This window comes from Lissotriton vulgaris, chromosome 1_1 (assembly GCF_964263255.1).
Source record: "Lissotriton vulgaris chromosome 1_1, aLisVul1.2, whole genome shotgun sequence".
Taxonomy (NCBI): Eukaryota; Metazoa; Chordata; class Amphibia; order Caudata; family Salamandridae; genus Lissotriton; species Lissotriton vulgaris.
In genome coordinates this window covers 186,175,404-186,319,582 of record NC_141685.1, presented here as the reverse complement: position 1 = coordinate 186,319,582, position 144,179 = coordinate 186,175,404, and the positions used below count along the sequence as shown (strand labels likewise).

General features: G+C 48.1%; 1 protein-coding gene and 1 long non-coding RNA gene across 4 annotated transcripts; both read right to left on the bottom strand.

Annotated features, from left to right (window-relative positions):
* Nucleotides 1-30,276: 30,276 nt before the first annotated feature.
* LOC147738117 (uncharacterized) lies at nt 30,277-115,688 on the bottom strand. Its single transcript, XR_015307461.1, has 5 exons — nt 115,542-115,688; nt 95,435-95,485; nt 94,170-94,288; nt 58,629-58,799; nt 30,277-30,354 (listed from the first exon to the last, which is right to left on the bottom strand). It is a non-coding gene; the product is annotated as an uncharacterized LOC147738117 (long non-coding RNA).
* LOC147738118 (uncharacterized) lies at nt 55,230-57,657 on the bottom strand. 3 transcript variants are annotated; one of them, XM_086952136.1, is made up of 5 exons: nt 57,339-57,657; nt 57,022-57,254; nt 56,617-56,937; nt 56,417-56,532; nt 55,230-56,341 (listed from the first exon to the last, which is right to left on the bottom strand). In XM_086952136.1, the coding sequence occupies exons 1-5, from the start codon at nt 57,431-57,433 to the stop codon at nt 55,457-55,459; spliced, it is 1,650 nt and encodes a 549-aa protein (XP_086808262.1). In that variant the 5' UTR covers nt 57,434-57,657; the 3' UTR covers nt 55,230-55,456. The 3 variants fall into 3 exon arrangements, with proteins under 3 accessions (XP_086808262.1, XP_086808260.1, XP_086808261.1); XM_086952134.1 differs by having other exon boundaries at nt 56,417-57,657; XM_086952135.1 differs by lacking the exon at nt 56,417-56,532 and having other exon boundaries at nt 55,230-56,352; nt 56,605-57,657.
* Nucleotides 115,689-144,179: the final 28,491 nt, after the last annotated feature.

The window sequence follows — 144,179 nt, the reverse complement described above, 5'->3', positions numbered from 1 at the left end:
CATACCGTGGAGAGATGTGTGTGCCAACCCGATGTGCTGAACAAGATGACTCCCTAATCCCGTAGCATTCCCCTCTTATACAATGCAATGATATGAAAATTCTCCTCCTGTGCCTCTCTACAATGTATAATTTGATTGATACCTCTGTATTGTTTATTGAAACCGATGTATGTTTAATAAAATGATTTGTAAAAAGAAAGATACCTCTGTATTGTTTATTGAAACCGATGTATGTTTAATAAAATGATTTATAAAAAAAAAAGTATTAAATCATTTTAAATTAGTCTTTAGAAAATGTAAAAGGTTGATGTTTGAATTGCCACTCGGGCAAAAAGTCTAATTTGTCCATTCATAGAAGTTGCTTTACTACAAGCAGAAGAGGGCCATGTCTTTTTCAGTGAAAGTGTCAATGTAGGAAATGTTCCAAATGTTGTTTGTTTATTTATGAGAAAAAGAAGAAGCCAAATTCTTTTCCAGCAAATGATGAGCCAATTTTAGATTAAGTGTCCTGGCTGGGAGATGCAACAATATCGGTGTTTGCTACTGCAGATGACAAGTCTAACACCTCGCATCGTATGTCAATCGCACATAGATGATATTACGTACTGCCAACAGCCGGTGCTAGGGCAGCTTGTGCGGTAGTTGATACCAGAGTGCCTGTGGAGGAGGCAACACCTAACACAGCAGGAGCAAACGGCACCTGTGGGTTCTCAAGGAATGCAGCCATCAGTATAGGAATACGCTGGGGACAATGCAGAGCATGGGCTTTTATGGGGTGCAGCATAGCATCCATGTCCGAAGGCGTATCTGATGAAAGTGTTAGAGATCCCACACACATTCTTCTCCGCAGAACAGGCATCGAAGAACAGGTAAGATGCAGTCCATCCAGACTGGTCAAAATGACACGAACCAAGAGGCTCTCAGTTCCCGCAGGTGCGGTATGCCCAGATGTTGCACCAAGCGTTCACGGTATTTCCGCTCCAGGAGCGCTTGTGTCATCTCTTTGGTGATTGGGCCGTCCATTGAGTAGCAGTAATGGGACAATCAGGATTCCTGCAATTAATGCCAGGATAAGTGGAAGATTTATATTAGTGAGCGACCCAAAATACCCTTGAGGGCTTGGGTAAATATATGGAAAGGTATGAAGTGCCTTCAAGGGAATTTATTTATACAAATAACTTTTGAAAGTGATTTAAAGAAACTTATGAAGACAATTTAATGGTCCTCTAGTGAAATCAATTCTAAATGTAACTATCTGTTAATCTAGATAAGGAGTACACACTGTTATACCACATAAAACAAATATAAAAGAACAAAACACTAGACGGGTGTATAGAAAAATCTTGAATTTATCTTTCAATTAAAAAGGTAATCAATTTGAAATACAAATATATATACACAGGACTACAGGTACATTGATCTTAAATAGATATATGACTGTGGGTCCAGATGGCACCTTTCCTAGTTCCCAGTTAGAAAAATGAAAAAGGAAAAAGGCGCTGGTGGACGTTTCGGTCTCCTAAAAGTTAATCTGTGAGACCATCTTCAGGACTGTTGACAATTATATTTGTAATAACCTATCGGGTGACTAGTGCAACTTTCAGAATATTAGCGTCGCAGGGCGCATCTGCACAGGACACACTATCTGGCCGGTTGGGAGTTTAGTTGCCTTTAATTCCATGGGACCGTTGTGCCCACATGGGTGATCAATTTAATTGATGCGGTACAATCTGCACAATGACCGTAGTTCAATATATTAAGCAAATAACAGCGGCGAGCACGGACACCCCTGCTGAGTACTGCAATTGATTATAAACGAGTCAGACTCTCGCCCCGATATCCGAACACAAGCAACTGGCAAAAGATAGAGATTTTATTGCCTGAAGCTTTGCGGGCCGAAGCCCTTTAATCTTAATACTTCCCACGTAAAGGGCCAAGAAACCCCGTTGAATGCCTTCTCGGCACAAAAACAGGGTTATGCCAAGGTTAGAATTAGATGCCTGTGCCCAGTCTATCAGTGCAATTATTCGTCGTACATGATCCGCAGTGTCTCGACCAGGGATAAAACCATGCTGATATTGTGAAAACAAGAGTACCAATGATGTTAGATAATCGTACGGCCAGGATTTTTTAATAGATTCAATTAGGGAGATAGGTCTGTAGGAAGATGGAAGTGAAGCTTGTTTGCCTTTCTTTAAAAACACCGTAATAATTGATTTCTGCCAGGATAGAGGTGCATTACCCTTTTGTGCGGCTAAAAGAGTTGTCATAAGGTCCACTCTTAGCACAGAACGAAAAATTTGATAAAATTCTAGCGGGATCCATTATGGACCCACCGCCTTTCCTGTTGGAAGAGAATTTAAAGCGGCTTCTACCTCGTCCCATGTAATATCAGCTTCTAATTCTAACATATCATCAGGTATAAGTTAAATGATTTCAAAGTCTACAGAACTCGATAACTTTATCTGCACTCACCTGAGTAACCTTGTCAGTATATAAGCTGCTGTAGAAGCTGCGGAAGACTTCCAGTACTTCAACTGGGTTAGAGCAGAGTCGGCCCTGCTCGTCCTGAATGCTGTTAATCCTATTGGACACTTCCTTTTGATGGAGTTTTTTTGGCTAAAACTCGACAGAGTTTTCTCCTGCTTATTAGATTTCAGATCTGTATGTTTGGATTTGAGCAGCTAATTTCGAAGCGAAATGTTGATAAACTTTCATTTTGGATACTGCAAGTTCAGTATCATGGCTGTTACTAAGCTCAGTCATAAATTTCTTTTCTAAAAATTGAAGTTTATTCATCTCCTCAGTCAGTGCAGACCGTAATCTTAATTGTTTGTTAATTGAATAGCTCAGGGTTTCTCTGAGAGCGCCCGCTTTGAAAGCATCCCAAACCATTTGGACAGACGCAGACCTACGATTAATCTTAAAGAAATCTGATATCCACTTGGACATCTGTTCGCAAAAATCGGGGTCCACCAATAATTTACGTTCGAACTACCAGGGTCTCAAGGGAGATCTATAGCCAGTTTCTAACTCTAATAAAATCGGGCTGTGATCCGAGATTATTTTAGGCTGGATATCAATCCAGGCAGAATTTGCGAGGTCAGCCGTCACAAAGAAGTAATCTAAGCGGACATGTTTTCGATGTGGTACAGAATAATAGGTGTTTCCTGGCGCTCCATTCCCTTTCATACACCAAACATCTACAAGCCCAAAGTCCTGTACTAGCCCCTTTGTTGCTTTAAAAGTTTGTCCCTTTTTCCCTGTATAATAGTAGTCGCTGGTTATATCTACATTCCCAGGTAAATGGAGATTAAAGACCCCACGAAGGATCAGGGGTGAGGGCCATTGGGCTAGTTCAATACTAAGGTTGTTCAGCATACAAGGATCATCAAGTTTAGGGCCGTAAATAGAGCATATGGTTACAACCCGACCATCTAACCACAATTCCACAATCACCCAGCGACCGCATGGATTCTCTTTCACCCGTTTACATTCCCCCCATCCATACATTTACAGAACTGCCACCCCCCTGGTGGTGGTACCTTGTCGTGTACAGCAAACCAGCTCTAACCCCAGGTCTTTCAACCAGCCCCTGTTGTTCCAAGCAATGTAGGTTTCTTGTAAACATAATAAATCTACTTTCATTGATGTAAGTATCTGAGCGGTAATCCCCCTTTTCTTTTTATCGTTTAGGCCGCAAATGTTCCATGAGCCGTCTACATATCTACCCATTGTCACAATGCGGTTGAGTTATCAAGTCTGAAATTACTTCTGAGCATAAGCATAGGAATTGCTATTCCAAACAAGTCAAAACATTTAGTGAAGAAAATTTTTATCACACAGAAACCTGTTACTGTATAAGCACAAAAATGTATTGTTCCTTGCCCCCCAACACCTCCCAAACGCCCTCCCCAATTATCCCACCCTGAAGCCCCTCCCCACCCACCCAAGCAAACACCCAAATAAGGCAAAGGGACTGACTAGTCCCTATTAAAATGGAGAGAAAGAACAAAATGACCCCCACCAAGAATAACTGAGAAAAAGGGAGAACTGTTAATCAAACAATTAACCCCTTAATAATACCTTCCAGACATCCCACTAAATTGATCCCAAGAATTCCTTTACGGCAATTTCTGAGATAAAAAATACTGTTTTATCCTTGAATATAATTAAAGTTTTGCGGGATTTAATAAATACGTTTGCGGCCCCTTAGCTTGAAATTGAGGGATCAACTGATGAAAATGCCTTCTCAGCTGTACTGTGTCTTGGCAGTAGTCTGGGCGCACAAAGAATCTGCACCCCTGCCCACGCCTCATGCGGTCTGGTCTAGCTAAGTCAAACAAGGATTCACAAAGTAAAAAATTGTTCAGACAGATCAAAATAGCTCTAGGCTTGCCCTCTACACCAGTCTTGCCCCAACGTATCTGAAAAGGGAATCTATGCACCCTCTGTAATTCGAGTTCCCACTTCCACTTAGAAAGATCTGGAAATGCTTCTGAAAACAGATTAATGACAAATTGGCGAATTTCTGTTCCTTCAATTCCTTCAGGTACACCTAAAATACGAAGGTTATTCCGCCTTGATCTGTTTTCTAAATCAGTCAGTTTCCAGGTAAAGTCATCTCAAAGAGACCGAAGGGAAGATAAATCAGTTTTTTGTTGACTCATATCATCCTCAATTGTCCAAATTCTGCCCTCAACTTCACCAATCCTGGCAGAGATTTCCGTACCGTTCTTACTCATGCGGCGAACCGTATTGTGGAGTTTACGCACCGCACCCTGCAAACGAAGTCCTTCTGCCTTAGTCTCCTCCCGATGTTTCATTATTGCCTGGTATATCGTAGCTAAGGTGACGTTGTTCTGCATTGTCTCAGTGGAGCACAAACCTTCTCCCTGTACTCCTTCAATGACAGCCCGACTCTCGTTGGACCCTGCACCATAAGAATGGGGCAGCAAAGGAGATCCATTGTTAAAATCTGAGAGACCTTTATGGGAGATTATCTGAGGGACATCCTTCAGTTTTCTAACTGTATTAATATCTTCAAGAACCAGAAGACCGTTTTCATCTTCGTCTGGAGGGGCTGAGCTGGTCACGCTTCTTTCATTGGCCTAGTCCCCTTGAGTGCTCCCATTCTCAGAGTTATTAGAGAGGTCTGACATAGAGAAGAAGTTTGCACCAGAGTCGTCAGAGTCCGGTTCTATTAGCACTGTTGGTGCTGTTGTACTACCATTCTCACATGGAACATTATCCACCTGCTGCGCGCTACTGGAGTCAGCAGTTTCCAGAGCAACATTGTCAGAATACTCCACTTCTCTCTCAATACCCTCCTGCTCCTGCTCTTCCTCCTGCAAGCCAGGTAGGTTTTTTTTGTGCTGAGGAGATACCGATAGTTGACTCAATTAACTCAGATGTTGGACTAATAGCAAGTAGGGCTGAATTGCTATTACCTAAAAGACCGGCACAATCATGTATCCCTATTACTGTTTCAACACTAGGAAATGTCTTACCTCTGACTGAGGATTGACTCTTTTTAAACATACCCGGGATCTTCTTTGGGGCACCAACATTGTCTTTGCCAGACACAGCCCAGGGGGAAGAGAGTGTATTTTCTAGGATAGAGCAACTGTTAGAGCCCACTTCTTGCTCGGGCCATTAAGGACACCCGCCGGTGTCAAAGCATGAGCTGGGGCTGGAGAAGGTGCTGCATTCGCTGCCATGGCTGCTGTGCTCGAGTCTTTGGCCCCTTCGGGACAGCACTAGGCTTTTTCGGACCCATTATTTTCGTAGGGCCCAAACTGCAACTCCGGTCCTGGTTTTCCACTGCGTTTGTTGGTGGTACAATGTTCTCCTGAAGCAAGCAAGAGCCCCACACTGAGCTGCTCGACTCTGTGGTTTGTGAGGCGGCAAACGCTGTAGAACAAGCACCGAATGGGAGAGAATCCCTCGCCGCATCGCTCAGTGCATCGCTTGACTGCGGCGTCAGCCTAGGAGCCGCTACGATTCTCTACCGTCGCAGCCCGGAACTCTGTCGTAGCGCCTGCCACCAAGCTCCAGTAAGCAGTAATGAGGGTTGCACGCCGATAGTACAACTGATAAAGTTGTGCCAGATAAAAGAGGAGCATTACTGGGAAGGCTCCAAAGCAGGTTTTAAACGAAGACCTCACGACTATCAGGATTTTGGCATCAATCCTGCATAGCAAGTGTTTTGGTCACCGGCAGACAGCTCTCCCTCAGGTCGGGGATGTATAGGGGTTGGACCGGTGGGAAGCACCGCTCGCCTGCCTCACTCGGACACCGTCGTGTCCGCCATCTTGCCTCCTGATTCCTAAGATTCCTTGATGTATTCCCTACCCATCTTTTCATATTTGCCTGCCTTCTTTTGTCCAAGGCAATACTGAAACTGGAAAGTAGTGACCGGGAGAGTTATGTGGCCATGGGTGAGACATTCTGTAGCCGGTGATTCTGCTACGGTGAATACTAATCTGTCCAGTTTTCAATTCTAAGAATTGTATATTTTGTTACCTTTTGTGCCATTTCTACATGTTGATCTGTTAGATTATATTCAGAAAACAGAGACGTACTGTTGATAAAATACCAAGGCACATAGCCTGCACGCAAAGATTGAAGCGTCCAGCCTAACAACATAACAGAACGTAACTGAGATGCAGTGTTGCAACATGGCCAAATCTTGTTCCAATATGTCTATCGCAGAAGATACAATGTTGCCTAAGGAATTTATTCTGGAGGTCAATGTTGTTAACCCATTATCTACTACTGCCAAAGATTTTTCTAAATGTATACGGTCAATTTCCCGTATTTTCTCTGTGACCTTTTGTTGGGATATTTTTCATATTTCATTGTAGGCAGCGTAAACCCCGGCATATATGAAACGTTTCTGACGTGGCTTCCTGGGACCTAGTAAAAATTACCTAAGATCCACATCCTCTGTAAGTAAGGATAAGTGTTGTTTCACTTAGGTGTATGTTGAGGTTCCTAGACAATCAAGGCACAACTTCCCAACACTGTAGGATGTCACTACACCCGGATGTTGTCTTTGTAAATAACATGGATCTGGCCTATGGATATTAAACCCTTCGGTTCTACCCAAGAATCTTGACTGACAACTATTGGTGTCTGTGGGCCAAATCAACCATTTCCTCCAATCAGGGTCTGATCTATTGTATTGAATGATGTCATCTAATGTAACTATTTCTTGTGATGTATTGTTATCCTTGGTGTGTAATGTGTTGGCACCGAGGTGTGTTCAGGTCTTTGATCTTGGCTAGTCCAAGGCAAGACTGTTGTTGCACTGTCTCTTTCAAAAACATGATCTGCTGAGGGATGAGGCATACTCTAAATAAAGCTTCCATCCCCTGAACTTGCCAGTCTCTAGTATCCCAGACTGATTTTAGGTCTGTAGTGTCTTTCCAAAGGTCGAACCCGTGTTGAGACAGCTGGGTAATAAAGGTAGCAGAGTAAATCTGTTTCGTATCTCTAAGCATATTTTCCTGTGCTGATGTAGGTGCAACCTTATCGTAATATGAGGCTGGGTGAGACATATTAAACCCTGAAAAATATGGAAACTTGTGCACGAATATTTTTGAACTGTCCTTTGGCGGTATTGGACAATGTTCCCACTGGTTTTATGTGAAGACATTTCTAGGTGTCGCGGATTTATGGAAAAAAGTATGACCATAATGTTGATAACAATACATAAATTTATAATCTGATGAGCTTTCCAATGTTTCACTACTGGAAAATCCAGCAGATCTTTCTAAATCAGACAACATGTTATTTACAGTTTCAAAGTCCCAATCATCGGAAAATGTACTTGAGGTAATATCACTTAACGATATTCTATACAAATGTGGAATTTTTAAAAGTTCAGTCGGGCCAAATATGTCGAAATCAACTTTGTCCCACACTATACCATCCGGTACAGGCACTGCTGTAATGTTCACTGAAGACAAGTCTCTTTGTTCTTGATAAGAAGATGGATGTGGTGTTAAAATTAAATTCACGTTTTGGGCTGTAGAGCTTTGCCGAAGAGGTTAGCATCCCAGCTTCTGCGGCAGTCCCTCCCACTTCCCCGCGACAAAAGGGAGCGAGCAGAGCAGACGCCAGTAGCCAACACAAAACACTACGGGGCAGTAACCAGAGCCCTGTCCGGCCACAGTAACGCCCGCACTTCTGTTCTGATTATTATTAAATTGCCTGACTAGCTTTATAACTGTTGTAAAATGCCTGCTTTTAATTTGCGCCACATTTCCCGCTTTCACCGAAGTCTCCCCTGGTCCGACGCGGCTGGTGCCGTTTGTGCGGAGGGGACCGACTCCGCCATTTCCTCTCCCCCTAGACTCAGGGGAGGTTAGCATCCCAGCTTCTGCGGCAGTCCCCCCACAACAAAAGGGATTGCGCAGAGCAGACTCGCACAGTGGCACGCCAAAGGCAAGCCCGTTTGCGCCTGTCTGTCGCCAGGTGCCAGTCACGCTGCCTTTTTTATTCCTTTTTTACTCCTTTTTTAGTTTTATCCTTCTCAACACATCACCCTTACTTGACATAAGAAATGACAATCATCAAATACACTAACCATGAGCTACACTCCTTAAACCGGGTCAGTACTACTTCCTTGATCACCAAGTTCCCTAACACCCCAGAATGCTTACACATCACTAAAGTAAGCGCACCAACAGTGAACAGCACCACTATCCCATGGCCTACCAATTCTAAGCCAGAATCAGAATTTATAAAAGCACTAGACTGCAACATACGCTCCCTCCCTAAGCACTCACTCCAAATATGGGCCCTACTAGACTCGGAGAAGCCAGACCTCTGCTTTTTTACTGAAACTTGGCTAAATGAGTCCTCTGAGCCTGACCTAGCGACTGCACCCCCCCCCCACCCACCCCCCCCCCCGATTTCCAGATGATCAGTCAGGCATGATAGGACGGGGAAGAAAGGAGGAGGGATAGCTATAGTGTTTAAATCTAACATGAAATTACGCACTGTTGAAGCCGTCCAGGCTGACTGGGGCGAAATCTGTATTATCAGAATAGAAGGCACAGAAACTGAAGCATGGAAAGGTGCGCTCCTATACAGACCCCCGGGTAACAAAACTCAATTCGCGAATAATCTAACGGAAATGATTGCTCCACATGTTCTCATGGTAGATAGGTTTATACTCCTTGGAGATGTCAATTATCATGCCAAGCTTATATATGACCCTTACACTGGAGACCTCATCACCAACCTCGACTCACTCGGCTTAAAACAACTGATAGCAGACCCCACCCATAATGCTGGTCATACCCTAGATCTATTATTTACAAACTAACATTGCATAAAGATCAATCAAATTCTCCCCATCCTAAGGTCAGACCATCACCTCATAAGCTTTCAAATAGGCCAAGGGCTGCCTAAATGGGCCCACAAAAAAGAGCAGAAGCTTAGCCGACCATGGAACAAGATCAACTTGAAATCATTTCAAACAGCCTTTGTCCCTATTCCTCCTTCTGAAATGACCAACATAAATGAGGCTGTGATAAAATTGGATGCGGCCATAACCAGATCCCTAGACTCAATTACCCCGAAGAAAAAAATCAACTGCCCCATAAAATTATCCCCCTGGTTCACTCTGAATCTAAAACACATCAAGACAGCTGTCAGAAAGGCAGAACGTAAATGGAGACAAACTAAAAATACATCAGACAGATATCAATATAAAATGCTTCCCCAACAATATATGGATAACATTGCTAATGCCCAAAAAACCTATCTTGGAAACCGCATCAATCAAGCCTCTAACTCCCACAAGGAACTTTATAAAATTCTAAAGGAGTTCACACACCCTGTCTCAGACATTCCTCCACATACCATCTCACAGGAGTGAGGAGACTCACTCGCAACCTTTTTTGTAAATAAAATAAATGATATCCATAAATGTTTTCCCCATGACTCTAACACACTACATAGTCAGAATAAAACTTCCCCCCACCAGATACCCATTCTCTTTTTAGTAAACTTACAATAGAAGACACCTCCATTCTACTTAATAGGATGAAAGCTGGGTCACCAACCGACCCTGCATCTGCACAGATTCCACTCAAGATTGGTTCAGCACTCATCCCCAACCTAACCCATATCCTTAACCTCTCTTTATCATAATCTACTGTGCCAGCACACTGGAAAAAAGCTATTCGACACCATCTCACATGACATTCTTTTAGAACGTCTAGGTGAGTTTGGTGTCGAGGGCCCGGCTCTGAAATGGCTAAAAAGCTACCTAGCGGAAAGGACTACAATGGTACAAATAGGGGATTTCTGCTCCACGAGCCTAATCATTGATAAGGGTGTTCCTCATGGATTCAGTTTGAGTCCAACACTCTTCAACCTTTACGTAGCGCTGCTGGCCAAAATGATCAGAGACCATGGCTTCAGCACAATCTCCTATGCTGACGACACGGAACAGCTGATCACTCTTGATGCTGACCCAACTGACACACAGCGCAGATTTATACAATGTATGACATCAGTAAACAAATGGATGTCAACTAATCATCTGCTCCACAACGCGAGCAAAACAGAGATCATGCTCTTTGGAGACGCTCTGAACATATGGTCCGCAGACTGGTGGCCTCCCTCACTTGGACCATGCCCATTGCCCAAAACAACAGTTCGTAACCTGGGAGTTATCATGGACAACAAATTGTCCATGAAGGACCATATCAACTCCTTAGTCCATACTAGTAACGGACAAATGCGCTCTTTGAAAAAAATCTTTAAATGGATCCCCTCAGTGCTAGGCTGCCACTAGTACAAGGCCTAATCATCAACCCATTAGATTATGGCAATGCACTGTTTGCATCTATTAATGAAATACTTCTCTCTAAACTACAAGTGCTTCAAAACACTGCGGCCAGATTGGTCCTTAATCTCCCTACCCGATCTCCATCAGCCCCCAGTCTTAGGACCCTCCATTAGCTGCCGATAAAAAAGAGTTTCTTTTAAATGATGTTGCTTCACCCACAAAACTCTGAACAACCAGGGACCTATCTACCTGGCAAAGAAACTGGTTAAATATCAGACAAGACGCCCCCTTTGCTTATCCAACAAGCACCTCTTGAACATCCCAAAGGTATGCACGGTAAAAAATGGGGATAGGTCATTCTCCAAAATTGCCCCGGGAGCTAAGGAACTTATTGCCAATTCAACTCCACCAGGAGACGAGCCATAAAAAAATTCGTAAATATCTCAAGTCATGGCTATTCTAACTCTGTCTCTCCCCTCTAGTTACTGTTGTTGGCAAAGTACTATGAGACCTAAGCGTGAAATATGCGCTCAAGAAAGGTTTGTTACTACTACTACTACTACTATAAGGCACTGGCAATAGTTTGGAGACAATCGCTTTGTTTGGATTCAACAGCAAAGCCAATCGGCCTGGGAAATATTCACACCGAGATCCTCGCCCCATGCCACACGAGCAAGGTCAGTGGAGATAGATTGAAGAACCAGGTTTTAGAACTCAGCGGCGCCAGGGACACGCCCAATGTCTTCGAGTTCACCTGTCTTAGAATACAGAGACACGGGATACTACTCAGTGACGTCAAAGATCAAATTTATTGGTTGCAACCAGGAACAGAAGTCTACGAAGCACGGCACGGGTGGTTCGCCAGAGACTGCACACCTTCGTATTGCGAGACACCGTCTTTTATGCCAATGTTGGATTCCACCGGCCCAAACACTGCAGGAACGTAGTATGGCCCAATCCACTACCCTGACTCAAATGCTACCCATGCGGTATACAACCATGGGAAAGCACTGGAGACTAGGGGAGGGGGTAGGAAAACAAAAAACAAAAAAAAGAAAAAGGAATGGACGTCGGAAGAGTTCACCCAGACCTGGATTGCAGAACAAACTAGTCACCACCTCCACGCTTCTGTACCTATGAAGGAATACACACAATTACTTCTAGGTTCAAGTATACTTAAGAACCCCCCTCTCTTTCCATAATCACACTTCACCATATAGCAAACATGACCTCCTTACCTGTTGGCTGTACAGGATTTGCTTCGGGAGGTCCAGCAACAGGAAGAAAGCACAGCGTGTGCTGGAGGTGTATCAAGGGTCACAAAGAAACTATCTTTACTTCAGGGTCTAATTTCAATGCACGGGTAAGTTTGAGGGGGGAAAAAGCCTCTTAGTAGGCACAAAAAAAACCCCAAGGAATGTCAAAAGTCTTGGGTTTTCACGGAGCAAAACAACACAAGCACTGCATCCGGGAGTAACAGCGTTCTGGACTGGTTTCAGCGCATCGGGAAATGACCAAGCAGCCCACAACGAGGAGGACTGCCTGCAGTAAACGCGGAAGCCAAACGCGACTCCCCGGCTCCTTGCAGCCTCCACGGCATACCCCAGCGGAGTACACTGTCCTTCCTGCGGTGAGTATACGGGGGAACTGGAGCCCCAGTATCCCTCGGAAATCCAAGTAATAGAGATAAATGAACAGCGGGGTACGGGAAGGGAACGAGGAAAGAACGAAGGAACTGGAAGAAGGAGGGGCAAAGAGAGGAGCACAGAGGGTCGGGGAGGAAACAACAAAAAAAGGAACACGAGCCCGTGAACCTAATGTCAAAGGGGATCTCAGCAAGCAACAACAACCCCAAACCTGGAACCCAATGCTAAAAAGATACCAAGCACTGAGTCAAGGGAGGGGTTGGCCTTTAAACCCGGCATGGTAAATCATGTGATGGTGAAACATGGCCATGGAAAGCGGACTAGACCCGAGTCCCTAACAGCCAAAAATCATGCTTCAGGCAAACAATTCTTACTAGTACCAATTATTTACAAACCATCCAATCACAGATGACATTGCAAAAAGTATCACATAATGACAAGCCCACCTTTCAGTTGTCCAGCCCACCATCATTTACACGGGAAGGCCCAACATTCTTGCTCGAACAGGCCGGACAAGCCCATACAAAAAAAGACCGCAACTCAAACCATGAATAGGCCATAAAAGAAGGAACAGAAACAGATAAGAAGCAAGATAGAAGGGTGTGTGCATGTACCATAAACTCAGCAATGTCCTGCTCTTTGATCTCTATCTTGACCAGCTGCCGAACAAGAAACTGGCTCAACAAGTTTAGCTTCGGTCAATGGAATCAGTTTGGCTCAGGTCACACAGAAGTGAGCTAAAGGTGTACGTGTCCCAAGGACTCGTTCGACCGTAGTCATCAGCCGATGTGAGGGCAACCACAAAATGGCGGCCGTACACAAAATGGAACCCAAAGGTTCAGAACAAAATCCCTAATTTCATGGTGAATCCATCACTCGAGCATGACGAAAACACTCGTTCATACTACACTCGTCATTTGCGGTCCGCTGTTACCAAAATCGTCACAATACGACGACCTTTATGAAGTGGGTTCAGAATCAGGGAACCTCAGACCCTCCTTTTGCCCTTACATAAGCAATCCCCTAAACTCACGTCAGTCTGAATCCAGGTCTATATTCATCAGATCATCAAGATGTTGCTGAAGCATCATCCTATTACTTAGTAGGTCTCTCTGGACAGGTCTCCTCGCACACAAGGTAGCACAAAGGCAACATATAGCTGGAGCACACTGTACACAAAACAGAACAGGAAAAGAATGGCTAAAACCATCCCAATGATCATCAGAATCTTCCATCCCCAAGTGGATATCAATCCCCAAAACCATCCCATTAATGACCATTCTCCTTCGTCCACATGTATAGACTCGGTGATCTTGTGCAGCTTGGAAATGGCTTGGTACACTGTCGGAGCGTTGTCTGGAATGAAAACGCAGCAGATTATGGCAATGCACTGTTTGCATCCATTAATGAAAGACTTCTCTCTAAACTACAAGTGCTTCAAAACACTGCGGCCAGATTGGTCCTTAATCTCCCTTCCCGATCTCCATCAGCCCCCAGTCTTAGGACCCTCCATTAGCTGCCGATAAAAAAGAGTTTCTTTTAAATGATGTTGCTTCACCCACAAAACTCTGAACAACCAGGGACCTATCTACCTGGCAAAGAAACTGGTTAAATATCAGACAAGACGCCCCCTTTGCTTATCCAACAAGCACCTCTTGACCATCCCACAGGTATGCACGGTAAAAAATGGGGATAGGTCTTTCTCCAAAATTGCCCCGGGAGCTAAGGAACTTATTGCCAATGCAACTCCACCAGGAGACGAGCCATAAAAAAATTTGTAAAGATCTCAAGTCATGGCTATTCTAACTCTGTCTCTCCCCTCTAATTACTGTTGTTGGCAAAGTACTATGAGACCTAAGCGTGAAATATGCGCTCAAGAAAGGTCTGTTACTACTACTACTACTCTATTGAATCAATTTACATACCCCTCCTCTATCTGCAAGTATGACATCTAATGCAACTCTGTTCTGGAGAGTCATAAGACGATCCGACTGGAGCTCAGCAGTCAAGTTACTAAGGGCACCGGCAGTTTCAACTACGGTGGGCTCAACCACTCTCGTCAATTGCCGTATGTTCTTTCTGTTAACCATAGGTCCCCAAAATGGCAGAAAACCCCTCAAGAAATCTCCAATTCTTGTCCTGCAGTATCTTCCTTACTGAAGACACCTCTAACAACTCTCGTCTTGTGGTAATCTGCCGCAGCTGTATAAGTGTGAGGCAACAGGAACGAGACAAAACATGTGCCCGAGAAATCAGGGGGTAACCATGTGCATGCTCTATCATCACAGACAAAATAGGTACCCTTAGCTGCTAGAAACGATGGGCAAGTCTGGGACGCAAAAACATACGTCTCAGTGCAGATACTCTTCCCTAACTGAGCTCTCGGATTCTTGCCATTACCTTGCAGACAGAAATTACCCTGATGGGGGTACCATCCAAATCGGAGAGGATCTTTTCGCTCGCTGGTTCTCACTCAGACTAACTCCCTATCCAGTCACTTCCATCCAATATACGCTAGTGTCTCATCTTTCGGGATTGTCTCATAGGAGCTAACTCCTCTAATCATATCAACTATCCCCTTAACTAAAGCACTGTTCTTTGGATTGTCTTTCACAGAATGTAGGGGGTAGACTTCACGAGCATAGATGAACATCGTTCTGTATGCCCACACAGAACCATTATAACTGAATGGCAGGACCAGGTAAGGAATACCTTTATCAGTAGTATGAGGCATAAGGCCACACACCCAACGGTTAGTCGTGTTGACTGCTAGCTGGTGTTGGTGCAGAAGCTGAACAAAGGAGTTATAAGGAATTGCAATCTTCTAATGGATTCATGTTCAGGCAGAGGATGAAAAGAATGCGAAGAAACAGTAGAAGCAGGTACGGGTTGTGTAGTGGGTGCAAACGTCACTTGAAAAGAGAACATAATATATCCCATCAATAACATCATCAAGCTAAGTAGCATAAAAAGACATAATATCAAGAATCACTTTCTACTCATAATTTGACATAGTTTGCTCTTAAAACTCATTTCTTCAACAGGTCTCTCCATCCCGAAAAACTCCATCCTCTAACCGTGCTGTTCGCGGCAGTTGGTTCAATTTGCTCAGTGTACCTCTGAATGCCCCAGGGAACGCCCTAGAACAAACCAGAACCGTCAACCTTGTGTCTACACGGCAGTACGCTCTAAGTCTTGGTACCGCGACCCTACAGCTGAACCCAGAAGGCGGTTCGAAATACAAAAATCGGTCAAAACAGTTTCTCAGATGGGAGAGCTTAACTTAAAAAAATAACAAAGAAAATAATTTTTGCTTTATTAGTCCACGACTCTTGGTCGCAAATTATTACGGCCTTTCCCAGGCAATGTCAGATCACGAAACAAAAGTTCAGGCTCAGTAGTGTCCAATCGAACTGACGGTGGCACAGCTTCTTGGAGAAGATCGTCGCTTTCACGCCCAGAACTTGTCCCAATTAAACGTGCATCGCTAAAAGGCAGAAAACGAGGCACGGTGTCAGTTTCTGAATCAGGAATAACCTCCTGGACCCACTGGTCGTACGGCAGAGGCAAAGGAGCCCTCTTACAATGTACGCCGTGGATCCAGTTCTTTTTCCCGTGCACTCGCACTGCAGATCGCGTAGACAATAGCACCAAGTAGGGTCCGGTCCAGCTGGGCTGATCGTTCTTTGTCCGCTGGAAGTTTTTGACCAGGACCCAGGAACCAGGATCGATGGCGTGTCCTGAATCTTCAGAAGCCTGAGGCAATGTATCATGAACCTGTTGGTGTAAGACACGCAATTTAGCCGTCAAATCATACAGATAGTCAAGCAATACCGGGTGTTCAATCTCACTGAATTTGGTTGGCCTTGGTACTCCCCATATTTTTGCCGGGTGACCAAAAACTATCTCATATGGACTAAGTCCCATTCGAGAATGTATAGTCATCCTAGTTGACAAAAGTGCTAATGGCAAAGCATCAGGCCATTGAAGACCAGAGCTCGCCTGTATCTTGGCCAATTTCAACTTAAGGGTGCCATTATAGCACTAAACTAAACCAGCTGATTGGGGTGATTTGCAGCATGGAATTTTTGGCGAATTCCCAAAACCATCACTGTAGGAAGGTAGATACCTGACTATGGTTACCCCCGACTTTTTGCCTGGTGTTTTGCTGGTTTTCCGACTAAGTTGACCTGGGGCCCTGCCAATCAGGACCCCAGGCCTACTGCTCTCTCTCTAAAATGGATTCCATGTACCTTAGATATATTTCCAATTGGTACTGGGCCACCGTATCAGACCCTGTAACTCAGGGCATCGGTGTACCCAGGGCCTACCAGGGGCTGAAGCATGTATTATGCCACCCCTGGATGGCCATCTAAATCTGACACAACTGGTTGCGCGACAGCTGGGGCAACGTGGCGTACTCGCCCGTTGCTGTAGGTATAGTATCCCTATATCTAACCCTAAAATGGACACCCGAATTCCTATCAGCCACTCCTATGGCAGGCCTTGACAATCCTGAAGGCAGAGTGCGTGGAATCGTGCGAATTGGACTCTGGCACGAGCCGAGCCCGGTTGCAGCTTGCGGAACCAAGACCCAATGGCTGTTCCATGATAACGCATACCATATCACTAACTTCGGTATCGCGTTATCAAGACATGTCGAGTAAGGTGTCATACGAATCGGGATGCTGACCCCTCACCAATGCTGGCAACGAGGTTAGCATTCCGCCCTGCTAGAGGGACACGACATGTACGTAACTGTGAACCCCGGTTAAAGTTAACTGAAGCCTCAGCTCCACAAAATGGATGCTGCCACCACAGAGACGAGTCTGACCTCCTGCTGCTGGGAGTCCTTCCAGCGAGGAGAGCTTGGACAAAGGGTTTCCTGTCCGGGGCGGTGTTCGCACCATCCCAGACAGGGTTTGTGTATCCTGGGTAGGCAGGGCTTTACAAGAAGGTGACTGCTGAGTGGCACCCCGGTGCTCACTACGCATCTGCCGGCTAGAACCAGTTCCAGGGGCGCCCCAGCCCCTGACCTGGGGAAAGTCCGGCACGGGAGAGGGGTGTAACCACCCCCCCTCCTGGTCCCACCCCTAGGGCAGGACTAGTCACGTACCCACCCCTTTCTTTAGGATAAAGGCAGGAGCGGGGACCCTTCCAAATTAGATCATCTTTGAATCAAGAATACTTTCTACGAAAGGAACTCTCGACTCTTCTCAAGATTTCTCCCTTGTGGCTAAGGAGTAGTCACCCTGCATCCGCAGGCACCATCTAAGAACTCTGCGGTTTGCTGCAAGTCCTTCCTCAGGAATCCGACTGCCCAGCTCGACGAGAACCGGCTTCCCTGGCACCTCTGACCTCTACCCACATCGTCAGCTCAGCTGAGATCTGTGGGTGCGACGATACCTCGAGGGACCGGCCATCATCAAGACCTGCACGATTTCTTAACCAGCACGACCACCGGGGGATCCTCTGGTGAGTGCTCTGGGGTCTGAGAAGCCCCGACCCTGAGCAGCTCCAGCACCGAAGTGCAGCCTCCCAGCATCTCCACGATCTGCGTGGGGCCCTTCTGCTCTTTGCTGTTCAGAACGTTGTCTGGTCACTAGCCGCTGGCTTGTGACCTCCTGACGACACCCAACAACCAACGCTGCTGGTCTGGTTGCTCCAGACTGGCCTTTGCTCCCTTCTGAGAGGAGCACCCTGTCCTGTCCTGGGCCCAGCGACGCCGACAGCATCAACCTTCGTGGGACAGCTCGCACCTCCATCCTGGTCGCTGACAACGCCTCCTGGTCCGTGAGACTGCAGAGCCTAGCGTCGCCCACCCACCTAGTCAAGGTGACGATCATCCGGTGCCCTCCTGGTACCCTCTGACTACTGGCTAGTAGTACGAACTTGGTCCCCTCTGCTTTCAGGTGTCATCCAACTCTGATCCAGGCTTGGATCTCTACGAACTATTTCCACTGGTCGCCGGCCAGCAACTCCTTCCTTCCGGCTACTGGCTCGTCAGCGAAGACTCCCGACGTCTGTAAAGACTTGTGCAGCCGCAGCCCTTGGGGCTAGGTAACTTCGGCATTTCGGTGCTCGCATAGCCTCCTTATTTAAGGGTCCGAGTCCCCATCGCTTCCGACTTGCCTTATCGGGTTCGCCCGAGACCACTAAACTTTCCGTGCCCTCGGGCACTTGTATTGATTGTGCACTTGAAGTATTATCCTAAGAGTTTCGTTGTGTGCTTAGTATCCTGTCCTCATAAAGAGTACAGGGCTGTTGTGATTCTAATAAATGCGCTGTTTATTTTCATAACGCTTGTGTGGTGTCCTTTCACTTGGTGTTCAAGGGGTATGTGATGGTATAACAGCTGGCTTAACACGCCCTCTAGAGTTTAGCCCGAAGACTGCTCGTATCCACGCTACTAGGATAGCTGGTCTAAGGTTGACTTACAACCAATCACCATAAGGGTCGTTTGGACCGATGCATGCACTGCATATCGGGCCAACTTCTCACAATCACACACTCTCTTCATCACTTGACCTAAAAATTCACTCCCATTGTCACTCCAGACCATTCTCGGCAAACCATACCTAGGGAAAAACTCCTTAACAAGGGCTTTAGCTGTGGACAAGGCAGCATTATCTTTTAGGGGATATGCTTCTACCCATCTCGAAAAAGCACAAACAACCACGAGTACATATTTCAAGTTGTTGCATCTCTCCATGTGGATGAAATCTAATTGCAAAACCTCAAACAGATACGTCGGAGGTGCAAAATGACCAGCTGGAGTTGGAGTTCCCTCACCAGGATTGTACATCAGACAAACCATAAAATTCTTGACCACATTCTCTGCACACTTAGGAATTCCAGCATTTTGCCATACTGGAGCCAACAACTTACAAATCCCTTTCGTACTGATATGAGCCATTCCATGCGCCATCGTAACCACTGCAAGCACGTACGCATCGGGTAACAACCATCGCTGATGCTCTGACAATTCAACTCAACAACCATTCAAATCCAATTTACCCGCACTCTCTCTCCATATGCTCAACTCTTTCTCTGTAGCTTCAGCTTGAATTGACTTCACACTTTCTATCGTATCTTCACACATACTTCTATCTGGAACCCATCTCGCCGGACCTGCAACATACATTCGACTCATCACATCCTCATCACATTTCGCAACTTCATCCGCAAACGCATTACCATGACCAACGTCATCGGTAACCTTTTTATGTGCACTGCATTTCACAATCGCAACTTGCAACAGCAAGGTAAGTGATTCAAGAAGCTCATTCACCAACTGACCATGCTGTATCTTTGTTCCATGAGACGTGAGGAACCCACGTTCCTTCCACAAGCGACCAAAACTATGAGCCACACCAAACGCATACTGGCTGTCGGTATATACAGTCACTCGCTTCCCTTTTGACAACACACACGCTCTTGTTAATGAAATCAACTCTGCTGCTTGAGCTGAATTATGTGGGATACGTGCAGCTTCAACAATCGTATACAAAGTCGTAACAGCATATGCTGCAGTCGTATCACCATTCGGAAGCTTAAAACAAGAACCATCCACCCATAAGGTACAATCACACTTCGCAAGAGGAGTGTCCCTAAGGTCTATTCTCCCTTTCGTTTCCTCCTCTATCCTAAGAAAACAATCATGCTGTTCAGGAACATATGTCTCTACTGAAATCGGCAACAACGTAGCTGGATTCAACGTATTGCACCTCTTTATGTGCACATGACTCGCTAAGAGTGTCAACTCATAACTTGACAATCGAGCACTAGTTAAGTGCTGTGTCTTAGTCCTGTTTAACAAGGTATCCACTGCATGTGGAACCATCACAATCAACGTATTATCCATCACCAAAACAGCAGACTGTCGGATAGAAACAGCCGCTGCCGCTGTAGCTCTCAAACAACTCGGCAACGCTCTAGCTACCGGATCCAAAGTCGACGAGAAATACGCACATGGACGTTGCTTATCGCTGAACTGCTGTGTCAAGTCTGACAATGCACATCCCTCTCTCTCATGGACATAGAGTGTAAAAGGCTTGCTGTAGTCGGGAGTACCCAACACAGGAGCTGAACACAATGCATCGCGCAATTCAGAAAAACTCTTCTGGCATTCGTCAGTCCGGAGTATCCTTAACAGTAAGGGCTATCAAAGGTTTCGCAAGGAGCGAAAAATTTGGAATCCACTATCTACAATACGACGTAATACCCAGGAAAGCAGGCACTTCTCTCTGTGTGGTTGGCACACTCATTCTCACAATCGCTTGAATTCATTCTGGGGTCAATCTTCTACCCTCCTTCAATAAGAGATGACCTAAGTAGGTCACTTCTTGTCGACAATACTGTAACTTGGAAAGAGACACTTTATGATGGAAGTCAGCCAAATCACGCAACAACGACAAAGTAGCTTCTTTACAAATCTCCTCAGTATCAGCAGGAACTAACAAATCGTCGACATACTGAATAAGAGCAGCACCATCAGGTAAGACAATCGTATCAAGCTGTGTTTTCAAAGCCTGACTATAGATTGATGGACTCTCACAATAGCCTTGAGGAGCGCGCTTGAACCGGAAACTTCGACCTCCTAAAGAGAAGCCAAAAATATCTCTACTCTCTTCGGCCATCGGGATGCTGAAGAAAGCATTCTTCAGAACAATCACCGAAAACCAGGTAGCTGAAGCTGGAATCATGGTCAGTAAGGCGGTGATATCTGGAACAACAAGAAATTATGGGACTACAATCTTATTCACCTCGCGAAGATCGATCACGAACCTATATACAGGCGGTTGCGAAGAATCAGTACGTTTTAGAACAGGCAAAACCGGACTATTGCACACATTACCTCTTGATTCTTCAATCACACCTTTTTCAATTAGATCATAGATGATCACTAGCAACGCTCTTTCACCATCACTAGCGATCTTATATTGGGGAATACGAGGCATTTTAACATTCGCTTTCAGCGTCACAACATATGGCGGTATCTCCAAAAGACCCACATCATTAGGACCAGTAGCCCAAAGAGTATCAGGAAGAGAAGACAATTCTGCCGGAAGTCGATCTTTCGACAAATACATCACTCTCTTACCTAATGTAAGTTGTACTCCTGAAGGAGAACAATGTAGTGTCGCATACAATCTTTTCAACAGATCCAATCCCAACAAATTCTCACCACAACCTATCGTCAAAATAAGGGGTGCTTCGAATTCACAAGGTCCAACAGAAAGAGACAAAGGACTAGAAATCGGGTTTCTAACTGGGGTGCCAGAAAAACCTACTGAAACATTCGCCAAGCCAGACAAAGGTGTGCCAGGGAGTTTAGAGTGCATATTAGAATTCTTTGCAGCACCAGTATCCAACAGAAAAGGCTCTGACACACCTGATGTAATCACTTCAACATATGGTCCACTCTGATCTACTGGAACTGAAATAACTCCCTCTCTTTGTCCATGGCTGTCCTAGCAATCATTACCGTCCATATTCTCACCTTCGACATAGTAGTCGTCAGCATAGTACTGAGTCGTCCTACCAGACGCACCATTCTGCTGATCAAAACAATTCATCGAATTTTGTGGGGGAAAGGAACGCACATTCTGGGGGAACACACCACGTCCCCTACCTCTAGAAGCTTGCTTAACACCTTGACCTCTCACACCAGAAACACCATTCCCGCGCTGTAACAGAACCGGACAACTATTTTTAAAATGACCCTCTTCTTTACAATATGCACACTGATTAGGGCCTACAGGAAAACGCAGTTGAGGAGGCTCAAACCTTTGCAAGTTTCTCTGAAACTGCTGAGGTTGCTGATAATCACTTTGGTTATTACGAGGCGGATACGCTTGCTGCAAAAGAACCTTCGTCTTCAAATCTTTAGTCTTCTTGTCTACTCTATCCTTCTCATCCTTGTCCCTATTTTCGTAGTACTGTGCAGTAGCCAATATCTGTGCTGATGAGGAAACAGCCCAAGAACTCTCTGAATCCTTTAGCTTAGTACACAACTCGGGAAGCAAATTATGCACAAACTTATCAACAAACAACCATTGACCACCTTCCGTACTCATGTCTTGACCACGATGGTCAATAAACGTCTCTTCAAACCTAGTGAAGAAATAAGACACACTTTCATCTTTCTTCTGCTTACACGCAGACAATTTGTCCCAGTTTACTTGCATAGCAGGCATTAAAGTCTTCATGTAAGTAATGATCTTACCAGGAAGTTCTGCAACTAAAGGCGCAGGTTTAGCACCACCAACTTGTCGACCATCCGCAGCACCAATATTATTCCATATATCACCTAACTCTTGAGCATTATCTGTATGACGAATCAATCCCCATAAAGGCTGTGGAACCACATTTCCAAACCACATGTCTATATCAGCTAGATTCATAATACATGAGTCTGCAGTCTGTGATAATTCCTTATAATACCTTGCAGGATTTTTACGGGGGTCAGGCAAAGTCTGCTTAGGAGCTAAAACTTCAGCTCGCTTCCACAGAACATGTACCCAAACACGCTGAAAATGAGCTGGCACAGGTAGGGGATTATTATTCGCACCAGCAGGTACTGTTTCCATCCATACCGGAGGAACCTCTCTCATTGGATACTGTTTCACTTTTCTCCTAACAGAAGGATCAGGCTCGAACAACGGCTGAGGAGGAGACTTGCTCCTAAACGAAAGCAGTGTTGCTACCGCTCTGTCGCAAACTCGGACTGTACACGGAACAACTCAGATGGAGTCTGTCCCAAATCACCATCTTCCCATTCTTCACGAAGGAAAGTACACATGTTGTAAATGTAAATGTACATGTAGATGTACTTGTAAAGCGCACTGATACTCCAGAGTGTCCTGGCGCTGTTCTCATACCGCTAGGGAACCCTTCCTGGTTTTTCCCCGTGAAATGTCCACTCCAGGGCATCCCCAGGGTGCAACCAGGCATCCCTAGCGCTGTAGGGGGCCGTTGTGATCTATTGCCCAGCTATTGCCCAGAGTTGCAGCCTGGGACCCATGCTTAGAGTAGGCACCGAGGCGAGAAATCAGGTCCAAGGGATTATGAGCCCAAGATCCGCCGAGACCAGCCGAGGCGGGAATTGAACCCTGGTCCCGGGCCAGACCTCTGCCTCAGGGACTGCCACTCTAACCAGTGAGCCATACTTCTCCAAAACTTGTCAAAAACATATCTCTGCTTCGGTGCTTCCCATTGAGGGAAGACATCCATAACAGACTCTAAATCGTATCTTAAAGAATTAGTAACCCATTTACGCGCTAAATGATGAACTACTGGCTGCTCTTCGGGACCAGGTATTTGGCTACGCAACTGTGTACGGTCGATGACCCAAAGAAAGGAGACAAGAGACTAGTAACAGTATCGGTCATTCACTGTCGAACAGAAGGAGAAGTTGACAAAAGGACAGGAGACAAAGCAGACTGAGAGGAAACCAATGTAGGAGCAGTAGCAGAAGAAGTAGCAAGAACAGGAGGAAAATTCATAGGAATTGGAGGCGGAGCAGGTAGCAAAGTCGGCGGCCCTTGAGAAGGCTGCACCAGAGGAATAGGAGCCAGCTGAAGAGGAGCTGGCGGCTGTGCGATACCAGGAGGCAAAGCAACCGGAGGTTGCGCAACTAAAGGTTGCGGAGGTGCTGTAGCACTCTGCACATAAGGTGGTGGCGAGTTCAATAAATGTGACATAAAAGGATCTTTCTCAAGTTCCTTCATCGCATCTTGCTGAAGAGGTGGCAAAGCTGGATAACATTTATCAATTGCCATTGTACGTTGCCTGTGCAGCTGCTCACTCGCTTGTTCTTCTTCGTTATCTTTAAACTGTATAGCAGCCTGCATTATCGAGATACCCTTTTCTCTTTTATTTTTCTTCGCTAATTTAATTTCTTTCTGTTTGGCTTCCTTTCGCCATAGGCGGAAAGAGTCAAACATCGCCGGCCGGGCTTTCTTTTTAAAGAGTTTAACCTCCAGATTATCTAAAATATTGTGTCATAACTACCATTTTAGGGCCACTTTAGGACACCATCCTTCCTAGTGTAGCGAATACACACTTCATTATACGTGATGGGGCCCACACCATGTTTCAAATAGAGCTCATAGGTTGGAGTTCCAATCGGAGGCACCGGTCACGAGTCCTCCAATCGGGAATCCCTATTACAACCACAACAAAATATCTTTCCAAGTCTGCTAAGACCAGGCATCTTCGCTCACTAGTCTAGCTTCAAACTTCAAGGGAGTATCGAGCACGATAGCCTCGCGAATACACGAGTCCCTCAGCTTTGGAGCTTGCAAGTCCCAAATCAAAGATCCCAAGGGATAGCCAAAAACTAAGGACTGGGAGACGCTCCACTCATACTTAACTGAGGTATCGATCACGTCACCAGAAGACCCGTCTCTCGTCTCGCTCTACAAATCGTCTAAGGGTCCAAGACAGGGCGACAGTCAGGGCAGCAGTCCTTCGTAGCCGCCGGAAAGCAGGGAACCTCACAGCAAAGACTTTTGGACCACGACGACATACAGGGGTCGTTGAAGTGGTAGGCCTTCCTCCAGAATTTTCACACAAAGCTCCTCACAATCTTCAGGCTTGGATCGGTACCGCTGAAGTCGCGCCACGTTGGGCGCCAATTGAAGAACCGGGTGTTAGAACCCAGCGGCGCCAGGGACACGCCCAATGTCTTCGAGTTCACCTGTCTTAGAATACAGAGACACGGGATACTTCTCGGTGACATTAAAGATCAAATTTATTGGTTGCAACCAGGAACAGAAGTCTACAAAGCACGGCACGGGTGGTTCGCCAGAGACTGCACACCTTCGTATTACGAGACACTGTCTTTTATGCCAAAAATCATGCTTCAGGCAAACATTCCTTACTAGTACCAATTATTTACAAACCATCCAATCACAGATGACATTGCAAAAAGTATCACATAACGACAAGCCCACCTTTCAGTTGTCCAGCCCACCATCATTTACACGGAAAGGCCCAACATTCTTGCTCGAACAGGCCGGACAAGCCCATAATAAAATACCTCAACCCAAACCATGAATAGGCCATAAAGGAAGGAACAGAAACAGATGAGAAGCAAGATAGAAGGGTGTGCGCATGTACCATAAACTCAGCAATGTCCTGCTCTTTGATCTCTATCTTGACCAGCTGCCGAACAAGAAACTGGCTCAACAAGTTTAGCTTCGGGCAATGGAATCAGTTTGGCTCAGGTCACACAGAAGTCAGCTAAAGGTGTACGTATCCCAAGGACTCGTTCGGCCGTAGTCATCGGCCTATGTGAGGGCAACCACAAAATGGCTGCCGTACACAAAATGGAACTCGAAGGTTCAGAACAAAAGCCCTAATTTCATGGTGAATCCATTACTCGAGCATGACGAAAACACTCGTTCATACTACACTCGTCATTTGCGGTCCGCGGTTACCAAAATCGCCACAATACGACGACCTTTATGAAGCGGGTTCAGAATCACGGAACCTCAAGAGGTGGCCGTCAGCATGAGGGCATAGAGTTTGGTAACCAATTTCTGAGGAGTGGGAGACGAGTATAGGAAGTCGAGAGTGGTCATCGAGGGATGGGGCTGGGGGAAGGTAGGATGCAGTTCCCTACAAATGTCCCGTAACTGATAAAAAAGTAAAGTATCCATGGGACCAGAGACAGCAGCGGGAGAGTAGAACCTGCTCCCCGGATAGAGGTCCGCTACTGTCGCCAGCCCAGGTGGGGTGTCATGTTTAGCAATGCCGGAGGGCTGGAGCAGGGGGAAAGCAGGATGCCGAACAATCAGCATCGTTTTTGCCGATAGCATCGGAGCACCAGGCATACGGCATAGTCCCTCCCAGGCCCAGCACAAGGTTTCGACCGTCTCTATTTCAGTGCGTGGGAGTTTGGCTGGGGCAAACAGGGCAGTGACTAGAGGCCACGGAGCTGCAAGATCAGCTTCGACCGCCACATGGGGCAGAAAAGGAATAGGATGAATCCAGAAGTGCAAGAAACTGGCCTGAGCACATAATGCATTAAGCTTAAAAAGAGGGGCGTCCAGGCCACCACACGACATCGGGAGGGTAAGAGTGTCATATGCGATCCTGGGTTGTCTTCCTGCCCAGGTTAGAGAGATAATCAGCGAACGAATCCTATGAAAAAAGTGGGTTGTGAGGGGGACAGGGACGTTCAGGAAAAGATACAGGAATTTCGAGAGGACAACCAACTTAGCAATGGCTATATGACCGGTCAGAGATAGGGGCAACCGGTTCCATTGGGGTATCTTGGACTCAAGCCAGTCCTCCGCACAACCAAAGTTAGCCCTCCAAAGTTCTTCCACGTCCCTGCTAAGCCAGACACCCAAATAGCGAGTGGGACCAGACGAAAGGATAGTCCAGAGTAAAGGGCATAGTGGCTTCAGTAAGAGAAAAGAGGACTGACTTACTCCAGTTCACCTGGATACCAGAGTATCCACCGAACCGTATGATCTCGCGTACCAGGGGGCTGAGATTTTCCTGGGAGTGACGGACATATAAAGTAATATCGTCCGCGTACATGGAGACCTAGAGGGCACGGGCTGCAAAGCCAATGCCCCTCTGAGTGTGTTGTTGTCAAAGTCTAGCCACGAGGGGCTCCATTGCGATGGCAAAGAGCATGGACGAGAGCGGGCACCCTTGGCGGTTCCCCCGATAGGGATGGGATCGGATATTTGTCCGTAAATCCGAAGACGGGTGGAGGGGAGAGTCTATAGGAGTAATATTTTGCGTATGAATACTGGGCTGAAGCCAAGGCGTGGAAGGAGAATGAATAGGAAGTGCCACTCCAGGGTATCGATGGCCATGGTGGCGTCAAGAAGAACAGCCACTGTGGGGAGAGCTGGATTAATCTGATGGAGGACGGAAAAGATGGTCCGAAGATTGCGTGAGGTGGCGTGCCCAGGGATGAAGCCAGACTGATCTGGCCGAGCAATGAGTGGCATGAGAAAAAGGCGGCGCAAGGCAAGTAGCTTTGCGAAGATTTTATTGTCCGTATTAATAAGGGACAAGGGGCGGTAGTAGTCACGGCATTTAGGGAGTTTGTCCAGCTTGAGGAGGAGCGTTAACATAGCCTCACAGAGCGATGGTGGGAGGAGACCACTTTCGAAAGAGCCATTCTACATAGCGGCCAGGTGTGGTACCAAAAGTGGGGCAAAGGTCTTGTAGACTGTAACGGGTAGACCGTCCAAACCAGGGGCCTTGTCGCCAGGCATACTATTGATGGCTGCAAGTATTACCTCCTTAGAGAAGGGCTTGTCATGGAATTCACAATGATAGTTATCAAGCCATAGGAGCTCGAGGGTGTTAAAATATTGGTTAAAGACCTCATGCAAGGGGTTGAAGCCCGCAGTATAAAGTTGTGTGTAATACCCTGTGAATCGCCCCTTGATTTCCTCAGGGGAGGTAGTTCAGTAGGGCCACCATCCCAAAGCGCCGTGATGTAGAATGCAGCACGAGGAGGGTGGAGAAGGTTGGCCAGAGTTTTACCGGGCCAGTCGCCCTCACCAAAGCAGCATGCTATGGCCTCTCTGACGAGGAATGAGAGCTCTCTGTTGGCCTCCTCTGCAAATTCTGAGTATTTCTCGCGAAATCAAGCGAGAGTATCAGAGCTGGGGTGGAGAGCATGGGCAGAATCCAAAGACATGATTTCCGATTCTAGTTGATATAGAGTGCTGCGAATGGAGCGTAAAATCCCTGACTGTTTAGAGATGCATATGCCGCGACAACCTTAAAACCCTCCCAAAGTGTGGCAGGAGAATCCACAGAGCCCTCGTTAAGCTCAAAATAGTTAGTGATCGCGGTCTGGACTTCGTCACAGTAGACAGAATCTCGAAGTGCATTCGGGGGGAGCCGCCAGTTGAAAGTCCGCCGAGGGGATTGGGGTAAAAGAAGGTTAAGCTGTACCAGCGCATGATCAGAAAGGGTGTGCCATATGATCAACGGAGATAAGCCAGGAAAGGATATCTGGATTGGTGATGCAGAGATCCAGATGGGACCAACAGCTGCAAGTTCCAGTGACGCAAGTGCCCTCGCGGGTATCAGTGCGCATGTGGCGCCAGGCATCGTTCAGGGAGATTTCGGCAAGGATGGAGCTAAGGAAAGCCACGGAGTGAGGGTCTGAAGCATGAGTGCCGGAACCGTCCAAGACTGTGGAGAGTGTCACATTAAAGTCCCCCCCCAGAGGAGAGCAGCAGGGCCTAGGGACGAGATGTGGTGCCAGATTTGCGCAAAAAAATCCAGGTAATCCGTGTTAGGGTCATATACTGCAGTAATTGTTAAAGGTTGGACCTGCAGGGAGCCATGGAGAATCACGTAGTGCCCTTCGGGGTCAGTAAGTACCTGGGATGTTTTCCAAGGGAGTCCCCTGTGTATCGGAATGGACACCCCCCGGGAGTAGTTGGAGTAGAAAGAGGAGTGTGATTCTCCCCAGTGTCGGGAATGTAGTCTGTTGGCAGTTGCAGGTAGCAGGTGGGTTTCTTGTAACAGACAGATGTCCACTTTGTACAGAAGGAGGTGGGCGTGGATCAGTTGGGCTTTACGGAGGTCATTTAGACTGCGGATATTCCATGTCCAAAATACAGTGTCTGTCATGCCGTAGTAGTGAAGGGAAGAGAGGAACGCAGTGTGGTCAGGTGCTTAGAGTGGGAGCGCATGGTGGTGCAAAGCAAGAAAAGGATGAGCAGTTAAGCAATGTAGGGGATGCACATGGTCCGGCAAACACTTGCATAAGCAGGGAGCCTGGCACTAAGGGAGGAGCATTTGCCACAGGATGGAGGATGGCAGTCGGTGTCGCACCCAAGAGCACGACCTTCGGAGTGTGTGCCATGCAATGCACCAAAGCAGTGCAGAGAGTATGTGTAACGTGGTGTGATGCAAGCAATATGTCAATGGAATATCCAAATATAAAAAACAGCATTGCCTCAGGAGGAGGCTGAACATCTCAGATAACCCCCCACCCAAGCTTACCCCACACACACATTGAAGTGCAGCAACATAGGACGTGCAAAATAACAACATAGTGCATACGGTCGAAAACAAAAGCGCCTCAGAAGGAGGATGCGAATATTTAATACCCACCCTCCCTCCGCCCACTCCAACCCCCCAAACAGGTTGAGAAACCACCCACAGCCACTCCGGGGAACCGCAACTTGGGAAGGAGGGGATCAATAGCAAAAGTGGGAATCATCCTGCGGAGGCGTGGCGTCACACAGCGTAGTCCCCTGCCCAATAGGGCAGGGTGGCCAAGCCAGATGTGGAAGCAGACTGCAGGATATATCTCATCCTAAGAAGGTGAACAGATAAGCCAGGCCCCTAGACATAGCGTGAACAGATAATGGGTAACCCAATAAACCCTTGTAGATTTGGGCAATGAGTAGTTCAAAACATGAAAGCTACAAGGGATTTAATTCATTCACTGAGTAATATAAGTTTGGTGGTATAAGTCAATGAAGTTAGTTCAAAGGAATCTAACTGATTAATATTCCTATGATATCAGCTAAATTTATACAAAACAATCAATGTTAACAGAAGAAGCAAGAACACACGGGCAAGTGAACAGGTCTGAAATTCATTTTTTTATATAAAGAAGTTAATCAAAAAGTTAGTTCATGGGGAATCAGAAACAGAAAATGGGCACAGTGAAGTTATGAATGAATGTACGCAGAGGTCAACAAATCAATACATAACAAATCATCAACTACTATTATTTGGAAAAAGGGTAACCAAGTCAAACAATGAACAAAGGTATACTCTTGAAGCAAGATTTAAAGCTTAAGGAGATGATGATAAGGTCGACAGTTCGGTCTCCAATGCTGTTGTCTATGAGACCATCATCAGGACTGATATTAGGCACAAAGTGGCCCCCTAAACAAAAACAATATAATAAAATAAAATTAGTAAATTGCACAACTCTCGATTCAAACGAATTATATCAAACTGCCAGGAAATCCAACCTCACAACTAGAGAAAAAATCCTTGATCTGACAAAAACTGGACTTGCTGGAGGGTGGCTGAGTGAGAGAGAAGCTGCATTTCTTATAAACAAAACACCTACAGTCCCGGCAATTTACATACTGCCCAAGTTTCATAAAGACCAGACATGTCCTCCTGGCCGGCCTATTGTGTCCGGGTGTAATTCCATCCTCAAACCCCTGGCACAATATGTTGATTTTTTTCATTTGTCCCTTTGCCACTGAAAATGAACACTACATTAGGTACACCACTGCAGTTATTAATGTGGTTGACAATCTTCCCTTTGACAATACGATTGAGCTCTTGGTGTCAATGGACATCGAGAGCCTCTATACAAACATTCCCCAAACTGATGTCATCTCAATTCTCGAGAATTTATTGGAGAGTAGACCCAGACCCCATGCAGTTCCTACTGATTTCATTATAGACTGTACTCAAATTCCTCTATGTGAAAACTTCTTTATTTGTGAGAAAACCTTCTTTAAACAACAAAGAGGAGTAGCTATGGGTGCAATTTTTGCGCTGGATATTGCAAATATTTATGTGTCTGTTTTTGAGGACCTTTTTGTCCGAAATGTCATCAATCCTTTTGCAGCCAACCTTCGCTGTTGGCTGCGATATATTGATGACATTTTTTTTATTTGGCGAGGCTCACAGGAGAGCCTCTTGGAATTCCATCAATGGATAAATACCAGAAATAGGAATTTACAGTTCACTCTTGTTCACAACCAGAACAGCATGGACTTTTTAGACATTTCTATTAAAGTTGGTGAGGATAACAAACTATACACCACACTTTTCACTAAACCAACGGCAAGGAACACACTCCTTAAATATAACAGTCACCACCCCCAGGCGCTGAGAGATGGGCTTCCGTTTGGACAGTTCCTCCATTTGCGGAGGAACTGCTCCAGACGGATAGACTATTTTAATGAGGCCAAACAACTCCAAGCCAAACTCCGCGCCCGTGGATACCCTAACAGACTTCTCAAACACTCTCTTAATCGAGCGTGGTACAACGATCGTGAGGCACTGTTGCAGGCTAGGACCAAGACACCTGTTTCCAAACTAGTGTGTGTTACGACCTCTGGCACAGCTACCAACTCCATCAAAAAATTGATTCTCAAACATTGGACATTACTCATTGACTTACCAGAACTCTCTGAGAAGCCGATGTTTGCCTTTAAAAGAGGCTCTAATCTTAGAGATAAGCTAGTACATGCCTACAAAAAACACTGATATAAACCTTATTGATAACATGCGGCAACTCAGCTCCATTACTGGACATTATAAGTGCAATCATTGTGCAGCATGTTCAACTACGAACAACTTAAAAAGCTTTCCAATGAAGGACAAAACCATTACTCTAAAAGGATTTTCAAATTGCAACACGACGAATGTCGTTTACTGCATCCAATGCCCGTGTGGTTTGAGATATTTTGGTAAGACCACACAAACAATCAAAAAACGCATTCTCCAACACCAATCAAGAATTCGTTGTCGCACCGAGAATGCTCCTTTGGTTGACCATTTCACTCTTAAAAATCATACTGAGAGGGACCTTCTTTGGTGGGTTGTTGAAATTGTTAAACCAACTATCAGGCAATCCAATGTGGATCGCATTTTGACAATTAAGGAACAACGTTGGATTTGTTTCACTGACTTAGTCAAAAATGGGCGGAATTCCAGCACAGAGTGGCAAACCCTAGCCTATCTCACCTAAAGACACACATTTTCAGGTGATTGCTATATTGTGGACATACCTTTGGCCAACTGTTATCCAGCTTCCATGAGCCATTTGTCCTTCAGTACATTGTCATCTGAACGAGTATATCTAGACCCTGTTTTTCTTCTAAATATATATGTTAGTTAGGAACTGTTGTCCGTTGAATCAGCCCTTACCTTGTTTGTATACTTACGAATATACCATGGTTAATTGCACTAATTGGGATTGGTTCTGCTAATGCTTGTATAATCATATTTTTTGCCTCTGTATGTTTTGACTTTTCTTCACAGACATTTCAGTTCATGCATCAACATTTGCTGATTTATATTGGTCAGACTTACATTTGCGGCCTAAACGATAAAAAGAAAAGGGGGATTACCGCTCAGATACTTACATCAATGAAAGTAGATTTATTATGTTTACAAGAAACCCACATTGCTTGGAACAATAGGGGCTGGTTGAAAGACCTGGGGTTAGAGCTGGTTTGCTGTACACGACAAGGTACCACCACCAGGGGGGTGGCAGTTCTGAAAAGGTATGGATGGGGGGAATGTAAACGGGTGAAAGAGAATCCATGCGGTGGCTGGGTGATTGTGGAATTGTGGTTAGATGGTCGGGTTGTAACCATATGCTCTATTTACGGCCCTAAACTTGATGATCCTTGTATGCTGCACAACCTTACTATTGAACTAGCTCAATGGCCCTCACCCCTGATCCTTTGTGGGGACTTAAATCTCCATTTACCTGGGAAGGTAGATATAACTAGCGACTACTATTATACAGGGAAAAAGGGACAAACTTTTAAAGCAACAAAGGGGCTAGTACAGGACTTTGGGCTTGTAGATGTTTGGTGTATGAAAGGGAATGGAGCACCAGGAAACACCTATTATTCTGTACCACATCGAAAACATGTCTTCTTAGATTACTTCTTTGTGACGGCTGACTTTGCAATTTCTGCCAGGATTGATATCCAGCCTAAAATAATCTCGGATCACAACCCGATTTTATTAGAGTTAGAAACTGGCTATAGATCTCCCTTGAGACCCTGGTAGTTCGAATGTAAATTATTGGTGGACCCCGATTTTTGCGAACAGATGTCCAAGTGGATATCAGATTTCTTTAAGATTAATCGTAGGTCTGCATCTGTCCAAATGGTTTGGGATGCTTTCAAAGCAGGCGGTCTCAGAGAAACCCTGAGCTATTCAATTAACAAACAATTAAGATTACGGTCTGCACTGACTGAGGAGATAAATAAACTTCGATTTTTAGAAAACAAATTTATGACTGAGCTTAGTAACAGCCATGATACTGAACAAACTTCTTAAGAACTTGCAGTATCCAAAATGAAAATTTATCAACATTTTGCTTCGAAATTAGCTGCTCAAATCCAAACATACAGATCTGAAATCTAATAAGCAGGAGAAAACTCTGGTCGAGTTTTAGCCAAAAAAACTCCATCAAAAGGAAGTGTCCAATAGGATTAACAGCATTCAGGGCGAGCAAGGCCGACTCTGCTCTAACCCAGTTGAAGTACTGGAAGTCTTCCACAGCTTCTACAGCAGCTTATATACTGACAAGGTTACTCAGGTGAGTGCAGATAACGTTATCGAGTTCTGAAGACTTTGAAATCATTAAACTTATACCTGATGATATGTTAGAATTAGAAGCTGATATTACATGGGACGAGGTAGAAGCTGCTTTAAATTCTCTTTCAACAGGAAAGGTGGTGGGTCCATAATGGATCCCGCTAGAATTTTATCAAATTTTTCGTTCTGTGCGAAGAGTGGACCTTATGACAACTCTTTTAGCCGCACAAAAGGGTAATGCACCTCTATCCTGGCAGAAATCAATTATTACGGTGTTTTTAAAGAAAGGTAAACAAGCTTCACTTCCATCTTCCTACAGACCTATCTCCCTAATTGAATCTATTAAAAAATCCTGGCCGTACGATTATCTAAAATCATTGGTACTCTTGTTTCACAATATCAGCATGGTTTTATCCCTGGTCGAGACACTGCGGATCATGTACGACGAATAATTGCACTGATAGACTGGGCACAGGCATCTAATTCTAACCTTGGCATAACCCTGTTTTTGTGCCGAGAAGGCATTCAACGGGGTTTCTTGGCCCTTTACGTGGGAAGTATTAAGATTAAAGGGCTTCGGCCCTGCAAAGCTTCAAGCAATAAAATCTCTATCTTTTGCCAGTTGCTTGTGTTCGGATATCGGGGCGAGAGTCTGACTCGTTTATAATCAATTGCAGTACTCAGCAGGGGTGTCAGTGCTCGCCGCTGTTATTTGCTTTATATCTTGATTTGTTTTTGTAAAAAATAAATTGCACCACAGACATCAAACCCATTCATGTACAGCAAATGGATTATAGAGCCCTAGCGTACACAGATGACATTGTCATAGTTTCCAGCGACATTGTCACTGCTTTACCAGCAATAGAGTCCCTGGCCACTAATTTTGGGCTTTTCTCGGGCTAAAAGCTTAATATTTCTAAAACCCAGTTATCGGTAATAGGGGAAGAACCTCCTCCAATTATTCCAACTGTTTCTGAATTTACTTATCTAGGCATTAAAATCTCTTGCCTATTAATAAGATACCTGCGCGAAATATGGAACCAGTTCTTACTAAATTGAATACCACTTAGGAGAGGCTTGACCATTTGCATTTATCCTTGTATGGGAGATCAAACATTTTAAAAATGCTCGTACTTCCCAAACTACTTTACATGTTCAGAACAATCCCCCTAGAATTTCGGATTTCTTGCTTTCAAAAATTAGAGCGCATTAGCTCTAGGTTTTTATGGGGTTATAGATGCCAGAGAAGGGCTTATAGGCAGATGGTCTTGCCCAAAAATCGTGGTGGCTGGGGTATTCCTTATTTTTTGTTTTATTATTGGGCATCTGTTCTGCAATTTATAAGTCCATTAGTAGTGGTTGAGGGCGCTGAAATTTTGGTTTGTCATAGTTCAGTAATATTTACGTTGGGTCTGGGGGAGAAGGCTAATGGGTGTCTTGTTAAAATCCTAGAGCCTAGTTATTTAAAAAAAACTAAATTCAAGTTCATTGAATCTGCTTATCGTATCTGGAGACAAGTTAAGCGCCATCTGGGGATCCCCAACCTTAGCGCTTATACTCCCTTCTCTGCCGCCGGGCTGCTGCCTTTGATCTTCTGTGATCAAATCTCTTTTAGATGGTGCTTAAAGGGAATTGTTACACTCTGAGATCTATGTAAGGCAGGCCAGCTTTGATCATGTACTGAGCTCCAAACTTAATATGGCCTTCCTAAGCACGATTTTTACAAGTACCTTCAGATCCGGAGTTTTTTAATTTCTTTAGATCCCGGGCGAGAAAATCAATTGAGAACAATTCCGCTTATTGAGAAACTGGGTAAAGCTTCCATAGGTCATCGGTATACTCTGCTGATGGTACTCCCTGATGATATACAGGCTTTTCAAAACAAGTGGGCTCTAAAGCTTGCGCAAGGAGGGATTAACATGCTAGTCTCATTAAGTCTTGCAAATTAGGTTTTGTTGACAGGGATGATGCGAAGCCAGCATTATATGGCTATTCACGACCTGTATTATACACCAAAAAAGATCTCTAACTGGGCCACATCTGCTGGGACTAAATGTAACAGGTGTGAGTTGTTTGCTGCAGACACAGTTCATATGTTTTTCTCTTTCCCGAAATTAGCCGAACTTTTCTTGTCCATAGAGCATTTTTTTGGATTCCCTGTTGTGAGTAACAACTTACATCACAGCAGAACTTGTGCTGTTTGGGCTGAGCTCTGACATTGCTACACACACGCGCAAGCTTGTATCACGAAGGAGTGGATCAACCCTGAAGCTCCATCTTTTTTGACCTGGCGGGCAAGATTATTATCAATGTATAACCTGGAAATGGCTATTTATAAGACCAAGGGGAGGAGAAAAAGGGCAATGGGAGTTAAAATCTAGAGACCCATTACGGACTGGATTTAAAAGATATCTTTGTTTTATTACAGTAGTATCTTTCCTTGCTTATTCTTCAATCACTGTATTTGTGGCTTTGTCCTTTTTTTATATTTAGGTTTCTGCTTTCTTTCTGGTATATATAACTGTATATAACTGCTGTTCTTGATTTTTTTCTTGTATAGTTTTTGTTTGTTTATATCTGATTGTTGATGTATTTATTCTTTGCAAAAAAGGGAAATGACCAATAATCTTTTTTACCAGAATTCGATGCGGAGATTGAGAAGTGTTTCTTAGTGGTACAAACTGTAAGAGTGCTTTAAGTGGATCACTCATATGCCAGGACATATTGCTGCACGGGGCTCGTTATGGTTCTGTAGCGGACCTGTCCTGCCATCTGAAGGGTTCCCCGGCTGCAGTGATTACTCCAGCATTCGGGCTACTTTCAAATGGGAGTTACCTGATGCTGAACGATCAAGGCTGCTGTGGAATGCTACCAGGCATTGCATATCTGGTACCCGTCAGCTCCAAGGTTACTTGTTGTATGCAAGTATTGTTTCCACTCATACATACAGTCAGGGACGCGCCGTTATGGCCTTCACTGAATGTTTCTTTCATACATTTTGATGCTCTTAGCAGAATGAAAGCCATGCTTCGAACGCAAAACGTGCCCTTAACCTACACCAGAGAAACCTTTGATCTTCAAATAGCAAGAACCTCAGCTGAGATACAGGCACTCAAATGTACAAACTGCCCCATTCATCTCGCAGAAATTATGGGTCGGATCTTTAATATGTCTGATACGAGTGGTATTGTACACCTATTTAAGACAATAGGGTCTGGACTGTTAAGCACCTTTCAGTGAGTCCTCGGAGTTATCCGATATTTTATACACTCTGTCTTTTGAAGCATTTTCGGAGGTCTTCCGCTTATCCTGGAAAGGTATGAAGTGCCTTGAAGGGAATTTATTTATACAAATAATTTTTTTAAGTGATTTAAAGAAACTTATGAAGACAATTCAATGGTCCTCTAGTGAAATCAATTCTAAATGTAACTATCTGTTAATCTAGATAAGGAGTACACACTGTTATACAACATAAAACAAACATAAAAGAACAAAACACTAGACGGGTGTATAGAAAAATGAATTTATCTTTCAATTAAAAAGGTAATCAATTTGAAATACAAATATATATATACACAGGAGTACAGGTACATTGATCTTAAATAGATATATGACTCTGTGGGTCCAGATGGCACCTTTCCTAGTTCCCAGTTAGAAGAATGAAAAAGGAAAAAGGCGCTGGACGACGTTTCGGTCTCCTAAAAGTTAATCTGTGAGACCATCTTCAGGACTGTTGACAATTATATTTGGAATAACCTATCGGTTGACTAGTGCAACTTTCAGAAAATTAGCGTCGCAGGGCGCATCAGCACAGGACAAACTATCTGGCCTGTTGGGAGTTTAGTTGCCTTTAATTACATGGGACTGTTGTGCCCACATGGGTGATCAATTTAATTGATGCGGTACAATCTGCACAATGACCGTAGTTGCAGTATATATTTCACAACTACCGGAGCTTTGGATGATGCGGCGTCGATTCTGATACAGCTACGTAGGAGATTGCAAATAATCTGTGGATCGTCACTCCTTTCGACACTAAGGGCCACAAATCAAATAAGGTCTTTGAGCCCTCCTCTGCATATAAAAACACGGTCAAGTCCGGTTGTGGTGAATTAAATCAAACGCCACATTTTGTGGATATACACTGCAACTACGGTCATTGTGCAGATCGTACCGCATCAATTAAATTGATCACCCATGTGGGCACAACGGTCCCATGTAATTAAAGGCAACTAAACTCCCAAAAGGCCAGATAGTGTGTCCTGTGCAGATACGCCCTGCGACGCTAATATTCTGAAAGTTGCACTAGTCAACCGGTAGGTTATTACAAATATAATTGTCAACAGACCTGAAGATGGTCTCACAGATTAACTTTTAGGAGACCGAAACGTCCACAAGCGCCTTTTTCCTTTTTCCTTTTTCTAACTGGGAACTAGGAAAGGTGCCATCTGGACCCACAGTCATATATCTATTTAAGATCAATGTACCTATAGTCCTGTGTATATATATATTTGTATTTCAAATTGATTACCTTTTTAATTGAAAGATAAATTCAAGATTTTTCTATACACCGGTCTAGTGTTTTGTTCTTTTATATTTGTTTTATGTTGTATAACAGTGTGCACTCCTTATCTAGATTAACAGATAGTTACATTTAGAATTGATTTCACTAGAGGACCATTAAACTGTCTTCATAAGTTTCTTTAAATCACTTTCAAAAGTTATTTGTATAAATAAATTCCCTTGAAGGCACTTCATACCTTTCCATATATTTACCCAAGCCCTCAAGGGTATTTTGGGTTGCTCACTAATATAAATCTTCCGCTTATCCTGGCATTAATTGCAGGAATCCTGATTGTCCCATTACTGCTACTCAATGGACGGCCCAATCACCAAAGAGATGACACAAGCGCTCCTGGAGCGGAAATACCGTGATCGCTTGGTGCAACATCTGGGCATACCTCACCTGCGGGAACTGAGAGCCTCTTGGTTCGTGTCATTTTGACCAGTCTGGATGGACTGCATCTTACCTGTTCTTCGATGCCTGTTCTGCGGAGAAGAATGTGTGTGGGATCTCTGACACTTTCATCAGCTACGCCTTCGGACATGGATGCTATGCTGCACCCCATAAAAGCCCATGCTCTGTGTTGTCCCCAGCATATTCCTATACTGATGGCTGCATTCCTTGAGAACCCACAGGTGCCGTTTGCTCCTGCTGGGTTAGGTGTTGCCTCCTCCACAGGCACTCTGGTATCAACTACCGCACAAGCTGCCCTAGCACCGGCAGTTGGCAGTACGTAATATCATCTATGTGTGATTGACATACGATGCGAGGTGTTAGACTTGTCATCTGCAGTAGCAAACACCGATATTGTTGCATCTCCCAGCCAGGACACTCAATCTAAAATTGGCTCATCTTTTGCTGGGAAAGAATTTGGCTTCTTCTTTTTCTCATAAATAAACAAACAACATTTGGAACATTTCCTACATTGACACTTTCACTGAAAAAGACATGGCCCGCTTCTGCTTGTAGTAAAGCAACTTCTATGAATGGACAAATTGAACTTTTCGCCCGAGTGGCAATTCAAACATCAACCTTTTACATTTTCTAAAGACTAATTTAAAATGATTTAATACTTTTTTTTTATAAATCATTTTATTAAACATACATCGGTTTCAATAAACAATACAGAGGTATCAATCAAATTTTTTTATAAATCATTTTATTAAACATACATCGGTTTCATAAACAATACAGAGGTATCAATCAAATTATACATTGTAGAGAGGCACAGGAGGAGACTTTTCATATCATTGCATTGTATAAGAGGGGAATGCTACGGGATTAGGGAGTCATCTTGTTCAGCACATCGGGGTGGCACACACATCTCTCCACGGTATGTATTCTAGGGACTCCATATACAGGACCACTTTTTGGGGCATCCCCTGGCCGAGTACACCGTTTTCTCTCTATACATACACAAATCAAGGTCTCTTACCCAGGCTTCACGTGTGGGCGATTGGGCTGCTCCCCATAATTGTGCGATGTTTATTTTAGCAATCATGAACCCTAGTGTAACCCACTGCATCTGATGAGTGTTCAGGTCCGTGGGTTTCCATATATTCAAGAGGCACCTACGCACCTCTGGGCGAAGTTGGACCTGTAGCCTTGCGTTGATTGTGTCATGGACCTTGCTCCAGTAGGAGCTGATATAGTTACACTCCCAGATGATATGCATGAATGTCCCCATATGGCCACAGCGCCACTTACATTCTCCTTTATCGGATCTTCCCATAAGCACCAATTGGGGCCCAGTGATATATAGTCTATGGAAGATTTTAAGCTGCACCAACTTGAAGCGCCCTGGAATGGCAACCCTCTAGGGGAGGACACAGCCTTTTGCCAGTCCTCGTCATCTATTTCAACCCCATCTCGCCCCTACTTCTCCCGCAGTGATTGGAGGGGATCTGCCATTTTATTGATTAGTTTCTTGTATATTAAGGAGATAGTTTTTTCAGGCAGATGAGCATCTAAAATTCTGTCCTCTAAGTGTGAGGCTTTGGGAAGTGAGGTCCGCTTAAGAAGATGAGACAGGAGTGAATGCAAGATCTGTGTATATCGGAAACATTTGGTGCCTGCCAGCTTGTATTCAGTCTGTAGTGTGTGGAAGGATTTGACCCCTCCCTCTCCCCAAATGGGAAATGCCAATAAGGTCCCACCTATTGAATCCCTTTGACTTCCATAGACTGTTCAGCTTCCCAGAATCCCAAAGCGGGGTGGCCAAAGTCATTTTCTGTCCCCATCCGAGAGAATTAGTGGCGTCATGCCAAATGCGGACGTCATGATTGGTGGGGCCCGTCAAGGTGTTCCTGTTCGGTCGTGAATATAATGCCCTGTTATAGTTGCTTCCTGGAAGATGCCATCTATCCATGGCTTAGCCGGGATCATCAATACAGCTGTATGTTCCATGATTGATGGCCGCTAAATGTGCAGCCCAGGAATATTTTTTAATATCTGGGAGGCTAATGACCCCATCGTACCAGTTTAGTGTCAATTTATTAAGGGCGCTGCAACGTTTGCCATCCCACAACAAGTCCCTCTGGAGATGTTCAACTTCTTTAAAGTAGTGTGTCGGTACAGGTTCTAGAGTGTTCTGTAATACATAGAGGAACCTACGCAAAGACATCATTTTGAATAGGGCGGCTCTGCCCAGGAGTAAGAGGGGGGTGAGTCCCTCGTGGGATGGGTGGATCCCCCCTGGAGAGCGAACAATAGGGACTTATTCCAGTTGACCGTAAAACCAGAGAATCGGCCAAACACAGCTAGACTATCCAATACTACTTTGAGCGATTTCGTGGGGTAAGCCAAATAGAGCAAAATGTCATCCGCATAAAGCGAGATGCGATCTTCTAATTCTGGGGACCATCGCAGACCTTTTATCATAGGATCCCGTTGGATCCAGGCTGCCAATGGTTCCAGGGCAAGGTCGAAGAGAAGTGGTGAAAGTGGGCAACCCTGATGGGTGCCTTGACCAAGTAGGAATGTCACTGATAATTTATTGTTGACCACCACTTGGGCCAAGGGCTCCTGGTATAAGACTAGTACCCATTGAATGTATTTCGGGCCAAAACTCATCTTGGCCAGGACCGCCCAAAGTATTGCCATTCAATAGTGTCAAAAGCCATGGTTGCATCTAAGGATACAATCACAGTTGGTCCTTGGATAGTGTGTGGCCTATCCAAAACTCTGTGGACTCTGCGAAGGTTCAAAGCTGTATTTCTGTGTGGCATGAAGCCGGATTGATCGGTGTGATTGGCTAGAAGTTTGGACAGGATTTTAGGCTTGACGTTTAGAAGAGAAATTGGCCTGTAGGAGGTGCAGTCAGTCTTTGGTTTTCCCTCTTTATGTATGGTGAATATGGTGGCTATGCTCTGCTCCTGGGGCAGTATTCTGATTTCTCTGGATTCTTCAAACATGGTTTTTAGATAAGGTGCAAGTTTATCTGGTTGCAATTTGTATAACTCAATTGGGATGCCATTGGAACCAAGGGCTTTCCCTGAATCTAAGGAACGGATTGCTTGAGCTATCTATTTTGTTGTTAAGTCACTATCCATGAAATCTCGGTCTTCTGAGGAGGGGCTGGGGAGCTTAATGTCTCACAACAATTCCTGAGGGTCCTCTTCAGAGCATGTGGTGACTATCTTGTAGACGGTCTGGAACTGGCTGGCGAATCGGTCAACTATGTCTTGTGGTTCAGTGAGAACGACGTCCCCATCAACCCGGAGTTCTGGGACCAGTCAGCTTACCCATTTGCTCCTGTCTAGCCATGCTGGGAGTTTCCCTGCTTTATCTCCCAGGTCATAAACCTTATCCTGTCGCTCCCTACCCAGTGTAGTGGCCTTGTCCATAACTAGAGCTTTGTAGTCGTGTTTCAGGCTCACTAGATTGCCCTGCAACCTATAAATTTCAGCCTCAATGTCTAGGACCTCTTTTTGTGGATCTTTCTTCATTCCAGTAATTAATGATAAAGCCTGACCCCGAATTACAGTCTTGAATGCTTCTCATAAGGACTGGGAGGAGGACACGGACCGCACATTGTAGGAAAATAAATTGTCTGTGGCTTTGATAAGGGTTTTGCGGATTGTCAGATCACGTAGGTACCAAGAGTTAATCAGCGCTATCCTTCCCACTTTGGTCTGTTTAAGGACTATGTGGACCCATACTGGGGAGTGGTCGGATATGCCCCTAGCTAGGTGCTTCATTTTTTGGATGTAGGGGGCTTGTTCCGCAGGTACCAAACAGTAGTACAGGTGGGAGAGTCTATAGTGCGCCTCAGAATGAAAAAGTGTGTGGGTAGACAGCCGAAGAGGATGGGGCGGCCTGGCACAGAGGGCAGACAGCCTGTAGGTAGGGAGGGGCAGCCTGGCACAGAGAGTAGACAGCCTGAGGGGAGGGGCGGCCTGGCACAGAGGGTAGACAGCCTGAGGGAGGGTCAGCCGGCATAGAGGGTAGACAGCTGGAGGAGAGGGAGGGGTAGCCTGGCACAGATGGTAGACAGCCTGAGAGAGGTGCGGCCTAGCACCGAGGAAAGGCAGCCAATGGAAAGGGATGGCCTGGCACAGAGGGTAGACAGCTGGTGGAGAGGGAGGGGCGGCCTGGTACCGAGGGCAGTTGGCCAGTGGAGAGGGAGGGGCATTCTGGCAGAGTGAGTAGACAGCCTAAAGAAGGGGTGGCCTGGCACAGAGGGTAGAAAGCTGGTGGAAAGGGAGGGGCGGTTTGGCAGTGAGAGTAACTGTTCTATAAGTAGTTTCACCTACTACCATGCTACTCTCCTGCCTTATGCAATTTACTTTGCTCTATTGTAAAGTGCGCCGACACCTCTGGGTAAAGTTTGCGTTATATAGCAACCCATAAATGAATAAAGAGAGAGAACACAACCTGGGAGGAGCGAGGCACGGAGTGTAGACTGTCGAGGCCAGCCTGCGTGAGTCTGGTACAGAGGGCACAGCAGTGACCTCAGACACTGTTATTCCCCTTGACACGCAGGACTGAAGCACGTGCATCGGTCAAGAGGAACTTGATCATAAACAACTGCGCATTGCAAGGTATGATGAATCACAAGTGCTCATACGTGGAACATGACATATGTGTAGTAAAGGCCACTTACAACTGCGCATTACAACTTGTCACAGTTGTGCATGCACGTAGAAAAGACATTCTTCTTATAGCAGTTCTTGTGGGAGTATCGGATTTTGTCACGGAGTATAGACTGTATGGACAGCCTTGCAGAGAGGGCGCAGCCTCTAAAGAGTCTAACCTAGCGTGGATACAACCTGGGCCATAAATACAGTTTTTTCCAGACATGGGAATTCTATGGCAGGACAGGAAGTGAGAATTACGCATATCTTTCTTCACTCTTTATTAATAGCAAGTTCAAAGGTAAAAGTAAAAGCAACACAGCAACAATACTACAACTCCCATGAACCACAGGGAGTAACCATGGTCACCAATAGTCCAATCCATTAACCACATGGCTGCTGGCAGTTTTCCCGTCCTGTGCTGAAAATTCAGGATGTCAGTTATTCATGACGAGCTCAGCTCGTCATCAGCACAAGACACCCGTGGGTGATGACGAGCTGAGCTCGTCATCAGCATCGAAAGGGTTAAGACTCAGATAGTGTATATAACACAACACATCGCAGGCCTTCCTCTTTCTTCACTGCACGATGTCAGTTAAGTCGCCTTTAGATTCCTTCCTGACTATAGTTAGAGGGATAGTGGGCATTTCTGGTGAGGGTTATTGATTTTACTGCTTATTAAAAAAAATGATTGTCTTTCTACATGAGATTTCGCTCCGCTTTGTTTTGGATACTGCCTCATTGCTTCAGGCTCCACGCGCAGTAGGTAAAGTGCCCAAGCGGGTCGAGCTAGTACGGCACTGGTGCGCTACGTGGCACTCTTTCGCGCCTCCCACTTTCACGCCTCCCAACCCATTCATCGCACCGTGGAGCAGCCCTGTCAGCGTTCAGGCAGCACGTACCGCTGAAGAGAGGTGAAGTGTACTCCCGCTGTGTGCCTCCTCTCTCCAACCCTCACCCGACACCACAGAGGCGGTAAGACAAACAGGGCTAAGCCCAATTAAAACTTTTGTGTGGTGACACACAGCAAGTGCAGTAGGCAGGCAGCGTACACCCCTGAAATTGGTTACTGCCTGGGACACCACTTCTGAGCACCAGTGAGGGGTCTGCCCATTTATATACCTTAGGACGAATTGGTGCTCTTACCCTTAAAGAAGATGTAATCCTATAGGGAACACGACTATGCATCCTCATGTGCCTATGAGGAGGTTTGGCCCCCCAACGCCGCCCTCCTGAAGAGATGGATAAGTTCTTTCCCCAAGCCATTTCTCAAGCGCTTCCCCTCTGCCAAACTAACGGCCCATGTATACAGGGGTATACTGCAGGACAGTGGGGCTGGGTCCAGTGGGGTGCCCTCAGTCCCCACACGCAAGGCCAGCAAGCGTAACACGGGGCACCTGGAAGGCTTTAGTCGTTTCAATGAGAGATGACTTTGTAATGGATTTCAATCCCAAAGAGGGGTTCCCCGATATGAGGGTGAATTTGAGGATGACGAAGCCTCCTCCGATGAGGCACAAGACTCAGGCAGATTCTGGCACCCATATTCAACCTGTTCAGACTCTGCTGAGGGAGACAATGCCCCTAGTGACATGTTCAACCCAGACGGGATCTATCAACCACACTCCGCAGAGTGGGTCCCGGAGCAGAAAGTGGAGGTGTGTGTAGCGAGCAAGATCCGCCAGCCTCTCAGTAAAGAAGTTAGGGCAAGCCTAAGGGTGGAATGCCCCAGACCTTCCCTTCGCTATAAGGTGACAGCGACCCCAGAGATAACTCCCTAATGATGCACCTTCTTCGCCAAGTACATGAGGCACAGGCACCATCCAGCGATCAACGACTTGCTTTGCCGCCGCCTCGAACCGGAGCCCGACAAGAACCAGACTCCCAGACATCTACCAGCCCGATCCACAGCCCCTGCAAAGCTGAGACGAGTGGAGGCGACCTGAGAGGTGGGACCGGACCTCTTGGAAAGTCCACGAGAAGCTGACTGCGCAGCACCTGAGGCACCCTCACCGCTGTGCTTGGGGTCTTGAGAAGCCCTACCACCGAGCTACATTTGCACCAAGGACCAGCCCCCCAGCTCTCACGAGATCTGCGTGGGGCCCTTTTGCTTTGTTCCACTCGACGCGCCTTCCCGGTTGCTAGCCCGCTGGCTAGTGGCCATTTGGGCGACCAAACTACAACTTTCCACGCTGGTCTGGTTGCTCCAGACTGGCCCTTGCTGCTCCTAAAAGCAGCAACCCCTCTGACCTTGCTGGTCGGAGAGAGAAGCCTTCTTTGTTTCCTGCGTGGCTTGCATTATCTTGCATTAGCCAAGGCCTGTTTGCTCCGATCAAGAAGCCGACACCGCCATCAACTAGAGCCTTCGTGGTCCACGTGGCTGAAAAGAAAAGCTTCACGACATCACCTGTTTGCACCAGACAACGCCTGGTTCCTTCCTGGTTCCACGCCGGTCACTGGCTAGTGACTTTGAACACTGTCCCCTCTGCTTTCAGGTCTTCATCACTTCAGATCCACCCTTGGATCCACCGGAACTCTTCACATCAGGTCGCCTGCAGCATCAACACTCCAAGGCTCCATCTGAACTCCTGCAGAATCCCGACACACTTTGGCACCACTGCACCCGCTTCCTGCGGATGAGGTAACGCAAGCACTCCGGTGCTCCCGAGTAGTTCCACTCTCCTAGTGTCCAGATTCCAAAGGGTTAAGTTCTAGACTGACCGGAAGACTTCCTACCTTTAACTTTAAAACGTTTACGCATTCATTGATTTCAATGATAACTGCTTCTAACTTTGCGCACTGCAAACCAGATCCCGTGGGGCTCCTAGTTCCTAACCTTAGTTAGATCCTCGTAGCCCCAGCGATTCCCAAGGCCCTAGGCCTTACGTCCTTTCGACTTGTGGTACTTATACCACTTCTTTAGTATATGGTTTTAGGGGCCACCCGGGCCTATCCATATTTTGTGCAACTTTGTATACTTATCAATTGAATTGTTTTAACGTGTTTGCTTCTGTGCTCATAAAGAGTTCAGGGGGCCATTTGTAGTAAATAAATACATATATATTTTCAATATATATCCTGTGTGGCGTCCTTTCACTTGTTGTTCAAGGGGTTACATATGGTAATACAGCCGGCTTCACATGCCAAAAGAGTTTAGCCTAAGACTGCTTTGTCCATGCTACCAATAGGATAGCTGGTCTATAAGGTTGACTTACAACCAATCACCATAAGGGTTGTTTGGAATGATACAAGGTGGTCACTAGAACTAGTGAACATCATATATCAGGCCAACTTCTCAAAGTCTCTGCTTCCCCTCTGCAAAATAAAATTTCTCCCCAGACCTGGGAAGATCATTTCTACAATCTTTATTCAGTAACTCCATTTAATGAGCCAGACACTGTGCTGAGGACTGTGTAAACAGACAACTCTATAACCAAACGTGGCAGTTTGCTTAACCTGGCCGACATCCTCAGCTCTGGATGCAATAACCAGAGGTAGAGCTCCAGGATTAGACAGCATTGCAGCATATATCCTTTGTCTAGAAAGAGATTAATTGTCTTAGTATAACCTTTTCTTAACTAATGCCATTATCAGTGGTGCCCCGGTACCAGACTCTTGGAAGGGAGCGGACGTCGTCCCGTTATATAAGAAGGGGGATAGATTCCATCCAGCCAATTACAGGCTTATCAGCTCGATCAACTGTGCGGAGAAAATTTCTGCCCAATTGCTCTTGAGCAAGATTGAGGAATGGACTGCTGCTATGGCCAACGTATCTTCCTTTCAGACAGGCTTCAGGTAGAAGATATCCACGATTATGCCCAGGTTCGCTGGAGAATCCAGGGCCAGGTGACTGAACGATTTCCTATCAATTAAGGTGTTCACCAAGGCTGTGCCCTGGCACCCACCCAGTTTTCTTTATATCTTAATGTTGTTCATTATCTGCCCTCAATTGATGCACCATACCTGGCAGGCACAAAACAAACAAGTTACTTAACTTCGGTAATGATGCATCTGTAAGAGACATATATTAGTTATAGATTCCTGATCTTACAATTACCCCCAGGCGTCAGACTGGATCCAAAGAAATTTTTTCTTAGCAGTACCCCTGCGTGTCGGTAGGTGGCATCGGCCGACTCCGCGTCCGTCATCGGAGATGTGGTCGCCGGGATGACGCCGCGGTGTCTACTTAGACACCGGTCCTGAGCGCTAACCACAGTTTTGACACAACGTTCAATGCCAGAAGCGCAGACCCATGCCAGACACTGGCCATTGGTGCAGAAAACTAGGGACCTGCAAGGGAATCCCTATCCCTACAAGTCAGTGTGCAGAATGGGGAGGATGGGTGGGGCGGTAAGGCATCTATAACTAATATATGTCTCTTACAGATACATCATTACCGAAGGTAACTAGTTCATCTGAAAGAGACTATTAGTTATAGATTACATACCCTAGAATAGATACCCCAGCAATTCCAACCCCGTAGGAGAGTCTGCAAACTAAGTTCACACCAAGAAGTCCTGGAGAACAGAATGGCCGAAAAAGCCATCTCTCCGGACTTGGCTGTCCAGGCAGTAATGCACAGTAAATTTGTGCAGGGATGCCCACATGGCTGTGTGGCAGATGTCAACCAGCGGAACTCCACGTCCCAAAGCAGTAGTGGCTGCCCTTGCCCTGGTTGAGTGGGTGCGCAGTCCTTCTGGAGGTTTCATTTTAGCCAAAGAATAACAGATCTTAATGCATAGGACGACCCATCGAGAGATGGTATCTTTGTGCACTGCCCGACCTTTCTTGGTGCACACATGATCCGTAAAGAGTTGATCGTCCACCCGGAAGTCATTAGTGCGGTCAATGTAGATAGACAGCGCACGTTTTGGGTCCTGACAGTGGAATCTCCCCCTCCTCTTTGGAAGGGTGCAGGGGTGGGAAGAAGGTAGGCAATGCGATGGTGAGACCTATGTGGAAAGAGGCAATCACTTTGGGCAGAAAAGAGGGCTTATATGGAGGACTACTTTGTCCGGATGGACAGCAAGAAAGGGAGGTCTGGAAGATGAGCCTGAAGATCACTCACCCTGTGAGCAGAGGTGATGGCAAGCAAAAAAGCAATCTTCCAATGAGGCAAAGTGGACGATTATATAGGGGCTCAAAGGGAGCACACATAAGATAAGTGAGGAAAAGATTCAAGTTCCACTGGGGCATTACGAAAGGAGAAGGAGGAAAGAGAGGAGTAATGCACTTCAGAAATCTGATAACAATAGGATCGATGGCCATGCTCAAGAGCTCGGGGTACCAGACTCTTCGTGCCCAGTCAGGAGCCACAAGAATGACTTGGGACCTGTCGCGTTTGATCTTCTTCAGCAATCTTGGCAGAAGTGGTACAGGCACAACTCCACTCGCGACGGAAAGGGTAGACGATTGAGAGCCGCCTTGGAAACTCTAACACGCAGAACTGCTGACATTGCGTGCTCTCTCGAATAGATCTAACCAAGGCTCTCTCCACTGCTGAAAGAGACCTTGCACCACCTTTGAGCGAAGATGCCATTTGTGATCCATGAGGCACTGAGTTTGTCCATCCTGGCGTTCAGTGAACCTGCTAGTTGTTGAACCACCAGAGATATGGCCTGATGTTCCAGCCATGTCCAAAGGCGAAGCGCCTCTTGACATAGGGTCCACAACCTCACACTGTCCTGTTTCTTGCAGTACCACATGGTGGTGGTGTTGTACGTGAACACCTGCACAACTCTTCCTTTAACAGAAGGAAGGAATGCCTTCAGTGCAAGATGAATCGCCCAGAGCTCCAGAAGGTTGATGTGGTGCCTGGACTCCGCCGGAGACCAGATGTCTCTGATCTCCGCCTCTCCCATATGGCCGGCCCATCCCAGGAGTGAAGCATACGTCACTACTGTGAACTCAGGTTGAGGAAGGGAGAGGGATCTGCCGTTGACCCAATCCTGGTTCATGAGCCATCACTGCAACTGACTTGCAGTCCCCTCCGAGATCTGAACGTCAACGGAAAGATTCCCCTGGTGCTGCGCCCACTGGACCTTCAGGTCCCACTGCAGAGCCCGTATATGCCATCTGGCATGATCCACCAGCTGGATGCAGGAGGCCATGAGGTCCAGCAACCTCAAGGTCATTCTCACAGAAAACCGGGATGGATGCTGAAACTTCAGTATCCTAGTCTGAATATCCTGGACTCGCTGCTCCGGAGGATAGACCCAAAACTTCAAAGGACTTATGGGAGGGAATCAGGTGCGACTTTTGCACGTTAACTGTGAACCCCAGCAAATGCAGGAAGTCCGCTGTAGTCTGGAGGTGGGAGACGACAGCCTCAGCGAGCCTGCCTTCAACAGCCAGTCATCGAGATAGGGGAAGACTGGAACCCCTGATCTGCGCACATGAGCTGCGACCACCGCCATCACTTTCGTGAACACCCTAGGGGCGCTAGTAAGGCCAAAGGGGAGTGTGGTAATCTGAAAAAGCTTGTGGCCTACCATGAACCGTAGCTAGCGCCAGTGGGCAGGCAAGACGGGGATGTGAAAGTAAGCGTCCTGCAAGTCCAACGCTACCATCAAATCTCCAGGGTCGAGAGCAGACAAGACCTGAGCCAAGGTTAACATCTTGAACTTCTCCTTCCGGAGAAACCGGTTGATGTCCCTGAGGTCTAAGATAGGACGCAGGCCTTTGTCCTTCTTGGGTACCAAGAAGTAATGGGAATAGCAACCACGACCTACTTCTGGCACAGGGAAGCATGTATCTCTTCTGGAATGGGATGGGAAGGCAATATGGGAGACAGAGATTAGGGAACCCTCGTCAGCGGCAGATACCCAACTCCACATCAAGCTGTTGGAGTTGCGAGCATTTCACTTGGCGGTGAAGGTCTTCCGGCCCACCATCACAGGAGGGCTGGAGCAGCTTCTCACAGATAAGACAGTCAATGGCGATGGTCTCATCAGGAGTCACACTTGAACTTGTTTGACAGCGAGCCCAGGATTCATTGGTTGCAGTTGTTTGGTACGACGAACAGGCGCTGGAACTGCTTGGTGGAATTTGACTTTCGTGAGCAGTACCCCTGCTTGTCGGTAAGCGTCGTCTGCGGCTTCGCGTCCGTCATCGAGATCACCGAAATGACGTCACTGGAGTACCCAGACGCCACCCTCGCTGACGTCAGTTCTGTACATAGCTTTCTGCGCCAGGAACGCAGAGCCATGCAAGAAACCGACACTGGTTCCCTTAAACTAGGGCCTTGACAGGGAAATTCCTGAACCCTAGATATCGGTTCGCAGAAATGGGGAGGATGGGTGGGGCAGTAAGGAATCTAACACTAACTAATGTTTCTTAAAGATATATCGTTACCAATGGTAAGTAAATTGTGCATCTGAAAGAAACACGTTAGTGTTAGATTCCTTACCTTAGAATAGATACCCCAGCAATACAAACCCAGGTGGTGGGTCTGCGAACCAAAATCACACCACGAAGTCCTGGAGAACAGACGGCAAAAGAAGAAGTCTCTCCGGCCTTGGCTCTCCAGGCAGTAATGCTTGGCAAACGTGTGCAGCGAGGCCCACGTAGCTGCCTGACAAATGTCCTACAAGGGACTCCCCGTCTCAAAGCAGTAGTAGACGCTGTAGCCCGAGTGGAATGGGCACGCAGCCCTAGAAGAGGTTCCTTTTTAGCCAAGGAATAACAGATCTTGATGCACAAAACGACCCACGAGAGATGGTCCGCTTGTGCACTGCCTGTCCCTTCTTAGCTCCCATGTAGCCAACAAAGAGTTGGTCGTCCACCTGGAACTGTTGTGTGCGGTTCAGGTAAAAGGAGAGCGCACGTTTTAGGTCCACACGGTGGAGCCTCTCTTCCTCTTTCGAGGGATGTGGAGGCGGAAAGATGGTGGGCATGGTAATGGTCTGTCCGATGTGAAAGGCAGTAACCACCTTGGGTAGAAAAGAAGGACGAGTCCTCAGAACAACTTTGTCCGGATGGACAGAGAGGAAAGCAGGCTAAGAGCCTGGAGCTCACTCACTCTTCTGGCCGAGGTGATGGCAACCAGGAAAGCAGTTTTTAGGGTCAGAAGACGAAAAGGGCAATTATGAAGTGGCTCAAAGGGAGGGCACATCAAAAAGGTAAGAACCAGATTCAAGTCCCATTGAGGCATCACGAAAGGAACAGGAGAAAACATGTGCGTGATGCCTTTCAAGAATCTATTTACAACAAGGAACTTGAAAATAGAAGGCTGACCAGGAAGCCACAAGAAGCCTGAAATGGCCGAAAGATAGTCCTTGATAGTGCCCAGGACAGAGCCCTGCTGGGCGACAGAAAGAAGAAAGAGGAAAACATCTGAAAGAGGGGCAGAGAGAGGATCCACAGCCTCAGGTCCCACTGGAGAGCCCGCATCCGCCACCTGGCGTGATGTACCAGCAGGATGCAGGAGGCCATCAGCCCCAGGAGCCGCAGGGTCATTCTGACCGAAACTCTGAATAAAGGCTGAAAGATTGGAAACAGAGCCTGAATATCCCAAACCCGCTGCTCGGGAGGATACACCCAAAACTGCGCCGAGTGTAGAACCGCTCTGATGAAGAGGATCTTCTGAGAGGGACTCAGGTGTGACTTCGGCACGTTGATGGAGAACCCCAGCGAGTGCAGGAGGCCGGCCGTACTCTCGAGGTGGAAGACGACTGTCTGGGGCGAGCCCGCCTTCAACAACCAGTGGTCGAGTTAGGGGAAGACTGCAACCCCTAATCTGCGCAGATGAGCTGCAACCACAGCCGTCACTTTAGTGAACACCCGGGGGGCACTGGTAAGGTCGAAGGGGAGCACAGTAAACTGAAAGTGCTCGTGGCCTACCATGAACCGCATGTAACGCCGGTGGGCCAGCAGGACATGAATATGGAAATAGGTGTCCTGCAAGTCCAACACTACCATCCAGTCTCCAGGGTCTACAGCAGCCAGAACCTGAGCTAAAGTCAGCATCTTGAACTTCTCCTTCAGGAAGAAGCCGTTGACGGTCCTGAGGTCCAAGATAGAGCACAGCCCTCCTTTGCCCTTCTTTGGAACCAGAAAGTAGTGGGAATAACAACCACGTCCTACTTCTGGACCAGGAACGCGCTCGATGGCCCCCTTGGCCAAGAGGGCCGTAACTTCCTCTCGCAGAAGTTGCAAGTGATCCCCCGACATGGTACTGTGGTGGCATGGCTGGAGGGGTCGCCTCAAAGGGGAGGGAGTAGCCCCTTTGGATGATTTGCAGCACCCACCTGACCGAAGTGATGGAACGCCAGTGGAGTACGTGATGGCAAACCCTGCCTCCGGCTGGCGTGGAATGAGCCTGAAAGCTCGGACTAGGAAGGCTTTGAGGCAGAAGCTGATGTGGACTGACCGGCTCTCTGACCCCCTGCTCCGCCACGGCGGGTAGCACGTCCGCGACCGCGTGAGACTGCACAAACGTAGAAGTTTGCTGGCGCTGGCCCGACAGGCCCAAGGACTTGGCCATAGCCCTGAAGTCCTTAAAGCGCTCAGGCTCGCTATCTGCTTTGTCGCCAAAGAGGACCCGGCCATCAAAGGCCATGTCCATGAGTGTGTTCTGGACATCCCCTGAAAAACTGGCGGACCTCAGCCAGACGTGATGACTAATCGCCACAGTCGTTGAATTTGCTCTGCCCAGCGAGCCCGTGGTGTCAAGTCCACATCGGATGGAATACCGTGCTGCGTCTCGGCCATCAGCGACAGCCTGGGCGAGCCATGTCTGGGCCTCCGCCGGACACTGGGGCAGCACGTCCGCCAACGTATCCCACAGAGAGTGGGTTTAACAGCCCAAAGGCATGCAGTATTAATGGACCGCAATCCTAGGCTGACCGAGAAGAACAGTTTCTTGCCAAACTGATCTAACCTTTTGGATTCCTGATCCGGCGGAGCGGTCGGGAATGCGGTCTGGGACGTGGAGGCCTGGATAACCAGACTCTCGGGGGTGGAGTGGGTGGACAGAAAGCAGGGGTCGACCGGAGCCCGGCGTTGTCGTCGGTCCACGTACTGATCCACAGGGAGAACTGTGGAGGGCTTGGACCAAGTGCCTATCAGAAAGTCAGTGAGGGCCTCAATAAACGGCAGCAGAGGCTTCGTAGAGCTGACTGGCGGTTGAAGCACCTCTGTGAGGAAGTTAGTCCTCACGCTACTGCAGGGAGCTCAAGGGCTAAGGCCTTGGCCGCCCTGCGCAACACCACAGCATAAGTAGCCCCCTCCTCCGTAGTCACGGAGGGAGGAGAGAGAAAACCAGTGTCAGGCGAAGTGTCTAGACCAATGGCATCCCCCAGCTCATCTGTCCAGTCCTGACTTAACTGGCACTGCTGTGCCAGAGGGTCCTCAGACCCCTCCCAGTCCTCCCCTTGATCCGTGTCCTGATTAACAGGCATGTCAAATGTCAAAGGTTCTTATATAGCGCCTTATCACCGATAGGCCTCAAGGCGCTTGCTTTGGGAACCCGTCCTGGCTTTTTCCTGTGAGATAACCCCTACTGGGCATCCCCAAGGTGAGAGCCAGGCATCCCGCCGCGGGGGGGCCGTAGTGGAATTAAGCAAGCTATTGCCCAGAGTTGCAGAGTGTGAACCCGTGATTCGAGTAGGCACCGAAGCGAGAATTGTCGAGTCTGTGGACATTTGGGCTCAAGACCCTGCCTCGTCAGGAATTGAACCCTGGTCCCGGGTCTGACCTCTGCTTCAGGGTCTGCCTCCTCTAACCAGTGAGCCACACTTGCATAAATGACAGAGCCGGGTCATAGGTGAAGGGCTTACCCATCGACGTCGGAGACGCGCTGCTCCGACGCCGAACCGGGACTGGGGCTAAAACCAGGGACGGTGTTGTCCGGGGATGGCGCCGGGGTCAGCACCAGCGGAGGAGTCATAAGGTCAACTGGCATCGACCGGGATACAGGCCTGGATCCCACGGGGTCCTGCATGCCGAGATCGAAGTTGCCGACGGCACCGGGCCGAAGCCGCCAGAAAGTTAGGACTCCCAGTCGGACCAGCGGGCCCGAAGCCGCGCCGGCAGGTGTCGACGGCGGGAAGAGAGTCCTCTTGGCAACAAGGAAGTCTCTAATATCGCCCGGAGTCGTATTGAGTCCAGGGACCGGAGGGTGTGGGACAGGATGAGACTCCTGAGCCGCGTGAGTGGCGAGGAGACTCCGAAGAGCAACACTGCTTCTTTTTGACATGCCTCGACTTACCCGAGTGCGAGGACTTGGATCCGGATGATCAGTGATGACTCCGATAAGTTCCTCGACTTCCTCCCCGACTGGGACCTCGAGCGACACAGAGTCGACTGCCGGATCTCGATGAGCTTACGGGAACGCTCCCGCCTAGCCTTCGACGTCAAGGCCCGGCAGTCGGGGCACGACTTGTCATCGTGGTCGCCCCCCAAACTGTAGGGACACCGGCGGAGTGGGTCGGTAACAGACATCAGTCGGTGATAGGCATCACACAGCTTGAAACCGGGCATCCCTACTGGCACCAGGAGTCGAGTCGAGTCGACAAAGATAGACAAAAATGTCCAAAAAGTTAGTAAAAAAATGACTAAAGGTACGTGCTCTTTCCGGATCTGCGCTAGCTGGCACAGAAAAAAGAAGAACCGACGTCAGCGCGCGATGGCGGCGTCTAAGTACTCCAGCGACATCATTCCGGCAATCACAACACCGACGACGGACACGGAGCCGCAGACGACGCCTACCGACGTGCAGGGGTACTGCTGACGAAAAACTTTCCGTATCCAGTCTGACACCTGGGGGTAATTCTAAGGTAAGGAATCTAACTCTATCGTGTTTCTTTCAGATTCTGCCTTGCTTTTTTGGCATAAGGATTTTCTCCAGTGTGGAGTTTCTCATGGTGAGATAGCGTTTTTCTCTGCAGCTTTTCTGGCATTCAGAACACTCATAAGGTTTTTCATCAATATGGAGAACCGCTTATGGTTAGTGAGGCTGTGCCTATCAGATAGGAATTTCTGGCATTCACAGCATTGGTAATGTGTTTTTCCTGTGTGCGTCTGCTCATGTAGAGTGAGATTGTGTTTAAAACTGATGCTTTTCTGGCACTAAAATATTTTGATGGTGTGTTTTCTTATGGCGCTTGAAATTATCTCTACCTCTGAATCTTTTCTGACAATTAGAGCACTGATAATTTTCTTCTCCAGTATGGAGTCTCATATGTTTAGTGAGATTACATTTAAGGCTGAAACATTTTTGGCATTTGGAGCACTGATATGGTTTTTCCCCAGTGTGGGTTCTTATATGCTGAGTGAGATTGCTTTTTACCCTGAAACATTTGTCGCATTCAGAGCACTGATAAGGTTTTTCCCCAGTGTGGAATCTCATATGCCCAGTTAGAAGTGATTTAAGTGTGAAATCTTTTGGGCATTTAGAGCACTGATAAGGTTTTTCCCCAGTGTGGGTTCTTATATGCTGAGTGAGATTGCTTTTTACCCTGAAACATTTGTGGCATTCAGAGCACCGATAAGGTTTTTCCCCAGTGTGGGTTCTTATATGAATAATGAGATTGTGTTTTTGGCCGAAACATTTTTGGCATTCAGAGCACTGATAAGGTTTTTCCCTAGTGTGGGTTCTTATATGCTGAGTGAGATTGCTTTTTACCCTGAAACATTTGTCGCATTCAGAGCACTGATAAGGTTTTTCCCCAGTGTGGAATCTCATATGCCCAGTTAGAAGTGATTTAAGTGTGAAATCTTTTGGGCATTTAGAGCACTGATAAGGTTTTTCCCCAGTGTGGGTTCTTATATGTTGAGTGAGACTGAGTTTGTCTCTGAAACATTTCTGACATTCAGAGCATGGATAAGGTTTTTCCCCAGTGTGGGTTATTGTATGTTGAGAAAGAGTTCTTTTGTCAATGAAACATTTCTGGCATTCAGAGCACTGATAAGGTTTTTCCCCAGTGTGGATCTTTGTATGCCGTGTGAGAGTACTTTTTAGACTGAAACATTTCTGGCATTCAGAGCATTGATAAGGTTGTTCCACAGAATGGGTTATTGCATGTTGAGAAAGACTTTGTTTGTTAAAAAATCTTTTCTGGCATTCAGAGCACTGAAAAGGTTTTTCCCCAGTGTGGATTCTTGTATGTTCAATGAGTTTGCATTTGTAACTGAAACATTTCTGGCATTCAGAGCACTGAAAAGGTTTCTCTCCAGTGTGGGATCTTATATGATGAGTGAGACTGTTTTTGTCAATGAAACCTTTCTGGCATTCAGAGCACTGATAAGGTTTTTCCCCAGTGTGGGTTCTTGTATGCCGAGTGAGACAGTTTTTGTCACTGAAACATTTGTGGCATTCAGAGCACTGATAACGTTTGGCCCCAGTGTGGATCTTTTTATGCCGTGTGAGATTACGTTTTACACTGAAACATTTCTGGCATTCAAAGCACTGATAAGGATGTTCCACAGAATGGGTTATTGCATGTCGAGAAAGACGTTGTTTGTTACAAAACCTTTCCTGGCATTCAGAGCACTGATAAGGTTTTTCCCCAGTGTGGAATCTCACATGTGCAGTTAGAAGTGATTTAAGTTTGAAATGTTTTGGGCATTCAGAGCACTGATAAGGGTTTTCCCCAGTGTGGATTCTTGTATGTTCAATGAGTCTGCTTTTGTAACTGAAACATTTCTGGCATTCAGAGCACTGAAAAGGTTTATCCCCAGTGTGGGTTCTTCTATGCTGAGTGAGACTGTTTTTCCCAATGAAACATTTCTGGCAATCCGTGCACTGATAAGGTTTATCCCCAGTGTGGGTTCTTATATGTCGAGTGAGACTGTTTTGGTCACTGAGACATTTCTGGCATTCAGGGCACTGGTAAGGTTTTTCCACAGAGTGGGTTAATGCATGTAGATTTAGACTAGGTTTGAAACTAAACTTTTTCTGGCATTCAGAGCACTGATAAGGTTTTTCCCCAGTGTGGATTCTCATATGCTCATTGAGATAAGATTTACGCCTGAAACTTTTTTGGCATACTTTGCACTGAGATTGGTTTTCCCCAGTGAGCATTCTCTCAAATTCAGTGAGATGAGATTTATGGTTGAATCTTTGTTGGCACAGGTAACTTTTTTCCCCAACTTGGGTTATTTTGCTTTGATTGAGACGGGTTTGAACACTGAATTTGTTCTCACAGCCCGTGCTTTTATCAATTGTGTTCCTAGAGTTAATATCTCTACTTTTCTCTTGCTTATATGCCACAGTAAGAGTGAACCTGATTTTAGAGTCGGGCTTGTTTAGATAATGTTCAGCACTTATCTCAAAAAGAAATTGTGTGTAATCTTCTTAACACTTGAATTGAGCAAAATATGTCTGGATGCAGCCCTGTAACACCTGTTGAAATGTTTCTAGCAGATAATAGTCCTTAGGTAATAGCCTCTCCGGCAGCAACTTATTTTGTGACTGAAGTTTTTCTCAAATCTATTTGTATAGGTTCTTAGCAATGCAGTGATAAGGTGTTAGTCTAATATTTAATGATTAAACTGAGAAGTACCTTTTTGCACTTTGTAATGGCCGTAACTGAGGGCGTTAGAACGTGCACAGTACTATTGTGGATCATGAGTCGCAGAACATCAGTTCCTTTTACCCTTTCTATGTTTGGTGTAAGGTTAAGGTTTGTAGTTCTGAAGACGAGGATTTATTTACATTACCTATAGCGCAACTGTGCTAATTTAATCAGTTTTACATATCACTCCTGCACAACAGATAATGTTGAGGCGATTTACATAGAATTACAGAACAGTACATAATAAAAAGGAAACAATCTGAGATGGTCATGAACACAATAAAGTGGTGAATTTTTAAGGTTTTCGCAAGAGTGAGCAGAGTGGATCGAGGTGTTATATCCTGAGGCAGATGGTCTCAAACTTGCATAACTGGTTAAAAACGGTTGTTGAACAAAGGTGATTTTCCAATCTTTTGGTTGTTAGCGTGTCAGCTTCGGTGTCTTCTTTAGTGTCTTTTCTTTGATGGTCTGCAGAAGAAACCTTTTGTTATATCTTTCTTTTATGCAGTGTGTCCTTCCTCTCTGGGATTATATGATGCTTTAGATGAACGTTATGCTGTCATGCTGAGGCAATTTGTCTTTCTGATAATATTTCAGATGAGGATGCTGTGATTGGTCTTTCTGGCATTATTTCTGATGCTGTGTGCACAGGTATGACTTTGCTCTGGGTTAATGAAATGCAAAATTAGAGACTTCACTTACAGGTATAGTACTTTCCTCAGCTCCCACTTCCTCGCCACACCTAGATTTCGGAAATTTATTAAACTTAGAATGCTGGATGTCCTTCAGTTTTTCAGAATAATCCTTCTTATGGCACTAACATTCAGTTGCCTGGTGGTAAATCGTGCTTTTTTCGTCCATAATTTCAATCACCTATAGTATTAAAATTAAATAGTTAATACATGTAAATTTCTCCAAAAATAATTTACATGCCAAATCAATACAGAATTGCAGAATTTTGAAAATGTTGAGCTATTCTTCTGACAGAGCAGAGTGTAGAATGGTAGCCTGAAAATACTTGGATGTAGGAGTAAGGATTTGTAGAATTTTCAACATTTTATTAAGCTCACAAAGGATACCTGTACCCTATGGAGTTGTAACATAGAATCCCAAAGGCAGAAATTAAAGTCATATGCCCTGGCACCAAACAGCTATTTAAAAAAGAATACTATTAATTAATTTTTAATGTAGATTTCTGGGATGGGAATTTCCCCTCCACGGACAACAGGCGTTTTCCCCTGCCCTGAGTTACCACCAACTTGTATCTGGTATCCTGACTTTTGAGCTCTGGCCTCTGCCGCACGCAAATCTATTGTGTGTTGCAGGGACTATGCCTAGACCTATCCCTCAACTATTGTCCAGAGTATGAATCAAGGGCAATGAAATGAAGCCGTACTTTCATGTGTTCATTTTATTCCACCTGATTATCAGTGGTTAGGCTTTTCTGCACCTGGATTTACTGGGTGCAGAAAAACAGGACACCATTTTTTTCCAGACAGAAAAATTAGACTGAAAAGACGCACAAGACTCTGGGTACAGCAGAAGCAGCCAAGACTTATGCTGGTTTTTTTACTAACTGCGGAAAACACACAATTCTTCCCTCTGTTTTCCCCTTCCCTCCCCTGCTTCACCAATCCCTCCCCTACTTCACCAATCTCCCCCCCCAACCAACCACATGCATATATATACCACCTGCTTAAAACAAGTGGTAAATAAAAGCAGAAAAACACTATGAAATAGTGAATGGTATGTGGTTTGACAGGCAGAAGAATCTGTTCCTCGTGGCAACTGCCCAGTCCATGCCGTCAAACTAGTAACTACACGTTACTGGGGTAAAACTACCACAAAGTAAAAAAAAAAAGAAATTTACATGAGATTTTCCTGTCACCCCAGTACTGTGTAACTTCTAACAAGGGGTTATGATAGGTCACGGACCGGTCCTTTGACCTGGAGGGTCACACCAAGTGTGCCCTCATTTAAGGTAGAGGACTGTCATGGGTTTAACAGCTAGAGCGGTGGTGGCAATGCACCCTGTTGTAAGGATCAATAGCCTGATGCGATCTTTGCATCATAGTCAGTGGAGTCGCTTCCTACTGACACACCCATGTAATGCTCCATTTCTTTGCCTGTGCCCAGACTTTGCGCTAACATCCAGTGTGTGTTTAGCGTGTTGGTGTGCATAGCATAGATGCAATGTGAGAGTGCAACAGATTAGAATGCATCTCCTGCCTGCCAGGTGTGTATACAAGTGGGACCATCTATCCCTCTTTTATACTCCAGTTCAAAGTCCTCTGTTACCAAGGAATAATGTGCTCTACAAAGTACTCGGGTGTCTGCTGTGCCACCAGGGATGGTGTCAGCCTGACAGTCTATCTAAGTTGAAGGGACATCACCTGCAGGCTGAATTACCTTAATGGAGAAGCTGTTTACCTGTCCTGAAGAGCCTAGAAGTCTGCCTAAAAGTATGCCTGTCTGGTAAAAAAGGGAAGGGAGTTTGACTATCCAGTAGGGGGACAAGGCGGTCCTGGAAGAACCAAGGTCTGACACATCCCCGGTATTTGTAGGGCGGGCCGGAAAGCCATTCAGCAGGACCAGCTAATCTGAGGGACCCCCCGCCAAGACTCTCCCAACGGTTCAAGGCAGAAAATAAAACTCTACGACAACGTGATTGTTGAGGCCCAGACACGTTGGGACGTGTCTGGTGCGCTCTCACCCTTTGAACTGTTTAAATTTTGTGAGCTGACGAGCTTGGGAGCCTGCACCTTCATGCTGTGAGTGGAACTGGTCCTGAGAGACAAGGCAGCATGCCCTGCAACCTATGAACTTTGCTTTTCCCTATTGACGATTGAGGAATCATGAAACACGTGTCTAGGGATACGAATTGAAACGAATAATACAGCACTGGCTATGAACACTTTGAAATGAATTGAGCGAGAAATAATGAACCATCATGCTTGAGGTAATTATGTTGGGACGTGTCTAGTGCGCTCCCACCCCTTGAACTGTTTAAATTTTGTGAGCTGACGAGCTCGGGAGCCTGCACCTTCATGCTGTGAGTGGAACTGGTCCTGAGAGACGAGGCAGCACGCCCTGCAACCTATGAACTTTGCTTTTCCCCTACTGACGATTGAGGAATCATGAAACACGTGTCTAGGGATACGAATTGAAACTAATAATACAGCACTGGCTATGAACACTTTGAAATGAATTGAGCGAGAAATAATGAACCATCATGCTTGAGGTAATTATGTTGGGACGTGTCTGGTGCGCTCCCACCCCTTGAACTGTTTAAATTTTGTGAGCTGACGAGCTCGGGAGCCTACACCTTCATGATGCGAGTGGAACTGGTCCTGAGAGACGAGGCAGCATGCCCTGCAACCTATGAACTTTGCTTTTTCCCTACTGACGATTGAGGAATCATGAAACACTTGTCTAGGGATACGAATTGAAACTAATACTACAGCACTGGCTATTAACACTTTGAAATGAATTGAGCGAGAAATAATGAACTACATGAACCATTATGCTTGAGGTAATTACGTTGGGACGTGTCTGGTGCGCTCCCACCCCTTGAACTGTTTATATTTTGTGAGCTGACGACCTCGGGAGCCTGCACCTTCATGCTGTGAGTGGAACTGGTCCTGAGAGACGAGGCAGCACGCCCTGTAACCTATGAACTTTGCTTTTTCCCTACTGACGATTGAGGAATCATGAAACACGTGTCTAGGGATACGAATTGAGACTAATAATACAGCACTGGCTATGAACACTTTGAAATGAATTGAGCGAGAAATAATGAACTACATGAACCATCATGCTTGAGGTAATTACGTTGGGACGTGTCTGGTGCGCTCCCACCCCTTGAACTGGCTATATCTATCAGGCTAATGGGCCTATAATTCGAGGGTTGCAGAGGGCAACCTTTTTTCAGTTCAGTTCAGTTCATAGGGCTTTATTTCAATAAAAATATCATAAAAGCACACATTATATACAACACATTTACATAAAAACAATTTGTTAGCAATTCATTGTTTAAAATCTAAAAACGTAGACAATAAAATTGTGGTTACAGATTTTAAATTTAACCATGTTTTAAAACCAGATTAAACATTTGGTGTTAGCCTTTTAGCCCTAATGGACCATGTCCCTGCTAAAAACTTAGAAAGACCACAAACATATAGTGGCCGTGTGTCCGACATTAAAATCCGGAGTGCCTCATTGGAGTGCCTAGTTCCCATAGCTTGGCATATAGGTTTGAGCCACCTTCGTCTTGGGTGGGCATAATCCGGGCAAGCAAACAGGATATGTAGTACAGTTTCTATACTAGTTTGACAAATAGGACAAAGAGATGTTGTCTGAGACGGGGTTTCCAGTGAGCAATTAGGGCGCGCACTGGGAGTGCCCCTACCCTGAATCTAAAATATAATGCCATGTCATAAGATTTCCATACAATATCTAGATATAGTTCCCGAAATAGTACATCTTTATGCCTTAGGAACTCTTCCGTCAACCTACCAAGAGTTGGGTCAATACAAGTTCTGGTAGCGACCCATTTCCAATAAGGAATCATAAGGGTCGCTTTCCGGGGAGAAGACTGAGCATCCCAGGCTTCAGTAAGGCCTAGCTTGCCAAGTAAAAATGTAACATCTTTGAGCCATTTTATCTTATGCCATCCCACCATGTCATAACTTCCGCTAGCCCCTTCGCATAATTGGCAAGTTCTGGTACTCGCCACAGCCGGGCCTATAGAAGTAATGGCCGAAGTTTAGCAAGATCACTGATGGGATGACATCCTAGGTCAAGCAATAAGGGAGTCAGTGGGGTGCTCTGTGCAAGGGACATAATGGCCCTTAAAAACTTGTTTTCAGGCCTTACCAGTAGATCTATATTAGAAGTGCCCCAAAGCTCTGCCCCATACAGGGCAGTACTAACGCCCTTTGCCTTATAAATGTCAATAACAGGGGCTATCGGTCTTGTCGAAGAGGAGCGCTGCTCTTTAAGGAGGGCCCCCGTGACTCTCTTGTGGTTTAATAGCATTTTACAAAGGTGCTGGGTCCACTGCATAGTATCTGATATACGAATACCTAAATAGTCAAATACGGTGACCCTCTCTAGGGATACATGGTTTAGTACAGGGGGGCGCCCAATTTTGTCAGTATTTATTACTAGGCCACGTTGGATGCAAAAAGCCTGAAAGTTATCTAGAAGGCCACGAAGACCTACTGGGGTCTTAGATATTAGGAGCATATCATCGGCGAATAATTGGGTAGGGATACACTCCCCTGTCAGGGATGGAGCATCTGATGGTTTAAGAAGCAAGTGCTCAACCACCCCATTCACATATAGTAAAAAAAGGGTCGGGGCAAGGGCACATCCCTGGCGGACCCCAGTTCCCCACCGGAATGCTATTAGTTTTCTGCCCCTCTGTACCCCACCTCACTTGCGCGAAATTTCCTTCGTGAAGCCTTACTAGAATAGACAAGATGTTGGGTGGGATCCCCATTTCTAACAGCACCCCCCATAAACGTCCTCTAGGCACAAGGTCGAAGGCAGTCCTTAGATCAATAAAAACAAGGTAAAGGCTGCCTTTGCCTATAACAACCACTTTCCAATAAATAAGTAGTAATCTAAAAGCCTGCTCTATAGTGCCTGTGCCATCTCTGAAGCCCACTTGATAGTTGCGAGAGAATCTCATTGTCCTCAGCCCATTGCAGAATTCTTTCAAGCACCACCTTCCCCACAACTTTCTGGGTGGAGTCTAATACACTTATTGGGCGGTAGTTGGAAGGGTCGTCCCTCTGGCCCTTTTTATAAACAGGGACGACCTCGGCCCCCTTCCCGGATTCGGGAATGGCGGCACCCTTGTCAATAGCAGTCAAAAGAGTATGAATAAGCTGGAGTTCTGGACTTTTTTGGTTCCGTCCAGAGGTGTCAGGGTACAACACCCAAAGACCCCGGAGTCCCACCTGCCTTGGTGCACAAATGAACAGAAACACGGGCTTCTCGATGGTGGCGTCAAAGACCAAAGGTTTATTACTGCAGGGACACAGAAGTCACAGAATCTACACACGGGCAGAATCTAGGAGACTGTTCGATTTGTACAAAGTGGGTTGCTCCTTATATACTAAAAATTGTGCTCTAGGCAAATATTTCACATGTCGGTACATTCCCAAACCTTTGTGTCTCTAAACAATAAATATTTGGCGTTACACAGGAACTGTCGATAATATCTGATACCAAACATCACGAAGAGGGGTTCCCACCAGTCCATCACAATCCCTTGTCAATATTGTATTCAAGACCCGGACCGCCTCATCGTAAAGTTCGTTACCTCCCCCTAATAAAGGCCCAGAAGGAAAGGAGCAGAGCCAGGTGCAGAAGATAGAAAAGCGGGATAAGAGATGTTTGTGGGTTGTAAATGGGCAAGGCTACCGGCTTCGGCCGCCTAATCATGATCAGGTACAATGGACACGAAGACCAGTTCAGGTGGGCTGGCCTCGGGCAGAGGAGGCAGCCTTTGTCGAGTCATGCAGCTTCAGCGTGATCTGGTTTAAGGTGCACGTGTCATGTAAGAGGTGAATCTCCGGCTAAGGCTACGTGTCCTTAATCAAAGTGAAGTAAATGAAATGATCAGAGGCTATTGCATATGTGAGGGCAAGAAACCACAAAATGGCGGCCACGATCTAAGATGGATGCCGTGGGTATATCAGAAATATGTCAATGGAAGGAGTGCTCTTGCTCGTAGCGTAGCGAAAACACTAGGATATACTAAATGGATCATTTGCGGTTCGCTGATACTAATTTTATGTATTTCCGACAAACTTGAAAACACGGGTTCAAGTCGTCACGGAACCGTCACGGAACCTCAGACCCTCCTTTTGCCCTTACATAGGCAATTACTCAATCTATGTCTGAATCTAGTTCTATGCTCATCAGGTCAGTGACATGCTGTTGTATCATCATCCTTTCTCGTGTCTTTTCTCCAAACGCAGGTGGTTTTCTGAGACAAGTTGCAGCACAAAGACTACACAGAGCAGGACCACACTGGATAATCAGACAACATGAGAATAGTAATATTAAGATGATTCCAATGACCATTAGAACCTTCCATCCCCACGCTGAGATCAGAGTCCAAAACCACTCCATGAAGGACCAGTTTCCCTTGTCTACATGTATGGAGTCCGAAATCTTGTGCAACTTAGAGATCGCCTCGTAAACTGTTGGAGCATTATTAGGAATAAAGACACAGCAGCTCGATTGGATCATTCTGCATACCCCACCTCGATTTGCAAGTATAACATCTAGAACCATACGGTTCTGCAATGTCATGAGCCTATCCGCCTGAAGCTCAGCTGTCATATTGCTAAGGGCACCAGCAGTTTCGGTAATAGTAGATTCAACTACCCGTGTTAGCTGACGTATGTTTCTACTATTGGCCATAGGCCCCCAGAACGGAAGGAAGCCTTTGAAGAAGTCTCCGGCTTCCTGACCAGCGGTATCTTCCTTGCTGAAGACACCTCTCGCTACTCTTGTTCTGTGGTAATCAGGTGAAGCAGTGTATGTCGGAGGCAATAATCGAGCAATATAACATGATCCTGAGAAGTCGGCAGGCAACCATGTATAAGCTCTGTCTCGACAAATGAAGTAGGTACCCCTGGCAGTAAGGAAGGCAGGGGAAGAGTTAGCCGGAAACACATAAGTCTCTACGCACTCACTCCTCCCTAGCTGAGCTCTCGGATTTCTCCCATTACCTTGCAAACAGACCTGACCTCGGTGAGGTACGACCCAGATTGGAGTTGAGCTTTTACGCTTGCTTTCTCCTAAACTAAGGCGATACTCTGAAGTATTCCAACTTAAATATACTCGCAATTCGTCTCTAGGGTAAGATGGAGTATTATTGACGTCTTTGACCATGTCAATAATTCCCTGGACTAAAGCTTTGTTGGCAGAGTTATATTTAGTGGAGCGTGGTGGACGTGGAGGATAGGTCTCAAGAGCATAAGCAAAGATGGTTTGAAGGGCCTGAAATGATCCATTGTAGCTGAAAGGCAAAACCAGATAGGGAATACCTTTATCCATAGTGTGGGGTATCAAGCCACACACCCAACAGTCTGTCGTGTTAACTACCAGTTGGTGTTGGTGCAAGAGCTGTACAAAAGTATTATTAATGAATTCTGAGCGTCGAGCTTGCTCATGTTCCGGAAACGAGTGAAAAGAGTGTATAGAAGAAACAGTAGAAATAGCAGGATCAAGGGGAGGTACTGTAGATACTGGCACAAAAATCAAATTTATGCTAAAGACAATTCCACCCACCAGTGTTGCTAAAACAATCAAAAATGTAATGGCACATTGCATCAAGAAACATTTGCTATGAAGAATTCTATTTAGTCTGTTTCTGCGAACGTAAATCACATTTTCTCGTTGCAGCGCAGGAAGTTCCATCTTCTACAATCCGCTCGCGACCACTGATGATGTGTACGTAGATGAAAATGCCTCTGTCAGCCCTGGGAGTTCCCAGTACTAACAGAAAGATCGACCTTGTGTCAGACCCCTGCAAATTCAAACTAGGCACACAGCCACGACCCTACGGCTACCCAGACGGCAAGGCAATTTATTAAAAACAATAAACAATAGCAAACTTCCTGGCTGAAAAGCAAAAGTTCAAAATATATATAAATATATCAAAATCACAGTATGCAGTTGCCTGCTTTATAAGTTCGTTTTATGGCTTCTAAGGTGGTATCTTTTCTTCGCTGGTACTGTTTGATCGGAAAATAGTGTATCACTAGCAGCTGTTGCAGAGTTTAAGTTCGCAGATGGCAAAGTTTCTTCTGATGCTGGAGACAAATTTTCAATGTTCAAAGCAGTCTTTTCAAGAGGAGAGTCACGTTTCAAAGTGTCAGAAATCAAATCGGCATCGCTGAAAGGGACAAATTTCGGAGTTGTTTCAGCTTCGGAGGCACCAATTCCCTTCTTCACCCAGTCGTCGTAGGGCAGCGGCAGTGGAACACGCTTTACGTGAGAAGCGTGGATCCAGTGCTTGCGACCAGCAACACGTACAGCTGTCCTCGTCGCCAGCAGGATTTGGAAGGGGCCGATGTAGCGAGGCTGAAGATTCTTTGTCCTCGCAAAATTTCTGACCACCACGTGGTCGCCGGGTTTCAGCTGATGCCCTGGACTCTCCGGAGGTTTTGGCAAAGCATCAAAGACCTGTTGATGAATAAGACTTAATTTAGCAGTCAAGTCGTAAAGATAGTCTATCAACATAGGATATTCAATGGAGCAGAATTGTTTAGGCCTTGGCACACCCCAGACATTTGCCGGGCGGCCAAATACAATCTCATATGGAGAAAGCCCTATTCTAGAATGCACTGTTGCTCTCGTTGATAACAAGGCCAAAGGAAGTGCGTCTGGCCAGGCTAAACCTGTGGATGCTTGTATTTTGGCTATTTTAAGCTTGAGGGTGCCATTGTAACCCTCGACTAAACCAGCTGACTGGGGATGGTTCGCACTATGAAATTTTTGTTTCAATCCTAGACCAGCACACACACTCTGCATAACTTTCCCTATAAACTCACTTCCGTTATCTGACCATACAATCCGTGGCATTCCAAACCTAGGGAAAAATTCTTTGAGAAGAATTTTGGCAGTTGATAAAGCAGTGTTGTCCTTTAGTGGGTATGCTTCTATCCACCTGGAAAAAGCACAAACCACCACCAGGACGTATTTTAAATTGTTGCAGCGTTCCATGTGAATGAAGTCTAACTGAATTACTTCAAAGGGACAGGAAGGAGGAGCAAAATGACCAGCTGGAGTTGGAGTTCCCTTGCCAGGATTATGCATCAAGCACACCATACAATTTTTCACCACTCTCTCTGCACACTTACTGATTCCCTCATTCTTCCAAACCGGAGCTAACATCTTACATATCCCTTTAGAACTTATATGCGCCACTCCATGCGCCATCGTCACTACTGCAAGCACATACGCATCAGGCAACATCCAACGCTGCTGTTCTGTCAAATCGATCCAACATCCATTCGAGTCCAATTTGCCCGTACTTTCTCTCCATACGCGTTTCTCTTCCTCAGTCGCTTCTTTCTGAATCTCTTTCACACTTTCCATTGTGTCCTCACACATTCCAGACTCAGCAATCCATCTTGCAGACGTAGCAACATACATTCTACTCATCATGTCTCTAGCTGTCTGTTTAGCGGTTTCATCAGCAAAGGCATTTCCCCGACCAACATCATCCGTGATTGCTTTATGAGCACTGCACTTCACAATCGCAACTTCAGTCGGTAAGGTTAGAGATTCTAACAAGTCGTTAACTAGCTGACCATGTTGAATCTTAGTCCCATGGGACGTAATGAAACCCCTTTCTCTCCACAACCGGCCAAAACTATGGGCCACGCCAAATGCGTACTGACTATCTGTAAACACATTCACTCTCTTTCCCTCAGCTAAAACACACGCTCTCGTAAGAGCTATTAACTCTGCAGCTTGGGCAGAATTCTGACTCACTCTTGCAGTCTCCACAATCGTCTTCAAAGTCGTTACCGCGTAGGCAGCAGTCACATCACCATTCTCCAATTTAAAACATGACCCGTCCACATACAGCGTACCATCTGGGTCGGATAGAGGAGTATCTCTCAAGTCGATACGACCTTTTGTCTCTTCCTCCGTTTTGAAATAACAGTCATGTGGCTCAGAATCACTCGACTCTTGGTCAGTCGGCAACAATGTTGCTGGGTTCAATACATTGCATCTTTTGATCTGAATATGACTCGCTAATAACGTCAGCTCGTAACCAGATAATCTCGCACTAGTAAGGTGTTGAGTCTTCGTTCGGTTCATGAGTGTGTCCACTGCATGAGGAACCATGACCACTAGCATATTGTTCATCACCAAACCAGCAGATTGTCGAATGGAAGCTGCAGCTGCCGCTGTAGCCCTCAAACAACTAGGCAATGCTCTAGCTACCGGATCTAATGTTGATGAAAAATACGCACAAGGGCGTTGTTTATCACCAAACTTCTGTGTCAAGACACTCAACGCGCAACCTTCTCTTTCGTGAACGTAGAGCGTGAATGGCTTACTGTAATCAGGTGTGCCCAATACAGGAGCTGAACACAAAGCTTTTCGTAATTCAGCAAAACTCTCTTGACATTCATCAGACCATGGCACCGGACTCGGAACATTTTTCCCAGTCAAAGCTACCAATGGCTTTGCTAAAAGTGAAAAATTTGGGATCCATTGCCTACAGTAAGAGGTAATACCTAGAAAGGCACGTACTTCCCTCTGTGTGCGTGGAACACTCATCTGCGTAATTGCTTTTATTCTTTCTGGGGTCAACTTCCTTCCCTCCTTTGACAAGAGATGACCTAAGTAGGTTACTTCTTGGCAGCAATATTGCATTTTGGAAGGTGACACCTTATGACTCAAATTAGACAAATGATGCAATAACGAAATTGTAGCTGCTTTGCAAGTTTCCTTGTCATCGGCAGCCACCAAAAGATCATCTACGTATTGTACTAGGGCAGAACCTGGAGGAAGGACAAAAGAATCTAACTGGCTTTTTAAAGCTTGACTGTAAATAGATGGACTTTCACAGTAGCCTTGTGGAGCGCGTTTAAATCTGAAACTGCGACCTCCTAAACAGAAGCCGAAAATATCCCTACTTTCCTCGGCTATCGGAATGCTGAAAAAGGCATTCTTCAAGTCGATGACTGAGAACCATGTAGCTGTAGCAGGAATCAATGTTAACAAAGCAGTAATGTCTGGCACTACAGGAAACTGCGGAATTACAATCTTATTAACTTCTCTAAGGTCTATGACAAACCTATAGACTGGAGGCTTTGTAGGATCTGTTCGTTTCAAAATCGGTAAGACAGGACTATTACAAACATTTCCTCGCGTTTCTTCAACCACACCTTTCTTAATCAAATCTTGCACAATCAATAAGAGTGCACGTTCACCTTCACTCGATATTTTATATTGAGGAATTCTTGGAAATTTCACATTCGCTTTCAAAGTTACTACATACGGTGGAATCTCTAGGAGACCTACATCATTGGGACCAGTCGCCCAAAGAGAATCAGGGAGTGAACGTAGCTCCGGCGGGAGTTTGTCCATTGACAAGTACATCGGAGAGGTGAGTCTTTTACCCAAAGTAAGCTGTACTCCTTCCGGAGAACAGTACAATGTCGCATATAGTCGTTTTAACAAATCTAAACCAAGCAGATTTTCATTACAACCTGTCGTCAAAATTAAGGGTGCTTTCAATTGACACGGTCCAACAGAAATAGACAAAGGACCAGATATCGGGTTGTACACAGGGGCGCCTGAAAAACCTACGGAAACATTTGTTGAGCCAGACAAAGGTGCGCCAGGGAGTTTCGCATGCATGATAGAACTTTTTGCGGCACCAGTATCCAACAGAAACGGTTCGACTACACCTGATGTTGCTACTGCGACATAAGGCCCACTCTGATCCACTGGAACTGATACTACTCCCTCTCTCTGTCTATGGCTGTCCTAGTACCCATTTTGTTGAAATCCCTCTTCAACTTCACAATAATCCTCAACAAGATATTGCTGAGATCTATTCTGTTGAGCTGACTGTACATTTTGTTGATCAAAGTGATTAGAAGGACGATCATTAGTTTGTGGAGGCATAGCACCTCGTCCCCGACCTCTAGAATTCTGTGCAAAACCACCACGACCTCTCTGAGCTGCTGCCGCATTATTTTGCGCTAAAATCTGACAATCATTTTTATAGTGACCCTCTTTCTTACAGTACGCGCACTGATTCCACTGGTATTGAGGCCTGGTCGAATTATAATCTGTCTTTTGATACGAATTCTGTTGCATATTAGTCTGATTCGTGCGAGGCGGATACGCCTGCTGTAAAAGAACTTTAGTCTTTAAATCTTTCGTTTTCTTCTCTGATTTCTCCTTTTCCTCTTTATCCCTATTTTCATAGTACTGCGCAGTCGCAAGTATTTGCGCTGTCGTAGATACAGCCCACGCACTTTCTGAGTCTTTTAATTTATTGCATAATTCAGGTAACAAATTATGCACAAATTTATCGACAAACAATCTCTGTCCTCCTTCAGTGCTCATATCCTGACCACTATGGTCTACAAAAGTCTCTTCGAACCTCGTGAAGAAGTCGGAGACACTTTCGTCTTTCTTCTGCTTGCATGCGGATAATTTATCCCAATTAACACGCAATGCTGGCATCAGAGTCTTCATTAAATCTATTATTCTACCAGGAAGATTAGCAATTAGGGGTTCCGGTTTCGCACCACCTATTTGTTGAGCATCTGCTGCAGTGATAGCTGCCCAATCACCACCTAAAGCAGCCTGATGATCCTCTCTACGAATTTTAGCCCACACTGGTTGCGGAACTACATTACCAAACAACATATCAATGTCGGCTAAGTTCATTATACAAGCCTCAACTGTCTGTGTCAATTCCTTGTAATATCCGGCTGGATTCTTACGTGGATCTGGCAAGGCCTGTTTCACTGCTAACACTTCTGCTCGCTTCCACGGAATATGTATCCATACTCTTTGGAACTGTGCTGGAGCAGCTGCAATACCCGCATTATCATCACGTTGTACTGCTTCGCGCCAAATTGGAGGAACTTCCCTCATAGGATATTGGCGACTTAGCTTCATTCTACCTTTCTCTAAATCTCTCGGCGAACGAAGAGATGGATCATTCCTAAAACTCAAAATGAGTTCCATCGCTTCCTTTATATTATCGCCCACTATCATTCCAGCAGCAAACTCTTTCTGAATTTTAATTAAATCTTCCAAATCTGATTCGACATCGTCTTCTTCTATTTCCTCACGCAACAACGAGCACATCTCATCAAAGACGTATCGCTGCGTTGGCTCTCCCCATTGCATAAATGTCTCTAACACATCTTTCGTACTATATCTTCTAACTTTTGTAATCCATCTGAGAGCCGTGGAGTCTAAAACTCCCCGTTCCTCAGTACTTGGAAGCTGACTCCGTCTCTGAACAGAGTCAGGAGTAGGAGTCTTAATCAAGGTTTTATATATAGGAGACAGCATATTAGTAACAGAATCAGTAATTCTTCGACGAACAGAAAGTGGAGTTAGTACACTCGCAGACATAGAGAACGCAGTAGAGGTAGGAATAGATGACGAAACAGTAGGAGTATCGAGGAAAATAGTTTGAGGACCAATAGGTACAGTGGTAGGTATAGGAGCGGGCAGTGCAGGAAGAGGAGGAGCTGTAGGAACATTTACATTCACCACAGGAGGTATAGGAACTTGATTCTGAGGAACAAGAACACCAGGTTGTCTAGCAACCGGCAATTGAACATCCGGTATAAGTGGAGCCGCAGCACCTTGTGCGTACGGTGGAGGCGACCGTAACAGATAAGATAGCAGAGGATCGTTTTCGGAATCCTCCAGTATCTTAGCCATTTTCGATGGCAAGGCAGGATAGCACTTGTCAATCGCTAAGTTACGCTCTCTAATGGCTACATCTATGGCTTTCTCACATTCGTCAGCCTGCAACTGCTTAGTCGCTTGCTCTAGAGTTAACTCTTCTAGTTCTTTTTGCTCTTTTTTCAACCTTTTCATTTCTCTCTGTTTGGATTCTTTCCGCCAATAACGGAAGGAATCAAACATTGCCGGCCGGGCTTTCTTCCTAAACAATTTCGCTTCTAAATTGTCGAGAATCTCTTGTTCAAAACTACCATGCAGTGGCCAACTAAGGACACCATCCTTCTTACAATAACGGACCCATATCTCATTATAAGTTATAGGACCCACACCATACTTACAATATAGGTCATATAGGGGAGTCCCAATCGGAGGAACCAGACAGGAATCCTCTAATTGTGAGTCACTGTTGCAACTAAAACAAGACAACATTTTCCGACTTACCATTCTCAGTCCGGAACACAAAACAAACAAACACGGAACAAATTGTGCACTTGAACCAAGAACTTAGGCCTACCAAAACGAACTGATGTATCGATACCCAAAACTGAACCAAATAGATTATCGTAACCAGAACAACTAGTGATAATCTTACAAAACCAAACCAAACCAAGAACCGATCAAGGATTTTTAACAATCCTCACAAAAGTAACCAGCTAGCTATCACTAAATACTTAACTGAGGCACTGAAGACGTCACCAAGGAGAAACCCGTCACGTTTCGCCGTACTAAGGACTGCACCACTTCGGGTCCAAGACAGGGCGACGGTCAAGGCAACGGCCCACTGCAGCCGTCCTGAACGGGAACCCTCGTGGAAGAGAACTTCAGGGCCACTTTTGCGATATGCCGGGATCGATGAAGTGGGGCGCCTCCCTCAGGAATCTTCACACGAAGCTTCTCGAACTCTTCAGGCTTTTGGACCGGTACCGAATGACGTCGCCCCACGTTGGGCGCCAATTGGAGTTCTGGACTTTTTTGGTTCCGTCCAGAGGTGTCAGGGTACAACACCCAAAGACCCCGGAGTCCCACCTGCCTTGGTGCACAAATGAACAGAAACACGGGCTTCTCGATGGTGGCGTCAAAGACCAAAGGTTTATTACTGCAGGGACACAGAAGTCACAGAATCTACACACGGGCAGAATCTAGGAGACTGTTCGATTTGTACAAAGTGGGTTGCTCCTTATATACTAAAAATTGTGCTCTAGGCAAATATTTCACATGTCGGTACATTCCCAAACCTTTGTGTCTCTAAACAATAAATATTTGGCGTTACACAGGAACTGTCGATAATATCTGATACCAAACATCACGAAGAGGGGTTCCCACCAGTCCATCACAATCCCTTGTCAATATTGTATTCAAGACCCGGACCGCCTCATCGTAAAGTTCGTTACCTCCCCCTAATAAAGGCCCAGAAGGAAAGGAGCAGAGCCAGGTGCAGAAGATAGAAAAGCGGGATAAGAGATGTTTGTGGGTTGTAAATGGGCAAGGCTACCGGCTTCGGCCGCCTAATCATGATCAGGTACAATGGACACGAAGACCAGTTCAGGTGGGCTGGCCTCGGGCAGAGGAGGCAGCCTTTGTCGAGTCATGCAGCTTCAGCGTGATCTGGTTTAAGGTGCACGTGTCATGTAAGAGGTGAATCTCCGGCTAAGGCTACGTGTCCTTAATCAAAGTGAAGTAAATGAAATGATCAGAGGCTATTGCATATGTGAGGGCAAGAAACCACAAAATGGCGGCCACGATCTAAGATGGATGCCGTGGGTATATCAGAAATATGTCAATGGAAGGAGTGCTCTTGCTCGTAGCGTAGCGAAAACACTAGGATATACTAAATGGATCATTTGCGGTTCGCTGATACTAATTTTATGTATTTCCGACAAACTTGAAAACACGGGTTCAAGTCGTCACGGAACCGTCACGGAACCTCAAAGCTTCCCCCATTTCGGCAGGTTAGAACAAAGCAAGTCCCCAAGAATACCATCAGGGCCAGCTGCTTTTTGGGGCACAATGCAACTAATTGCGTATTCAACCTCCTTGACTGAAAAAGGAAATTGATTATTCTCTCTGGGTACTACTTGAGAACTGCATGGAGCGGAATCACTAGGAGCTTCTGGCAGGCAAGAATACAACTTAGAAAAGTGGTCAAACCACACCTGGTCAGTGATGTTACAGGTAATAAGGTCGCTGTCAGGACTATTCCTCGCTCTTATAGTGCTCCAGAACCGGCCTGCATCCCGCCCTGCGCTAGCCTCTTTTAATGTTTCCCAATACAGGTCCTCCCACACCCTTTTGGCGTTAGTTACCGCTAAATAGTACTCTTTCCTGGTGTACTGGATCAGAGGTTGTGACTTCATCTTGACAGCCTTAATTAATGCCAACTTCTTCTGCCTACAATCTGTTGTATACCAGCCCTGCTTTGCCTTAGGCCTCTGGGGCCCTTTTGCCCTGCCCCCACATGTTTGTACCAAGAATACATTTCCTATGGACTTTGTGGTATCCTGGAATACCAACGTAGCCCGGGAAGGGTCTGGATGCTCCAGATGGGACACTTCCATCTCGCTTAGTGAGGCTGCCAGTATCATTCCTATAGCCTGGACCTTTGCTTCATCTAAGGCAACTTTGCAACATCTGAGGCGCCTTCCGCAGTTAGATGGAAGAACTTCTGAGGTGGACTTTACTTTGCTTGGAGGCAATAAGCCGCTTTGGCATGGCCACAGGTGCTTTAGGCTCAAAGACAGCGAGTTGTGATCGCTGTCTACAGTTGGTACTACTACCATATCCTGAATATATTTCCAAAGTGTTAAATCAAGTAGAATATAGTCAATCCTTGATGTATGGTTGGGCCTATTGTATGTGTGGGCACCTAAGGGATCTGAGGCGGTTCTGCCATTTGCTGCTCTTAAACCATATTCCAGCGTCAGCGCATTGAGCTGGATCGCCCTCTGGGTCCATGTTGGTATTGGTTTGATCGCTAACGCTGGTATGCCCCTCCTAGAGTTGTCCTCAGTAAGATCTAGGATGTCCTCTACTGCAAGGGGCTCGAATGTGCAGTTAAGGTCCCCCGCGACCAATACATGCGTGCCACTACCACAATCTCGAATAGATTTAGTGCCCCATGCATATATATTAAATATATCAAGAAACCTCCCCCTGCCTGGGCCTCTTATTGAGATCCCAAGAATGTCTGGCGAGCTGCACTGCTCTTGTGTGATACTACATCCCAGGGAGATGCTCACCCAGATGAGTAGTCCGCCCGAAGGCCGACCCCTCCCTGTGGATGGCCAAACTGCGGGTATAAAATACGTGGTGTAGCCAACCTTGTGGTTAGGTTCCATGCTCCAGGTCTCTTGGAACATACAAATTGTGTGGGACTCCACCAAGGTGTTCCAATCAGGGAGATCTAACTTCCTAGCGATTCCTGCTATATTCCAGCTGAGAAACTTTATCATCGGCCCGTCAGCCACCTCTACACCCTGGAGGCAGTTAAGTTGTTCTGCATGTAGTGGTGGATGCTCTCCACCAGGGTCAGTTGCCATAGAAGATTGCAAGAGATCTTGTACGGGGAAATGGCGCTCTCTTGGGCAGATAAATCTGCAGAGGGAATAAGGGTGCCCAAGGGACTAACAGATATATCCTTGCGGCCAAATGGGCCAAATCTGATGATGGAATGGTTCCCATATTCCTTTCCCTTCCGTTTACAGGAGTTGGTTGCCACAGTTTGGGATCCTATCTGAAGCTCACCACCCCGGCGAGTTATTTCTGGTGAAATTAAATTCGGGGCTGACTGGATAGTCGCTGGGGAGAGGATTGGAAACCTACAACCACTGTGCCTACTATAATCAGGAATAAAGGGCAAAGAACGCGAAAACAAATCATCGCTATGTCAGTACCCAAAATTACTTTCGTGATGGATAATATCTCTGTAAAAAGCAGGATTTAGGAAAAAATTGGAACTGCCAGCGTACCCTCCCCAGAGTTGGCTTCCAATGTTCTGTCCCTGATGCCATCTTAGTGGGCTTGAGTAAAAATATCCCAACTCATGCGTACTGATTCCAATGTCACCATGTACATTTTGCTGATCGCAAATGTACCTAGCCACTCATATATCACTAAAATTGACTAGAATACAATCCACTTTAATGTATTTGGTCCTTTTTCCCACCCATCTTACTCTTCTAACATGAAGGATCTGTCCATCTAATTCCCTCAGGAGGGGCCTATTATCGGTTAGCCAGAAGATGGTTTTATTCTTAAGTTCGGCATATGATTCAATTTTGCCCGGTTTCAGACAAGGGACTCCTGCCAATACAACTACATAAGGCAAACAGGCTGGTGGCAAATTAACACAAGGAAGAATGGAATCTATGCTATGAGCTAGATCAGATTTAAAGAGTGGATCTTTGCTCTGCTTATCTATTTTGCTATTATTATGATTATCACTCAGGACCTCTGTGGGTGCCCTATCGCGAACCCTCTTAGCCCCTTTAGTTAGCGACTGATCTGGTAGATTGCTAGCCTTATTTGGAATAGCTACTATAGCTGGAGCTTTGCTCGTTGTGACAGATCTCGTAGGAGGGTTAGTTCCACTTGGGGTCCCTGAGGCAAGGTGTTGTTTTGAAGGTGTCTGTTTACCCATTACTGCAGGAGCTACAGAAGGATTTTGCTTATGTGCGCCTGTTGCAACATTTTGTTTGGAGTGTAGCTTAATTAGGGACTTTACAGAGAGAAAGTTGTCAAGTGTACCCTGTTCAAAGCAATCTAATCTGGTTGTTAATTCTTTTAACCTCTCAATCACTGGTAAGATCAAGGACTTCAAAATTTGCTCAATATGAGCAATAAAAGGGATTTCTTTATCGGCATTGAGAGGGCGCGCAATGTTTGGGCTAGCATTTGTTTGCTGGGTGTCATTACCACTAGCCGATCCACTGCTCACTGGGATGGTAAGAGATTCTTCCAAAAGGTTGTCTAATAATTCCCGGAAACTCTCATCAAGAGATGGGCATGAATCCTTGGGAATGTCGGGTGCAACATTAGGTACCTTGACATTAGCATTCTTGCCCTATGATGTGCAGGGTTTGGCAGGTACCTTCTTAGATTTACTCCCTCCTGTTAATCCCTTGCTATTACTCACAGTTGAGTTTGCCTTGGCGGCGTATTTCGACATACGCCTTGTAACACAAGGCCTATCACTATTCGCACTTGACTGTGAGCCAGGGACTGAATTAGTGCTAGCTGGCGTATTACAGCCCCCTTTATCATTAGAGACCACTGCCTCAGACGGGAAAACATCAATGGCCACATCTTGGAAAATAGGAGGGGTCAATGAAAGCCTCGCAACAAAAGGATAAATATCCGAGGATAAGTTACCCACCGTAGGGGCTACATCCTGAGATGTTGAGGTATGACTACATCCAAGGAGAGCGACAAAAGAAGGTCCTAGTAACGAATCCTGGGAATTAACAGAAAATGTTGACATATTAGCAAGGGGTAAAGGGGGAACAGAACCAAGAGGTAACGAGAGACGGCGCTCTGTGTTCTCTACGGCATTTGCCACCAACCCGATGGTCTTCTGAAGCATGCAATCTATAGCTGTCCGGCTAGGGAGTTGGGGTTTCGCAGCCTCCTTTTGCTTAGGGGGAGGGGCAGGCATTGCGGGGTTACGTCTCACCATTTTTTATTGCTATAACAGCCAAAGTGGAAGATGCAAGAAAAAATGGAGTACAATCAACAAGTGCCAAACATTACCTATCAAAATAGCCCACAGCAAAGAACGCTCTGATAGACAACAGTCGATACCAGCAAAAGAATAATACAGTTTAAAACACTAGCTAGCTAGAAGCAAACATGCAGGAGCCCAATCAAATATAACAAGAAATACCTAGAACGCAAATGAGCAGAGTCAAAGGGGGTGGCCCAGCCCGGCCTCACACGGCCACTAACGGCCAAAAACAGTCCCGCCCTTGTCCCGGGCTTCTCCCGGGGCGCTCCCGCGTAGCGGAATGGGCGGAGCAATTAAAAGACGTGTGCTGGGGCCGGTGACAAGCCCCGTCACAGGTGCATGCAGCCCCAGAGCCTTCTGCGGGATGAAGTCCAGATGGTTATGCTGGGCGTTGGGGATGGTTTACTAGCAGCCAGCAGGTAGATCACGGCGCAGGGGGTCCTAGCACACGACCCCGGTGCTTCTCAAAGTTGGCCCAAAATCGGCAGTAAGTTCCTCCCTGGACCGAAAAGCACTCCTGGACGCAGCGGCCTTTTTTAAAAATAGGGACTATCTCTTCCCCCCGCCAGGTCTCTGGTGGGTCCATCCCTGTTAAGATTGCATTAAACAGGACACAGAGATAGGGGGCCCATATTTTCGGTTCTGACCGATACAAGTCCCCGGGGATTTTGTCAAGCCCCGGGGCTTTGTTAGGCAGTAACTTAGCAATGGCTGATTCCACTTCTTGTATCGATATCTCCTGGGCCCTCCCCAGTCGATACTCGTGGAGGAGGCTCTGTGACACCGATACAGGATCGGCATTGCTCGGCCGAACATAGAGGCTTCCAAAATGGTCTTCCCATACTTTTGGGGCTAAGTTAGAGTTTACTGCATTCTTCCCTCCCCTCCCATCATTACTAACAATTGCCCAGAAGGATTTGAGGTCTCTAAGCTGTAAAACTGACCTCATTCCTCCCACTTTTCCGCCTCCCAGCACTTTCTTACCCTTTCTATAATTTGCTAGTACTGCACCCGGAGTAACTTGATACAGGGTTTATCTTTGGCCTTAATTGCTTTAATCAGGTCCTTTTTTTTCTTACGACAATCAGCATTGTACCATGGGTGAGTCTTAGCTGGGTTTTCCCTATAGGTCTGGATTGGGAAAAAAACCTCCAGCATTATTGAGGCTAGTTGGTTGAGGATTTCAACAGGCCTATTATCCCTCCCGTCTATAGGGCCCGTTGACCCTACCTATGCCATATCGATAAGATGGGGCAAAACCTGAAGATATATTTGCGACTGCCTGTTGGGAGAGCCTATTATGTGGGGCCATTTTACTCTCTGTCTATTATTGTGGAGAAGGTGGGGCTGTTGGGCAGGATTCGGCTCAGTCTGGTTATTGGACAGTCCCCAACTCCCTGCCTTTAGAGACATAACTAGGGCATTGTGGTCGCTGTCCATCCGTTGGTGGATCCTAAAATCCTGGACCTTATCCCATGATCTACATTCGATCAAGATGTAATCAATGATCGATGATTGCCCTTCTCTGTTAAACGTCACCTGGCCGGGTCTATCCGATTTTAGTCGGCCATTACAGGGCCTTACAGATAAAGACAGGGTAAGGGAAGTAATTTGTAGCACCAACGGAGTCCAAGCTTTAACTGGTGGAATTAAGGTTTCCAGAATATTCCAATGCTGATTCTCCTCATCAGTGTCATCCAGGCCTATGTTGCTGAGGGGTTCAAACTGACAATTGAAATCACCCCCAATGATTAAACCAACCTCGGGATCAAGAGTCAGTGCGATTTCCCTCAATTGTTCAATAACCATGGACTCTTGCCCACTCTTGATAGGCCTAGAGTAGATGTTTAATATGGCTATGTGCTTATTTCCTGTCAAAGTTAGCAAGACCCATTGGATGTCTGGGGAGTTTACTGTCAGCTGCTTGGCTGTAGCTCCCAAGTGAGTGGCTACCCAGATACTTAGCCCTCCTGACGGTCTTCCTCTGCCCCCTTTTGATGCGGGAATATTAAATGTGGCAAACCCACTCCGCTGGTAATTGTCCACGGCCCACGTCTACTGCATTAGGCAGATGTCGTGTTTGTCCATGAACAAGCCCCAATCTTTAGATTTTAATTAGTTTTTTTAGTCCTGCCACATTCCAGGAGAGTATGTTGATGTTCCCATTTGACACCCTGTGAGTGGGGCTTATATTTAAGCCACAGTTAAATGGTCTATGCACACGGTCACCCGTCGGTGTAGTTCCCCTCCCCTCATTTACACAGCTGACCCCACTGATCCCCAACGCTCCTACCCCCGCACCTCCATTTTCCATAAGTTCTCCTGACCCTGGCCACTGTAGTTTTTAGGACCCACTTTTCCAGCTGCTTAGTTCCCCCTAGTTTGACCTTTTTTATCCCCTAGTATACCTTCCTCACCCATGGATCCTCCCAGGATGATTAAACGTTTCATCTCAACAAAATTGCCCTTGACTTCCAGTAAGTTCTTGTTTACCACTGCAGAAGATAACGACTCCTTAATCTTCGGCAGTCAATCTACTAATTCCAGAGTACTATACCTATTCTGGTGGTGGAACATATCAAGCAACAAGGGGCTATTTGGGACCCATTCCAGTTGACATTTCCTAGCAGGGGATTGCCTCCCTGGGTTTCCTTGCCCTCCCACTGTATCCCCCCCTCCTCTTGTGTGCTAAATGAGCATTACTGTGGGCACCCGGGTAGAAATACGTTAATGGAAGTGATTTTATTAACATTTCTGGGTCGTCTGTCTCCAAATTACATATATATGCTTGACTGTCCAACTGTTCCTGAAATTAATCACAATACAGTCCCCGTCTATGTTTTTCCCTCGAGGCCCCACCCAATCCACTCGTCTTGCGAATAGAATTTCGTTAGATCCCCCGTTTGGAAGGGGTTTGTTGTAGTTTAACCAGTGGATGCATTTGTTTTTGAGGTCTCTATAGTCCTCCAACTTTCCCAGGCTCAGGGAGGGGACCCCTGCAAGGACCACCACATAGGGTATTGACTCTGGGGGCAAATCTAGACGAGACAGCAGGGGCCAATTCGCACCCTGTGACCTCGTCCTTTGTCCCATATTTGTTGCCTGTATAGGGTTATGTTCAGAGCTACTAGCCCCCAAGCCCCTCTTTCCTCCCCCATTCTTTGTATTTACCGGGGCATTAGGTACGACTAAGACAGGCTGAATAATTGGGTTATCGTTCGTTGGACCTATTTGAACTGGTGTTGCCCTTTCTGCATTTGTAACCACCGGAATTGTACTCCGGGTGCCTACCCTAATAAGACCAGAAGGTCCCATGCCGCTACTAGCGGGTTCCACAACCCCTAAGCCCTCCCCTCCCTGTTTTGGTAAACATAGTGATTCAAGGCGAGATAGTCTTTTCTCAATAGAGTCCAGTCTTTCATGGATCGGGAGGCAGGACTCTATAAAAATCAGTTCCATGTTAGCCCAGAAGTCCCCCCTCTCTCTTGAGGTGAGATGTTTTCATTGACATCTATGGGCAGCGACTCGTCCACTAAGGGCGGCGGTCCATGAGGTACAACAACAGGTGGTTCATTTTCCATATTAACCAGTTTTTGCATTTTCATTTTCTTGTTCATTAATGCAGTTCCCCCAGGTTTTCTTTTAACTACTTTGCCGGGCACTTTGTTAATAGCCCCTAGATTAGTTTCCATAGCCAACCGGATTGACTGTCCCGGTCAAGTAGTTCCTGGGCTTTGAGAAAGTATAGATGGGTCTCTTGTTGGTGGTGCCACAATGACTACTTCTGTCAGTTGATTGCCCTCTCCAGTCGGTCTAGCAAATGCAATATCAGCCACAGTGTGTATTGCAGGTGGTGGCGTCACAGATAAAGATTCTGGTATCGGGGATTGTACCTTGGCTAGTTGCCCCAGTGATGACCGTTTGTTGAAAATTGGGTCCGTGGATAACCTTCTCTCTGTTAGTTCAATTTCACGTTGCAACATGGACGTTGCCCTGGTTAGGAATTGGTCAATTGTCCCTACAACACTTCCAGTGGTAGACTTTCTCCCCTTCCCAGCACCATTTAAAGCCATGATCACGTTTAGTTGTTATACAGTATCTCCAGGCTTTATTGCCCAAGCAAAATTAGTCGATATCAGTGGGATTTACTCAGAGACTTTGTGGTACAAATATAACACACTGACCTTGCTGTGCAATTCTGCATGGGAAGTCAAAGAGGAGGGCCCGCCCCGTCCTTGGTCGTGCTTGGACGGGCTCAGACGGGCCCGCCCTTGGCCCGGGCTTCACCCGGCTCGTCCCGCGGAGCGGGTTATGCGTCTGATTAAATACAGTGCAAGTCGTGTCTCCAAAGGGTGTCTCTCAGCCCCGCTGGCTTGTGGGGAGCGTGGTTCTCCTCCTTGCGTATCCCCCTCTGCTGCTGCTGCCGGTAGGTTTTGCCCACAAAGTACGAGGTATTTGGCTTCCACTTGGGCAGGTTGTGTCTCCAAAGGGCGTCTCTCAGCCCCGCTGGCTTGTGGGAAGTGTGGTTCTCCTCCTTGCGTATCCCCCTCTGCTGCTGCCGGTAAGTTGTGCCCACAAAGTACGAGCGTTTCCTGCAGAGTGGGAAACGCGAGAGGTATTTGGCTTCCACCTGGGCAGGGCGTGTCTACTAAGGGCGTCTCTCAGCCCCGCTGGGTTGTGGGGAGCGTGGTTCTCCTCCTTGCGTATTCCCCTCTGCTGCTGCCGGTAAGTTTTGCCCAAAAAGTACGAGCGTTTCCCGCAGAGGTATTTGGCTCCCACCTGGGCAGGGCGTGTCTCCAAAGGGTGTCTCTCAGCCCCGCTGGCTTGTGGGGAGCGTGGTTCTCCTCCTTGCGTATCCCCCTCTGCGGCTGCCGGTATGTTTTGCCCACAAAGTACAAGCGTTTCCCGCAGAGCGGGAAACGCAAGAGGTATTTGACTTCCACCTGGGCAAGGCGTGCCTCCAAAGGGCGTCTCTCAGCCCCGCTGGCTTGTGGGGAGCGTGGTTCTCCTCCTTGCGTATCCCCCTCTGCTGCTGCTGCTGCCGGTAAGTTTTGCTCACAAAGTACGAGCGTTTCTCGCTCCGCGGGAAACGCGAGAGGTATTTGGCTTCCACCTGGGCAGGGCGTGTTTCCAAAAGGTGTCTCTCAGCCCCGCTGGCTTGTGGGGAGCGTGGTTCTCCTCCTTGCCCATCTCTCTCTGCTGCTGCCGGTATGTTTTGCCCACAAAGTACGAGTGTTTCCCGCGGAGCGGGAAACGCAAGAGGTATTTGGCTTCCACCTGGGCAGGGCGTGCCTCCAAAGGGTGTCTCTCAGCCCCGCTGGCTTGTGGGGAGCGTGGTTCTCCTCCTTGCGTATCCCCCTCTGCTGCTGCCGATAAGTTTTGCCCACAAAGTATGAGCGTTTCCCGCAGAAAAGAGGTATTTGACTTCCACCTGGGCAGGGCGTGCCTCCAAAGGGCGTCTCTCAGCCCTGCTGGCTTGTGGGGAGCGTGGTTCTCCTCCTTGCGTATCCCCCTCTGCTGCTGCTGCTGCTGCCGGTAAGTTTTGCCCACAAAGTACGAGCTTTTCCCGCTCCGCGGAAAACGCGAGAGGTATTTGGCTTCCACCTGGGCAAGGCATGCCTGCATAGGGTGTCTCTCAGCCCCACTGGCATGTGGGGAGCGTGGTTCTCCTCCTTGCGTATCTCCCTCTGCTGCTGCCGGTATGTTTTGCCCACAAAGTACGAGCGTTTCCCGCAGAGCGGGAAACGCAAGAGGTTTTTGGCTTCCACCTGGGCAGGGCGTGCCTGCAAAGGGCATCTCTCAGCCCCGCTGGCTTGTGGGGAGCGTGGTTCTCCTCCTTGCGTATCCCCCTCGGCTGCTGCCGGTAAGTTTTGTCCACAAAGTACGAGCGTTTCCCGCTCCGCAGGAAACTCGAGAGGTATTTGGCTTCCACCTGGGCAGGGCGTGTCTCCAAAGGGTGTCTCTCAGCCCCGCTGGCTTGTGGGGAGCGTGGCTCTCCTCCTTGCGTATCCCCCTCTGCTGCTGCTGCTGCTTTGCCCACAAAGTACGAGCGTCATTCAGGATATAAGATCAATTTGAAGAAGTCCTTAATATTCCTGCTGGAGGCAGGGACCCTGCAGCTTTTTTGGGCGTAATCTGTCTTTCCTACTACCTCTTCTCTTTCTGACACTTTTCTGTCCACTCATCACTGCTCACTTCTTATGGGCCTCTTGCCCGTGTTCTTAGTGTTGTTGTTTTTAAAGGGTCCTGCGACTTCCCACAATAGACCAAGATTGCTATACATAATGTGTCACGCGGCCCCCCCAACAAGGGTTGTAGGCGACATGCTGTGTTCAAGCTACTTTGCTACTGCTTCTCCATACTCTTGGAGACTCTCCTACAGTACACGGCCGGCCCTAAATAGGGTTGTGGGCTTAACGCTGTGTATATCTGGACCTGTGTTCTATTCTTTACCTACAAAATAAAAATAGATTTCAAACAACATACTTGGGCATGTTCATTACAAGAGAGCCACAGGCAGGAACATACTCACGGAATTAGACCGGTGTTGCAGGGATACCCCAAACTGGCAGGCGCTCTGGCTCTCCTTACTGGGCCGGGTGGCCCTATTTAAAGTGATAACCCTTCAGGGTCTCCTGTACATCAAGCCAAAAACGTCCTTTAAGATCCTACTGGACATTTTCTTTCAAAAGGTAAACTGAGAACTTCGGCTCCTGTTGTGCGATGGTGGTACGTCCCGCTGAGTAAGGTGCAGAAGTGAGTTTATTAAGGTGGACCAGCAGTTCGGAGCATTCTCAAGTATTACTGGGCCACGCAGCTGGTGGCAGTAAACAACTGGGTTTTTGCGGACCGTGAGGAACCTGCTTACCGGGTAGATAGATTGGCCATGGGCAAGAGAGGTTAACTTACCCCGGTGCTGTATCGAAGAAAGTATGAGTGCACCCTACCAACTCATACCCAAACAGTGGTAAGGGTGTGGAGAGGCTACCAAGTATTTAGGCTGAGAAGGTAAGCTGACTGAAATTACTCCACTGAATGATGGTGATCTAATAAGTGCAACAGGAGTATTGCAGGGCTTCACAAAATGGGGATTGATTAGCTTAAAGCGGCCGAACGACGTGTGGAGGGGACAGGCACTTGTGTCCTTCACGATCCTACAACAAAAGTATAAATTAGGTGACTAAAAATGGTTCTAACATTTGCAGGTGGATCACGCTCTGCAAGGTCACATCTGGGAAGGGGATCAGTTGCCTGAAGAATCCCCACTGGAGGACCAGCTGCTAACTAATCCCTGACTGAAAAAGCAATCTCAACCATCTATAGGAAGTTGATCTACAATTCCCTGGATCCCTTGGGGACGCGGAGGGATGTGTGGGAGAGGGATCTAGGCACGCTTGTCTATGGCGATTGGGTTGAGGCCATTAAGGGTGCCAGGGAGGTTTCAATTAGAACTTGTTTTGGTCTAATTTAACTACAGATCCTACATAAGACCTATTACTCCAGAACTTTGTTGCACCAAATAGGGTGGGCAGCCACCTCTCTGCATAAGGTAATGTGAGGGGGGGCTTTTTTTAATGTGGTGTGGAGTTGTCCGGTAATTCAATGCTACTGGGTAGAGATCATGAGAATAATGTCCCAGGTCATGGGACTAGCGATCCCCATGGGGGCCAAATGGCACCTCCTGAATATCACAAGTGAGGTGACATGGCATAGTATTCACAGAATATGACTGGCCCTGGCATCAGCGGTTGGCAGCGTAATATTGCACGGGGTTAGGGAGCCAGCTCTGCCCCCCTAGGGTGGAGGATTGGGAAGCAGATCTTGATTGGTGTCAACGGGTGGACACAGGGTGTATCTCAGCAGGGGCTGCCCTTGTAAATGGGAAAAGATATGGGAGGGATGGTAGAGCTACCGGGCCATGTGACGCACCATGAAGTGGTGAAAGTTAAATATGTACCATTCTTGTGAGCTAGTTTTATGTAGTCGTATTTAGCCAGGGAGTGTCAGGACAAGCCAAGCTAAAAACTTTCTTATTCCCCAAATAGTCTTCCGGTCCCCCCTCCTCTTGGATATCACAGCTCTATAGCGCGGGGATGCCTCCGGGTCACCAGGCGCTTTATAAATTTATAAATAAATAATAAATAAATAAATGTTACTCACTCCATATTTGCAGACTTTGCCCTTTCGTTCTAATCACTCTCACTAATGTGCACCGTATTTTCGGTGTCAACACCATCGATTGAGCACTTGTTCAATAAAAAGAGCTTTTAAAAGTACCCGTGTCTTGGCAAGATAAGCAGCGTGCTGGTCATTTATTCAATCGAGTCTGTTGATCTATTGCTGAGTTCTGAATTCAAGCTGGTCGACATTACAAAGCTGTGAATATTGTGACTGCTCGCCCTCGCTAACTTGAGAGTCAAGAACAAAAAAGGGTTTACTTGGTCAGTTTGCGCAGCATTACTAGGACAGGTCACATGACATCAAAGGAAAGTGACCTCAACCCAGTAGCCGCTGCCTATCCCGTCGCCCCGGAACTAGACTGAACAGAGAGGCGGCACTGAAACTCCCGTGCTTTGTCAAGCTGAAGCATTTGGTCCTTGTATGCTTTTTAGACAGCAATCCAGTATGACATAATTTAACATAACCAGTAACTTGCTCAGCTGACATTGCAGAGATAAACCAATGCGACATATATAGCAGGTTTTTAAAAAAAAGGCTGAGTTAAGGTAAGGAACACAGCAGCGTCTTGTCATTTACTTATTCACATACAAGAAATCACATAGAGGCAGCATTCTAATTAACTCTCTTTTCTCCACTCCTCTATTTGTCAATTATCAAGACTATGGGTTTGATTAAAAGTCCAAAGGGTCCCCGACTTGTTAGAGATCTCTGCTGGCCCTGTTGCGCTCTCTGTTCCTTCAGAAGAGCAGCAGCCATGGTGGCTCCTCTGAAGGCACTGCAGGGGTGGTGAGCGGCTGCGTTGTTTCAGGCGGCCATTCACCAACTTGTGTGTTTTTCAAAAACAAGCTTCCAAAGCAGTAGTTTGTTTTTAAAAACCAATAACTAATCACCCTCGCACCCTAGGAACTTTCTCCCTAATTAATTTTCTCCCAGGAAGTGGGGTTCATTTAAAAAAAAGATTCTCATCACGACTGCCAGGTATTCCCTGGTGGTCCTGAATAAGAGAAAAAATCATCAGACTGCTTGATCTAAAAAGGAATGGCCGTCCGATGTATTTAAACCAACGGCACCCAAGCAAGGCTCGACACATGACACTCCACCTGACTTGCTTTAGGTCAGGCAGACCATCCGTTTGTTGGACAGGATACTCAAACATGCTTGTGAAGGAGTACCCTGCTCACCAAACTCTAAATCAAGACCTCTATATTTTCTGTGTTATGCATATATCTCTAGGTCCGCTTCAATATGTCCATCAGTCTTTCTATGATGTACCTGTTGTACGAGTTACTTACCTTCGGTAACAATGTATCTGGTAGAGACGATTCTAGCCGCAGATTCCTTAACGTAGAATTATCCTCAGGCGTGAAACAGGATCTGGAAAACTTTTTGCCACAGCATCCCTGTGCGCCGGGGGGACAGCATCACGCGACTCCGACCAGGCGTCGTCCGCGTACGTGACGTCAGCAAAGACACATAAGTCCCACCCCGGCGCGCCTACGTCAGTTTTGTTCGGAGAACTTTTCCGCACCACAACGTGGAGCCAGCAGAGAAACTGTGGGAGCATGGGACCAGTGTGTGAAACAGCAGAAAAATGGAAAAGAAGGAATTGTGACGAAGAACACAATAAGGAGCAGTGCCAACACTGCAGTACCCAAAAGCAGGGAAAGAAGAAAGAACAGAGCACAGCCCTGAGCAGCCACTCTGCCAGTATGAAAACAGTACCCCCTTAAGACAAGGAACATATGCAAAATATCATGACAACATGCAGCAGGACTACAACCCCCGACCAAGACCCATGAAGGGGAGCAAGTTCCAAGAAAAAAAGGGAACGAAAGACGTCCAAGGCAACCCCAGCACAGAGTGCCACAACCCCCCCAAGGGAGCCAGGACAGGGCACGGCCAAATGACACAAACCCAGAGGATAGCAGAGGGGCCAGGACCCTCAGGAACAAGAGGGATGAAAGAACGCCAGCCTCAATCCTGGAGCAACCAGAGTAGAGGGGCACAGGAGTACCTATAGACCCAGCCTCTACATTGCCAAGGAAGAGGAAGGAACAAAGCATTCTTGGCGAGAGAGCGAAAGAATGCTCTCACTCATCATAGCCATCCAACGGGAGGCGAGTGCAGAAGAACAAGCCAAAGGGTCCTCGCAGAACGGGGAGGAAGGGCGGGCCGTGAAGGAATCTACGGCTAGAATCGTCTCTACCAGATACATCGTTACCAAAGGTAAGTAACTTGTACATCTGATACAGACTACTAGCCACAGATTCCTTAACGTTGAATAGATACCCTAGCCATACCCTAGGGAAAAAAGGGTCTGCGGAAGGACCTCACCAGCCAGGGGACTAATCCAATGGACAGGGCGAAGAGCCCCGTCTTCCCAGCCCCCCACAAGCAGAACACCACCGAACCCAAGAGTGGAAGAAGAACAAGAAGAAAAAAGAAGAAGAAGAAAGCCTGTTCACTCTCAACAGAGGAACCACGGGCAAGGCCAGGGAGGCCGAAGCACCCCACGCCCCTACAAGGCAACAGAGCTTCCATCCAATGCCAGGGCAAGGAAGAGGAAGAAGAAAAGCCTAGAGGGCCCAAGTAAACGATGAAAAAGAAGGCGAGCCCACCATAGACGGAAGGCAACAGATCAGACAGAGCTGCGCCGGCAGTAATGAGCCGCCGGAAGCAGGACGAACAGCCTGGGGCCCCAGGAGCACCGGGCAGGCTACGCCTGACAAAGGGAGAAACACAGAACCAACCCAGCCTCCAGGAAAGGAGCATGAAGGCAAGGAAATGCCCGGACACACTACTATGAGGGATCCACGCACACGACCTAAAGAAGCATCAGCAACATACATAAACGCCATGGAGAGCAGAGGCCCGAAGGTGACCATAACTCCCTAGTAGAGCGCAAGCTATATAACAGCTACTACTACCCCACATAGGGTACGTTAAGTCCCAAGACATGGGATCCCTCTTTGGAAGAAACTTCCGCAGCAGAGGAAAAAACGAGGGGAAAAGAAAAACCCGCAGAAGGCTTGTCAAGCAGCCCAAGAGAAAAACAGAAGGCCTAATCTCAGGGCCAATTCTGTGCAGATAACTCAAGCAAAAATACACACAGTCAACACAGGGCAGACCAGCAGCCAACAAAGCCACAGTCTCAGCAAGGAGGACTCGAGTGGCCATAAAACCCACTTCACAGCCAGGGCAAACTGCCCAAAAGTAGGTCCAAGAACCAGATCAACTCAGCAGTCACTGAGGAGGAGGAGAAGGAATAGGAGAAGGAGGAGGATGGAGCCCTGCCAAGAACCTCTGGATGGTGGAGTCTGCCGGGGCATGGAATAACAGAGTGCCACCGAATGGAAGATCAACCAGCCGCTCCCGAACATTTTCAGGGAACACACTGTCCCGAAGCCAAGCATGCCGACGGAGGGCGACCGAGGTAGCCATGGCATGGCCCAGCACTTCCGAGATGTCCAGAGCGGAGCGGAGAATAAACGCTGCTAGCTCCCGGCCATCCAACGCATGATGCCGTAAGTCGACCTAAACAGTCTCCTGTGAAGCGGCGAATCCCATGGACTCAGCCGAGTCCCAAAAAGAAGAGGTGGCCCTAGCCAACACACATAAGGTGTTAAGGGCCCGCAAAGCATCGCTGGTCGAGGCGAACATGTTGTGTCCCCAAGAGTCCAGCCAGCGGGCCTCCCACGATGGCGGAGACAACAGTGGCGGCAAGGAGGGAAAAGAAGTCTGCAAAAGTGGACTGGAGGCAGAGGGGTGGAGGGAAAGACACGCCGGGTCACGTGGCACTGGAAGGTGCCGGTGCAGGAGGTGTTGGAGCACCGGATCGCCTGTGGCGGGACGCCCCAGGTCTCCATCAGGGAACAAAGGAGCGAACCCTCAAAGGGTAGCAATAGCTCCCTCCCACCAGAGCCATGGTGGAGAACCTCCAAAAGATGGTCTGCCGGGAAATGAGCAACCGGGTCACCCATGCGCAGAAATCCCAGAGCCGTGGACACTGCGTGAGCGAAGGCCGCACCCGCCTCCGTAGGGCCCCACAGTGGAGAAAGCAGGTCCTCTGTGGGCGACGGCTGTAAACTAAGGCGGCCGTCACCGAAGCCAAGCGGGGCGGGCAAATGCCAGACCTGGAAGTTAGAAGGAGGAACCGAAGAGTGGGGGACCTGTTGCACCTCCGGGAAACACTGCGCCTCAGGAATGGCGGGGAGCCAAAGAGGTTTGACCTAAACTTCTCAAGGGACCAAACCACAGCAAAGGTGTCCATCTAAATGGCACTTCAACGCTATTACCTGGGGATTAGCCTTCTACTGATGAAAGCCAGTGGATGATCTTGACCGTGGTCATGTTTTTGGGATAGCACTGCTCCTACACCATGTTCAGAGGCATCGGTCTGCACAATGAATTGCTTGACATAATCCAGGGAAGCCAAGGAAGGCCCTCACTTGAGTCTGGGTAGTTGGAGCCACCCAGTCCAGAGTGGTCTAGATCTTGGGTTGCAAAGGTTGAACCTGGCCTCCACTAACAAAGTACCCCAAGTATGCAGCCTTTCCCTGCCTTATCTGGCACTTGAATGTCTCGATAACGAGGCCTGCACTTCTCAGAGCCACTGGTGCTTTCCTAAGGTGGATCAGGTGATCCTGCCAGGTGGAGCTGACAGCAATGTTGTGTAGATATGCTGCACTCAAGGATTCCAATCCAGCAAGGCTTAGTTCACCAACCTTTGAAAAGTGGCAGATGCATTTTTCAAACCAAAGGGCATTACAGTGAACTGATAACACCAATCTGTGGTTGGAAATGCAGATATTTATTTTGCTCCTGGAGTCGTCAGACCTATCAGCCAGTACTCTGATGTGAGATCCAACTAGCTGTCGAAGAAATGGTGCATGCCACACAACTAAGTATTGAGCTGACACCCAAATGCTTTTTATTAGGCCTCTTTAGATGCCAGAAGGGCGCAAGATAACCTATACATTTGGTCAGTCGCCTATGGTAATGGTATGACGTAGAATTGCAATCACATGGCTGCCCCAGCATGCCCCAGCAATTGCGCTCTGTCATAGAGATGGGCCTCTTCTTCTACGGCGGACGCTTCTATCTCGTCTTGGTCAGATTCTTCCCCGAAGATATCCAGAGTGTGTTGAATGCTTTGACGCTGTCTCTCTCATCATCGAGCCTGATGATCGTGAAGAGTCCTCTTGGACTGAAACGACTTACAAGCGTCGCAGTCTTCCTTCTTGTGCTCCGGAGAGATGCACAAGTAAAAAACATGATGTACGTCGGTGCGAGGGTACTTGGCGCGGCACCCAGGACAGAAATAGAATGGAGTGCGTTCCATTTGCAGATGGCTGGCCCTACGCAGCAAGGCCCGACGGTTGCCCACGAGGTTTTCTACCAAAAATGGAGAGTTTGCCAATTGATTTGAAACGCGGAGAACAGGGAAACGTGTACTGAAACAATACATTTTAGGGTAGAGTGGACTGCGCACCGAGGGGAACCTGAAGAGCGGTTTCGGAGTGCAGTAATACACATCCAAACCCGTTTGGGGAAAAAAAAAATCTAACAATGCAGTCGATGCCCATGCGCACTATCACCAAAAGGTGGAGTCACCTTACCTTGTGACTGGAAAGACTTCTTCAAAGGAAAATAACTTGCAAACATCCGGACCCAACACAAGATGGCAGGAGTATGTAAAGCATGTGCATCTACAGCACACGAAAAGAGGATTAATGGCCCCAAATCCCTGCCGTGGTATCTGGTCATGTTGTGGCTGAGTGTGCCATGTGATGTGGCAGGCTATAGTGCTTGGTGTGATTTGGTCATTTTTGACAAGGTGGAGTGCTGAACAATTAGGCAAATTTTGATTTTCTTTGTTTTTGGGATCGTGTGAAATAGTGCGGTACCTACCGTATGATGTAAGTAAATAAATTATATTGCTATTATACGGTAAGGATGTGGGGGTGAGTGTTATTAGGGCCAAAGCCTTGATGATTATATGCAGAATAACAGGTCTGGGAGGTCACTACTGACTAGGGCAGGCTAGCAGCTGCACAGGCCTTGGGCATTGATCCTATTGAGGATAATATGTGACGGGCCACTGGTGACTGGAGCTGGCTAGCAACAACGCTGGCCTCTGGTATTCATTACAAGCAGGGTAACAATTCATGTCAATATTGACTGGAACTGGTTGGCAGTAGAGCTGACCTCTGGTTTTGAATATTAGCAGGATTTAAGGTACAGGGGTCACTACTGACTGGAGTTACTTAGCAGGATAATAGGTCTCAGGGGGCCAATACTGACTGAAGCTGGTTAGTATGATCACTAGTCCTACTAATGACTCAAGTTGGCTAGAATGATAACCTGCAAAGTTACATGATTCTTTTAGGGCCCAGAACCCTTTTATTTAGTGATGTCCATCTGCACACTTTCCTGCATCTTGTAGTAAATTGAACATTGACAAACAGAAGTGTTATTTCCAGAAACAGTGAATTCTGAAGCTTGTCTGTGTATCTTTTATCTGCACCTCACGGACTCTGCACCTCACGGACTCCTCACATTCCTCTCGAGAGAAGATCCTGCCTCTTACTCATTAGTGTCGTTTCAGTAACTGTTTCTATCATGTGTTCAGGTTTCATTGACTTGTATTAGGAGAAAAGTGTATAAAAATACATGGGGAGCATTAGCATTATATACTCCAACTTGCTTTAGGGTGGATGCTCTCGTCCATTGCAAAGACAATTGTGACTTGTTAGTTTGTTTGACCTTTTGCTATTTTTGCATTAAATTCATAATAGATTTGTTGGCCTCCAGGTGTGTTGTGTTTTATTTTACAAATCACAAGAGATGACGAGGAAAATGACAGTCCAGTATACACATTCTTCATATAATTCAACTCACAGTATACTGTTCTGGAGGTTCAGTCCCATAGACATTATCTCTAACTGAACACAGGCACCCTAGGAAGCATGTGCTTTTCAAACCAGGTGCCGTCTGATGCGGCGTCTTCGCTATTGGATAAGTCAGTTTGTCCAGAATTTTAGGAGGGTTGCCGTATGTAGTGCACTCTGTTAGACAGCGCTCACCTGTGGTAGTAAGATGGTACTAGGCACCTTATCACCTATGCACGGTGCAGGGCTTTGAGTTACAGAGCTCCTTACGCTGTGGAGAAGATTAGGTCACATTTACCCATTTTCCCATATTTGGTCCTTATGAAATGCCAACAGATTGCTCCATGACTACACAAAGAATGAAAAAAGTTGACCTGAAGTATAGACCCCAGCTTAACAGCAGGTCCATAGGTGCACGACACTTTCACACAGTGATAGGGGCCATTAGTTCCTCAATTTCTTTGCCACCGTTTTTAATCTCAACATGGACCAGGATGATCACATTAACTATATTGTGGCAACTGGTCGATAGTTGATCTTATATTCAGACTTTCACCAATCTCACATCTTATGACACAACATCCTCTGTCCTCTTATGCTTATCCGGCGTACTTAATAAAAGATCTCCGACAAAGTGCCCTCTTGTGGTGCCCGCCAGGCATTGTAGCGCCGGCCTGGTGAGGAGTATAGCCCAATGATGAAGCAGGTCACCTTCAGGTGAGTGAACGCAACTTGTCTTAAAAGCATATGCTTCCTAGGGTGTCTGCGTTCAGTTACAGATAATGACTCTGGGACTGAACCTTCGGAACAGTATACGGTGATATGATTGTGTTTTATTTTAACAAATGTACATAGCAGATATTGGCCCTTCCTTGTTTCACAAAAATGATCGGATACCTGCCTCAGAGCGCACTTCTTACAGACGAGTATGGGGTTATCATGTTGCTGCTACAAGCTCCTTACCTGTGTGAGTGATCGGGAACGATGCAGGGGGCACACCCAATCCAGCCACATGTGGAGATCAATGACAAATACTGAAGAATTAACAGAGCTTCCAAGCTGGTGACCATTACTTAATTGACCTTCAAAATAAAAGACACGTTTTTAGTATTCTGGTGACTCATGACCATAAAAAACAAATGTTATAAATTCAATATTGTGTCAAATACTTAAAAAAATTAAACTGGATGTGCTGAATCGGTTGTTGCCCCAGGTCATGTGTGACACCCTCCACCACTATTGCTTATGGGACTTGTAGTTTTGTTTTTCTCATTAAAAAGATAGGCTCTAAAGTCCCAGTGTTCTAAGCGATGTTGGTCAAAATCAGAGGCCTGACGGAGGATGAAGCATGACACTGCTCTGCTTAGCAGTGAGATGACTGACAGTTCCCCAGCCCTTCCATTCTTTGACAGACAGAGGCTCGTCGGCCGTTCATATTTATTTGCAACGACAAAGAAACTTTTATTGCAGCTTCTGTCAACTGAAGAGATAAAACGCCTAGGCATGTTTCATTAACTACATGAACAATCAAGAACATGAGTTTCTGGAAAACTATCAAGCACCCAATCGGAATCAGCCGCCCTTCACACCCAGGAAATCCTACTTGTTGGCAGGGTGCTGCCTGCCACTATATTGCAGGTTACTTCCAACATAATCTGATTTATACATACATACTCCAGGGTGCTGCCAGCTATCGGGTGTACACACAGCAGTCTGGAGCCACTCAGTAAGGAGGTAAGCTCTTCATTTCATCTTAAGCCCATAGGTTACATTCACAGCCAGATGGGTCCGGAGAACTTTATCTGCACTTTAACTGCGCCGAGTAGATAGACGTAGCACATCATAGTCTGTGTTGTCTGATGGGTGATGCCTGGCATCTTATTATCGTTGGCGGATGGATGAAGCTCTGATAAGAGCTACTACAAGGAGAGCAGAGAAACAGGACCACAGATCGCCACAGAGTGACAACTGCCCAGAAGCTGAAGAAAGAACTCTGGAACAGCAAACCTCCTCTACCCTGGAGATTCTCCTGGGTAAGCAAATGATGGTAATGAAATGCAAACTGCAGCATTACGGTCACGCACTACAACATCTTTCCCTTTAAACCGAAGATAACCGCCTACAATAAAAAACTAAAGAAAAAGCAACAAAACTAGAAAATGCATTTCCAAATGCTGCAAAAGAGAAACAGTTAATACAATTGAAAAAATATTAAACTTTGTTGGTACCTTAGTAATGTGCTTCCTTCTTGGCTTCACTCCATCTGCAGCAATAACGCTCTGAAAGGAGAAAATACTGCTGTGAGGCTCAGAGTCTTCAGTGTTACTGGTCTCAGTCACGAAGACTGTGATGTCGGAAGATAACTTTCTCTTATTTGGCTTCATAGATCCACCAGTCATGCCATCGCTTTTAGCAGACACGCTACTGTCAGCAGCATCACAACTTCAGGCAGACCAGCAATGCGGATCTCACCACTCACATTGGGTGAATATTAATAAGTACGGTCTCGGCTTACCAAGCAGAACAAAATAATCGGGTCTCATAACCATACCTAGAGCCACAGCTAGCTCTGCCGCCACTCGAGCAAACCCAAACACCTCAGCACTTAAGCACCAGTCCCAGGGGAGACCATGTGTGAAGTCCTTGTTAACTTGCACCACTCCTGGGTCAGCACAAACAGCATCATGGAAAGCGTCTAACACCGCTACCACAAACATACATCAACATCCAAACCCTCAACACCCAAACTACCCAAAAGTGGCTTTCTAGATAAGCAGCCAGCCCTGTAGTGTCTGTCTCTGTGTACTAATTTGATGCCAAAGTTGTAATTTTAAAAACAGCCTTAGCAACCTTACAGGGGCCTTACTGACACCATTAAGGTTTCAAAGCAAAGGACTGTGGTCTGTGAACTTTAAAAGATGCCTGCCCCCAGACCTCTTCTGGACAATAAGAACTGGTGAAACCATTCAGAGGAATTGGTATCATAAATCATGTAAGAGGGCAGTAAGCTCACTCCGTACCCTCAGAAAAACAGAGCGCACTCTTTGAATGAGAGGTACTGCCTGAGCTTTAAGTTTGATACAATGCTCAACCCATTCACTGGACCCACTCGAGAAACATAAGGAGAATGTAGTAAAGTATTCTTAATGTCATTGGCATCAAAATCTACATTAGATACAGGCATGTCACTCGACCAATCATTCCAGCGGACTAACAAAGTAATCCAGTATATATCGATATCCTGCTCACCTAAGGTGTGGGGATTTATACTGGAGCTGGTCGGCTGTTTCTCACGGCTCTAGTTTTATCAAAGGCTACATCACACAAAATCTTGATGGGTAGTCCTGAATCCGCCATTCCATTAACAGCATTGTACCAGCATGAACCATACACAAGGGACACATTACCTGTCACATGAAGGTGGAACTATGGAATCAATTGCTAAAACTAAGTTATTCCCTCTGGGGACATGCTTCCTCGTAAACATCAATTGTACCGACTTTCACAGTAGTGCATACACTCATACTGCTTGAAAATGCCCCAACACTGCAACATTGTCCTTGATCCGGGCTTTTCCATTACTTCCCACGTGTGCCTTAAACCCACACCTGTAACAACTGCCATGATGAGCTTTCTGAGCCCAATTCCTTTTTGTTCGGTCTCTGGAGTTCACAGAACAACCCAGAGCAGTCCCAAGAATGCGACTCACTGGTGATGCGCCTTCCCCAGAGGTCAGTGTCTTAGATGAAAGCGTGGAGCGCTCTATGCTTTAAGGAATGTTCACCTCTCGGGGAGAGTTGGGTTCCTGCAGCTCAGTAATCTCTCCTGCAAATTCTTAGATAATCAGTTAAACACAAACTCGTCTCTGCTACATCCATCCCTTCTGTTCTCAAATTTTCTTGGGGCTGTCAAAATGCAAAGAGCTGCAATATATTTGTTTTAAAAAGTTGTGACGTTCAAGCGTGAAGCTTGGTTTATCTCTAAACTGAATTTTATAGCGGTTCTGTTCCCGCACAATACTCGTCCCATATTCCAAGTGCTTCAACCCTGGTAGGTTATCAACTGCCGATTTGCAGATAATTTCTAAAAACTCTCTGCTAGTTTCTGCAAGAAATTGAATTATTATTTGTGGTGAAAGAGATAAAATCACAACCCCTGTCAGAGTGAATTCTCAACGCCAATTAAAGTAACCTGGAGTCAACCCCCTGGTACCTAAGGCACGGAACAGGCACGCTTAACTTAGGACAATATGTAAAATATGTATGCAGAAACCAAAACAGTAAAAGTCAAAATGCAAAACAATAAAAATAAAAAAACGAAATAGAAAAATAATGTAAAATGTAATGAACAAAATAACACTAAAATGACAAAACCCAATAAGCGGAATCTGAAATATGAAATGTAACGCTTCAAGTAGCGATAGCGCCAAGAATCACAAGGTGCCAATGATACTCCACTGTTGCGGAAGACCTAGGCATAAATTGATGGTGACCACGATGGAAGTCAGGTCGGATACACCAACCAGGTTCGTGCTGGTCAAAGATTTTACCTTTTGACTTTAGTCCTTTAAGTCTTCTTCCATAATCAAAGTGCACTTCTATAGCCCCCCAGGACCTCAGGGGAAGCACGTAGAGCCTCATATGGGCTCAGTCAAGGACCAACAGCCGGGACAAGTCCAGTCCATGCCTCTGGTCAGCTGGACAGTTGTAGCAAAGGCCTTTTTAGTGTTCTGTATCCTTGTAGGTTGAACACTACACAGCACATGGGCACATCTATTGTTAGTGCAGCAGGCACAGTGGCACCAGGGCTGAAGAAGGGGTAAGAGCTCACTGAATCCTACCCTATGCCCACAAAGGAGCAGCAATCATTAGAGAAGCAGGTGCAGGGAGGCTCACCAAGGTGCTATTCCCGTAATCAGATGTAGGATAGATATATAGGCAATCACCCGGCATACCCGACGAGACTACACGCTAGTACTTATCAAAGGCAATAATCCTTTCAAGATTTTATCTGACTGGATGCGATGGTGATTACCACCTTATTGATATTGCATCTCTTAATAAGAATAAGCGACTTGGTGTTCTTCAATAAGACTATTTCAATATGGATCGAAGGCATTAAATCAATCATGAATGTACCAAACTGATGCTACATTGATTGCCTATATATGAATACTACATCTGATTACATGCTTAGGTGAAAGAACATGGACAGTGGCCCTTTACTTCAGAGGCACTCATCAGTTCTATGCCCCTTTGAACTCAGATGGATACCTCTATCTACACTCTCCTGAGACACTGAACTGACCTACGGGGAACTCTTCTCCTCATCTGTGCAGCACCTAACCGTAACTTGTTCACAGATACATCCCAGGTGGCAGACAGTAACACCATGGCAAACAAAAGTGATCTGGCTCAGTACACCCCTTGGATCAGACTTTTGTTCCCAACCCAAGGTAAACTCTGTGAATTAAGACAGCAACCAACAGAGGCCCCTGACAGCTGTCAGCTGGCAAAAACATTGAAGACAAACGTGCCAATACATAGGTGAAGAGACCAAAGGTTTCCAAACAGACCATGCTAGCACTACCTCACATTAAAGGACACCACCTATGTGGAAATTGTATCTCATGCTTGAGCACCATCGAAGGAGATACATTTGAATACAGAGGCAAAAGTATCATACATGAAGAATTCACAAATTACAATAGTACCAACGTAATATATTGTGTAATGTAATGTAAATGTAGTTGAGCTTATATAGCGCACAGCTACCCGCAGTGGGTGTCCCGGCGCTTGCTTAGGGAACCCGTCCTGATATTCCCCTGTGTGATAGCCCCAGCGGGTATCCACAAGGTGAAAGTCAGGCATCCCGCCGCGAGGGGCCATTGTGGAGATTAAGCAAGCTATTGCCCAGAGTCGCAGAGTGTGAACCCGTGAGTCGAGAAGGCACTGGAGCGAGAATTATCGAGTCCGTAGAATTTTTAGCCCAAGACCCGCCGAGGCGGGGAATTGAACCCTGGTCCAGGACCGATCTCAGCTTCCGGGTCTGCCGCCTCTAACCCCTGAGCCACACTTCTCCATATGCCCATGCCAGGTTGCATATGTAGGTAAAACAACTCAGGCAGTAAAAAAGAGGATCACTCAACACAGATGAAGAATTAAATGCAAACCCCAGAATGCACCCATGGTACAACATTACGAAGAAAAAAAGACATGGGACACAAGACATAAAATGGACAGTCCTAAAACACGTAAAAGGAAGTTGCACTGACTCCATACTATCGTGCTTCGAAGCAAAAACGATCCTACGTCTGGGCACAACCGACAATGGACTCAACGAGAAGAGCGAAATAATTCATTGCATATGAGGTGCCAACTACATAACGCACAGCACAATATGCAGTAACATTCGTACTGATAGTTTTTCACTAGGTCCTGATGAATTGCCACTGATTCTCCAGACTATTAGGCAACAAACATGTCGACCCCTTAAGAGTAGAGCGCAGTTATCCCGAACCATTAGTTCAGAGAGTCACCACTCTTCCTTTTAACCAGGTGGGGAGCCAACCTTAATAAAAGTCAGTCTTTGCACTACCCAACCTGTTTTAATCACTTTCCATTACATCTCATCTACACTTTTTAGGTCCCTTACCTCCACTGCACCAAACGGCATAGAACAAAAGTTCACCGCCTAAGAGGCCCTCTTTGGGTGCCAGTCAGGTCTTGCAGCGTCGACCCAACGAGGAGCAGGCCCAAATGATGAAGCATGGCACCTAGCTGGCTGGGTGTGTGAGGGCCCTAGTTCCGAAAGGAGGAATTCCACTCCTGCCGATTATTTTAAGACTTCCATTTCTCTTTGTGACAATACACGTTGTTGATCTCTCTTTACTTCTCTTGACCCACATAAGGAACTGCATACCCTCTTCTCTGGTATTGGCCTGGGCATGTATGCTCAAGAGCTCCAAGAAGAACTGCCGAGCCCTCGAGAGAACCGGGCGCAGAGACCCAACACCGGACAACATGACTGCCCTCAAGCTCGCCACCCGAAAACACCGCCAACTCATCTGCGCCACCAAGAAAACTGCATTCAAGGAACGACTGGACAACAACTCACACAACAGCAAAGAACTCTTCAACATCGTCAAAGAGCTCTCCAACCCCAACGCCGGAAACAACGACATCACCCCTTCGCAAGACCTCTGCAACTCCCTCGCCTCCTACTTCCACAACAAGATCGCGGACATACACAACAGCTTCAGCACTCAACCGACGAACACCACGACCGAACCACCGCCCCCCCCCCACCACCCTCCACGCCTGGACTCCAATCAGCACCGAAGACACCGTCCGCACGATGAACTCCATCCACTCCGGATCTCCGACCGACCCCTGCCCTCACCACGTCTTCAACAAGGCCGACTCTGTCATCGCACCCCACCTGCGGGACATCATCAACACATCCTTCGACACCGCTTCCTTCCCGGAGAGCTGGAAGCACTCCGAACTCAGCGCTCTACTCAAGAAGCCATCGGCTGACCCCACCGACCTCAAAAACTACCGCCCCATCTCGCTGCTCCCGTTTCCTGCAAAAGTCATCGAGAAGACCGTCAACAAGCAGCTGGCCGCCTTCCTCGAGACGAACGGATCCCTCGACCCCTCGCAGTCTGGCTTCCGGGCCAACCACAGCAACGAGACCGACCTGATCGCAGTCACCGATGACATCCGAGCGCTGCTCGACAACGGAGAAACAGTGGCCCTCACCCTCCTCGACCTCTCCGCGGCCTTCGACACTGTCTGCCATCGTACCCTAGTACAACGCCTCAGCAACGTCGGAGTCCAGGAGAAGGCACTGGAGTGGATCATCTCCTTCCTCGCCGGAAGGACACAGAGAGTCCGCCTCCCTCCGTTCAGATCTGAAGCCACCGAAGTCATCTGCGGCGTCCCTCAAGGCTCCTCGCTCAGTCCAACCCTCTTCAACATCTACATGAGCCCCCTCGCAGACATCGCACGCCAGCACAACCTCAACATCATCTCCTACGCCGACGACACCCAGCTGATCTTTTCCCTTACCAACGACCCCGCCACCGCCAGAGCCAACCTTCACGAAGGGATGAAAGAGGTAGCCGAATGGATGAAGAACAGCCGCCTGAAACTGAACTCAGATAAGACGGAAGACCTCATCCTGGGATCCTCACCCGCCGCTTGGGACGACTCCTGGTGGCCCCCCGCCCTAGGCAGCGCACCCAAACCAACAGACCACGCACGCAACCTGGGCTTCATCCTGGACTCCTCCCTCTCCATGACCAGACAAGTCAACGCCGTCTCCTCGTTGTGCTTCAACATCCTGCGCATGCTACGTAAGATCTTCCGGTGGATCCCCACCGAGACCAGGAAGACGGTCACCCAGGCCCTCGTCACCAGCCGTCTGGACTACGGCAACACCCTCTACGCCGGAACCACCGCCAAACTCCAGAAGAGACTCCAGCGGATCCAGAACGCCTCAGCACGACTCATCCTGGACATCCCCCGCCGCAGCCACATCTCCGGACACCTGAGAGACCTGCACTGGCTCCCGGTCAACAAGAGAATCACCTTCCGTCTCCTCACCCACGCACACAAAGCCCTACACAGCCAAGGCCCAGGATACCACAACAGCCGCCTCAACTTCTACGCTCCCAAACGCCAGCTTTGATCGACCAGCCACGCCCTCGCCGCCGTCCCCCGCATCCGTAGAGCCACCACAGGGGGACGGTCCTTCTCCTACCTCGCCGCCAAGACATGGAACTCCCTCCCCACCCACCTCCGCCTGACCCAGGACCACCTCGCCTTCAGGAAGCAACTCAAGACCTGGTTGTTCGAGCAGTAGCAGATCCCCCTCCCCCAGCGCCTTGAGACCCACTGGGTAAGTAGTGTGCTAAATAAATGCGATGATTGATTGATTGATTGACCTTCCAAAAGCCCTTCTGTCCCCCTCTTGTTGATGAACATGAGGGGATTGCCTCCCTACTGTCAATGTTCAGCTGGAACCTTCCTCTGCGCCCTCCGTGGATGCTGCTCTCCCGCCCGCTCTTAACATTCCTTGCATCGCACCCTTCATGCGCGCACCCCCCTCCTTGCGCCTCACGCTCCCAGCCCCCCGCACCCCTCCTTGCGCCTCACTCTCCCAGCCCCCCCTCCTTGCGCCTCACTCTCCCACCCCCCCCTCCTTGCGCCTCACTCTCCCAGCCCCCCGCCCCCCTTCTTGCGCCTCACTCTCCCAGCCCCCGCCCCCCTCCTTGCTCCTCACTCTCCTCACTCTCCCAGCCCCCGCCCCCCTCCTTGCGCCTCACTCTCCCAGCTCCCCCACCCCCCTCCTTGCGCCTCACTCTCCCAGCCCTCCGCCCCCTCCTTGCGCCTCACTCTCCCAGCCCCCACACCCCCTCCTTGTGCCTCACTCTCCTAGCCCCCCTCCCCCTCCTTGCGCCTCACTCTCCCAGCCCCCGGTCCCCCCTCCTTGAGCCTCACTCTCCCAGCCCCCCACCCCCCTCCTTGCGCCTCACTCTCCCAGCCCCCCGCCCCCCTCCTTGCGCCTCACTCTCCCAGCCCCCCGCCGCCCTCCTTGCGCCTAACTCTCCCAGCCCCCCCGCCCCCCTCCTTGCGCCTCACTCTCTCAGCCCCCCCGCCCCTCACTCTCCCAGCCCCCTCGCCCCCTACTCTCCCAGCCCCCCCGCCCCCTCCTTGCGCCTCACTCTCCCAGCCCCCCCGCCCCTCACTCTCCCAGCCCCCTCGCCCCCTACTCTCCCAGCCCCCCCGCCCCCTCCTTGCGCCTCACTCTCCCAGCCCCCCCCCTCCTTGCGCCTCACTCTCCCAGCCCCCCACCCCCCCTCCTTGCGCCTCACTCTCCCAGCCCTCCTGCCCTCCTGCCCCCCTCCTTGCGCCTCACTCTCCCAGCACCCCGCCCCCTCCTTGCGCCTCACTCTCCCAGCCCCCCGCCCCCCCATCTTGCACCTCACTCTCCCAGCCCCCCACCCCCCTCCTTGCACCTCACTTTCCCAGCCCCCCGCCCCCTCCTTGTGCCTCACTCTCCCAGCCCCCCGCACCCCCTCCTTGCGCCTCACTCTCCCAGCTGCCATCCCCCTCCTTGCGCCTCACTCTCCCAGCCCCCCCACCCCCCTCCTTGCGCCTCACTCTCCCAGCCCCCCTCCCCCCTCCTCGCGCCTCACTCTCCCAGCCCCCCGCCCCCCTCCTTGTGCCTCACTCTCCCAGCCCCCCGCCCCCTCCTTGCGCCTCACTCTCCCAGCCCCCAGCCCCTCCCTTGCGCCTCATTCTCCCAGCCCCCCTCCCCACTCCTTGCGCCTCACTCTCCCAGCCCCCCGTCCCCCCTCCTTGCCCCTCACTCTCCCAGCCCCCCTCCCCCCACCTTGCGCCTCACTCTCCCAGCCCCCCGCCCCCCTCCTTGCGCCTCACTCTCCCAGCCCCGCACAGCCCCTCCTTGCGCCTCACTCTCCCAGCCCCCCCGTCCCCCCTCCTTGAGCCTCACTCTCCCAGCCCCCCACCCCCGCTCCTTGCGCCTCACTCTCCCAGCCCCCCGCCCCCTCCTTGCGCCTCACTCTCCCAGCCCCCCGCCCCCCTATCTTGCGCCTCACTCTCCCAGCCCCCCCACCCCCTCCTTGCACCTCACTCTCCCAGCCCACCCACTCCCCTCCTTGCGCCTCACTCTCCCAGCCGCCCTCCCCCCTCCTTGCGCCTCACTCTCCCAGCCCCCCCGCCCCCTCCTTGCGCCTCACTCTCCCAGCCCCCCGCCCCCCTCTTTGCGCCTCACTCTCCCAGCCCCCGCCCCCCATCTTGCGCCTCACTCTCCCAGCCCCCACACCCCCTCCTTGCGCCTCACTCTCCCAGCCCCCCGCCCCCGCCTTGTGCCTCACTCTCCCAGCCCCCCTCCCCACTCCTTGCGCCTCACTCTCCCAGCCCCCCGCCCCCCTCCTTGCGCCTCACTCTCCCAGCCCCCTGCCTTGCGCCTCACTCTCCCAGCTCCCTCGCCCCCCCTCCTTGCACCTCGCTCTACCAGCCCCCCTCCCCCCTCCTTGCGCCTCACTCTCCCAGCCCCCCACAGCCCCTCCTTGCGCCTCACTCTCCCAGCCCCCCTCCTTGCACCTCACTCTCCCAGCCCCCCCAGCCCCTCCTTGCGCCTCACTCTCCCAGCCCCCCGCTCCCCTCCTTGCGCCTCACTCTCCCAGCCCCCCCGCCCCCTCCTTGCGCCTCACTCTCCCAGCCCCCCGCCCCACCATCTTGCGCCTCAGTCTCCCAGCCCCCCGCCCCCACATCTTGCGCCTCACTCTCCCAGCCCCCCGCCCCATCCTTGCGCCTCACTCTCCCAGGCCCCCTCCTTGCGCCTCACTCTTCCAGCCCCCCCACCCCTCCTTGCTCCTCACTCTCCTAGCCCCCCACAGCCCCTCCTTGCACCTCACTCTCCCAGCCCCCCTCCCCCCTCCTTGCGCCTCACTCTCCCAGCCCCCCGCCCTCCTCCTTGAGCCTCACTCTCCCAGCCCCACCTCCCTCCTCCTTGCACCTCACTCTCCCAGCACCCCCTCCCCCCTCCTTGCGCCTCACTCTCCCAGCCCCCACCCCCCTCCTTGCGCCTCACTCTCCCAGTCCCCCCGCCCCCCTCCTTGCACCTCACTCTCCCAGCCCCTCGCCCCCCGATCTTGCGCCTCTCTCCCAGCCCCCCACAGCCCCTCCTTGCGCCTCACTCTCCCAGCCCCCCAATCTTGCGCCTCACTCTTCCAGCCCCCACGCCCCCTCCTTGCGCCTCACTCTCCCAGCCCCTCTCCCCCCTCCTTGCGCCTCACTCTCCCAGCCTCCCCGCCCGCCTCCCTCTCCCAGCCCCCCTCCCCCCTCCTTGCATCTCACTCTCCCAGCCCCTCGCCCCCCCATCTTGCGCCTCTCTCCCAGCCCCCCACCGCCCCTCCTTGCGCCTCACTCTCCCAGCCCCCCGCCCCCCTCCTTGCGCCTCACTCTCCCAGCCCCCCACAGCCCCCTTCCTTGCGCCTCACTCTCCCAGCCCCCACAGCCCCTTCTTGCGCCTCAATCTCCCAGCCTCCCCGCCCCCCACTCTCCCAGCCCCCCGCCCCCTACTCTCCCAGCCACCCCGCCCCTACTTGCGCCTCACTCTCCCAGCCACCCGCCCCCCTCCTTGCGCCTCACTCTCCCAGCCCCCCCTTGCGCCTCACTCTCCCAGCCCCCGCACCCCCATCTTGCGCCTCACTCTCCCAGCCCCCCACCCCCCCTCCTTGCGCCTCACTCTCCCAGCCCCCCACCCCCTCCTTGCGCCTCACTCTCCCAGCCCCCCGCCCCCTCCTTGCGCCTCACTCTCCCAGCCCCACCCCGCCCCCCTCCTTGCGCCTCACTCTCCCAGCCCCCCCGCGCCCCTCCTTGCGCCTCACTCTCCCAGCCCCCGCCCCCTCCTTGCGCCTCTCTCCCAGCCCCTGCCCCCTCCTTGCGCCTCACTCTCCCAGCCCCCCGCCCCCTCCTTGCACCTCACTCTCCCAGCCTCACCCCGCCCCCTCCTTGCGCCTCACTCTCCCAGCCCCCCGTGCCCCTCCTTGCGCCTCACTCTCCCAGCCCCCCACAGCCCCATTCCTTGCGCCTCACTCTCCCAGCCCCCCGCGCCCCTCCTTGCGCCTCACTCTCCCAGCCCCCCACAGCCCCATTCCTTGCGCCTCACTCCCCCAACCCCCGCCCCCTCCTTGCGCCTCACTCTCCCAGCCCCACCCCGCCCCCTCCTTGCGCCTCTCTCCCAGTCTCCCCGCGCCCCTCCTTGCGCCTCACTCTCCCAGCCCCCCGCCCCCTCCTTGCGCCTCACTCTCCCAGCCCCAATCCCCGCCCCCTCCTTGCGCCTCACTCTCCCAGCCCCCCGCGCCCCTCCTTCCGCCTCACTCTCCCAGCCCCCACAGCCCCATTCCTTGCGCCTCACTCTCCCAGCCCCCCACAGCCCCATTCCTTGCGCCTCACTCCCCCAACCCCCGCCCCCTCCTTGCGCCTCACTCTCCCAGCCCCACCCCGCCCCCTCCTTGCGCCTCACTCTCCCAGTCTCCCCGCGCCCCTCCTTGCGCCTCACTCTCCCAGCCCCCCGCCCCCTCCTTGCGCCTCACTCTCCCAGCCCCAATCCCCGCCCCCTCCTTGCGCCTCACTCTCCCAGCCCCCCCGCGCCCCTCCTTCCGCCTCACTCTCCCAGCCCCCACAGCCCCATTCCTTGCGCCTCACTCTCCCAGCCCCCCCCGCGTCCCTCCTTGCGCCTCACTCTCCCAGCCCCCCACAGCCCCATTCCTTGCGCCTCACTCTCCCAGCCCCCCACAGCCCCTCCTTGCACCTCACTCTCCCAGCCCCCCTCCCCCTCCTTGCGCCTCACTCTCCCAGCCCCCCGCGCCCCTCCTTGCGCCTCACTGTCCCAGCCCCCCGCCCCCCTTCTTGCGCCTCACTCTCCCAGCCCCCCCGCCCCCTCCTTGCGCCTCACTCTCCCAGCCCCCCAACCCCTCCTCCTTGCGCCTCACTCTCCCAGCCCCCGCCCCCTCCTTGCGCCTCACTCTCCCAGCCCCCCACAGCCCCTCCTTGCACCTCACTCTCCCAGCCCCCCTCCCCACTCCTTGCGCCTCACTCTCCTAGCCCCCCGCCCCCTCCTTGCGCCTCACTCTCCCAGCCCCCTGCCTTGCGCCTCACTCTCCCAGCTCCCTCGCCCCCCCTCCTTGCACCTCGCTCTACCAGCCCCCCTCCCCCCTCCTTGCGCCTCACTCTCCCAGCCCCCCACAGCCCCTCCTTGCGCCTCACTCTCCCAGCCCCCCTCCTTGCACCTCACTCTCCCAGCCCCACCCCGCCCCCTCCTTGCGTCTCACTCTCCCAGTCTCCCCGCGCCCCTCCTTGCGCCTCACTCTCCCAGCCCCCCGCCCCCTCCCTGCGCCTCACTCTCCCACCCCGCCGCCCCCCATCTTGCGCCTCACTCTCCCAGCCCCCCGCCCCCTCCTTGCGCCTCACTCTCCCAGCCCCCCACCCCCCTCCTTGCGCCTCACTCTCCCAGCCCCCGCCACCTCCTTGCGCCTCACTCTCCCAGCCCCCCACAGCCCCTCCTTGCGCCTCACTCTCCCAGCCCCCCACCCCCCACTCTCCCAGCCCCCCGCCCCCTACTCTCCCAGCCCCCCCGCCCCCTCCTTGCGCCTCACTCTCCCAGCCCCCCCACCCCCCTTCTTGCGCCTCACTCTCCCAGCCCCCCCGGCCCCGCCCCCTACTTGCGCCTCACTCTCCCAGCCCCCCCCGCCGCACCTGCTTTTCTTTTGTAATGTGTTCTCGTGTTTCAGTTCTGCTCCTGCTGTGAGGCTTCTGACGCCTTCGGGGAAAGAGCGCGAGAGAAAAACGAAGAACAAGAATAACAAGAGGCCCCAGGACTGAACTAAGAGAGCGGCTTAAACAGAACAACTGCGCATGCGCCGAGGACTGACACTGCCTCCTGCGGCGCCTCGCGCCACAGCACGTGCAGAGATGTATTTAAGCAAAGCTCCTCCATTGGGGGGTGGGGAAGTGTCTCTCCTCTGCGCAGGCGCACTTAAATTCACCAATCTGCGCACGTGATTCATCCCGGAGGTTGTATCCTCGCTGGATTAGACTCTTTCCAGGCTGCGCCCTCTGTCCAGGGCTGTTTACAGTCCGCACTCCATGCAAGGTCCTATCTCTTTTTCATTGCTCTGCCATCGGAAGCCGTGTCTTCTCTCTGCACATGCGTAGCTATCACGCGCGGTCCTGCGCATGCGCAGTTATGAGGCGCGATGTTTAGTTCTCGTGAGCTTGCGGCTCGTGCAGCGGCCTGAGCGCGCGCGTCAGCCTCGAGGACACCCGGGCGGAGCCTCCTCTACCCCCACCAACCGGTGCACGAGGACAGGAGAGGCCTGGAAGGCCACAAAGGGACCCCGAGGAGGGGCTGGGGCCCCTGCACCCTGCAGAGAGCCACAGCGCCAAGGGTTCAGATCGCCGAACTGCTATAAGTGACATTTAACAGCTATGAGTGACACTTAACGACTATGAGTGACACTCTCTCCCGAGAACAATCAGCCAATAAAGACGAGGGAAACCTATAAATTGAGATTGCTCATGTGTAACATTTTAATGTACTTATGCATGCCTGCCAAGTATCACGCATCACGTGTGACTCTAACGCATTTCAGTGTTGTGTTCCGCGTCACCGCACTGAAATGCATTGTCACACATTTTTAATGACACTAAAACTGGCTATTAGGTGCCAGCGCCGGCACTGCTGCGCCCCGCAGACTTGCCGGCAACAACTCAGCGGGTTCAGTGTCAATCAAGAAACAGTTAAGGATTCAATTCTCCTCAGCTCTGGCTGAGTGAGAGTCAGTGCTGCTACAATGTTACAATTTGCGGCCAATTATTCCCGGACCCCCGGCTGGCGCCCGCGGCGCCGCGCTTCTGTCTGATTCACTGACTGACACCAGATCACTGCCGATGTGAAACCCGGGGGCCTGCCCTCACCAATACAGAAAGAGTCAGTTGCTACTGGCCGCGTGTGGGCGCGGGGGATTAATATCCAAATGTGACCTCACGCGGCCCGTCCTGCACATCAGGAGGAAGTGAGGTTGCCAGAGAAGCAGCGGGGGAGACTCGTCAGTCGACTCAAGCACCTCTGCCTCAGCCTTAGGCAGCCTGCCGCTGGCTAAGCATACTTAATTAATTATATCCACTCCCAGCGGCGTTGCGACATGGACCGCAATTTACTAGTGACTCTCAGCATGATCATGGCCCAGGCCGCGCTGCATCAGAGGCATCTCGGGCGCTGCAGGGAGTCTGCCAGAGTGACACGAGAGGAGACTGTGTGAGACAGTCAGTCTTGACTGTAAAGAAGACCGAGATAAGACTTCAAGTTCTAGTAAGTTCACTTACTATTTCGCACTTTACTTTCCGCCAGGTTGCAGAGGTGGTGCTGGCACTGACTAAAGAAACAAGCCTGTGTAACTTTAACACGAGCGCACGCACGCTGCAATTGCTGGAAGTGGGCATGACTTGAACTTTACTCAAATCAAACGACACAGGCTTGGTCTATAAAAAAAAAGTATTTCTTGCTGTTTTTATGCAAACGCGGCTTGTTACGTTTTTTATTTATTGGTTGTTCATGCCCAGGTTGGTTGTTAATTTTTCGCATGCCTAACTAATATTTCATAGTATTTTGCTGCTTTCTCATTACCAGCTTCAATCCCACTCGGGTCCACCGTCCCGGTGGCTCGGTAAAACAAGCGCCTCAGATCCAGGAATGCCCCGGTTACTTACCGGTAATCTTCATTACTCCGAGTCCATGTCTTCCTCGCCACAGTAATATACATATGAGCCTCCGGCTCCACACAGAACTCCAAGTAAAATAAAAGAGCAGCGCTCTAGTCTCCCCTCCCTCCTCCAATATGGCCCCCGAGGCTTCCACCAATCCCATAAAGGGACACATATCCAGCAACTCAGCCTGAAAACCAAGCCGCAGACATGAAGCCACCACCAGGGCCGGGAGGGAAGGGAAACTATACTGTGGCGAGGAAGACATGGACTCGGAGTAATGAAGATTACCGGTAAGTAACCGGGGCATTACCTCCTCGTCCTGTCTTCCTCGCCACAGTAATATACATATGAGCCGATACCAAAGCAATCAGCTTCATGTAAGGAAAACAGACCACCACATCAGTGCAGCGAAACAAATTTTAATATACAGAGGCACAACAACCCAAAAAATGGACAACCACTTAAGGTACCCCAGCAGTCAAAACAGAAGAGGCAAACGAAACAGAACCCCCACCCCCAATCTGGAGGCGGTAATGGGACATGAAGGTATGCGGAGAAGACCACGTAGCAGCCCTGCAAACATCCTCCATAGACACCCCTTTGAAAGAAGCCCAGGATACAGCAACAGACCTGGTGGAACGACCCTGAACAGGAAGAGATGGGACCACAGACACCGAAGCATAGGCCAAAAGAATGGCCTCCTTAATCCACCCACTGATCGTGGACAGGGAGGGCTTCATACCCTGACGCGACAAACCATAATTTACAAACAAGCAGTCAACCTTACAAAAGGGAGAAGTGCGAGAAATGTAAATCAGTAAGGCACGCCGAACATCCAAGAGGTGCAAAAGGGACTCCTCAGCCGAGGAGGGATCAGGACACAGAACCGGAAGAACCACCTCGGCAGACCGGTGAAAAAAAGAATCCACTTTAGGAACAAAGGTGGGATGAGGGCGCAAGACCACACGGTCCGCCAAAACCAACAAAAACGGGGCAGAACGAAGGAAAGCACCCAACTCACCCACACGCCTGGCAGAGGCAATCGCCACCAGAAACACCACCTTGAGAGTCAAAAACTTCAGGTCCACAGACTCCAAAGGCTCGAACGGAGCCAACTGCAAGGAACGCAAAACTAAAGGAAGGTCCCAAGGAGGAGGACACATGATAGGACGTGGCCGCTGGAAAGAAAGAGACTTAAAAAGTCGAGCAACCAACGGAGAAATGGAAACCAAAGGCAGGACATGAAAAGCCCGAATGGCGGCCCACTGAGCCCGAAGGGTCGAGATGGCCAAACCCAACACAAACCCATCGTTCAGAAAGTCCAGAATGCGAGCTGGATCCAAAGAATCCAACGTCAGCCCACGATCAACACACCAAGAAGCAAAATGATCCCAATGCTTGGCGTAAGACTTAAGCGTAGAAGGCCGCCGTGACTGCTGAATGACACCAGCCACAGCCACCGAACAACCGCCACGTATCAGAGACTCCCTCTCAAGAGCCAGGCCCGCAGACCCAGGGAACGGAACACAGGCAGTGGAAGATGAGGACCCATCAGAGGATACGGCACGAACGGCAAGGGCCACCCCGGAGACACCGCCAATTCCCTCAGAAGGGGAAACCAAGGGCGACGCTTCCAACAAGGCGCAATCAGAAGCACCAACGACCCCTCCCTCTTGATTTTCTGTAGCACAGCCGGAAGCAGGGGAACAGGGGGAAAGGCATACAGCAGACCCTCCGGCCAAGGGAACGAAAGGGCGTCCACCCTCCAGGCGTCCCGGCAAGGCATAATCGTGCAAAAACAACGGGTCTGGGCATTGTCCTGGGAGGCAAACAGGTCCACAATCGGACAACCAAACATCATCCGCAACCTCCTGAACATCCACCTCGTGAGAGACAAGGAACCCATGGAAGGAAACACCCGGCTCAGACAATCCGCCACTGTGTTCTCCGCCCCAGGTAGGTAGATGGCAGAAGGGACAACAGATGCACCTCCGCCCAAGAACCAATCCGACGAGCCAGGCAACTGAGGGAGCGAACCCTGCACCCCCCTTGATGGTTCACATACGACATCACAACCTGATTGTCCGTCCGGATCTGCACGTGGTGACCCTGTACAAGAGCTGAGAATTCCAACAGACCCAGAAGGACGGCCTTCAGTTCCTTGAAGTTGGAGGAACATGACAAAACCGACTGAGGCCAAATCCCTTGAGCCGCCGAAACCCCCAGAGTAGCACCCCATCCCAGCAGGCTGGCATCGGTAGTGACCACGCGGGTGGGAACAATCAGAAAAGGGCGGCCTTTGGACAGATGACCCTCGTCCAACCACCAACCCAGGACCACCCGAACCTCCTCCGACATAGGAACCAGAACATCCATATCGAGGGAACAGGGGTCCCAATGCGATAAAATGTGGGACACCACCGGGTACATATGAAGGCGAGCCCATGGCACCGTCAACAAGGAAGCCGACATCAGACCCTGAACTCGCAACCACAGGCTCACAGGATGAGAAACCCCCACCAACAGGGAGCGAACAGCAGACATCAGGGACAAAACACGGGGAGGGGGCAGGAACACCATCCCCAACTGAGTCTTGAACAGAGCCCCAATGAAAGTCAATTCTTGTGCAGGAACCAGGGAGGACTTCGGCACATTCACGAGGAACCCATGATGCGTCAGGACCTGGCACACCTTCTGGACATGCAACTCCGCCTTAGGAAGAGAAGAAGCAGAAATTAGAATGTCGTCCAGATAAGGAAAAACACTAACCCCCTCTCCATGTAAATGTCCAATAAGAGGAGCCAGAATTTTAGTAAAGATCCGTGGAGCAGAGCAGAGTCCAAAAGGTAATACCTGGAATTGGTAATGACGACCCTGCACACAAAACCGGAAAAACTTCTGAAATTCCGGATGAAGAGGAACATGAAGGTAAGCATCCCTCAGGTCGATCGAAGCAAGGAAATCCCCCTGAGAGATCAGAGGAAGGATCAAAGGCAGGGAAACCATCTTGAACCCCTGGTGAGGGACGAAAGTATTCACCCACTTCAGGTCCATCACAGGTCGAAGATCCCCCGTGCGCTTGGACACCAGAAAAAGAATGGAATACACCCCCTTCCCCACTTGGTCGCAGGGCACAGGAATCACCGCCTTTTTGACCACCATGGAAGCGATGCCGTCCAAAAGCGCCAACCGTTTCACCGGATCTCCGGGACAAGGAGTGGCCTTGAAATAGTCTGGGGGCGTCTGGGCAAATCCAATGCGCAACCCCTCCGAAATCACGCGAAGCACCCATCGGTCTGACACAGTCTCGCGCCAAGAGTCCATGAAGCAAGAAAGTCGACCCCCAACCGGACCGACACCAGGAGCGATCCAGTCAGGATTTGGAAGCAGGAGCGGAGGAGGCAGAAGCGCCGGAGAACCGGGACTTATCAAAGGAGGGAGCACCCCGGCCACGCCCCCGTCCACGAAAGGGCTGACCAGCCCGACCCCTCTTCGAGGTACCAAAAGACCGCTGGGAACCAAAAGCACGGAATCTGCCAGGACGGTCAGGAGCAAGCAGTTTACGGTCCTCCGCCGTCTTCTTCACCATGTCGTCAAGAGACGAACCAAAAAGTCTAACCCCAGAGAAAGGGATTTTCATAAGCAAGTTTTTCTGAGCCGCATCAGCTTTCCAGGAACGGAGCCACAACTGACGCCTCGCAGCCACAGAGGATCCCGCCGTAGAAGCAGCAGCCCCCAGCGAATCAAAGGAGACATCCGACAGCAGACGGACCTGCTGCTCCATCATCGCCAGGGTAGAAGAAACATCCTCCCCTTGGTCCAACAACTCCGACAGAGACTGGAAATCCTTGAGCAAGGACTGGATAGTGTAAGAGGAATAGGCCGCCGCCCTGATAGAAAAATTTGCAGCCGCAAAAGTGCGTTTCACAGCACCATCCACCTTACGGTCAACCGGGTCCGTAGGAGAAGAGTCCTCCGAGACAACGGACCCATGTGAAGACATGCTCGCCAACAAAGAGTCAACCTTCACGGAGGCAGGGTATTTCACCGCAAAATCCTGAAGAGGGTACCTCCTACTCAAGAAACGAGGAAAGGAACCTTTGTCCACATCCTTCCATTCATTCTCCAGGACCTTCAAGACAGAGGAATGGAGAGGCAAAGAATCAGGCTCAGGACGATGGTATTGCGAAAACAGATCGTCTTCCAGAGGCACCACAGAAGCAGGAAACACCAAGTTATCGCGAATGTGACCCAGCACCTCCTTCAGGTCGGCACCCTGCACAAAGCGACCCCTGACATCAACCTCCTCCTCATTCTCAGAATCAGCAGGAGCAGCAGCGCCATCAACCCTCGCCTTCTTCGCAGGAGGGACAGGCACCTGACCGCTTAAAGCAGCAGACACAGCAGAATTGATCATCTGCTGCAACATCTCCATCGAAGGAATTTGCACCCCAGAACCAGAAGCCACAGCCAAAGAATCAGGAGCACGAGCATCAGATGAAACATCCATGATAGCCAGCCACGTGAAGCAGTGCAAAACAAACACAGGCAAAAGGTAGAACAGCCCGTTAAAATAAGGACCCGAGGTTGCCAAGCAACCCCACAAACCCCACCTCGACGCATGCTCAAAGAATAAATGCAGCCGGAAACGCCGCGCGCGCACACATAGCCACAGACTGAGAGCGTGCCGAGCCGAGCCCTGAATGCGCCCCTGAAGTAGCAGAGAGCGAAGAGGCAGCAAACCATGCCGACTCCAACCGGCAGCAGGTAAGACAACGCCCACGGAAGCCTCCGGCCCCCACAGACAATGCCCCCGGCCGCGCAACGTCCGCTCAGCAGGACGCGCGGCCGGTAAAAGTTAATTAACCAAACGGCAGACAGGACACAAGGCGTCCCGGCCATACAGCATACCCAGCCGCAATGAACGCCACGTACGTCCGCTAGGCAGGACACGAGGCACAAAGGCAGAAGAAGGGGGAAAAAAAACAAACCTTAAACATTCACGCATTCGAAAAACGGAAACACATCGCAAAAGTGAAACAAACACTACTTTCCCCCAACCAGATACCAACGGACTAAGGGAACCGCTAAAGCAGGAACCCAGCCCACTCACCTGACCAGCAGGGAACACAGCACTCGGAGAAGTGCAGAAAAAAAGAACAGGCTGAGTTGCTGGATATGTGTCCCTTTATGGGATTGGTGGAAGCCTCGGGGGCCATATTGGAGGAGGGAGGGGAGACTAGAGCGCTGCTCTTTTATTTTACTTGGAGTTCTGTGTGGAGCCGGAGGCTCATATGTATATTACTGTGGCGAGGAAGACAGGACGAGGAGGTAATGGGGCCTATCACATTATGTTTTTTGGGAAGCTCAAGTCGGCCGGGCCTGGACCCACGTGGGAAAGATAGCAGACTGGAGTCCAATCTGATGCTCTGCAGCATGCTAATAATTAGAACCGGGGGCATGGAGGTGTGGTGGTGGGGAGTTGGCGTAGTGTGGCGGAGGCCGGATGATTTGTTAATTGTTTTCTTCCGGCCGCCCAGCAACACAAGTGGCGAAGAACAAAGTTCTTCACCACACAAGCATAATTACATCCACGAGCCTCGTTTGCATTTCATTCTGCATCTATATATTGTTAAAATAATCAAGGTAACAGCTAGTCCATTTGCAGTGACAGATTTATATAACAAATCTTTAAAGAAAATCTACATTGAAAAAAAAAAGGAATTATTTTCTGTTTTGAAAGGGCTCAGCACGTGACCACATCGTGTCATAAATCAAAACATTATTTCTTCGAATATGTGAAAAACTAGTAGATTATAATGTCCACCTGTTTTTGGAACTTTTCTTTACACCTTTGTGCAATTTGTATTTTTTCATTTATTGGCACTCTAGCATGATGAGAGCAAAACAGCTACAGGTTTTGCGCTGGCTCGTCGAGCATTCTTTTTTACCTTATTTCATTAGAAACCAGAGGCAGTGATGGTAACGTGTGGACATTTTATTGTATATGCAGCGCGCGGGGTCACCTCACCTCTCCTCGTGCTCCGCTCAGTGGGGGCTGCAGGGTCTGGGGGAGAGGGGGCGCACCGGGGGCCCGGCCGCCTGAGAGGAGTGGGGCCCGGTGTGCTCTTCCCCCCAGAGTGACGCGCGCGCTCACGCCACTGCTCGAGCCACCATCGCACGCGCGAACAGAACATCCATGACAGCTGCGCACGCGCAAGACCGCGCGTCACAGTTGCGCATGTGCGGAGCGAAGAGACTACTTCCTAGCGCCCAGACTGCGAACTTCCCTGAAGAGAACACTCAGTCTCACTGCGCCTGCGCAGAGGAGAGACACTTCCCCCAACATAAAGGAGGCGAACAGAGGAGCTTTGCACTGCAATACATCACAGCGCGTGCTGTAGCGCGAGGCGTCTCGTGTTCCGCGGCGGGAGGCAGTTGTCTCTCATTCATTGGCCCCCCACGCGGACACTGTTATTCGTGTGCTTCTTTGTGTCCCTGCGAGGCCCCCGTCCCCTCTGTACTTGACGTTAGGTGTCAGCTGATGAGTCACAGGTGGACCCCTTTACTGCGCCTGTGCTGTGAACTAAATAAAGAAATCTTTCTTGCAACGACTACTGGAGATCGATTGCCTTAACCTCGGTGTCTGTCCGCCGCGCATGCGCAGTTCATCTAAGGCTCCTTTAACCCTCACTGTGGGAAGCAGTTTCTGTCCTTGGCGCATGCGCGGTTGTTCTTCCAGAGGCCCATCTCGAAACCTGACCACAGCAGGGACCACAGCACCCACATGAAACCCCAGGTGAGGTCTTGAGATACAAAGACTGTCTGCTGCTGGACGTTCTTGTAATGTATGCGACCAGTTTTATTGAACATCAAACATAGCTCGAAATCGTTAAAGAGCGCCGAGCGTCTAGCTATGTGCTGCTTCGGTCACCAATGGCGCTCACACCTTCGCGCCTTTCTACTTATGCTCTACGCTGCGCATGCGCTTCGCTCTTGTCCATAGCGTGACGCGTCATCGCGTTCACGCTCGTAGACTAGAGCGCAACACCACATATCTCCCCCCTTTTTGACACAACGATTTTATTAAGTGAACTGGGGAGGAATCTCTATAGTCCGCTCATATCATAGTCTCTATACTTTGCGGGTAAGGCGACAGTTCTTCCCGTGCGGGTCCGCCTTACCAGGTTGTTCTCCTCACCTCCGTCTACTCCAGGAAGATCCCCAATGTCTTTACCATTGTCTCTCTCCTTAGCAGTTTCGAGGTTGGAGTGGTCTTTAGTACATTCTGTTCTACTTGTCTCACATCCTCCTCCTTCTTCTCTGTCCTCAATAGTTTCTCTTAAGCTTTCCTCACTCACAGGAGTCTCCTCTTCTCCTCCTATGCATATCTCCTCTTCCTCTGATTTAGGCCAATTTACGATCCTGTTGACTCTCGCCATGCGATCTTGGGACCACACTTTGCCGTCGCTGAGTAGCGCAGCCCTACCTCGGACTTCCTTGACCTGCAAGGGTGGGCTATATTTGCTATCTCCCTTCTTCTGTAGGGTGGGTAGTTTGACTCTAACCCATTCTCCTTCCTCCAACACCGTCTCTTTTACGTTGCGCCGTCTATCATAGTGGGCAGCGTATACCTTTTGGGCCTTGTCCAAGTTGTGCTGTACTACTGCTGGGGACCATTTGCTGGTTACAGTCTTTTCTCTCCAAACAACGTTGTCCCGGGTGAACGGGAATCGGCCTCTTAGGATTTGGAAGGGGCTGTATCCTACCACAGTGGGGGTGATCCTGTATGCCCACAACATGCTATGTACTTCTGCTTCCCAGTCCTTACCTTGTGTGATGGCCGCTTGTATTGAGCCCATCAGCACGCGGTTAAACCTCTCCACATGGCAGTTGCTTGCTGGGTGGTATATCGCAGTGTGCTTAGAAGTGATTCCATTCCTCTTCATGAATCGGGACCATTTTTCTGAGACAAACTGGGGTCCATTGTCACTAAGTATACTTTTAGGTATGCCTTCTCTTAAGAACAATGAGGTCAAGAATCTCAGAATAGTCTCGGTGTCCATGGCCTCCTGCACGTCCACTTCAGGCCACTTAGAATACTTGTCAATAACCACACACAGGAATTTGTTCACTCCCCTGTTGTCTAGCACCTGCCCCAGGATGTCAATGGCTATGTCTTCCCATGGATTTTGGGGGTTATCGAATTTCCCTAGCGCTGGTCTGAGGGGTCGGAGTATTTTGTCTGCTCCTTGGCATTGTTCACACTCTCTCACCTGTCTTTCAATCTGGGTGTCCATACCCGGCCACCAGTACATCTGCTTCACCCGGGCTTTGGTCTTCACAATGCCTAGGTGCCCTTCGTGCAGCTATTTCAGCAACGTCGGTATGAGGCCTTCGGGTGGAACAACCCTCTCTCCTCTGTATAGGAAAATTCCAGAGTCACTCAGGGACAGTTCTTCCCGAATTTCGTAGAACTTCCTCATTTCCACTCTGAGCTTCCGTTTGTCCGGCCAGCCGGATGTGAGGTGTTTTTTGACTTCTGACATCTCTGGGTCTCGCTCATAGGCTGCAGCCCATTCCTGACTGCTTATCGACATCTCATTGTCCATCATGACCGCTACCATCTCGTCTGTTTCCGGTGCTGCTACCGGGGCTTCCTCCATGGCAGACGCCCTGCTGAGGTAGTCAGCCACTTTGTTCTGGGTGCCCGGCAGGTATTCGACATCATAAGTATAGTCCAGCAATTTGAGCATCATCTTCGCAATGCGTGGGGTGGCTGTGTCATGGCCCGAGGACGTCAAGACTTTGACTAAGGGTTTGTGATCTGTTTGGAGTTTGAACCTGGTGCCCCAGATGAACTGCCGAAACTTGCTCATTGCCCACGTGACTGCCAGCATCTCTTTTTCTATGACGCTGTATCTTTGTTCAGTGGGGGATAGGGCCCTTGACGCAAAACTGATTGTCTCTACAGAGCCGTTCTTCCTCATCTGTGCCAGCACCGCTCCCAAGCCCTTGTCACTTGCGTCTGTTGTCAGGATGGTGTTCCCTGAGGGATCATAGCCCTGTAACGGGATGGCTTCACTAATGTCTTTCTTCACCATTTCAAATTCTCTCTGGGCTTCTGCATTCCATTCGAACTTCGACTTGTCTCGGATGAGTAGACGCATTCTGTACGTTTTTGTCGCAAAGTGTCTCACAAACCGGCTGTAATACTCTGCCATTCCAAGGAACGACCGTACCTCTTCTTTGGATTTCGGAGCCTCGGCCTCTTTGATGGCCCTCACGTTCGTCCCTTTTGGCGAAATGCCCTGGCTTCCGATTTCATGTCCCAGATAGGTTACGGAGGGTAATTCTATTTTACATTTGCTCCATTCCGCTGTGAGGCCTCTGTTTTGCAGCACCATGAGCACCTTGGTCAGTTTACCATCGTGATCTTCTCTGTTGGCTCCCATGACCAGGATATCGTCTTGAAAATACTGGACCCCGGGAATGTCTTTAAATAAGCGATGCATTAATTTCTGGAAGACTACGGCGGCCGATGCCAGGCCAAAGGGCATACGGCGGAATTGGTAGCATCCAAAGGGCGTGATGAAAGAGGTGTACTTTCTGCTTGCCGGGTGCAGGTCGATTTGGTGGTATGCCGACGTGAGGTCGATGGTGGAAAAGTGGGTGATGCCTTTGGTTTTCGCTAACATTTCATCTATTCTGGGCAGAGGGAACTTTCCACAATGAGGCACTTGTTGAGTTCACGGAGGTCTACGCACAGACGGACCTTGCCATTGGGTTTCTTGGCCACCACCAGGGGGGCCAACCACTCCGAACTGTCTATGGGCTTTATGATGCCCTGTTTCTCTAGTCCCTGGAGTTCAACTTGTACAGCCTCCATCGTGGATATGGGGATGTTCCTGACTTTGTGTGTTACTGGTGTCGCTCCTTCTTTGAGTATTATTTTGTGGACGAATTTGTCCAATTTTCCTACCGTGCCATCGAACACTTTGGGGTAGGTTTCTTTCCACTCTTCGCCATTCGTGATGGGCTGTTCTTCCGTCAGGAGGATTTGTTCCTTGCCCCCTGGATCCAGTCTTATTCCCAAGTATCCTGCATCTCTCCACCCCAGGACTGAGGGGCCTTTTTCGGCCACATATAACTTGCAGGTCGCCGTTCTGCCTCGGAATTCAAATTTCAGTGGTCGGAAACCTATCAATGGTATGGCGTTTTCTGTGTAGGAAATTGCCCGGATGTCAGGTGGGTGTAGCTCTGGCCCTACTGTGGGCACGAAGTCTCCTTCCCAAATGGACCGTTGTACTATCGTCCAGGGGGATCCCGAGTCCACTGCCACGTGCACTTTCGCCCCGCCGATGAACATGTCTGTGCGCGGTTTGTCTGTGCGTCTTCCCGTCACTTCTAGTACTTGCCCTTCGATGCATAGTACCATGTCGCTGTCTTCTAGGTCTTCCTCCGCTCCGACTTCAGACGGTGCTGACTCGACACATTTCACGGTGGTCCTTCTTCCCTTTTTCCGGCAGACTTTTTCAAAATGGCCGACCAGGCCGCAGAACGCGCATCTGGCGCGAAACGCTGGGCAACGTTTGTCTTGTGCCGAGTGGGCCGTGCTGCCGCACCTGTAACATGAGAACTTGCTTTCTGTGGGCAGGCGACTTGTCTGTTTCCCTGTCCATCTGGTTTCTTGCTTCTGGTCTCCATAGGAGCTTTTTTGTTTGTGCATGGTCGGGGCTTCGTCGATTTTGTTGACCATTTGTTTCTGAGTGTTTTCTCGTTTGGCCGCGTCTGCGCAGCGCTTCGACATCTCTGCTTTTTTCACCATGGCTATGACGTCTTTGAGTGATGTTTCGCTTTGTGCCCATAGTTTGTCCTGGATCGATTTGTTGGTGGTGTGCATCACAATCTGGTCTTTTATGTACTCATCTTGCAGTGTCCCGTACTTGCACGTGATGGCTAGGCGCCGCAGAGCGGCCACATAGTCGTCGATTGGCTCCCCTGTTTCTTGTTTCCTTTGTTGGAAATTGTAGCGGTCTATGGAAACGCACACTGCAGGACGAAAGTGGTTGTCTAGATCTTCCAGCGCATTTTGGAACACATCGTCCTCTGTTGCTTCGCGTTCCTTAGGAACTATGTTGGCGCTGGAGCGTATGGTGCCCCGTTCTCATCTTCGAGTGCTTCTATGTAGTTCCTGAAGTACTCCCTCCAGTCTTCCCATTTCATTTGGGGTTCACCTGGCCTGGGTAAGAAGGGGATGGGTGCCATCAGCGCGGATGCTTGGTTCGCCATCTTGGGTACGTCTTTAGGCGCTTCTGTTTGGGCCCTGGGGTTGTTCGTTGCACTGGGGCCTTCTGCCCTACTTGCAGCTTCTCCTTGGCTTCTGGGACTGCCTGGGGTGTTGTCCTCTGCGCCTCGTGGAGGGTTGGAGTTCTGCTCGCCCTCGTCTGGAGCCTGGACAGTGCCCTTAGTTGCCAGCGTGCAGGCTGAGGGACCCCTCTTCTCCGGGACCGCACTGACCTGAGGTGTGGCCCGTGGCTGGTCCGCTGCCAAGTGGTGGTGGTGCGCTTCTGCCGCGCTCTACGATTTCGTGTTGCTGGCGTTTCTCGTCCGATGATGTTTCGATGAGGGAAGTTCCTCTCCGCATCCGGACTCGACTCTCGGTTCAGCTGTGTGTGCACAGTGGGGAAATCCCAATCCTCGTCGCCACTGTAATGTATGCTATGCGCTCCCCCTTTGTGACACAATGCTCGGAGTCGTGGTAGAGTTCGACCAGTTTTATTGAACATCAAACATAGCTCGAAATCGTTAAAGAGCGCCGAGCGTCTAGCTACGTGCTGCTTCGGTCACCAATGGCGCTCACACCTTCGCGCCTTTCTACTTATGCTCTACGCTGCGCATGCGCTTCGCTCTTGTCCATAGCGTGACGCGTCATCGCGTTCACGCTCGTAGACTAGAGCGCAACACCACAGTTCTCAAGCCTGCTGCCCGGGATTCATTTGTTGTTGTTGTCTGCATCGATCAATGATTATTTTGTATCAAAAATGTTCATTGTCCCTCATTGGTGGAGTTGGGTCGCTCTTTTGAAGGCCTCAGCAAACATTGACATTTTTTTCGCCTGAAAAGTCTGTGTGATGAGAAGATCGACTTGAATTCCGTTTGTGGCTTTCACCAGAGTAGAGGGGGGCAGCCCCGTCAATTGAAAGTGAAAGAATACACTCCCAGTCAGCACCGACTGCGCCTCATTGTTCCTGGGCCTGCACAGCATCATCTGATGTGGCTAAAACTCCCCCAAATATGTCTCAACCTCACTAGGGCCTCAGTAACCAGGTAGGGGTCAGCCAATGCCCATCAGGTAAACAAACATTGGCATCGCCAGTAGGTCCCGCCTCTGGGACCTTATAAGTGTTTAGTTATCCAGCACAATATCCTTGGTGCAACAACATCAACTGTTGCATGGCTAAACACTTATAAGGTCCCAAAGGCAAGACCTATTGGCTATGCCAATGCTTGTTTTCATTGGTTCCTGTTTGAGCCTTTTAGAGATGCATGCTTCTGTTTCGTCCTCGTGTCTAACTACTTCCGCCTTTTGTTGATCTAGATCACGGGTACTCAAATTTTCCCGGGGGACGCAAAGTTTGGTCTATGGTGTGACCGAGGGCCACACTGATGCCAGCGGGGGTGTTAAGTCTGGGTAGGGGAAACCCGAGTAGGACCCTAAGGTCATCAGAGGATCTTCTTATGCAACAGGGCAGAATAAAAAGAGCAAGTTGGGGAGGATCGTCCTTCAAGCACTTGGTTCCTAAAATGTGGAACACACTACCCAGGAAAATGCGCATGATAACCAACAAATTAGCATTCAGGAAAAGACTCAAAACATTGATCTTTCCCTAAAAACTCCCGATCTCCGGCAACTTGACTTAGTCCACCGTAGTTATGTTTCTCTTAGCGCTGTGAAGCCTAAGGGCAGCTATGCACTTTACAAATACATAAACATCTTATCTGAGCCTCTTGTCACAATGCATTTAAGAATAAACAGACTCACAGAAGAAATGTTGCAAACTCACTCAGTAACCAAGAATGACTCCGCAAGCATGTCTGCTCCGACACTTCTGGAATGTTAGGGAAGGATTAGCAGAACAATCTGCTTTTACCCAGAGCAGTGAATGAAAGTCTGCGCATATAAGCAAGTTACATTGCTATATTGTTTAGACAAAGAAGGTTCAAAACAATATTACACTTTGCCATGATTAGAATGTGAACCATGATAATACAAAACAATATGCAGTTTGAGGTTACAATATGAATTCTTGACATCCTTCATTTAATTCATTCTGGCCCGAGAGGTCCTGACAGTCTGGGGGAAGGAGGGCGTCCATGTTTTTTGCAGATAGGGTGTGGGGGGAGGGCTCAAGTTTTGTTACACTACTGACCTGCACAGAAGCTTAATACACAAAAGGTTGTGAGTCAGCTCTTGTCACTGTGCCTCTCAGAGAGCCCTCAAACTTGGAAATTAATTATCTGCTAGCTGCAGGAACATGAGTTATCCACAGAGCACTGTCAGGGAAAGACATAAGCAGCAGCTAACTTAAAGAAACACTTCTAATCCCATTCAAGAGTGAGATGACTGAAAGTAGCCAATCCAACCCCAATCCAAAAGGCTTTATTCAGATAGCAACATATCCATAAAAGTAACACATGTACAGGATAAAAAACCTTAGAAAAATAAATAGATAGCGCTCCATTGCCTGGTGCTGTTTCACGTCCCTCCCCGTCGTAGCAGGAAACCTCGACTTCCACAGGCCTAATCAGTGGCACACCGAGCTGACGATGATCCCAGGGCATCGATTTGAAAACGAGCCACCTTCACCGATCCTGTCACATTTTGTGATGTTGTTGCCCGTTTCTCTGAGGAGGAGTGGAAGCTTTTACAGCTCTGGCAGAAAGATCTTTACAGGAAAGTGATGAAGGAAATCCATCAAGTCTTGATTGCTTTTGGTCCTTTTATTGCGACCTCTGTCTTTTCCTTAAAACAAAAAAAAGGAAGGCCTGTGTCCTTAAGACAATCAAGACTTATACGAAGGAGACAGAGGTAACCCTTTTTCAGTTCATCATACAAGTAAAAATATACCAGCCCTGGTTTGCCCTTGCTAGCCCGCGATCCTCCTGCAGCAGAACAGCCCGTGGGGGCTGCACCGATCATCCATTGAGTAGGGGACTCCATTACCCAGAGTCCCCTAGTGATACCTGAAGCGAGCGTTATCTCTCAGCTCCAGGAGGCGCGTCAAAACCGGAACAGGGATTCCGTGGCGAATGACGCGCGCAGGCGTGCCCGGGCAAAGCCCGGGCCAGGGGCTGGGCCCATCCGTGCCCGTCTTAGCCTGGATAAGACTGGGCTGGGCTACCCCTTGATATCACACCCAGTGGTCCCGAGTGCCTCCTCTGTCTGGTAAGAGAACAAACTTGAGAGAGATTTCAGGCTTATGGCTAATGGAACAACGTGCAATAACTTTTTTCGCTGAAGAATCATCTTACGGGACTTGCTGCTACCGTATAGGCAAGTTTCAATATGTTCATGCACCCATCGAGGGAAGACTGTTTTGAATTCTTAATGATCTTGTGCATGTATTGTTTTGTACCCGTTAATGGTAAACTGTGCTAGATAGATACTTGGTACTTGATCCATACTTGGCGTTTAGGAATCCATATTTGTATGTGAAAGACACTACTAGCACCTAAGAGCTTGTCGTGCACATTTAAGCAACCCCTTACCCCCTGCGCAGATTCACTACTAGCGTTAAACGTATACCAACAATGGGCAAAAGGAAAGCAGCGGAAGCTATCACAGGTAGGAAAAAAATCCCAAAGACACAGAAGCTGCCAAAATCAGCAGCTGAGAAATGCACGCTTGCAGCCATTGATAACCTGATTGAAGAAGTAGAGAATATATTGTCTAATGGTAAGGGGCCTAGCCTTAAAGGAAGTAATACAATCTTTTCATACTATGGCAAAAAGGATAAAACAATAAGTGGAAATATCAACAGCCATGTAGTTACAGTTCATCAGAGCAATGGAAAGACCCACCCACTTGTAACATCAGTTCCTATCCCCCAAGAAAAAGCAATTAACATAAATAAAACTAATACCAATAGTGATGAAATATTAGACAACCTAGATAATGGTGTTGATTCTCATTATGAAATTATAACCATTGAGTGTTCTTACAAATACTCAGTGTTAGTAGAAAATCCAGAAACAACTATAGGGCCTTGTTCGGGGGGGGATCAATTACATAGCAGAAGGCTGCCCAAACCATCCCCACCATATACCCAGGTGCAAACTCACGCCATTGACATACACAGCTTGGTGTTAGCACTGTCCAATAAATTAAGTACTGTTGAGGAGGAGGTCAGAGCGATTAAAAAAATGATAGAAGCTCTTACCAGCAATCTCTGTATATGTGATAAGGGTCTAGCTTATACACCTGATGTGACTAAACCTGTAGAGATAAGGATGAGAAATATTACTACTGGATCTGATAGCCCCAAAGAGCAAACAGAAAGAGCCGAAAATTCCCAAACTGATAACCTCCATGGGCGGCAAAACACAGGTTATACCCGTAGCCTAAGACCAAACCTAGGACATCTGGTGACCACCCCACAGGAATGGCATATAGCACACAGAGGGCAGCAAATCCCCCGCACAAGAAAAGCCCCCTGGGTAGTCTACCACCCGCAAGCTTCGAAAGGGGGACAGGGAATGGGGAAACAGATGGAGAAAAGAAGCACCTCAACAAGCACCAGACACGGAACCGCCGCGCCAGCCCCATGTGGGTTTTCCTTCTCATAACGTTTTTCTTACAAACGTCCCTAGATTGAAACCAGGAACCAGGGAGGATGGGGACTCCCTGGTTAACAAGGTTATACATTGGATAAGGACCGAGCGCCTCTGCCTTTCTGTTATCAAATCTGACATAAAGAGCGCCGAACGGCTACAGCAAGAAGGAGGGGGCTTAGATGAAATTAGGGTAACCTTGTATTCAAAAGTTATAGCTGATAACTTAATAACCTTGAACCTAAGGACTCACTCATTATTCAATTCTAACATTTCCATTCGGCAAAATAAAGCTGATAGAATGAGCTGTGGAGCCCCTGGAACCACCCTGATTCCCCAAAGCGGTCTCGAAGCAGTAGATTGACTAAATTCATCGACTGACCAGACACCAACAAGTCTAGGGACACAGCGTCTCTGTTGGGGAACTCACAAGACAACAAGTTTGAACAGGGAAATTGCTTATGATGATGATGATGCTAAGGGCGGACCCATCTTTGGTTCGAACCAAGGATCAAACTTAGTTCCGGATAGTGGGCTAACTAGAGAAGAGATTAGTGCCCCCAATATAAATGGTGTTAAATTCTTGTCCTGGAACATTGCTGGTTTAACAAAAAAACACCTGGAATCTGACTGGCAAGACTATATAGATAAATATGACCTATGCCTCTTCCAAGAGACCTGGGCATTGGAACCCCTATATAAGGTGGGATATCGAACATTCAGTATCGAGGCAATTCAACCAAAAAAAGGCAGACCCTCAGGCGGGCTCTTAATATGGGCTAAAAACCAAGTAAACCCCAAAATAGTCGTCATACCTACTAGTTCAGATGATATCCAGGGTGTATATTTAAAGTTCTCCAACAAATCTATGATCTCTCCCCTTAACATATACATAAGACCAGGAGATCATTCTAAAGAATCACCATTAATTATCCAACTAGGAGGGATTATTGATTCTATTTCAAATAATAACCTTATTGTAATTGGTGGTGATTTAAATTGTTGTAATGAACCACTAAGGGGCATGGAAACCATACTGGAAGAAGGCGACCTTGCATTGGGCATCCCATTACTCAGCTCTGAAAGACCAGCGATGTGCACCGCTTCAGCCCTGCAGATCTTTAACTTAACAGTAGAAAAAAGGCTACGGGCGTGTAATGGTAGATGTCTCTCTGATTTTGAGCGCACAAACACTTTTCTGAGGGGCCAATCGTTTTCAGCTATAGATTATATCACGATAAGCGCTGCGCACTGGGCATACACGACTGATTTTAGAGTAGAGGCTAGGAGGGAAAGTGACAGCCGCGGTGCGTCCATTGGGGCGTAGGGGCGGAGCCCCACAAGCCCTGATGGACGCTGCTGCAAGAAAATAAACACACACTGACTGTAATGAAAAATTTAGTAAGCGCCGAGCGAGCGCCTCCGGGAAGCACCCGAGTTATCCGGGAGTGCGCTGCGCAGGGGGCCTGGTCTGGACTGCTGCGCAGCTTGAGTGACAGTCCACGTGACGCACTCACTCAGCTGCAGCAGCAGACAGCCAGCCAAGGTATCTTCTAGCGCGCAAGTGATGCTTGGCGCAGAAACTAGCCCGAGCATGCGCATCAGTGTTCCCCCATATAGAGTGACCAGGGGGGTGCTTGTTTAACTGGGCCGCAGCCCCCGGCTTTGAAAGGCGACACAGGGCGAGCTGTCAGTGAGCCCCCCTAACCAATCCTAGCGCTGCTTGCAGTGCCAGGATTGGCCGGTCACTGCGCAGCAGGGCAGGGCAATCCATTATTGGATGCCGCCCGTGGGTGGTGGCACACACACTGCATAATGGCCAATCACTGTGTGTGACTTCATGTAGTCATGCAGTGATTGGCCATTTTGTGGAGCGCGGCGCTACTGACGTCAGATCCTCTCTCTACTCGCCACCAGTCGCCTCGTGTGGACCGTATGCATGAGCCAGCCTGTGTGCCCTTTCTCTCGACTCGACTCGAGTACTACTTACTTGATCAGGTATTTTCATTTAACTACTGTACAGTGTACACATGATGACTATTTGCGTTCACAGCAGTAATGTCTAAACAACTGTAGTTCCGAATCTGTCCCCAGTTTCTGAGAGGGCCGTTTGTAACTTACTTAAGCCTGTACAACACTACGATGTATGTGCAGGTTCACCCTACTCTCCGTTAAAAACTGGGACATTTGATTTTAGGAGGAAGTGTCGCGACACCTGGACTGTCCGTGCAAATCCGGGACACACATCTAGTCACCACACACCTGCCTCTTTTCCATTTTAATATGTCTGTCTAATCGTCCGAGTAGTATGTCTGCCTGGTTTAGATGGACCCCGTTGGTGGCGACTACAGCAAGAAAGGTGGGTGCAGCAAGGCTGGAGTGCAGCTCCAGTTGCCGGGGCGGATCTGTTGCTACCGTGTGTGACCTGCCTGAGGCCCCGATTACCGTCGTGTTTTCAGCCTGAATGGAACTGGAGGTGAACCCCCTACACATGGCCTGCCAGGGAGGTGCCTAATGGGCTACAGGGCTGATGTGATCCCTCAAAGGTTAGACTGCCCTCTTGAGGGAGACAGATACTCTGCAGATACCTTAGAAGACAAACATGGCCGACATATATCTGTGGATTACCTACTGTGAGTACTGGAGCACCAGATTCTCTAGGTGGAAGCCTGCTGCAGAGTAGAGGAACACCAAGACGCTGTTTGACTAGTGCTCTGAGAGACAGTTAGTAGTGGGCTGCTATTGCTGGTTACTCCCCGTCATAGGTTAGTTCAGAGCCTCCTGGAGCTGACAGTGACTCATTATTTATCACAAAGCCAAGGGGACTGAGCACAATATCCCCTTCTGCATGAGGCCACATGTGGCTGTTGGACTGGAATCAGGCAGTTCTGTGAGGCATGACGGGGCAGACTCTAGGGACACACCTGAGCCCGCAGAGCCCCGACCTATCTTGGGTAAGGTAATATTTCTCACCAGCTGGAATCCCCTGCTTCATTTGATCCCCGCTCTGCTCTGAGCAGCGAGGGGTGATGTAATTCACTGTGATATATATATTACTGGGGGAAATGCACCGACACCTGGGTTTCTGGACACTTTACGATCCGAGGAATGCAGTTCAGGAAAGGGAAAAAACATTTCTCCGATATATGTATTTTTTAAAGGCTGCTCGTGACAGTGAAGGAAAGTGGAACAGGGCCCAAGTGAATACGAGAAATAAATATTGGATAAGAGGAAGGGAAAGGCAAGATCCCCGGTTTCCGCGTTTCACTTCTCCTCTTCCCACACGATCAGCTGCAAAGTGCGCCAGGCAGGAAGACGACTCGAAATGAGAGCACTGGCTTTCTTTCTTGTTTTAAATTGTTTATCTGTTCATTTACAGTAATGTAACAATGGATTTAAATGTAAGTTGTGCAAAGTACTAATAAGGGGCAGGAAGGAAAGCAGGGCCGCACTGAGTACGAAAACTTGTCCTGGCATTGGGCGTCCGCGTTACTTAATTTGAAAATGTAGTAGAATACGATTCGGCTCCAGGGACAGGTGTGATTGTCCATCTGCCGGTCTCTGTATTTGTCTGTATCTGCCTGTTTGTCCATTCCTCTCTTTGCCACATGCTTCATTTTTATGCGCCTTCCATCCCATTCACAATGCCTGTTAGTTACAAGCTTGAAGCTGCTGTCTGTGGTGTAGAAGAGGGCGCACATATTTCTATCTGAACGTGTCCATAACAATAGCACAAGGCACATTTCATATTTTGTTCACTACCTGTGGACCATTGCCACGTAAGAAGACTTAGTGACACTTAACCTGTCATGCCAGAAACGTTGGCGAGGCTGGAATGAAATGAAACTTTTTGGGACCATTAAAGAGTGTCCTTTCACACACGTTGTCACATCAAGCATCCATCCATCCACCACCCAGCCACCCACTCATCCATCCACCAATCCATCATTCATGCATCCATCCACCCATCCATCCATCATGCATCCACTCATCATGCATGCATCCATCATGCATCCATCCATCCACCCATCACGCATCCATCCATGAACCACCCAGCCAGCCACCAGGGTTAGATTAAGAAATATTGAGGGTTGAATTAAGAAATAGAGCCACTCGTGAGTGTCATAAAAAAGCTTTAGCTAGATATGAGGCTCGAACCTTGTTTTCCAGCACCAAAGTCGGCCACGCTAGCCGTCAGACCACACCCTCTCTCCTTTTATGTGGCCCTGCAGTTTTCACATCTTATGATTTCTGCGAGGCTACAGACTTATTACAAATGGTATTCTTTAGAATAACTTGTTATTGCGAGGCTGGAATGAAAAAAAACTTTTCTGTGCCATTAAACAGTGTCCTGTCAGTGTCATACACGTTGCCATCGCTATAGCTGCAGTTTCTGCAAGGCTACAATGAAAATACTACTTGTTATTGCGAGAGATATCTGAACCATCGAAAGCAGGGAAGTGGAGTTTTTCTGCATAAAGCGGAGTGGCATCAAATGTGTTTTCACGAAGGATGCTAACTGGCCAAAGGTGAGCGCTGAATGTGTGAATCATTACCACCAAGCATGACAGACTTCGACATCCTGCCACAAATATAAAGGGGCACGTTGCGAAGTATAGGATATGTGTTCTCTCCCAGCTCATGTACAGCGCTCTGATACCTTTAGGTCAAGTTTGCACTATATAAAACTGCAATTTGGAGAAAGAGAGCGAGGGAGAGGGTGAGGGAGAGGGCGAGAGAGAGAGAGAGAGAGAGAGAGACGCACACATCTAGTGGCCAAATCTCAAAACATAAAATCAGATAACGTGCAAAACCAGCTTTCCTGCTTATCCAAACTGTGTGATCCTAGGCAAACATTTTATACCACAGAGCCTCATTTTTAGGTTGAAGCCTACCAGACGGTGCAGCTATTTGGTTTGCTCATGACATCGTGGGGAAATTCTGAAAGCTTCTCAGGGAATACATTTCACCTATTGCTTACCATTGTCTTTGTAGTTTGTAACTCACAGTTGCCTGCTTTTTATTTTCTGGTTTTAGTTGCTTTGGGCTGTCCAGCTTGAGTACATCTCTCTCGTGGGCATCCCTTGTTTACTAGATCCTTCCGAGTCCTGCCTCTCTGTAAACAGGCCTTTAAATCTTATCTTGTCACATTTGCTGTGCATTGAAGACAGAGCTCAAATGTCACTCTCTGTCTTCCAAGGGAGTTTGGTGTTTAATTTCTTTCTCTGACTTCAAAGTGATAGAAATGTTTTTATGTGACAATCCTGCACAGTGCCCATATGAGACTAGAGTGTGTAGGATGTTATTTTTTCTTGCACCCAACAAACATTATCTGTGCTGATGGTATATCGGAATTAGGAAAGTACAAATGAAGTACATTTTCTTTGTAATTCTGAACTGGGATGAAAACAAATATTTTAATATGATCAAAACACATCATTACAGTAGGTGATGACATTTCCACACATTATCGTTTGTGTGCAGTAAAACTGTATGTTGGTGCAAATGTAATGGTCATTTCAATTGATAATGTGTTGTCTGTAATGGCAGTGCACCAATCCACTATACAACACTACTATGTACCTGATGCAGATCACAACATGTGCATATGATGTAAATAGGTCTGTGAGTCAGTGCTTTTGTCAGAGAGATCCTTTTATTACTTGCAGTTTGTAAGATAAAATCCTAACATACAACTGCGAGCTAATAACGGTCATCTAAGAGCTGCATGCCAACTGCAAGGAAAAAATTGGAGCGTTATGTTTCTTTCCCCACAGTCTTTGTTTGATTACCCTAGTGTTTCAAAAATAAATTGTTATCTTTTCATTTTCAGCTCCTGGTAAAGCCTGACAACCTGAAACGTTACCGCATTTTGGGGCAATTTCTCAGCAAACAACAAGAGGACCCCAACCTCCTTTGCTGCTCTTTCACCCCGGATACCACCCAGCAAACACCAGTGTTAAAGGTAAGCAAACTGATGCTATATTTTCTATAGTCTGAATTCAGCACCTGAGCATAATAGGAGGGAATGTATGAAGCTCTGTGGTTATACTGAATAAGCAGCTACCTATGTTATGCCATCTAATAATGTAATAACTGCACTTTCACAATTGCTTTATTAACCTTCCTGCTTTCTCAAATTTGCTTGAAAATGCACGATTTTTCTTCTCTTTTTTCAAAATTTTCTTGGGGGTGGGGGGTAATCGTCCCAAACCCCCTTATGGGGTTCGGACTCGCTGGCTGTGCTCGCTCGCTACGGTGCAGTATGCACATCCGTTTGCGCCCCACCACTTTCAAATGTCACCAGCCACTACTGGGAAGTGACCACCTCCCCCTATGCCTAGAACTAGCAGCAAAATATTTCCAGCATCATCCTAGATCAGGCTTGCAGGTATCACAGCCTATGTTGTGCAACAATAGAAGGACAGTTAGATGGCCAAACATTTTAGGGAAACTTGAACCCCTTACTTCCATTTATAATATTTTTAGTGACCTTCTATCTTCTTTTCTTTTTAACGAGAATATAAATCCAATCCCAATTACCCAAACCCACGTAGCATTAGTGGAAAAAATGTAACCTCATCTTACTAGAGCAGTGATGGGTAAAACCTCTTCAAAGGATAAGCTGATACCGGTCAATCCCTGGTTTAATGAATTATGCAGGGAAGCAAAGAAGAACCTAATCAAGGCCTTGGAGTTGAAAGAACAGATTAAAATTAGGCAAGAAAAGAAAATATACAATCAGATTCTAAAACAAGAACGTAGAGATTGGGAGGACTCTGGTTGGGAAGACTTGCTAGCCGCAGCAAGGGCAGGAGATCAATCACTTTTTTGGCCGATTGTTGCAAACGGCAATAAGTCTAGCAAGCCAGCCCAGGACTACCATCTAGATCCTAAAACATGGTTCAGACACTTTGCACATTTATATGCATGTCCGGGTTCCCCTTCAAGCGAGAACTTATGCATAATTAAAGAGCTGACAATGTCCAAGGAGTTTGAACCACTATATTTTAGTATCTTAGATACTAAGCAGGCTATAGCCGCCATTAAGCCGTCTAAAGCGCCAGGCCCAGATAATATCCCGGGAGACCTCTTTAGACATGACCCAGAGGTATGGGCACCGTATATCAACTTACTGTGCAATGCAATTAGCAAAGGGCAGCCTATCCCTATATCATGGAATGGCGCGGAGATCGTCCCTATATACAAAAAGGGCAGTAGGGATGATCCTGCTAATTATAGACCTATCAGCTTCATAGACATTGCCCAAAAGGTCTATTCAAAGCAGGTACTGGACAGGCTCAACAACTGGCTAGTTGACAACGACATATTATCCCCATGCCAGGCAGGGTTCAGAAAAAGAATCAGCACCATAGATCAGGTGTTCAGGCTGCTAACCATTGCCTGGAAGTATACTAAACTAAGATCCGGCAATTTGTATGTGGCCTTTATTGACCTAAAGGCCTCTTTCGATTCAATTCCAAGAGATCTGCTGTGGATAAATCTGCTAAATCAAGGGGTCCCAAAAAACATACTGGTGCAACTCATGAAATTACATGAAGATAATTTTGCAAAAGTGCGCTGGGGTATGGGCGGGGAGTTGACAGAGGAGATACCGGTGAGGAGAGGGTCTGTCAGGGCTGTGCCCTGGCACCTACCCTGTTTCTCCTCTATGTTAATGGGATCACTGAAATAATATCGAGGGACAAAATATCGACTTGCCAAAATATCGTGGACAAAATATCGACAGTCAAAATATCGAGTTTGTATCTACAAACAGGTAAGTACAAAAATATCGAGTACAAAATATCGTTTACAATAATATAGATGTAAAAAATATCGACTTTATTAAAAACAGTGTTAAATTAAATTAATATTAAATTTTAATTACTAAAATATACTTAAAAATACTTAAATTAAATTATAATAATTAAATAATAAATGAAAATAATAAAAATAGTTTTTTACAATCTTATTTGTTGACCCTGAACCCTAAAATATACCCCTTTACCCAAAAACCCAAAACTGACCCTGAACCCTAAAAATACCCCTTTACCCAAAAAATAAAAACTGACCCTGAACCCTAAAAATACACCTTTACCCAAAAACCCAAAACTGACCCTGAACCCTAAAAATACCCCTTTACCCTAAAACTGAAAACTGACCCTGAACCCTAAAAATGCCCCTTTACCCAGAAACTGAAAACTGACCCTGAACCCTAAAAATGCCCCTTTACCCAAAAACAGAAAACTGACCCTGAACCCTAAAAATGCCCCTTTACCCAAAAACTGAAAACTGACCCTGAACCCTAAAAATGCCCCTTTACCCAGAAACTGAAAACTGACCCTGAACCCTAAAAATGCCCCTTTACCCAAAAACTGAAAACTGACCCTGAACCCTAAAAATACCCCTAAAAATACCCCTTTACCCAAAAACTGAAAACTGACCCTGAACCCTAAAAATGCCCCTTTACCCAAAAACTAAAAACTGACCCTGAACCCTAAAAATACCCCTTTACCCTAAAACTGAAAACTGACCCAAAACCCTAAAAATGCCCCTTTACCCAAAAACTGAAAACTGACCCTGAACCCTAAAAATACTCCTTTACCCAAAATGTATCAATATTATTTAATTACCAAATAATTATTAATTAACAATAACAATAAAGTAAATATATTAGCACATTAGCTGTAATTATTTTAATAATTAATATTATTTTTTCCCAATTAATTACTTAACAATAACACAAAATTATATATATTAAAATGTACTCTAATTAATGTAATTAACTAATTACAATTAATTAATTACCAATTAATTACTAATACAAAATATGTACAAAATTATATTAATTAATTAACTAATTATTATTAATTAACTATCAATTAATTATTAATTATAAATATTTACAAACATATATTAATTAATTAATTATTATTAAATTACTTCCCACCCTATTCCCCTATAAACCCACAACCCGCTACAGAATTACATTACGCAATTATTATAAAAACAAAATTCATTTAATAAAATATTTTATAACATTAATACACACTTTTCACACATTATTACATAAAAATACACTATAAAATATTATATATTATTAAAAATACGATATTTTTGCTATCTATATTTTATACAGTCGATATTACTTCACTAACCTGAAAAAAGATATTTTTGTAGTCGATATTATGTCCAGTCGATATTTTGTCCAGTCTATATTTAAAACTCGATATTATGTCCAGTCGATATTTTGGAGTCGATATTTTGTCTGTGCACCATGTTAATGATATGGTGGATTTCCTATTGGACACAAACCACGATTCCCCAAAGTTAGATGGCTCTCATGTATGTGGTCTGACATTTGCGGATGATACCATGCTCCTCTCACAGAATAAGTTGGTGGTGTACTGTAAACAAAAAGGATTGGAAATAAACCCATCAAAAACAAAATACACGTCCATCATGCTGCACAAAAGTTTTAAGAAAAAGATAATGCTGAATGGCGTAGCGATAGAGAGGGTTCACACTTTTGTTTACTTAGGGGTGACCCTAGATTCTAAGTTCTCATGGTGCCCGCATGTGAGAAAATCTGGGACCATCTTAATGCAAAATTCAGTGCCCATCTTGAAAAAGCTCCATGCAACTGGTACCAAGTCCATCACCCCAGCATTAGAGGTATAGGAATCTAGGGCCCAAACCGCTGCTCTCTATGGCTCGGAGCTGTGGAGCGGAGAGCAAATCTCCACCTTAACCGTGGGAGAAAACAGGGTTTTAAGAGAGATGGTCCCCCTCCCCCAAAATACACCGGTGATCCCCTACATGTACGATCTGGGGTTAAACGCATCGAGCATAGGGCTGTGTGGATGACTTTGTCATATTGGTTTAGGTTATGGGCCACTGATGAACTCTATATCTACAGGCAGACACTAAGTGAACTTATCGCACTAGATACCCATGTTACTTTCCCATGGCTGGCTAATATACGTAGATGGCTTTTGACCTTGGGGCTTAGTGAGTTCTGGCACCACCCAGAAAGGCTGACCGCAGAATCAAAAAGGGAACTCAAACGGGTCTATTGGAACTTCACTGTGCACAAAGTTTTACAAAATTGTGGAGTAGGCTCACTCACAAACAATATTCTTTCTGATGGTTAAACCAACACCCCGCTTTGAGGCATTTTTAGACGAAATCGAACCCCAATTGGCGAAAATATTGTACTTGAAATTCAGGTACGGGACCCTCCGTGTTAAGTCCTTTACTACCAAATGGGAAAGTTGCCGAAATGGGGGGAAGATCGTGAGTGTAAAATGTGCCAGCTGGGTATGCAGGAAAATATAGCACATGTTTTGTTCTTCTGCCCCACTTACCTGAGAGCTAGACAAAAATGGATTGTACCGTTGGGCAGGAACATGGGTGTCAGGAGATGTAATGATATGTTACGCATTTTAAAACCAGATAACACCCAGGTTACTGTATTTGGAGTTTCTAGATTTTTATTGGCTATCAACTACATAAGAATGAAGAAGGGTTTGACATTTTAACTAGGATTCTGCAATAGAGGATAAAAGAACATTAATTGAGTATTGCAGGACTGAATCGCCAAAACGTTTTATTGTATATAGTATTTCATATTTTACAATGTATTTTATTTGTAGTAGTTCTTATTATTTCCTTTTTTAATTTTTACTGTGGTAAACATATAAGGGGCACAAGTACCTTTGGGAATACTACTATTATAAATATGAACTGTACTTTACTATTTTAATTGTCTATTGCACCGAGAACCTAATGGCCGTGTTATTTCCACTGATTCTACTAACTGTACCTTATCTTGGAATTGCGTATTTGCACAAATGTAATGATTCCCAAAAATCTGCAATTTACTTTCTCAAGGATTATGGCATTGGACGGAAATAATGTATCTATAAATATTGTATTGTTTTTTCTTTTATGATTCCACAAATGGAATAAAGATGTTTTGAATGACATAGATAGCAATATCCAATCCATAATGTAGCAAAATACAGTAAACCTAGGTAAAGTGCATATTTTGAATAATACAATACGAATGACTTCATACATCGCACATAGAGTTCCGTGCACCCGTAGCTACTCTCAAAAAGGTGCCAATGCGCAAGATCAATTCAACATTGTCCAATTTAAATTTGTAGTCAAGAGCGTCTGTTAAATTAATAGGTGACAATTTTTGATAAAATACGGAATTAGAAACCATATTGCATATTTCATATAGTATCTACTAAAGAATAAAAAGTGTAAAAGTGTTTGACCGCTGTGACCATCACATGGAAATGGCAGGAAGTCACGTTTTGCGTTATAGCTATAGGGAAAACAAAGCAAATATCTTACTGTCCCAGCTCTTAGACGGAATAGGAGGCCTCTCTCCCATTGGGACATGGGTAGTGCAATATGACTTGGTAGACAATGCTCAGGGTACGCAATGGATATACATTTTGCAACAGTTTGTTTATTCAATTCCCTTTCTAGTCTTTCTGCGCTATAAAGTGCGTACAGTACTGTCTTTAAAACTTTTTTGTCCATTGTTACAGCTGTGTTTGAATTGGCAAACAGTCTACCAAGGTTAACGCTTTCCAGACTCTTGACTACCCCATCAAGCCATGGAATATCCGTCCCTTTCTCACAGCGAAGACTAATACCTATTATGGCCCTTCTGAGAGAAGCCTTGGGATTCTTCATTATGGACAGCTAAAATAGTGCGGAGCAGGCCCTTATGTGTCTTCAATGTATCCTAATTTCAGTTCGCCTTGACATACGTACAGAGGGGTGGAGATAGGAGCGCCCAAGAGTTTTCTACAAAATCTATTTTCCTCTGATTGGACGCAAGAGCATTTGGCAACACTCCATATCTCTGCCTCATTGGTAGGTATTGGTACACACTGGATCTTAAAAATCTTTAAAAAGGCTGAAATTGTTCCCGATCTTTTAGGGCGGAGGAGACTGAGGATTGAGTTAAAAGCCCTTGAGAACTTACTTTTACAATATGCCAAGTATTCACACCAAGTGCCATTCGCAGCGAAGACCATTCCCAGATAAGGGGAAGTAGCAGTGCAAGTTAATTTTTGGTCGCCAACAGAGATACAGTTTAAAGGACATTTCCTTGCCCCACAAGGCATTCTAAAAGATTTCTTAAAATGTGTGCATAAATCTAAGCCAGACATAAAATCTGTGAAACCTCGAACTAAAGTCCGTAGTGCATTTGGTGTGCGACCAATTAAAACCTCATCATCTGTGTCTAAAAGCACTGGGAGAGGTTTGCCTTGAATTCTGGGAACATCATTAGTTAGTGTGATCAGGGATTTATGTAAATTGTTTTTATATATGATAAATAGAAAAGGAGCCATAACACACCCCTGTCTGACCCCTCTATCTACTCTGATGTAATTGGAAACTTCTCCCCCAACCCCAATCCTGACCCGCGCTTTCAGGTCCGTATGGAGATAGGCCAAAAAATGAACAAGGGCCTCATCCAGTCCATATTCTAAAAGGATGGACCATAGACGGGACCTATTAACAAAATTGAAAGCTGAGGACAGATCCATAAAAGCTATTAAAGTGGCGAGTGCTGTGCAATAGTGTACTTTCCTATGATCAAATTAATATTAAGACTTTGCGGGGGCATGGCCAAGCAGCATGGCCGACAGGGCGTGAGCTCCTTCGGCTCCCTGCCGGCCGCCGCTTAAATCCTGATTTTCGATCCTTTCAGCCCACCTCAGAATGCTAAATTGAGCTTCCTCGATCCCAGACCGTGCTGTACTCCTACGGTCCCGCTTTCAAAGCTGTGGGTGACCAGATCACCGGCGAGCTCGACCCGACAGGTCCGCCGCCGGCCCTGCCTGAAATCGAGGCCGGGGACTGCGGCCTGACCCGACCATCGGTGGTTCCGGACACGGGGGACCCATTGCCATCGGGCCCTCCGGCAGGTACCGAGGCCCCGGAGCGGCGTTGTGCCCATCGAGGAACGGAGCACCTTAGTGGGCCGAACTTACTGGCCGGCTGCAGACCCGCGGTGGAGGCGACGGTCGCCGCTAATTGAGGCCGGGGATCGGGCCTAGTCGCGGCGGAGAAGCAGACTTGCCGGGGGGCCCCATTGCCATCGGGGGGCTCTGCGGCGGCGGAGGCAATAGCGGGAGCCTGGATTGCCGCACCGGCCGGTTCGGGAGGCAATGTGACGAGCTGCCGGTGCCGGTAGCGGTGACGGACTGTGCCCTGTCAGGGTGCCTGGTGCGAGGGAGTCCGCCGCCTCCGGGGTTGTCTGCCGCGGCCGGGGTGTCGCCCTGCATGGTGCCTACTGCTATCTGAGACCCGGCCCTTGGGTCCGAATTGTGCCCCGGCCCTGAGGTGAGAGTGCGGCCTGTCCCCTTCGGGACAGGGCCGCGCGAGCTTGGGGACCGGGGACTGGGCTTGCCCATTGAGCCTGCGGAAGGAAGGGTCTCCAGGGCACTTGCCGCCATCGGGGATTTCCCCCCCCCCCTTGCATGGGAGAAGTACAGGTGGACAGTGGGTCGACGGAGGCCTGAGTCCCGACTGCCCGGAGGCGGGGTTATCGGAGACCGGACTGAGAGCGGTATACTGGGCCCCTGGAACAAGTCTCTTCTGGTGCTGGGGACCTCACGTCTATGGGAACTTTCTGCTATCGCTGGGGCATAAGCTTTGAGACGCAGCGTCTAGATGCCCGGTGGCCCAGAGGAGGTACCCTTGGGGGGAATGCCCTACAGCTGATGGAGATGGGAGGATACCGTGTTGCCCACATATAGCGCCACTCAGGACTGGAACCGGCGTCTGGGCCTAGCCTCTCCTCTCCTTATGGTACATCGGATCCTGGGACGCACCCCCACAATGCCCTCCTGGCCCAGTCTGCATGAGTGAGGGACAGCTCGGATAGGTGGCCGTAGCCCAGCGTGCCGGCTCCTACAGGACGATTTTTCTGGGGATACGCAAGACAGAGCTACACATGTGACGTCCCTGGTCAGTGGGGGGCCCAGAAGTGGATATAGTGGGCCTGGTGGCCTGGTGCCCGGACCGTATAGGGCTTCTGAGTGTGCTGCTGTGCCGACGAGCTAGAGGATGGGGGACGTTTGAGAGGCCCTCCGTCGCAATTCATGATGCGCAAGGATAGAACACCCCGGGCGGTGCAGCCCAACACCATTACACAGTATACTACGCAGAGGCTCCCTTCTCAGAGACTCACTCGCCAGTCAGGTCAGGAGGAGGGGGTCCAGCGCCCGAGGAGCCGTCATGGGCGGAATTATTGAAGGCGATACAGGGGTCCCACTCGGCCTTGGAACGTCAGATCGAGACTGTTTCCATCGACGTGAACCTTCTACGGACTGACCTGCGCAAGGTGGCCGATAAAGTCATGGCTGCGGAAGGGAATATTGCTCAACTGCAAGGGGAGGTGGCGTCCCTCAAGAAAACGGTCTCCCAACTTTCGGCCATGACGAGGGCCCTAGAGTGGAGGGCGGAAGACGCAGAAGGGAGAGCGCGCCGCAGTAACATCCGTGTGCTGGGTATCCCGTAACGAGCGGAGGCGGGCCACCCGGAGCGCTTCCTGGAGCAATGGATTCATATGGTGTTGTGCTCTGAGGGCCTGTCGGAGTATTTGTGATAGATAGAGCACACAGAGCGTTGGTCCCACCTCCGAAGCCCGGCGTCCCTCCTCGGGCCCTCATCGCCAAAATTCTGAACTACCATGACAGGGACTGCATCCTACGAGCGGCGAGGGAATCCAAGGACCTTACTTTTGAGAATGCGAAGGTATCCATCTTCCCGGACTATACGCAGCTAGTTCAGGAACAGCACAAGTCCTTTCTGGCATGTTAAACAAAAGCTCAGGGAGATGCACCTGCAGTATATGCTACTCTATCCGGCGAAGCTCAAGGTTCTCTCTCAGGGAAAGGCTCACTTCTTCGAAGCTCCTGCGGATGTGTGGGAGTGGCTCGAGATTCGGGGAGATGATCTCCCTCCTGGAGAACGGGCTGGGGCCCGGAGCACATGGGGGCCTGGACCACGGAGGCGGCGCAGCCGGACGGCGTTGAGGATCCCGTGAGGATGAGAGTGTGGAGAGCAACAGTGTTATGGTGGGAGAAGATGGCTCCCTACACATGGATTTACCGGCAGCGTCTCAACCTACTTCTCCTGGGGAGATCCTGGTACCTGACACATTACTGCCCTCTGCGGAGGAGGTTTCCCCGACCAGTGCAACGGTCCCGGAGACGGCTGGAACGCAGGGGCGGGAGCCGGATGGACTATCGTGAGGAGGGGCCATACATCCGATAGTTTCCTGAACTCTGGACAAATTGCTAGACACTGGTTGGACAGTAAGAGGGCTGTAAGAGGGTCTCCTTTATTGCTAACAATGAGATGGAGGTTGTTTTTGGGTCCTGGAGGGCGGCCTAGGGGGGAGTCGGGTTGGGGGGGAGTTTGGGAGGTTTTTCCCGTTTGGGTACTTGTAATGCTGCGTACGTCCTGGCACAGGCAGGGGAAGGGCATATTAGCGTGTTTAATTGTTGCAGTAATATTGCTCGTGGGTGGGGGGTGGTTGGGGTTGAGGGACGTAAAGTTGGGGTGAATGTTGCAGGCATCAGGTGTATTACAGTTCGGGCACGGAAATGGTGGGTCACAGGACGTAGAGCTGTTCGCCCGGATGGACGCTTTCACCACTCATGGCACACAAGTTCTTCAGCTGGAACATGAGGGGGCTGGGCACATGTACCAAGCGGCATAGGGTTCTATCCTTCCTCCTGAGAGGAACCAACCGTTGGAAGGTGGCAGGTGCATTCTTCAAACCAAAGGGCATTACCACAAATTGATAATGCCCACCAGGGGTAGAAAATGCGGTCTTAGGCTTGGCGTCCTCAGCTAACCTGATTTGCCAATACCCAGCTGTCAGGTCAAACGTACTTAAGTAGTTGGCAGAAGCCAATCTATCTATAAGCTCGTCTGCCCTCGGTATTGGGTGGGCATCAGTCTTAGTGACTGCATTGAGACCTCTGTAGTCTACGCAGAACCTCATCTCTTTCTTACCACCCGGGGTGTGAGGCTTCGGCACTAGAACTACGGGGCTAGCCCAAGGGCTATCCGAGGGTTCAATGACTCCCAACTTCAACATTTTCTGCACTTCAGTCTTGATGCAGTCTCTAACGTGATCGGGCTGCCGGTAGATTTTACTCTTGACGGGCAAGCTGTCACCAGTGTCAACCTCATGGGTACACCAATTGGTCTGACTGGGTGTTAGAGAGAACATATGCCGGAAGGATTGAAGAACCTGTTTACAATCCTCCTGTTGATGTTCGGAGAGGCTGCCACAAAAGACAACACCGTCTACCGATCCATCGTCAGGATTCTGAGTGAGCAGCTCGGGGAGAGGGTCACTCTCTTCCTCCTGTCCCTCATCTATGGCCATGAGCAAGCTCATGTCCTTCCTGTCGACATATGCCTTGAGTCTGTTGACATGGAGCACCCGGTGGGGGCTCCTGGGAGTTTCAAGGTCCACCAGGTAGGTGACCCCTCCCTTTTTCTCCAGGATGGTGTAGGGCCCAGACCATTTGTCTTTGAGTGCTGCTGGGGCCACTGGCTCCAACACCCACACCTTCTGTCCGGGCTGATAAACAGTCAAGACAGCCTTTTGGTCATGCCAAGCTTTTTGGAGTTCTTGGCTGGCCTTAAGGTTTTCGGATGCCTTCTCCATGTACTCAGCCATCCGGGAGCGGAGGCCAAGCACATAGTCCACTATGCTGGTTGCAGGCTTTTTGAGAGGTCTCTCCCATCCTTCCTTCACCCAACAAAGGGGTCCTCTTACAGGATGTCCGTACAAAAGTTCAAAAGGGCTGTAGCCAACCCCCTTCTGTGGGACCTCTCTATAAGCGAATAAAAGGCAGGGAATCAGGACGTCCCATCTACGCCGGAGCTTTTCAGGTAGTCCATGAATCATCCCTTTTAGGGTCCTGTTGAACCGCTCAACAAGCCCATTGCATTGTGGATGATAGGGTGTAGTGAACTTGTAGTTGACACCACATTTCTTCCACATAGCAGTCAAGTAGCTCGACATGAAGTTTGCTCCTCTGTCAGAGACAACCTCCTTAGGGAAGCCCACTCTGGAGAACACTCCAACTAGGGCTCTTGCCACAACAGGTGCTGTAGTGGTCCTAAGGGGAATAGCTTCAGGATACCTGGTGGCATGATCCACTACCACCAGTATAAACTTGTGCCCTGATGCTGTTGGGGGTTCCATTGGACCGACAATGTCAATCCCCACACGTTCAAAGAGCACCCCCACCACAGGCATGGGTATAAGGGGGGCCTTTGTCGTGCCACCTGACTTACCACTGGCTTGGCAAGTGACACAGGAGCGACAAAACTCCTTGGTATCTTCGTTCATGTGAGGCCAGTGAAAGTGCAAAACAAGCCTGTCCCACGTCTTCGTCTGGCCTAAGTGTCCTGCTAAGGGAATCTCGTGGGCCAAGGTAAGAAGGAAACCACGCTGAGACAAGGGGATAACCAGCCTCCTGGTCATGCCAGGCTTGGGGTCTCTTGCCTCAGTGTATAGGAGTCCATCCTCCCAGTATACCTTGTGGGTACCTGTGGCGTTCCCAGCAGCCTCAGCAGCAGCCTGCTGTCTGAGGGGTTCAAGGGAAGGGCAGTCTAACTGGTCCTTCCCCAGGTCTTCTCGTGTGGGTCCCCCTGAGCCCAGAAACTCAACTTGATCAAGTTAGAGTTCTTTAGGTCCAGTTTCCCGCAATTCCTGGAGGTCAGCCTCCTCTGAGACCTGATCCTCGACCTGGGGCAAGGGGGAAGGCGCTGCCTTAACCCGACTGCTCTTCTTCTTGGGAGGTGTCTGGTCCGTTGTTCCAGGATCCGGCAACTGTTCAGTGGGGCATCGTCTGACCTGTGACCTAGTCACAGCAAGCACATGCGCTGGCAAGCCTAACATCTCCATGTGAGCCCGGTGCTCCACTTCTGACCATTGCGATGACTCCAAATCATTGCCCAACAAACAATCCACTGGGAGGTCTGAACTAACAACAACCTTTTTCTGGCCATTTACCCCTCCCCAGGAGAAAGCAACAATCGCCATACTATGACTGGTAGTGACGTTGCTGGCATTGGTCACCAGGAAATCTGTACCTGGCATGATCTGTCCAGGGTCCACAAAGTTAGGCGTCACCATGGTGACACTGGCACAAGTGTCCCTATAGGCCTGAGCCATTCTTCCATTGATCAAAGGCGTCTGTCGGTATTTGCCCAAAGTATTGGGACTGACATCAGGGGATATATCCACATCCCCTGTACAGACAAGGACAGCCTGAGTGAGTGTGCCAACTAAGTTGTCACACCCCTCAGAACCCAAGGTTAACCCAACTAGTCCCTTGGGAGGCGCACTACTACTGCTGGCTGTACTAGGGGGCACAGGTGCCTTAGGGGCTGCAGTAGCAGGAGTCTGCCCTCCTTTCTTGGTGCACTCACTAAACCAGTGAGTTTTACTTTTACAGTATTGGCACCACCTTTTCGATTGGCCTTCTTGATTCTTCTTTTTCAGGGAAGCCTGACCCCCCCCCCCCCCTCTTCGGTTTGTTGGGGACCTGTTGAAGACTTCTGGTCATTTTGTTCCCCTTTCGAATCTTTACCCTTCTGGTCTGCTTTCTTCTGACCACCCTGGTTCTGGCCCTGGTTTTGCTTAACCCTTGTTCTGACCCATCTGTCTGCCTTCTTTCCCAATTCTTGGGGAGAGGTCAGATCCGAGTCGACAAGGTGCTGATGCAACAACTGGTTCTGACAATTGTTTAAAATCTGTTCT

Bases quoted from the DNA above. Each gene is read 5' to 3' on its own strand.
- LOC147738118 (XM_086952134.1), bottom strand. From the start codon at position 57,433: ATGCTCACTGGGGAAAACCAATCTCAGTGCAAAGTATGCCAAAAAAGT. The intron at 56,342-56,416 runs GTGGAACAACCT...CGGCATACAAAG, and splicing joins AACATGCAATAACCCATTCT to ATCCACACTGGGGAAAAACC.